The sequence below is a fragment of the Alexandromys fortis genome, unplaced genomic scaffold, assembly GCF_014885135.2.
Source record: "Alexandromys fortis isolate MF-2015 unplaced genomic scaffold, M_Fortis_MF-2015_v1.1 scaffold_1, whole genome shotgun sequence".
In the NCBI taxonomy this organism is placed as follows: Eukaryota; Metazoa; Chordata; class Mammalia; order Rodentia; family Cricetidae; genus Alexandromys; species Alexandromys fortis.
This window is the reverse complement of record NW_026067927.1, coordinates 3,057,350-3,199,216: the sequence shown is the minus strand read 5'-3', so window position 1 is coordinate 3,199,216 and position 141,867 is coordinate 3,057,350. Positions and strand designations below refer to the sequence as shown.

The window sequence follows — 141,867 nt, the reverse complement described above, 5'->3', positions numbered from 1 at the left end:
GGTATCTTTGCCCACTTACCCATTTCACTGGCTCCGGGACATATCTAGGGGAGGGAATCTTCACTATTGTAATCCACACTGTGACATACAACCTGGCAGCATTTGTGATTATATTCTCCCAGTTTTTGTCCTTAGGATTTAACCTTCCTTAACAGAATTTTTGCCCTTCTATTCTTTCCAAATGTAATTACTTCCTCTAAAACATACTACTTAAGCAAATTTCCAAAAATGCAGTTCCGAAAAGTAGAAGAATGCATTTCTTTATCCGTGATCCAAATACAGACGCTGTTATGTTTTAGATATTTCACTTCTGTATTTCATATTCTGTGTGGCTTGTTCAGTGAACACTGCTGAGGACCAGTCTGGGGTTCTGGCAACTTGAAAGGCTGAGGCAGGAGTCTCACTGGAGTCCAGGAATTCAAGATCCTGGAAAACAAAGCAACCCCTATCGCCCAGACAAAAAGGCAGACTCGGTGGCATGAGTCTAGCACTCAAGAGGCCCAGACTGAAGCTGAGGGTCAGTGCTCAGGGTCTCTGCAAGTTCAAGGCCAGCTCAAGCTACTTAGCAAGCTCTACACCAGCTGTATAACGAGACCCTGCCTTTAAAAAAAGCAGGAAGAAATCTAATATATAATGTATAATCTCTACATAATGGATGTATAACCTGCCTGTTTATAGCATGAGCATAACTGTTCCCTGTGGTTTCTCACCAACAGCTGTATCACATTGTGTGTGTGCTAGCGCCCTAAGCCCTCCTGTGAACATCACTGCAGACTTAACAGCTGTATCACGTGTGTGTTACTATTGTCAAAATGAGAATCGGAGGGCTGATCATCCCCTTCAGAGGTGTGTTAAAAACAGAAGAGTGGATATGGCTACCCCGTTGGCCTGTGGACAAGGCGAGGAGACCGTGGCGGCAAAAGGAACAGGCAGCCTACTTGCCAGAGAAGCCTACGTTGCCCCCTGAAGGGTGTAACTACCAACACCCTGTCCTTGACAGGCACTGTGGAGTTTTCTCCTTGCAGAGTGACTAGTCAGGGGCTTTCTCAGAGATTAATAAACAGAAAGCAAAAGAAGTTGTGTCCACAGAGAAAACCCTGTTTACAGATAACCTACTACGTACATGGACATTCTCCAACAGTCTCTGTGTATCCCCGAGAGGGGACTTGCCAGGGGACAGAGGAGGAGATTGAGCCTGGAGAAGGTGAATGACTTGGTTAAGGCACTGCAGACAGAAACGGCTATCTGATGCCAAAGGCCATGCCTCTTCCATTGTTCTGAGATGCTGATTCGGCAGCGTGACTCCCTCTTGGGTGGAGCCTGAAAGCCTTCCCAGGAGACTCCCAATGATTTCTAAACAGCCAAGTTTGCAGGAGGATTAGGACAGTGTTCAGCTCCAGGGAATTTGAGGTTTATTCTGCCCCTCCTTGCTGGGACCCTTGGGCAAGGTTCCATTCTCACAGCCCTGTGCCCAGTGACTGTGGAGAAGAAGGCCTTAGCTTTGGCTCTAGGCGGCATAAATGCAAGGCCTCTTAGGGACTGGACTGCCTGGTGCTGTGCTGAGGGCTGCACTGTAAAGGATAGACAGTGGCATTCTGTCCCCAGTGACATCTGCAGGTAGTTCATCAGCCATCCATCTAAAAAGCTAAGTCTTAAGTCTTTGGAGGACATTGTTTTCCTCTGCACCAGTGTCTCCTTGCCAGTGTGTGTGCCTGTCACCCTAACCTGGTGTTGGCCCAAATAATTCTTGTTGTTGTTGTGTTGGTGCTGGGGCTGGCTTTTAGACACAGGTTCTGTTCCTGAGCTCAGGACCAGTAGCTTTTTGCTCAGTGAATAAGTTCACCTAATCATGGGTAGGTTGGGACAGTCAGGCTAAGACCAACTTGCACCAAGAAAGACCCTTCACTCAACGGGTTTTGTTGGGTGGGGATCCCAACAAGCACTGGCTGAGGGTGGGACGTGGGGCAAGGAGGAGAACCTACATAGTTTAGTGCGTGTGTAAGCTATGAGCTACCGAAGCTCAGCACCACAGCAGACTTCTGGAAGACAGCACAGAAAGGCTGGCTATTCATCTACCAGCTTTGGGTCCTGTTTGGCATCGGTTAGGCACTTTCCCCAGGGCCCTGAACTCTCCTGGGCTCATGGCTGCTGTGTGTTTGTAAAGGGGGAGGAAGCCTCAGGTTCTGGCAGCACCTTGAAGCAAGCAGCGTGAGCAGGCACCTGCGGATGGGGTTCCAATTGGTCGGCAGCTTGAGGGTTTGCAATAGAGCCAGCCCTTCTTGGTCCTGCTGGGCTAGGGTTAGGGTTAAACAACGCTCTGAGCCACTGGATAGCCATGAAAACTTTATTGCTTCAAGACCTTTACATGAACGTCACTGGCACCACATTTAGGCACATATATATAAAAGGCACAACTTATTATACAAATTCAATCCTTGACGCAGGCGCTGTACAGCCACTTCCCAGGATCTCTCTCCCAGCGCCGTGGGTGGATTTCAGGGGCAACAGCTGCACTTGTCTGAGCCCCCTTTGCAGATGCAGCCCCGGGCACACTTGGCACAGCCTGGAGGGCAGCAGGGACAGCAGCCTGGAAAGGTTAGGAGATGGACAAGTGAGCCATGGCTCTTCACTTCCCTGTCTCTCCTACCCCTTAGAGGACATAGGAAATGAGACACCTGTAGCGGGGAAACCCTGGGCCGGGAGATGGGAGACTGTGCGATTTGAGAGCAGAAGGAACCTCAGAGGTCCTCCCAGGCCATCAGAGCCCCAGACTAGGAGTGGGCGTTTCAAAGGTCATAGCCACAATAGAAATATGATTAGGAGTCAGGGCTCATGTCGCCAGCCCAAGGCTTTTCCTTCTTCCTCACTAGACTGGACAGAACCTATCCCCAATCCCCTTGCTGCTCCAAATACCATGGATATCCTTACTGCCTGGTGGGCTGCAGCCCAGGGTAGCTCTGTCCCAGGTGTCTCCTTGAGTGTCATCTCAGATTCCCTCCCAATGAGGAAAAGGTCCCCAGAATGCCTCCACTGCCCGCTTGGGGTGGATAGGGAGAGCGAAGGGCGGGGCTATTCCCACTCCCATCTGGCGGTGTCCTGGCGCCCATACTCACTTTTGCGGCAGGTTTTACACTTGCAGGTTGTGCATTTGCAATTGTCCCCGCAGATGCAGATCCCTCCTAGAAGAGAGGGCAGAGATGGGGTGAACACCAGGCTGTTGATCTCAGGGAGTGGTGGGACAAGAAGGGAACCCCAGTGCTGTGGATGGTTCTAGAGACAGGCCATGGATAGGGACCGGGGTGGCAGCATCAGCTCAACCCTGGGTTACTTGTGGAAATGCCCCTTCCTGACCACAACCCTTGCAACAGATCCCTTTGTAACTGTGTAGGGAAAGACTCAGTAGTTTAAAAACACAACACATCAGGTACTGATGTCTGATCAGGCTTGAGGACTAACAGACCAAGGACAACCCCAGCAAGGCCAAGGTGCCTGTGACAACCATCAAGGGCTTTCACAGCCTCGTTTTGACAAAGCCAGCCGGAAACCCTGGATGGGAAGCAGAAAGGAACACAGGGATGGGGTAGGGGGGGACAATACCTTGCCTTTATCTAAAAAAAAAATGGCTCGTACTTTTGTGTCTTTCTAAACTCATCCCATCCGTCACGTTCAGGTTCAGAACTAGAACTCTGCATCTGTTCCAGGTTTGGGAAAGACCTTTGCTGTTAAGAGTGAAGGATGCTTTCGAATATTTTACATGCCACTTTTCAAGGCTGAGAAAGCCCAGGATGGTTTTGAAGCCTGATCTTCTGGCCAACATAGTTCCTGGCACTAAGCAACCTAGATTGGCTTTGAATTCGGGATTCCCCCCCCCCATACACACACCTTAGCCTGCTGAGTTCTAGAATCACAGGTGAGTACCACAACTGGATTTTACTGCCTTGAGGTCCCAGCTAAGCCTTTAAGCCCTGGTGTATGCAAGTGCTTGGTAATTTTAGCCTTTCCATAGATTCCCTAGTAGGCATGCAACCCTGAATAAGTAACCTCAGTTTGCAAATGTGGAAACTGAGGCCCATAAATCAAATGTGTTAGTAAATGAATGGCGGCAGAGAACCAAAATCAAACGTCCAGGTTCTGGGCTATAGCTCCATTCCCTACTTTGGTGGTCGCCAACTAGGGATCTACAGCTAGAAAGACTGTTTACTAGTTCTTCCCTTGCTATTCCCCAGACCACTATATCAGTTTCAGCAAATCTGGCTGGAAGCCAACAGAGTGGGAGCTGCCTAAAGGTTGCAGATCCAGGACAAACCTCATCCAGGACGCCTAAGTGAAGAAGTTTCCAATAGTCCCACATCCTGCCTGCAGAACACAGGGGCAAAGTTGTAGGACCCCCAGTGGGCCTCCTTACTCACCAGACATGCATGTGCATTCCCCAGGGTCCATGGTCCAGGTGTGTGAGTGGCTGAGACAGAGAAGCTGAGGCAGCAGCAGCTGGAGGCTCCCTCTTTATAGTTGCGTAGGTGTGGACTGCAGCTCACCCCACCTCTCCCTGGGGCCAGACGCCCTGCACACGGCCCAGAAAGATGCTCGGGGCTAGGAGGTGGGGAAAGCAGGTGGCAGAGGGCACAGGGCAGGTCAAGCCCTTTGTGAAAGCCCTGCCTGCTTACCTGCTAGCATGTCGAGGAAGCAGTGTGAGGTTCCAGTGGCTCTCAGTGCTCAGGTTGTTAGCCACACACATCCCACTACACTGAGATACCTGCAGCTCCGTTCCCCCCTCCATGGGGACACTCCTGCTCAGGCTCAGATCTTCATTCTCTTGCATGGCTGCTCTTCAAAGCCTTGCCATGGATGAGAAGGTGGAAAATCAGGGGAATGTGCCCACCCAGACTTGGAACCTTTCCTTTTAGACCAACATGGAATGGAAGAAGCAAGAGAAGACCTGGGGGGGGGCACTTAACCAGCCCCAACTTTCATCCTAACACCTACCTTTCAGTGGGATGCAAAATTCCACATAGATGCCCCATAGCTGCAGTGAACACTCTCTCTCTCTCTCTCTCTCTCTCTCTCTCTCTCTCTCTCTCTCTCTCTGTGTGTGTGTATTGCTCATGTGTGTCCCTTGGTAAGATGTGTGCACACATCCCATGCGACTCTCTCTGCTATACGGTTATTCGTGTGCTAAAGCATCTCCATACCTGCTCAGTGTCTTGTACAAGGGTTTGTGGATGTTGAATGCATGAAGGAATGAATGGATGGATAAGTCCGAAGATATAACAAACAACTGCAGACATGAACTAGAAAGTGAACAAATGAATGCCGGGATAGTGTTCGAGTCCCCTTCATGTGGCTGTAGCATTCAGTAAAGAGACAGCAAGCATCCTGGCTCCAACTTCCTCCCGGGTCTCAGCTTGTCTCCATCAGTCGAGCCCCATCCTGACCCAGGATGCTTGAACTGAGAATATCTAGTGGGGAGAAGGAGATTTGACATCATGGGCATCAGAAGGGCTCCACGGCGGGTACCAAGGGAGAAGACGTAGTGATAATGATGTGGTGATGCAGAGGTGGTCCCTGAAGGCATCCGTAGCCCAGTAGTGGGCACGGCTTCACTCTCTGCTTTCCAAGAGCCTGCACTGTGCTGGGTGCTGGGGCTTCTGTGCTGATTAAAACTCTCACGGTCGAGAGTGTGGGGAGAGCAGCTCAGGAGCACGCCTGCTTGTGGCTGCTCACAGTCTTCCTGGGCCCGCACTGGGAGCTCATCCCAGTCCATGACACCCTGTTCCCCATCTCTAGCAGGTCAAGGCTGCCAAGGGCCTGGCCCATGGAACAAGCCCAGAGATGGGAAAGCATGCTCTTCCAAGCCATCTCTTTTAGCTCTCCACCACCAGTGCCAGCAACTGTTTCCTCTTCGGATGAATGACAGTGTGTTGTTGCTCAAGGCCAATTGAATGACAATGTTAAAACCTAATCCCTTCATATTTCAATATTTCCCAATTTCTGGGCTGTGCAGGTTGGAACAATATGTAACAACTGCTGGCCTAGCCCAGGCTAAACAGTGTCCAAACTGATCCAGGGCCCGAGAGAGATCATACCAGGCTTGTTCACTTCTCTGCCCTTTCTCTGGCCCTCAGCTCCTGGTGGAGGGTAGTGATAGGAAACAAATCCGCCCTGAGGTGATTTTATTAAATCATATTTAATGACTAGAAGCATAGCTTTAACCCCCGCACAGAATTACAGGTCAGGCTGGCAAGATGGCGCTTGCTGCCGAGCCTGAGGATCTGAGTTTGAGCCTTGGACCCCATGGAAATAGACACCTGACTCCTACGGACTTCTACATCTGGGCCATGGTACATATCTTCTGACACACACACAAAAAAAATGAATAAATGTAATTTTTAAAGAAATAAACATGTATTTGGAGAAGTGAAGCTTTAACCATATGGGATTCCTGGTGCTTCCGAAATCTGAAGATTAAGTTCTAAACTTTCTCATAGGGTGGGAAGTCCATATAACTGTACAATATTTCACTACAGTCTCTGCAATGGCCCTGGCTGTCCTCAAACCCTGTATTCACCTGCCCCAAAATGCTGGGGTTGCAGATGTGTGCAGCTATACACAGTAGCTCTTCTTTTACACAGTGGGTTGACTCCTTTGAGCCACCAAGTCCTAAATACCTCTGTCCCCAGAAGTGACTGCTGCTTCATGTGTAAGTACATCCACACAGTTCTCTGCCAACAATGAAAAGGAGTGTTTGGAAGGAGTGTCTGGTGCCACCTTTTACATACCACGAAGTGACTAGGTTCTCACTTCCTTTCCCATGCAGGTAAAAGTAAACCATATGCTGTCTGTAGCAAAAAAAAGGTACAGGAGTGTCTGGGACTCTGGCCTAGGCTGGGGGTTCCATCATGCCATTATAGCAGGGAAAGGTTTAGTATCCTGACATTAGTCCATCCCCGTGTTTGCCCTTCCTGGTTCTCTATGAAAGACCTGTTTATCTTTCCCTCCCTCCCCCTCCTCCCTTCCTTCTTTTTCTTCTGCTTTTGTTATTTATCTTGATTTTTAAATTTTTGAGATGATAATATAGTTACAGCATTTCTCCCTTCTGTTTCTTCCCTCCAAACCCTCACACACCCCCCCCCCCACTTGCCCTTAAATCCATGGCCTCTTTTTTCACTAGCTGTTATTGCATACATAGCTGTATATGTATATTCAGATATAGTCCTAAGTATAACCTGTTCAGTCTGTATAATGTTACAGAGCTGAGCATTTGGTGTGCTCTTCCCTGGGAAAGATCATCTCTTCTGCTCCCAGCTTTCCTCGGTCTCCTACAGTTCTCTGTGTAAACTGAAGCCTCACGGGTGTTCCCCATCTAGTTTGCTATATCTATTGTGGCCATCCTTGTTCAGCTCATGCTCATAAGGCTTAATGTGTATAGCTTCTGATGTTACTAGAAGATACAATCTCTCTCCAGATTCTCTGATCCCCTGGCTCTTCCAGCCTTTATGCCTCTTCTTCCACGATCCCCGAGCCTTAGGTTCTGGAGTGTTTTGTGGATGTATCCACTGGGACCGGGCTCCACAACTCTACCTTTTTATTAGTTTTAGTTTTCTGTAATGGTCTCTGTCTATTGCAAAGAGAAGTTTCCTTGAGGGGTGAAGACGACACTTATCTGTGAGTGTAAGGACACACATGTATAGGTTGTTGATAGGGACTGTGCTGACTTAGTAAGTTAGTGGATGTAGATTCTCCTCCAATAACCATGATTTCACTAGCATTGAGCAGCTAGCTAGGTTCCAGAACCAGGCATGGTTTCCCTTTCGTTGAGCAGTTCTTAAGTCCGATTAGAGAGCTGTTGGGTACCACTAAGGTACGCGTGTGGCTCCTGCACCAGTGATGGTATCGTTGGTGTGGCTCATAGGTACCATAGGGTAGGACTGCTGGGTGCCTCCTTCCTTTGGAAGCTTACATTGTGCCTTCTGCTAGTCTTCAGGGAGGGAGCATTCAGGTCGGTTTTAGTTCAGGGGTCTCTGGGTTCTCTTTCTGAAGTGCATGGTGTCTTCAGCAATAAGGATTTACCTTCCATGTCTTGGGGGTAGCCAAGGGCAACAGCAATCGGCTTTCATGGATAGCACTGGCCAACAACTCAAAAGAGGCCTTCTCATATCTTGTTAGGTGGTGTGTGGCTCTTAGATGGAGTGCTGTCAGCCCAGATGAGAAGAGTTCATTTGAATTATATACATATGTTCTATACACAGAATTGTGTGTATTATAGGGTTTTTAGGGTAAATAATAGTATGATTCCTTGTGGCTTTCAGACATCCCTATTGTTGTTTTACCTACTCCTTTCTTCTTCTACGTTTGTCTCCCTGCCCCTTGCCTAAAGAACCCCCTTTACCATTTCCCTATCAGATCATTTGTATTCTGTTATTCCCTTTTACCTCCTCCCACCTCCTGTACTTACCTCCCTCTGCCCCCCTAAAAAGTACCCCCCCCTTTGCCATTTCTTCTAACAGATCACTTGTATCCGACTATCCCTTTTTCTATTGCTCCCCAAGCCCCTATCCTGGCAATGGTCCCAGTGTGATTCCCTGGTTTCTGTAGTTCCTGCATTTAATTTTATGTGTGCATGCATGCATGCATATATGTGGAGGTCAGAGGACAACTTCCGGGAGTTGGTTCTCTCCTTCTATCCTGTGGGAAGTGGGTATTGAACTCAGATCACCAGGCTTGACTGCAAGTTTCTTTACCCACTGACCTCTCTTGCTGTCCCTCCCCCTTCCCCCACTCTCTCTCCTTACTTTCCTCTTTCTTTTTTCCTTCCTTCAGATAGGGTCTTGCTATGTAGCCTTATTGACCTGGTACTTGCTCTGTCTGCATTACAGCCTGGCCTCAGACTCACAGGAATCTTTCTGCTTCAAGCTTCCTGCGAGCTGGAGTTATAGACATGGGACAACATCTATGATTCTCTTTTATTGTTTGAACATTTGTGTTGTATATGTAATCTCCCAATGCTCACTAGGCTGACGTGGAACCTGCGATCTTCCAGAGTCCTGACATCACAGGCCTGAGCCACCCCACCTGGCTTGCTGGCCCCTCTTGATGTGCCTCTTCCCAGGAGCAGGCTGGAGCCAGCAGTTTTATTATGCTGCAGGTAAACTGGCTTCTCTAGACCACAAGCTAGCTTCTCAGGGCAGAGGCTGTGGTTTCTTAAACTTCCTGTTGTCTTGCCCAGGCACACTGAGTACTTCTGCACAGTAGCTACTTAATAAATATTCATGGGTCGATGATGACTAAATGGCCCAACAAATAGAACTGCCTCCAAGTGGTCTTCTCTTGCGTTTGTTCAGAGATTCATAGAGCAGCCCTGTTCACCAGGAAGAACTTGAGAGCAGAGTCCCACTGCAAGGGTTCAAATCCCAGCTTTGCTTCTTCTTTGCTACATGATTTAGGGCATGACATCTCTGAGCCTCGGGTTCCCAGTGGATGTCTGACTCATGCCAATGCTAACCCTATAACTTCTGTCATGAAGGTTAAATGAGAGAACAGGAAGTAGCCTACCAACCGCTCTGTTCAGAACCTGACACAAAACTACACATTAACATAATGACCATCAGTACTGTCATTACTGCCTGCTTATATGAGTTGGCAGTTGGTCCAGCCACCCGTGGAGAGAGAGAGAGAGAGAGAGAGAGAGAGAGAGAGAGAGAGAGAGAGAGAGAAAGAGAGAGAGAGAGATGCTAAGGATGGAACTCGAGGCCTTGGGCACGCTAGGTAAGTACTCAACCACTGAGCCACAGTCCCAGCCTTTCCCCACATGCTTGTATGTTTCAGGCTTACACCATAGGCCTTATGTTCTGGATACCATATCAGTTTATCTCATGGAGTTTGAGTCTCTTCGATGCCTGCTTTTAAGCTCGGCCTAGTCTGAGGACCCTAGTTTGGAGACCATGGAGTGCAGTTCTTTCTAACTCTCCTGACTACAATTCCTTTTATTTTCCTCCTTCCTTCCTTCCTTCCTTCCTTCCTTCCTTCCTTCCTTCCTTCCTTCCTTCCTTCCTTCCTCCCTCCCTCCCTCCCTCTTTCCTTCCTTCCTTCTTCCCTCCCTCCCTCCTCCTCCTTCTTTCTTCCCTTCCCTCCATTGTTTAGGGTGCTGTGTGCAGTACATGCATGTGAGTATGTGGAGCTGTATGCCTGTGAGCTTGCATGTGGAGCCACTGGGAAGCTTCCTCTATTGCTTCCCACTCTGTTGCTTCAGGACAGGGTCTCTGAATAGATAACTCACCCTTCTTGCTTGGCTGGTTCATCAGAGAGCTCTGGGATCTGCCTATCTCTGCCCAATAGTGTTGGGGTTCCAGGTATATATTGTCTAACTTCTTGTTCTTGTTTTGAGACAGGGGCTGTCCTGAGGCTTGCTATGTAGACCAGGCTGGCCTTAAACTCACAGAGATCCTCCTGTGTCTGCATCCCTAGTGCTGGGGTTAAGGTGTTCACCACTGTGCCCAGCCCTATAACCCAGCTTTTTCTGTGGGTGCTGAGGATTTGAACTTGTGTCCTCACACTTACGCAGCAAGCACTCTTGCCACCAGACCATCCCCTTAATCCTTGCCTCTTTTTCCTTTTTTATATACTCCAAGATGACCTCAACCTTGTCATCTCCTGCCTCAGCTTCCTGAATGCTGGGGTTACAGGTATATGCTACTATACCTGGCCCTCCTAACTGTAGTTTCTATCTTTCGGGAGGCTGAGTTTGCCTTCTGCAGAGAGCCCTGCTAGTGGATATGTCTGACCTTCTGTGTAGGACGAGGCATGGGCTGTAGGGGATACAATCAGAGCAAGCAGTGGCTGTGTGCCTACCATCTGATCTTACACATCCAGCTCTAGAGGAGCCCCTGGAAAGCAGGGGCCAGCTGCTGGTTGCCAAATGAGGACATGGAAACCCAAAGAGACCAGCTGACCCAGTCGCTGAGCCTGGGCTGGTAGGAGGAGGCATCTGCACGTGGCTCCCAGAACTCACTGCCAGCACTCACACTTTAGTACTTATGACAGGGTACTTTAGCAATCTGGAGCAGCATGACATTACAGAGCGTTTATTAATTCATTTTTATTAGAGAAAAGTTCACACACACTTAAAAAGCAAAAGGGACAGCATTTCCAGTGCCGTCACAGCTTCCTCCCAGAATGAGCAAGACGCCGACGCCGTCCTCTTGGCTTCAGATCCTTTCATTGGAAGGGACGAAGGGCCACAGTTCATGTCTGTAAACAGCAGGGATGTGCTGGTGACTCCCACGGTGTCCTCACAGCCAGGGCTGCTCACCTGGACTCCAGTGCCAAGTGTTTGGCGGCCACTCAGCAAGCTGGCCCGCGGAGCTCCTGCCTACCCATCCTCCCACAGGATTCGGTGGCACCTGGCTTGAGTCACTGCCATCTCCTGCCTAGATTCCGGGCTTGGTTCGCGTGCCTCTGTTTGCTGCTGTCCTCTTGGCCTGTGTCACCGGCTCTGAGTGCTGCGCAGCCCTTGAGTGACCTGCTGAGAGCACATCGTGCCATCGTCCTGCTCAAAGTCCTTTTGACGCAACACAGCTCTTGGTTCCCCATGCCAGCCTCTGCTGTCTCTCCTTTGTTTCCCATAGCTCTTCACAGTGCCCTCCACCCACCGTGTGTGTGTGTGTGTTTTATTTTTATTATTATTATTATTATTATTATTTGTTTTGTTTTGTTTTCAAGACAAGGTTTCTCTGTAGCTTTGGAGCCTATCCTTGGAGCTTGCTCTTGTAGACCAGGCTGGCCTCGAACTCACAGAGATCCACCTGTCTCTGCCTCCCGAGTGCTGGGATTAAAGAAGTGTGCCACCATGCCTGGCTATTATTTTTTTTAAAGATTTTTTTTGTTTAAAATGTACATTGGGTTTTGCCTATATGAGTGTCTGTCTGACGGTGCTAGATACCCTGAAACTGGAGCTACAGGCAATTGAGAACTGTCACGTGGGTGCTGGTAATTGAACCCAGGTCCTTTGGAAGGGTGACCAGAGCTCTTAACCACTGAGCCATCTCTCTAGCCCCGTGTGTGTGTTTTCTTGCAGTGCTAGGGATGGAAGCCAGGCTCAGTTAGGGAAGCATTCTACCAGTGAGCCCTCCCAGCAACCCTGCTTCCTGTTTCTTTCTTGGTATGTATTGCCATTAAATATTCTGTGCATTTCGCTTATTTGTCTAGTCTGCTGTCTCACTCCTGTCCAGAATGAAGCCAGGTTACAGGGATTTATTCCCTCCTGCATGTCTCGAAAAGTAGGGTGGAGTACAAAAAAGACGCTCAGCTCTTTCATCAACCTTTTACGAATACGTAGCAAGCATAAATAAGAATGAGTTTTGTTATGACATTTGCATACATGCATATAATGCATTTTGATCATATCCACCCCCATGACTCTCTCCTGTCCCTTCCTGTTGATCCCTTCTTCTTCAAAGCTAGTCATCCTTCTACTTCCACGTCTTTTTTTGTCAACCCAATGAGTTCAACTAGGGCTGCTAACAAGAGCTTGGGTGAAGAGTTATTGACAGGAGTATGGGCAGCTACTAGTGGTTATAACACTGAAGAAAAGTCTCTCTCTCTCTCTCTCTCTCTCTCTCTCTCTCTCTCTCTCACACACACACACACACACACACACAGTAACCATTAACCTGCCTAAGATTCTTAGGGAGGGGTGGAGTCTCATAAGCATCTCACTTCAGCGTCTTGAATAAGAGGTATATACCATCACACCTGGCTCCCATCTAGGTTTTATAATCTTAAAATTGATTTATTTAGTTTGTGTGTGTGTGTGCGCGCGCGCGCATGTGTGCGTGTGTGTGGTTATAAAGTTATGTAGTTACATGGTTATATTCACACATGCATATGTGCCATGGGACACGTGTAAAGGTCAGAGGACAACTTTACAGGAACTGGTTCACCCCTTCCACCATGTGAGTCCCAGCGACTGAGCTAAGGTGGCAGGCTAAGACTCGGTGGCAAGCACCTTTATCTGTTGCGCTTTCTCGTGGCCCCTATTTAGTTTTCATACTTTTTCCCTACATATGCGAGCATACATAATATGCACACATATTGTTTTATATGTTTTTTAAACTGCCTAAGTATAAACCAGGCGTGGTGATACAACCTGTAATCCCAGCACTCAAAGGCAGAAGCAGGGTGATTAAGAATTTGGGCCAGCCTGGCTCCCTAGAGACGCTATCTTAAAAGAGAAAAAAAGTGCATAGTGGTATTGCCAATGAGGATCTTGTCCTCCACTGTCTTCCTCTGCTGCCATGTGAGGCCCATCAGTGACCATGCATAGTATGTGTCTATAGCCGGATGTGACAGACAGAGATGGAGCCGGGGCTGGAGAAAACGGTGTCCCTTTGAGAGTGAAGCTGGTTTCTCCTCCCAAACTATGTGCATACTCAAATGTGCCCACAAATTCGGCTTCTCTGGTTCCAGGTTCTTTTCAATGATCCCTGGCAAGGAACCCCACAGCCAGCACACAGGCAGCCCCCAAGGAGGAAGACGGCCCAGTGCCGGGAATGGGGAAACCAGGCCAAGGGTAATTAGCAGGCACCCCGTTTCGTGCCCTGTGCACCTGTGCTCTCTGTGAGCTTCACAGGGTCCCCAGGGCGCCTTGCTCTGGTTAATTACACGGAGCCCAGCTCCAGAGCTATAATTCAGTACCCGCTGGGCAGGTGAAACCCTCCACTCTGCACACAGCCCTGAGAAAGGGTGAGTAAGTCTGAAGCCGACAATTACCCACACTCATTGCCCATAGCAGTAAAACGGCTGGTCCAGCTTGGCTATGAGCCCAGACCAGAGCTCATGAGTGGAAGGAGTCTCCTTCCCTCTTTCCCTCCTTCCTCCTCCCTCTCATTTCTTGTTCTTCTTTCCTTCCACCCTTTAGTTAATCATTACAAACACGTTTAGGGTGTAGTCTGTGCCGGGCTTTAGAGTAACCCTCTGGACTGGGCATGTGACCCAGGCATAGATCCGTGGTCTTATGTAGGGTCAGAATCATGTTTCCCAGCCATCAGAGAATGAGAAGGGCAGCCACGTACAGGGCACAGGAGGGCAGGGTGCCCTTGAACAACCAGAGGGCAAACGCCTTGTTCAATACTATGCTTCACCCTAGTGTTGCCCCTTCATTTGCCCATCCGAATAATTTCTGGCTTCCTTGTGGAATGTGGGAGATGGACCAGGGGGTTTTCAGATTGTAAATGCTCAGCGCTCTGGGGGTTTTGGGGGGGCACAGAACAGGAGCTACTGGAGTGGATGTTGCTCTTATCAGGCCCACACTTTCCCTCTAAAAACTCCATTTTATGGAAAAAAGAAAGTATATTTTATAAATGGTGCTGGCGTAACTGGATATCAACATGCAGGAAAATAAAAATAGATCCATATCTATTACCATGCACAAAACTCAAGTCCAAATGGATCAAAAACCTCAACATAAAGCCAGTCTCACTAAACCTCATAGAAGAGAAAGTGGGATGTACACTTGAACGCATTGGCACAGGAGACCACTTCCTAAATATAACCCCAGTAGCACAGACACTGAGAGAAACAATTAATAAATGGGACCTCCTGAAAATTAAAAGCTTCTGTAAAGCAAAGGACACAGTCAACAAGACAAAACGACAGCCTACAGAATGGGAAAAGATCTTCACCAACCCCACATCAGACAGAGGTCTGATCTCCAAAATATACAAAGAACTCAAGGAACTTGTCATCAAAAGAACAAATAATCCAATAAAAAATGGAGTACAGACCTAAACAGAGAACTCTCTCAACAGAGGAATCTAAAATGGCTGAAAGACACTTAAGAAAATGCTGAACATCCTTAGCCATCAGAGAAATGCAAATCCAAACAATTCTGAGATTCCATCTCACACCTGTAAGAATGGCCAAGATAAAAAACACTGATGACAACTTATGCTGGAGACATTGTAGAGTAAAGGTAACATTCCTGCATTGCTGGTGGAAGTGCAATCTGGTATTGCCTCTTTGGATATCAGTATGGCAATTTCTCAGAAAATTAGGAAACAATCTTTCTTAAGACCCAGCAATACCACTTTTAGGTATATATCCAAAGGTTGCTCAATCGTACCATATGTACATGTGCTCAACTATGTTCATAGCAGCATTGTTTGTCATAGCCAGAACCTGGAAGCAACCTAAATTCCTCTTGACTGAAGAATGGATAAGGAAAATGTAGTACATTTACATAATTGAGTACTACACAGCAGAAAAAAAATAATGACATCTTGAAATTTGCAGACAAATGGATGGAACTAGAAACATCATTTTGAGTGAGGTATCCCAGACCCAGAAAGACAAATATCATATGTACTCACTTATAAGAGGCTTTTAGACACAAAGTAGAGAAAGCCAGCCTACAAATCACAATCCCAGAGAACCTAGACAACAAGGAGGACCCTAAGAGAGACTTAGATGAATCTAATCTACATGGGAAATAGAAAAAGACAAGATCTTCTGAGTAAATTGGGAATATGGGGACCATGCAAGAAGGTAGAAGGGGAGGTGAGAGGAAATGAGGGGAGCAAAGAAAATGTAGAGTTCAATAAAATCAATTTAAAAAACCCTCCATTTTAAATGCTGTGTTTCATCATTGCCTTCTCACACATGGTGGGAGATTTTATTATTGTCTGATTTCTTTGAGGTAGTCTCTTTTTATGTAGCCAGGTTTGCCTCAAATTTATAAACTTTCTATGTTAGCCTCTAGAGTGCTGGGATTACAGGTGTGTACCATGTCTGGCTCATAACACTTATTTATGGATAGATGGATGGGTAGATAGGTAAACAGACAGACAGGCAGACAGATAGAATCTTGCTTCATAGCCTAGGCTGGCCTCAAATTTGTAATCCTCATGCCTCTGCCTTCTGAGATTACAAGGGTGCACTATTCCTGCAAGCTCACACTGTCGTTCTTGCTGTCTAGAAGAGAAGGAGTAGCTAGTGGGAAGCTGCCTAACAAGGCAACGGCCTTGTTCAACATCCCCTGGGGTATTTGTGGCTGATGTGCACCTGCTGTGCCAAGTGAATGGAACTTGTAGACATGTGCTGTTCTCGGTTCTCTTAGTTTTGAAAATTACTTTTAAAATGATGACATTTTTTAAACAGAAGAATAGAGAGTTAGACACAGATTCTTCCAATGCTACTGAGTGTTCGCACCTTGTTTCAGTCATTTCTGTGCTTCAGAGGAACAAAGAAGAGAATGGGAACCCTGTATGATCACCTCTGGTCTCGTTCCAAGCCAGGGGCCAATTGAACAAGTTAAATGGTGTCCTGGTTACCTACCTTTTCCTGCCGTTAGCACATACGTGCATACCTGTAAAAGTGACACACTTGGCAGGCTTACCCGGTCTCTTAAGTTTACATGAAACGACACCATTCTGTTTGGCTTTTTATTATTTTTGTTGCTTTTTATTTTTATTCTTTTGTTCTGCATTTTGAAGCTTCATGCTTTGAATTGCTTTCATGGTTTATCATTTGACTGTTTCCTGGTTTATCTTCACCCCATCGGGGAACATTTAGCTGTTTCCGCTGTTCACCTTGGTAACACCGCTGCAGTGAGCATCCAGGCAGGCATATTTCCATGTGTGAACTATGTTGGGGTCTCTCTGTGTCTACAAGTGGACTTACAGCTTTGAAGGGAACGTGGTGACTTGACTAGATGTCCAGGTTGTTTACTGGGTCCATGAGCAATGGATGCAAGAATCCATTTGCACTGGAATATCTGTTACATTGGAGTATGCATATGCCTGGGAGCACATGGGATTGTCAGACATATATGTGTGTGCGTGCGTGTGTGTGTGTATGTGTATATATATAGTGTGTGTGTGTAGATCAGAGGACAGCTTACAAGAGTCAGTTCTCTTCCACCCTGTGGGACCTGGGGATTCAACTCAGGTTGTCAGGCTTGATGGCAGGTGCCTTTGCCCCCTGAGCCATCTCGCTGGCCATGACTTTTACTCTGTTGTCAACTAAATTGCGTGTGAGGCTGTGGATGGAATATATATGACAGATGGTAAGTGTATCCCTTTGGTTGTTCATTTGCTGATGACTGCTAAACCTGCATCTACAAGACTGGAGCCCATTCAGACTCTACTCAGTGATCCTTCATTCTGTACTCTATTTTTGCTGTCTGGGACATAGCTCTAACCGGGAGCACTTTATGTCATTTCTCAGATACTATACATTTTTCAAATAATATTTTTAAATAAAAATAAATGTTTTTTTTTTAAAAATACGTGTTTCAAATATGTGAGTGTTTCAGCTATGTGTATGCACACACAGAATGTGTGTGCCTGATGTCTCTAGAGGTCAGAAGAGGGCACTGGATCCTTAGGAACTGGAGTTATGCATGGTCGTGAGCTACCATGTGGGTGCTGGGATCAGAATCTGGGTCCTCTGCAAGAGCAACAGGTGTTCTTAACTGAGCCATCTCTCTAGCCCTGACACATCCTGGTTTCTGGTATCTTACACATTTAGGAGACTCAGAACTGACCTTGAGAGATGAGGAAGATGGGCTTCTTGGTGCTCTCCTGGAGGTCAGTCGAGAAGGTCATGGAGAGATGGTCAGCATCCTCAGCCATCGAGTCTTGTGCAAGTAGCCACTGAGCCAAGGGGTCAGCAGGCAAAGTGCATCTTAGACCTCTGTACTTGGTCTCATTCACATAAGGTCATTAATTCATGACAGAAAGGGTTTTTTCTCAACAATATTTCTCTGTGTCACTCTATAGACCAGGCTGGCCTCAGACTCACAGAGATCCGCCTGCCTCTGCCTCCTGAGTGCTGGGATTAAAGGTGTACATCACTACTTCCTGGCACCTTTGTTCGTTTTTCAATACTGGAAATTGAACCTACAGCCTTGCACAAGCTGGGCAAGAGGCTTTATCACTGAGCTACATTTCCAGCTCTTTAATTTTTATTTTTTGACAATGCCTAACTAAGTTGCCCAGGCTGGCCTTGAACTTCTGTTTCTTCTCCTTCCTGAGTAGCTGGGACTACAGGTCTGTGTCATTAGGCTCAGCTCACTGTAGGAAGACCTTGCTTTCGTAACACCTCTCGCTTGAGGAGGACTGGCAGACACAGACTAGCTTTTCAAAGTAAGAGCGTTCTAGAACTCCCAAGTCCCAAGGGTGGTGATGTCCCCCAGACCTTCTCCTTCCAACTCTTGTATAGAGATGGGGTACCTGAGGCCTGGAGATGGGAAACACCTGCGCTCTCATCCACCTGTGGCCTTTGCCCAGTGGGGTGATGGTTTAGGGAGGAAAAGGGCCCAGAACCTTGAAACCTCTTGGGTATCTCTGTGTGTGGCCATTTAAGACTCATCTACTGAGATTTTGCAACTCTAGGGAGGGGGGACCCCACAGGGTACAAAGAAGAGAGTTTTATGGTGTAATTGGGGAACCAAGGTACCATTGGCCAGCATCACAGAACTAACTGTGAAATAAATCAGGATCCTACCACACAGTCGGTCTTCCTCCTCCTCCCTCTTCCCCTTCCCTCTCCCCTTCCCTCTCCCCTTCCCTCTTCCCCTCCTTCTCCCCTTCCCTCTTCCCCTCCTTCTCCCCTTCCCACTTCCTCTCCCTCTTTCCCTTCCCTCTTCTCCTCTGTCTCTCCATCCCTCTCCCCCTCTCCATCCCTCTCCCTCTCTCCTTTCTCCCCCTCTCTCTTCCCTCTCCCTCTCCTCTCCCCCACCCCTCTTCCCCTCTTCCCCTCTCTTCCTTCCTTTCTCCTTTCTCATGCCTCTCCCTGCCTCACTTGGAATTTTACATTCGTTTCTTTTTTTCTTTCCTAAACCAGAAAACTTCACCCCAGGACCCAGAGCATAGGAGCTCCCAATACGCCATCACTCACACCCAACTTCACTTCCCTGCCTCAGTTTCCCATCAACAACCGGAGACACAGATGTCTGGAGGATGTTCTTAAGAATCTTGCATTTGTCGGTAGCAAGGTAACCAAAGCCACTTTTGAAGAAATCCTCCGTTAATGGTATATAGGAGACACTTTTTGCCTGCTTTTTTTCTCTACCGGGGAAGTGGAGAGTGGGCCGGTCAGCTTAGGTCCAGCAGACCTGGCAGCATGCTGGCCAGATTGCCAGAGTACCAACCCTGTTTCTGAAACCAGGATCTGCAGATTTGAACTGGTCTGCAGAGGACAAGGCTCAAACCATGGGGCCCTTACCCACTGTTCGGGGCTGGCACTGGTGACTTGGACTTTTCTGTACTTGTTATTTGTTGATTTACCCCGTATAAATAGACAGCACTAGAAAATTATCAGATCCTCTTCAGCTATTGTTAGGAAGGGAAACAAAAATCCAGAAACAATGTGATGGTTACAAAAGAGGATGATATTAATTAACGTCTGCGTTCACTTCCTGTCATGGAAAGGGTTGACGACAGAGCTCGCTGCATCTCTCAACACCGAAAGGGTTAATGACCCTGGAAGCCCAGCCTGAGAACTGGGAAGGGTGGCCAGGACAGCGCAGTTGACCCCTATTCCACAGGCAAGCCACTTGACCTCAGTTTCCCTGCTAATAAACTCAGCTAATCACACAGCTGTCTACGGGCGTCTCTTAAGAATAATTAGCCAGTTTTGACAGTGCACTTTGAAGAAAATTGCTAAGATGGTGCCCTGCTGGCCTGGAATTTTCCTTGGTGCACATATCAAACAGAAGAGGATGGCAATGCTCCGGTGCTGGCCCCGGGTGTCCAGCCCTACCTGCTAGTTGAGTTGGAAGAGCCGAGGGGGAGGGGCTGCTAGCCCGGCCTGGGCCTGTCCCGGTAATGAAAGGCATGGCCCTGCCTTTGATGCCTGCCTGCAACGCTTGTTAATTTTAATGGAAGTGAGCAGAGGGCTCTGCTTGGCAGAAGAAGACAGGTGGAACCTGAAGAGAGTCCGTGCCAGTTCAGTTTGGGTCTCCTTTGACTTTGAAGTCCTTAGCCCGATGCTCGAGTTACAAGCTGACTCCTGGCTGGAGGCCGGGTCGGCTGGGGGCAGTTTAGGAACCTGAAGGACCCCCTTGCTTTGCAATTTAGCCAGAAACAGCCAACCCCGGTCCCACTTCAGAAGTCACCTTAGAACAGTCTCCTGAGCTGGGCAGTTTCTGGGAACACTCTCAATGGGACTGTGAAGCCAGAGTGTCCTCGGGGTAGGTAGTTAACATAGAGAAGGAGGCGGAGCAGAGACCCGAAGTGTTGCTCTGTAGAGCATGGGCAAGGGGGGGAGGGGGGAGTGCGGGAGGGTTGTCAATCTCCAGCTTGAAAAAAGGAAATGACTGTAAAGATAGAAGGCAGACTGATCCTGAATCTGGGGAGCATAACTAAGCCCCTACTGGGGATTGGGCTGTGAGGGTCCGTGCTGCCGGCTCTGCTAATTTTACAGAGCAATCAGTGGGGTCTTTGGACTTTGTATGGGATAAAGAAATTCCAATTTGAAACACTGATGGGGGGCTGGAGAGATTGCTCAGTGGTTGAGAGCACTGGCTGCTCTTCTGGAGGTCCTGAGTTCAATTCCCAGCAACCATATGGTGGCTCACAACCATCTGTAGTAAGATCTGGCGCCCTCTTCTGGCGTGCGGGCATACATGGAGGCAGAATGAAACACTGATGTAAGTTATTTATTTATACATTTATTCAAGAAAACAGGGTCTTGCGATGTAACTCAGGTTGATGCCAATCCTCTTGCCTCAGCCTCCTAAGTGCTAGAATAACAGATGCCCACCACCACACCCAGCTATTATTTATTATATTTTAATACTTGCCACACGAGCAAGCGCATGCTCAGGCCACCACTGCTCACAGTGTCCTATTTTATGAGTTCTGCCTGAGAAGTGTAGGTCTGAAATGTTTCATTTCAGTTTCTGCTCTCAGACTATGATAACACCACTAGGCTGAAAAACAGCACCGAGAGATCGGCTTTGTACTGCAAATTGCTCAGGACAATTTTGAGGTGGCTAGCTGAGATGATCCAGCCTTGCAGGCAACTCTAGCCAGGACTTGAGACAAGCCCTGCACTTTCCCATTACACAGAGACTGGACAACAAATGATACAGATACCTCTCCCAGGACTTGAAAATTAACCCAAATTTTTCCTTTCAGGGTAAGTTAGGATAGAAAGTGAATTAGGTACAAGACTTTGAACTCACCAAGGGTAGATAGTGGAGTATTTTCTCTGAATTTGTCAAACAAAAATAGACTAGACATTGTTGATGTATTTATTGCCTGTATATACCGTATATAGTTATAGTACTTATTGTATATAGTTTTTCTTATATTAGTTATAACCTTTCTTTATTTTAGACAAAAAAAGGGGAAATGCAGTGACATTTTATTTTTGCTGTAACAAATAAAGCTTGCCTGAAGATCAAAGTGTGGAGTTAGCCACACTAATTAGTCATACAGACCAGGCAGTGGTGGCACACACCTCTAATCCCAGGATTTAGGAGTCACATGCCTTTAATCCCAGCACCAGGGAGGTGGAGACAGGAGTGATATGACTGGGTGGAGAGAGAGATATAAGGTGAGAGGAGACGGGAGCTTATGGCATGCAGTCTGAGGATTCATAGAGACAGGATCTTGCCCCCTTCCGTCTGAGGATACGGTAGAGGTAAGAACTAGTGGCTGGTTGCTCTACTTCCCTGATCTTTCAGCATTAACCCCTATATCTGACTCTGGATTTTTATTATTAATATCAATTAGAAATTGTGCTGCAAGTACGTCAGAGGAACAGTGTATCTTTGCCTGGAACTCTTAGGAAGACCTCTCTTTTTGTTCATGTTAGGTGCCCCCCCCCCCCATTTGCTTTGGAATTTTATAGATTTTAGGCCAAGCCAGGCCTCCATTTATCCACGTAGAGAAGGCCTCAATTCGTGGTTCTGCCTCTCACCACCCTTTGGCCTCTGTGGCCATCTATGGTTGTCTGGTACGTGTTCCATGTGTGAATGCCAATGCAGTTACTCGCCATCTAGAGTCGTCTGGCCCGTGCTCCATGTATGAATGTGAATGTAGTCACTCTGCTCACCCTTCACCTCAGGATGTCTGACAGAAGGGTGTTGGCATTTGCTTTCCAAACTCATGAGGTGACTGGCACATCTCATGGGGTGGATACCCGTGCCTGTATTCCACAAACCTTTGCCAATGAGGTGCAGGCTCTGAGATGCATACTTTAGATACAGGTCAACAAGCACCGCTAATGCGTGCTCTACAGTGTCCCTAAGTGGGGAAACGGGGGAGAGAGATGATCATAGCCGTGAAGAGTTATGAATTGTGAACTGTGACATGGATGATAAATCTGGGTAAATGAAGGGGACCCCAACTCAGCCAATGAACACCATCTTTGAGCTGGGAGTTATGAAGGGGGGAATGGTCTAGGCAGAGGGAAAAGCACGTGCAAGGGCCCTGAGACTGGAAGAGAGTAGCCACTCCTGAAAACCCAAGAGGGCCTTGTAACTGGAGGTGGAAACTCAAGGGGAAGAGCTACATCCTGAGCCTCGAATACCTTGAGATGGCTAGACTTGAAGGCGCATCCAACCTTTTGATATCACGGGATACTGCCATGTACAAACTTCATGCTCGAGAACTTTGCTACTGAACTGGAAAAAAAAAAACCTCAATGTTTTAAGTAAGTTAATGGGATCATATTCATATGGCCTGTGGGCCCGAGTTTGGACACTCACAGGAGGGTTTATTAGGGTTCATAAGTTTGTGAAGGAAGCCAGGCCAGAGACAAAAGGGAGCAGTGGCAAACTGGATAAACATGCCCCGTGTGGGCTGGGGATGAAGCTTAATTGGTAGGGTGTTTGCCTAGCATGGGGTACAGGGTTAAATCCCAAGCCCTACATAAACCAGGCATGGTGTTGCATGTCTATAATGCTAGTGAGGAAGATCAGAAATTCAAGGTCATCCTCAGATGCCCAGCTGATCTGAGACCATGCTAGGATGTGTAAGGCCGTGTTTCAAAGCAAAACAATAGTGGGTGGAGGAGGCAGGTCCACTCCAGCTGGTACTGCGTGTGTGCAAGCAAACCTGTGTCCCCAACATGACAGAATGCCCTGACTTTGCAAGAGAATTCAAAAACCTATGTTTTACTCTATATTAAATTCAAATCTATAAAAGAAAGTAAAGGAAGGAAGAAGGAAGCCTGGCTTGTTCTTGAGACGTCTACACCGGTGTCTTGGGTGTGTACTGCCCCCATCCTACACATCTGCTTCTCCCTTAATGTGCACACTTCAGCCAATAGTAAGGCTTTTTCTGAATAGACTCCAACTTTGCTGGTATGGGTAGTAGCGGGGGAAGGAGACCAGGGAGATGACCCCAAGTAAAGAGTTTGCAGAATAAGCATGAGGACTTGAATTGGAATCCTCAGCACTCATGAAAAAAAAAAAAAATCAGCCATGGTGTGAGTTTGTAGTCCCAGCGCCCGGAGGCAAAGATGGGAGGATCCCCAGGACCTGCTAGCCATCCAGTCTAGTGACAGATTCTATCCCCAAAAATAAGGTAGAAAAGTGATTGAGGAAGACACTTCACATTAACATGTGACCTCTGATGGCACACACATAGGTATATACGTACACAGACATTCCACACCTCCACAAAACAACAAAACTAGGAACAACCTCCCCACTCCCATCTTCACAACACCTCTGTGGTGGCCTGGATACTGCCTCTTGTTGCCCAAGTTGGGCAACCCCACAGCAGATTGGGGGGGGCGCCTTTCCTCATGGGTAGATCAAAGCCCAAGGCATTCTCAGCTTAATGGCCTTTGCTCCTCCCACTGGGTTTCAGGCTGGTGTTCCTATAATACCCACTCAAACTTCAGCTGAGGGATGCTTCCTGTTCTACAACAGCAAGTTTCAGAACCAAATGTAGGAGCTGCTAGGTATACAGTGTGGGGAGTTGTTAGGACTGAAAATCACTGTGAAGCTCCCCACCCTAGAGCCCTGCAGGAGAGGGGGAGTCAGAGGGGTTGGAGGACCCCAGGGGGACAAGGACCACTGAATTAACTAAGTTCAGATAGGCTTGCAGAGACTGAAGCCACAAGCACTGGGCCTGCATGGGTCCTCTGCACATAAGTATATGGTATGTCTGTTAGCTCGGCATTTTCATGGGACTCCTTTTGTTGTTGCTGTTTGTTGTTTGGTTGGATGTTTTTCCTGAGACAGTAAGTATCTCTGTGTAGTCCTGGTCTTGGAACTCACTCTGAAGACACCTGGCTGCTCACACTCGGAGATTAGCCTGCTTCTGCTTCTTGATTGCTGATTTCAGCTGAAGGATCCCTCACCTGGAAGAGCAAAGGCCTCTTAAATCCACTCATAGAACCCTGGTAGTCTGAAACACTGTATGTATAGACTGGATGGATGGCTCAGTGGTTAAGAGCACTGGCTGTTCTTTCAGAGGAGCTGGGCTCAATTTTCATCAACCACATAGTATCTCTCAAGTACCCATAGCTCCAAATTAAAACAAAAAGCAGCTTTTTTTAAAAGTCATGCCCAATTATTTTCTTGGTGTTCTGCCCTTCGATGAAATGCCTGGCCAGTGACTTCCCTTCTCATTCTGGTCCCATCACCACACTTGCAAAGTGTTCAACAACACCAGCAAACGCAGGCGCTTTGCACGTCCATATTTGGGATGGGAATACGAGTGTAAAGAGATCATCCATCTGCAGAATTGGTGTTTAAACCCCCATTATCTGGGCCCAAAGCCTGGGCTTTGTGTATAATTTAAGATCAAGATAATGACTGACAGCTAAGAAGTAACCTGTCTCAGTCACATACGGGGTGGGCAGGGGTGGGGAGTCTATGGAGCTTTCCTCATGCGTACTAGAGGAGAAAAACAAAATCCCATCTCCGCAAGGCATGTAGGCATCACAGTCAACAGGGTAGGAGCTGCCGCAGTTGGCTCTGCACGTGGCTAGCCTACTAATGGGCCAAGGGAGCCTTCAGCTCATTAACCAGGGTTCTCAGGATGCCAGCATCCTGCAACTCTTTCTTTCAGAGAACATTGAACAGAATCCTGGGACGGATGGAGCACAAAAGGGCTTTTCAGGGCCTGCTGGTGAATGAACTGTTCTGTTCCCGACAAAAAAGAGCAATGCGGAACTACCAGGAAGTTCTGTTTCTCGGGAGTGGGCAGATAGGCATGCTGCAGAGTCTTAGGACAGGCATGGGATCAGACAGGCTGGCGGGAGGTACAGGGACTTTTAGATGCCACAACCGGGGTTAATGATCACCGTTGGCTGTATAGCTAGAGGAACAGGAAGAAGAGCTGAGCTGGGCTGAGGAGGTAGCTCAGTGGTAGAGCACTTCCTTAAAATGTGGGGGTCCAGGGTTCACAGCACTGCAAAATAAAACTGGAATTTAGGGAGCATGATAACGGCAGTCTAGATACAGCAGAGGTGCAGACCTAGAAAGGGCTCAGCTGGGGACAAGGGACAGAAGGTTTCCCCAGGGGAAGGGTGGGTTCTGTGCAAGAAAGTCATGGAGGAAAAATAATGCAAATGTCAGTTAGAATAAGGGAGATACTCATCTACATTCATGCTAATAAAAATGCAAATTAAAATGGCAGCCAGATACTAATTTGATAGCCTGTGTGATAAGCAGAGATCCAAAAATTCAAAGCACGCTCATGGAGAGACTTCAGGTAAGTGGATGTGTTTAGACACAGGTTCCCCCAAACATGAGCCACACCAGGTCATTCACAGAGCTACTACTATCTTTATTGACACATCTGTACAAGGAAGTGGGTGTCACTCAATGCCACCTTACTTTTAAGGGATTAGGAAAAGCTTAAATGTCCATGACAATGGGAATGGGGTTCAATGAGTTAAGTCAATGCAATGGAATTAGTTCTTAGATACACAAGGTTGCATTATAGCAGGCCCTGCGGACCTGCAGGGAGGAATATCAGCTGTGGAAAGCACACACTGGTGAGGTCTTCATGAGCAAAAGGAATGAGTATCTCTGCTCTTGTAGAATTTACATTCAGACGGAGGGCAAGGGGAAGCAATCAATCACCAAACTGACCATACAGTTTGTCAGGTGATACACACTATGGAGACAAGGACATAGAGAAAGAGGACTCGGAACTTGCTGGGGAGGCACAATATGGTGGTGAATGTCTGTAATCCCAGCAATCTGGAGACTGGGGCAGGAGGACTGTTCCAAATTCAAAGGCTAGTCTGGGATACACAGAGAATTCAAGGCAATCCTGAACCACACAGCAAGATCCTGTCCAAACAAACAAGCAAGAGTTCTGGGGGTGGGATCATGTGTTGTATACAATGCAGGGGGGTCAGAACAGGCGCCACAGAGAAGACTCAAAACCCTTTGTCAGCACTGTGAAGAAGACTCTATTCACAGGCAGTGTGAAGGAGGCAGAGGTGGGCTAAGGAACTTGCCTGAAGCCATGATGCAGGGGCGTGCAGGGGCAGCACCGTCATTCAGGCTTGGGCCAGCTTTTCTCTGGTGAGATGAATAAGAGCTGCAAGGAACACTGTGGTAGGGAAACCGAGGCCCAGAGAGTTGCCCAAGCACACAGAGCAAGAAGGGAAAGTGCATTCCAGCATCCTCCTCTCACCAAAGGAAGAGATTTTTAGATATCAGAAAACAAAGTCTTTCATGGTCTTAGTTTTTAAATTATTCTAAGTGCATTTGAGAAGGAAAAGCAAGAACATATCACATGCATGTCACAAAGGTTAGTGCTTAGGACGAATGGCTTTAGTGAATAGCAAGGATTTTGCTGCGTGAATGTGCACCGTGTGTTTGCAGTGCCTACGGAGGCCAGAAGAGGTTTCCGGGAATTGGTTTTTCAGATGGCTGTGAGCAGTCATGTGGGTGCTGGGAGCTAAACCCAGCTCCTTTTTTAAAGCAGCAAGTACTCTTAATGGCTGCCCTGCCTCTCCTACCCCAGTTTGTTACATTTGTGTGTGTGTGTGTGTGCCGTGGTGCACACATGGAGGTCAGAGGACAACTTTGGGAAGTCAGTTCTCTCCACCTCAGGGGCTGAACTCAGGTTGCCAGCCTTATCAGCAAGTGCTTTTGTCTGCTAAGGCATTTCCAGCAGCCCTGGGGGAATAATTATTTTTATCCACATTTAACTTTATTATGATTATTATTTATTTACATTGTTTCTTTTATTCAAAATGGATTCTAATGAGAGACAGAAAGGATCCTGAGGAGGAGGGACGGTGGGAAGGAACGGGGAGGAGGAGAGGGAGGGGAAACTATAATCAGGATAAACTGTATGAGAAAAGAATTGATTTTCTGCGAATGAATGCTTTGAAAGGTGAGTCAGCTTCATGGAGAAACTACATACGCGAGCCCACAACCGTGGGGTAGTTTCAGCATCGTTCAGGGGAGGGTGACTGATGGTGAACTTGTAAAGTTTTGCCTTGAAGTTGACTCTTCTGGGACCAGAGAAGGAGGCTTTTGGAGGGGCTGGGAGCCCAACCGCTGTCCTTAGGATTCTTGCCCAGGAATTCACCCACTTCTATGGTGTAGGATCTACGCCATCATCGGCACAGCCCTCTCCCCAGGCTGTCCCTGCCTCACTGCTGGCAACTGTGGGAACCAGACCTTTTTATGGACAATTTCATCTTCAAAGTGCTTTGGGCTTATTAATTGGCTTGGGCAGTCCTGCCAAGAACCGCGCTTCCCACCCAACCAACTAGAGTCCAAACATTCTTGATGGGGATGGCTGATGACAATGGTACTAGGAAGACCGTATGGGACCATCTGCTAGACTCCTGGCTGGACCTCACCTTAGTGAGGCCCAGCTCTGAGTTAGGGCAAGAGTCCCAGTCCCATTACTTAAATGCATCTTGGGAAGCCTCAGTTCATTTTGTCCATCTATGAGATGGGGTTGGGAGAAAACGGGGCCCTTGGAAGGTCTAAGCAAGTCAAGTAGCTGGTGATGGATGGATGGGTGTAATGGATGTATGTATGTAATGGTCTCCTACACACTTGAATACTTGAAACTGCCTCCCTGTGGCAGTTCAGCACATGGTACCTTAACACTGATAACTACTCTGAATTAAGGGAAGTCAGAATCCTATTATAGCTGCAGACTTCATGGGGCTCAGACTTATGTCTATGGCATCATTATATTCCTCTATGTAGGAAGCCAGTGCCTGGCATGAACTTCAGTAGACGTTTGTGTGCCCTGGAGGCAAATAAATAAGGAAGGCAGAGAGAACAGGAGCAAGGACTCTAGGGCCTCACTATGTTATGTGGGTTTAATCTCACTAGCTCTTAGGTAAGGCACACAGCCTCTTTGTGCCCAGGGGCTGTGGCCTGTAAAATGGGGGCAATTAATAACCGCACCTCCATCATCATGTGGTTGTGAAGATTAAATCAGTTAATATGCCAACATGCTAGGATACTAGCTGCCTGGGAAGAAGAGCTGTTGGCTGTTGTTTCACCAGTGTCTAGAAAAGGGCTCCCCCACTGCCTCTCTCTCTGACAGTATCTTGCTGGACGTCCCAGGATGGCCTCAAACTTAGACTCTTCCTGAGTCAGCTTCCTGAATGCTGAGGTGACAGTCAGGGGTCAGTCTGTGCAGTGCAAAAGGCCTTCCCCAGATACAGCCTCCACAGATGTTGGTACTCCCAATGGAGTACACTGTTTCCATACCGCATCCTCTTTTTGGGCGGATATACATTTGGAAGGCTTTATTCTTTGGAGTTAGGACCTTAGCATCCATTCAGATGCAAATGTTGTCATCTTCAAATGCTTACTTAACATTTTTTGGGTAGAAACCTCTGAACAAGAATCTCCCTTTGTAAGCATTGGGGATGCTGCCAGCCATGGGAGTTTACATCTATAATCATAGCTCTCTTGGGTAGCAGAGACAAGAGCAGTGCAAGGTCAAGGCCAGCTTGGAGCTACATAATGAGACCCTGTCCACCCCTTCAATAAACCAAGAGAGAGAGAGAGAGAGAGAGAGAGAGAGAGAGAGAGAGAGAGAGAGAGGAGAGGGGGAGGAAGAAAGAACAAGAAGACAAGAATGCTCTCCAAAGCCCTTCAAAGCACGTATTGAATGAAAAAGTCAAATCTAAAAGCCATGATTCTGTTTGCGAAGCACATGAAAGCTGAGGTGGATGTCCTGAAAGGGCACACTCGTGTAGTTACCAGCCATGTGTAGAAGGAGAGCTCTGAGATGGTGTCAGTGGCACCCTGGGGTGGGAGTGACAACCCCAGGGACAGGAAAAGGACTCCTTTCATTGTACGTGATTTTTCAGAAGATACACCTTTGTTTGTTTGTTTTTGTTTTCCAAGACAGGTCTCTGTAGCCTTGACTGTTCTAGAACTCACTCTATAGATCAGGCTGACCTCTGAACTCCCAGAGATCTGCCTGCCTCTGACTCCCAAGTACTGGGATTAAAGGCATTAAAGGCAGGCACCACCACTGCCTGGCTAAAAGATACGTTTTTTTTTTTTTTAAATTTAATTTAATTTTGGTAAGCTATGCATTGCACACATTTTCCCCTTTTAACTACTTTACTCAATTCAATGACACTAGGTCATAGTTTGGGTCACCATCCTTCACTGCTGTCCTCAGCACTTTTTCATTGTCCCAAACAGACACTTCATACTCATTGCGCATGAACTCCAAGCTCAGTAGTAGAGCACTTGCTTAGTATGCCAAGATCTTAGATTTGATCCCCAGCACCAGTAAGGAAAAGACAAACAAACCTAGCCAGGTATATGTATCAGAGGTCTGAGGCAGGAGGATTGCAATTTGAAGGCCAGCCTGGTCTATAAAATGCAATCCTATCTCCGAAAGCAAAGCAAGCAAACACTAACTCTCTAAGCCTTAATTCCCTAGGTATCATTAACCTCTATTCTAATTTCTGTCTCCATGAGTTTCATTATAACAGGTATCATAAGTAAGAGGAAGTGTACCATAATTATGCTTTTTGTTCCTGGCTTATTTCATTTAGCACAGTGCCCTCGAGATTCATATAGATTGTAGCATTCTTTTTTGTGGCCGAGAAATATTCCACCGTGTGCTTCCACCACCTCTTTCTCCATCTGCTGAAGGTCTTGGCTTGTCGCACTGTGTGGCCATTGTGACCAATGCTGTTCTGAACACTGCTGCGTGCATCTGTGCCTCTGAGTTTGAGTCTTTGGGGTATCTATTTATTCATCTAGCTATCTAGGAGTAGAGAACTGTTGGACGACGTGGAGTTGGAACAGGGTTCTACTGTTCTCTTCAACAGCTAGATAATTTTACAGTCCTCTAGGCCGCACAAGGGTTCCAGTCTCCCTGCACGTTCCTCTGTTCTGCCTTTGTACCTTTCCATTTAACATACCGAAGAATCAACCATTCAAAGAGTAAGCAGGATATTTTCAGGAGGTCCCATGTCAGAGGGGTGGGTGTGGATGAGTGACAGGAAAAAGATAATGCCCAACACAAAGCAGCCAGATACCCACAAGCACCCCGAGTCTTAGTCTCATTCTGTCACAGCATTCTCTGGGACTGGGTTTCCCCAGGTGTCCAAGGGATGGTTGGATCGGGCGTTCCTCAGCTCCCTCCTGTTTTATCCCTTAGGGAATACACCATCCAGCTGTGGAGAAGATCTATGAATACAGCTCCATCTGGGGTCCCCTCGTGAGGCCCCTGAGGTAGACTTCTTCCTTCTTTGCCTAGGCCTGGTCGGCCAGGACTACCCCTAACAAGACACCACTCATTGAGAACCTTCAACAACACAGACTTGTGAGATTCACAAGATCAAAATGAAGTGTGGGTGGGGTCGCTTCCACCCAAGGGCTTGGAGAAAGAACCTATGCCAAGTCCCCCAGTGGCTCATTGGTCGTCTTGAGTTTCCTGTGGTTTATATCTCCATCACTAGGATCTGCCTTCATTTCCACATGCCATTCTCCCCGTGTGTCTGTGCTTACACCCATGCTTCTCCCTCCTCTGAGGACACCAGTCATACCAGATTACGGATCTGTTCATGCCACCTTCTTTTCCACTGATCTCCGCAGAGGCTTTGTCTCCAAGCAAACCATGCTCTGAGGGAGGGGTTTGGGCTAAGGACCTGAGCACACATTTTTTTGCGATATAGAGGAGACCACTCAGTTCATAGTAAGGGGTCACAACTTCTACTGTGGCTTCCTTCACCCTTATTGATCTCCCAAGTCTCAATTTGGCTGCTCCACGATCCCAGGTGATTGTGCCCAGCAGGGACTCATCAATTTTCAGAAGCCCTGCCAGTTGGCTTTCATTTATCTTTCAAAAAAAGAGCACTGGGCTGGGGGTATAGCTCGGTAATGGAGTATATTATATACATAGTGTGCCTCAGGACTAGGCCAGCCTCAGTGCCAAAACACAGAAAAGCATCCAGCGTTGTTCCTTGGTGTTCTGCTGGAAGGTTCCACGATTCCTGCACACCCTTTTCACCTCATTGCACAGCTGCTCTCTCCTCTGGGTCACACCTGGAAAATTCAAGGCAGGAATAAGGACTTGGCATGGTGGAGAGAGAGTCACAATATGTCCAGTCTGCTTAGACCTCTGTTCCTGTCAGTACCAAGCCCTGAAGAAAGATGGGGCTGGACTGACCCAAGGCTCTCCCTGCAGCCCTAATGCATGGAGAAGGAACACAGTCTCTTCTCTAAATTAAGGAGCATGCTTGGCAGGGCCAGTGATGGACTGGATTCTTGGGGGAGCTGTGGCTTCAGATTCTGAGACCCCAACTATTCCTGCCCTAAGAAGCTGTGGCTATCAACTCCAAGGCTGCTGCATGGTTGCTCAGTCTGTGACACACTTGAGAAGCCACGTGTTCCCCTCGGGCAACGTTGCTTGGTTAGCCTCCTGCTAACTTCTTCTTCTTGTATGACAACTTTCCGATTACTCTGTCCCACACATCCCTAAGCAAAGCTGTACTTCTTAATAAACTTGATTCTGCCAGAATTCCTGAGCCCATCTTTTCTATCTTCTTTACCTCTGATACCCTGCATCTTCCTTTCTCTTCAGGACCCTGCCACTGAAGAACAACCCACTGATCCAGGTCAGTGGGGGGCTAAAGAGATAACTTAGTGGGAAAAAGCACTTGTTTTTGGAGGGGACCTAGGTGTCTGACAACTGTAACCCCAGTAGAGGACCTGACACCCTCTTCTGGCCTCTGCAGTCACCAGGCATCCATATTGTACACAGACACACATTCAGACAAAACGCCGACACATATAAAATGAAATTTTCAAATGAAGAGGGGGAAAGGGGAGGAGAAGAGAAGGAGAAGAAAGAATATTGTGTCATCAAGGTGGCTCAATAGGTCGAGGCATGAGTTGTCAGACAAGTCTGATAATTTAAGTTCAATCCCAGAGACTTGTATGGTAGCAGGAGAGAGTGGGCTCCTTCCTGCAAGCTGTGGTCCTCTAACAGCCACATGAGTGCCATGGCGCATGTACACACAGATGCACACACAAAATATATAAGAATGTAACTTTAAAGTTTTAAAATTGGAGTTATAGTAACATCGGCAAAGTTTTAAAATTGGAATTATGGTAACTGGCTTAATAAAGAAACGAGATGCAGCTCCCTGGAGCCCTTGAAGGGGCCACTTACTGGTGTTCGGGACGAGGGTACTCAAGGTGATGCATCTTCCAATACTGGAAGAGTTGACACGGAGCAGTGATGCAGCCAACCTGTCCATTTCTATGAAGAGATAGGTACGTGGTCATTGCAAGCAGGGGTTTTAAGAATAGGTTTGGTTCAAAGGGTTCCCACAGGGGCTGGGTTTCAGTTCGGTGCCCTGGGCAGGTGATCCTCTGGTCCCTTCTACTTGGTGACAGTGCGCGTTTAGAAACAGAACTTGGGATTTCTTTTATCCTTCTGTGTCCCTTGAAGATATGACATTCAGATCTACATGAACCCAGATCAACGCAAAAGAACTTGGGACTTCCTCAACAGGTGTCCACAGATTGGCTTCCCCCACCAAATGGGTAGTTACTAAAACTGAGTCAGCTCTTAGCGTCTGATGCTGGTCACACCCAGGGATGGCCCCAGGGGCTCCACAAGGAGCACACTCCTTGGAAAGTGGAGCAAATCTGAGCAGTTTACTTTGATCTGAACCTGCTGGGAGGGTGGGCCAGGAGCCGGTTCCTCTACCTCATGATGCTGGGCTCACAGTATCCCACCTTGCCCTTCTCCAACTTCAAAATCACTCGACGCCCTTTAGCTTCCGGCAAAGCAGATTCGCCACTGTCAGCGCGCATATAGCCGCGCCTTCTTGTCAGTACCGCTTACTACTGTGAGCCTGGCAGCTTTTCACTGACTAAACAAAAAGATTAAGGGGCCTAGGTCTACAGATCTTGAAAATAAGATCACCACTTATGTAAACTAAATGTGCATTCAAAATCGGAAATTTATGCCAAAGCCAGGGAAGCTCAGAAGGAATAAGAACAATGGCAACAAAAAATTGACTCGATGTGGAGCCAGTGACGGCTCAGCGATTAGAGCCCCGTTTGGCCAGCGTTCTGATCATGTCCTCAAAGTTCCTTCTGGCAGCGGGCTGTAGCTAAGGGGAGGATGCCTGCCCAGCCCGTTTACAGCCTTTTGACCTCCAGCACGACAAGAACAGCGAAGAAAAGCTCCGACGACTTCGTGCCCCTCTACACCTGCTCTCCCTTTCGTTACTACGCCCGCGCCTTCTAGCTGCAGCTTCCTGCGGACATCTTCCCCGCCTCCCTGGTGTTACCACGCTCCACACGGTCTCTTTGTTGGTCCTCGGAAAGTAGCTCTGGAATTGCTCAAACACTGAGCTCTACCAGATTTCCTAGTGAGAAACTGGCCTAATGCAGTCTTGTGCCCAGAACCACATCGGGTAATCAAGTTTCCTTGGTCTCCTTCCACCTGGGACAATTTCTCAGTCTTTCCTTTTTCTTTCTTTCTTTCTTTCTTTCTTTCTTTCTTTCTTTCTTTCTTTCTTTCTTTCTTTCTTCCTTCCTTCCTTCCTTCCTTCCTTTCTTTCTTTTTTTTTTTTTGTGACTTTGGAGGTTTTGATGAGTACAGGTCAGGCGTTTGAAGTGAAGTCTACTTGCTGGGTTTAAGTGAGAAGATATTTTGGGGGGAGGGGATCTGGTAAAACAACAACAGCAGCAGCAGCAGAAACGTGAAGTGCATTTCCCACCATGCGGCATCTGCTCTCCCATGGCCTCCCTTCACCGATAAGTCTCTCACTGACTCATCCTCCCTGTCCAGGCAGGTTCTGTGGGAGTTGTGCTAGCGATTATGCCATTGGGCACGACGTTGGCATGTCTTACCCCTGGGGATGTTAACCTTGATCACTTTGTTGAAATGGTGTCTGTCAGTTTTCTCCCTTCGAAAGTCTCTGTTATCCGTTGTGCTATCCCTTGGAATCAAGCCACGAAATGCAGCTGCGCAATAAAAAGTGGGAAAGTCAAGCTCTGCCTTCTAGGGCACAGAGGGACTTCATTTGGAATTATTTATACTATTTGTATATTTATTTGATATATTTGGGGGGGGTGGGGCCACTTGCTTCTGCCTCCTGAGTTCTGGGATTAAGGCAATTTAAAGATGATTAAAGTCAAGTCAGGAGGTTGATGCAGAAGCAGAAACCACATGGCAGTGGTGGCGCATGCCTTTAATCCCAGCACTCAGGAGGCAGAGGCAGGTGGATCTCTGTGAGTTTGAGACCAACCTGGTCTACAAGAGCTAGTTCCAGGACAGGCTCCAAAGCTACAGAGAAATCCTGTCTCGAAAAAAAACAAAAAAGAAGAAGCAGCAGAAGAAGAAGAGGAAGAGGAAGAGGAGAAGGAGAAGGAGAAGGAGAAGAGGAGGAGGAGGAGGAGGGGAAGCAGAAACCAAAGAGGGAGAAAGGCCAGCGCATAGGTTAACAATGTGTCTAGTTGATTATAAGAACTAGCCAGCATGTGGGTTAACATTCAGTTATAAATGATACCAAGAGAGACTACAGCCTTGCCCAGTTTAATCCCATGGTAATATCTGGAAAAAATAGTTGATTATTACTTTTCTTTTTTAAAAATTTAGATAGGATCTCACTAGTTGGTCTGTGATCAGATTGCCCTCCAACTTACAACAATTGGCTTTCTGCCCTGGGATCATGGGTGTGTCCTGCCACACTCTCCTAGAAAGCTTTTCTTATAGTTTTTTTTTTTTTCCTCAGTTGCATTCAGCTCAAAATGATCCTCATGCCGAAGTGGCATGTTTGGAATAAACTGCTGCTTGCCCACAGGAAGAGCATTCACAGCAGTATGGGCAGGCTAAGATGAACTCAGAATTGAAGAGGCATCTGGGAGTTGCACAGAGAGGAGCTGTCACACTGTCCCTGGACCCCCAAGGACTTAGAGAAGGAGGTGGTGTCATGGATCCCAGTGAATGCTACAGCTGGGACTGAGAGACGGCCTCCTGGGAGCTAAGGCTGGAGATGGAGGAGCACAGATAGGTCTGCCTAAGCAGCATTGACGCAGGGACCAAAGCTCTGACCTTTCTGCCCTCCCATGCTCTGATCTGGTAAGATCGGGGGACCTCAGGGACCACATCTGTCATGTTAGCTTCCCAGGGCACAGGCTGGGACAGAGGAAGGAGGGAATGGATCTGGAGAGGCAAATGGGGACGGTGCAACCAGAAACACAACTTCAAAAGTAGCGAAGGAAATTAAAAACAGTTCCTTCCCTGTGCTGCTGGGTGTGCTGGGGAAACAATTTCTTCCCTGTGCCGCTGGGTGTGCTGGAGAAATAGTTCCTTCCCTGTACTGCTGGGAAACAGTTCCTTCCCTGTGCTGCTGGCTGTTCTGGGGTTTGCAGCACCGGTTCCATTTTAATGTGTTTCTCACTTTGCCTAGCATCTGAAAATTATTTAGAGTTAAGCTATGAGTGCCTTAACATTGTGGACCCTAGCCTCACTAGATCAAGAGCCCTTGGAAGAGACTCACACTATACTTGAGAGAATGTGGCACTCTGGATATTGGGATGTGTTAACTTTCTAGGATATGTCCGAGACTCTCCTATGAGAAAAGACCACCAGGAGTGTGGACAAAGGCATTGACATTTACCACAAGGTCCCTACTTGTCTGGCCCTACTAGACCTTCCTGGTTCTGATGGGTTTCTGAGGGGGGGTGCACACCTAATGCCAGCATTGGTGGTATTTCCTTACCTGCTCTGTAGTGTGTCTGGGACCAGTGAACTAGGAAGGATCTGGAGTTGGCATTAGTTTCTTCATCTGGAAGATAGAGGTGATAAAGGTTTGGAGGTTAAGAGAGATAATGCAAGTAAGAACTTCAGCATTCAGGCACGTGGCTACTATTCTTATAGGCGCCCCCCATCCACTGGTCACAGGTGACTGTTTTTCCTATGTGACAAGCTGGTGATACTGAAACATACGCATTTCATGTCCTTTCTGACACCCATGTGTGAAATGAGCTGAGAGGAGAAGAGACTGACACCTTGTGGCTCACAGCAAACACATCATAGAGCTACCAAGACTTCTAGAAAGGGAGAGTGGGGGATGGGGAACCAGTGAGAGTTCCTCTGAAGGGGACGTGGGACAGCACAGAGACCTTGGCCCTGAAAACCTGCTCTGCTCCAGTGGTCTCCAGGCCTCTCTGCTTTCATGGATTGTGAACTGTCCACTCATCTTTTTTTTAATATTTATTTATTTATTATGTATACAATATTCTGTCTGTATGTCTGAAGGCCAGAAGAGGGCACCAGACCTCTTTACAGATGGTTGTGAGCCACCATGTGGTTGCTGGGAATTGAACTCCGGACCTTTGGAAGAGCAGGCAATGCTCTTAACCACTGAGCCAACTCTCCAGCCCCCTGTCCACTCATCTTAAAGAGTATGGGGATGCTCCTAAAGGTCTGCTCCTTTACAGACAGGCTATGTGGCGACGGGAATGGGAAGAGGACTGGACTATGCCCAGATAATAGCCTCTGTCTTCACAGTATGTTATTTTAAGGGGAGACCAAGGCAAGAAGATTGCCGAGAGTGCAAACTCAGCTGGGCTACATAGTCAGACCCTATCTCAAATACCAAAGCAAAACACAAATGCCTGTCCAGCTGGCCCTCCTTGGAATGCACTCCGTGAATTTCAGCATCTTTCTCCAGCCCCATCAGGCCTTGTGAAGCCAGCTTTGTTGCTGTTGGAAGCCTCCTGTCTTGTAGAACCTCTCTCACTCTGTCTCCTCTTAGCCTAAATCCCAAGTCCGTTTTTTACCCCTGCACACCGTCTAGGGTAGATGCTGTGCAAACGCAAGGTGAGGACCAGGAGGGGGAGCTGCCCGCACCCCTGTTCCCTTTCCCGTTAGTCAAGATCTTATACTCTGGTTCTGGTCTAGCCTAGTAGAACTGGACTACTTTTCAAACCCAGGGCTGAAAAGGAAGTGGTATAATCCCATCTGCAAAAAAGAAGAAAAGAAAAAAAAGATGTGGATTTATTACCATGGCGACAGATAGCCCAGTCTCCTAGCTGTAATATTAGTGACTATTTGTGGAGCCCCTTTAAGCACCACACATTAGCTTAAGCATCATTTTGGCTTGCTTTCTTTTGCTGTGATAAAGACCATGACCAAAAACAGCTCGGGGAAGAGGTTTATTTAGTTTTACATGTTCTGGGTCATAGTCATCGAGGGAAACCAGAACTCAAGGCAGTAACCTGGAGGCAGGCACCGAAGCAGAGGCCACGGAAGAAGGCTGTTTACTGGCCAGCCCCCATGGTTTGCTCAGCCTACTTTTATATACCATTCAGGACCACCCACCCACGTCCTGATTATAGGGCGTCATTGAGGGAAGTCAGGGCAGAAACTCAAGCAGGAGCAGCGACAGGAACCATAGAGGAGTGATGCCTACTGGCTTGCTCTCCATGGTTTGATCATCCTGTTTTTTTATACAACCCAGGACCACCTGCCCAGGGGTGGGCACCACCCACTGGGGGCTGGGCCCCCACATATTAATCGTTACCCTAATAGGCTTGCCTACAGGCCAATTTGATGGAGGTGATTAATTTCTCAATTGAGGTTCCTCTTCCCGGATGATTCTAGCTTGTTTCAAATGAACAAAAACAAACAAAAAGCTAAGCAGGACCAGATCTATTAGTTCATCTGAGTCTCATGACACTCCTTACACAGGCACTGTTACCTATCCTCTTTTCCAGATGAGGATACTGGCACTCAAAGAAGTTCACAGCTGCAGCCTGTATGTGCGGACCCCTTAGGAGCCCCCAGGCTCTGGAGCCTGCCTGCCTGGGTTTGCCATAATCGTTCTGCACTTTACCAGTCACATGACTTTGGGCTTAAGTTACGAACCCTCTAAGACTCAGTTTCCTCCCTTTAAAATGGGGATGATGAAGTCCTTCCTTTCAAGAGAGGCCATGAGAACCAGTGACTTAAATAGTGTGTGCCTGTATGTGACAAACAGAGAAGGGTTAGTAAGAATGATTACTGGAGTCAGCCTTCGTGGGCCAGGCCTTTAGTCCCAGCACTTGAGAGGCAGAGGTTGCAGTGAGTTCCTGGACAGCTAGACCTACACAGTGAGACCCTTTCTCAAAACAAACAAACAAACAAACAAACAAACAAACAAATGAGTCAATCAAACAAACAAAAAGCACATATATTGTTAGTCCATGTCTCCACTAGAGACTGAGGGGAGAGGACTGTGAGACGTGTCTGCAGCTGTTGAGGTCCACAGGCTGATCCCTATCTAGTGCTGCCCACCCCCAGCCCACTGTCACCCTGTTTCTTCTGAAAGTCCACAGGGCTCACTGACCTGAAAAGACAAGTGTCTCCTTGGAAGAGCCACTGCTTTTTTTTTTTTTATTTTATTTTTTGTTTTTTTTTTTTTTTTTCAAGACAGGGTTTTTCTCTGTAGTTTTGGAACCTGTCCTGGAACTAGCTCTTGTAGACCAGGCTGGCCTCGAACTCACAGAGATCCGCCTGCCTCTGCCTCCCAAGTGCTGGGATAAAGGTGTGAGCCAGCACCGCCTGGCTTGAGCCACTGATCTTGAAGGAGTCAGAAGAGGCAGCGAGGACTAAGGACTGTGGGCAGGAGAGGTTCAGCTTTCTCTTTGGAGGGAAGCTTCTACGCTTTCTACCTGGCTTGGTGCTTGGCAGGGAGAGTGGCATTCTGCCTGTCTTCCTGGCAGCATGGCTGATCCCGATGGAGACTGTTCCAGAAACTCATATACCCTCGGCATGGTAAAGGGCATGACTACTGGAGATCCAGTGTAGCCCCAAAGGAAGTGTGTGTGTGTGTGTGTGTGTGTGTGTGTGTGTGGTTGGCAGCAACTGAGGCTAATGGAACTTTCTGGTGATATTCTACTTGAGCCCCAGAGACTAATTCTGAATGAGAGGAAAGACATTCCAGGTAGAGGCGTGAAATGGGCAGAGAAGCCTGAAACAGCATCCGAGAAGGGATGGAGTCTGAGGCAAGAGACAGAAGTTGAGGCTATAGAGATTAGTGGTCCAGAGTTGAGGGTCTTCCTGTGATAGGTTAGAGAGCTCAGACTGTGGTTGGCAATTGGGAACCAATGAAGATGTATGGAGAGACAAGGTGACAATGGGAAGATGTTTGTCATCTGTGAGACAGTCTAACAGTACCTACTTCATAGGGTTACGGTGGGGTTAAACCAAGTGATTTGTGTAAAGTACTTAGGAGGGCTTTTAGATGATGTTCAATAAAGTGTTAGTGGTGCACTTGCTGAGGATTTTAATGTCCTGTTAGGAAGAACAATTGTAAAGTCACAGGAAATCTGACTTGGCCAAGTGGATGGAGTCCAGGTCCAGTCTTGCATGGAGACCTAGTAGGCATGGGCTTGTCTGACCAATAAAGAGGAAGTCTGAAGCTTGGTGTAGCTACAAGTACATCGTGGCCTAGCTTTTGCTGACATCTCTCAGTCTTACACAGTGGGATATGACTCCAGTCATATCCCTAATGTTGCCCAGCCTGGCCCTTAATCTTTGCTGTCCCCCCTATTTTTAACGCCCTTCTGTTCTTATAGCCGCCACTTTTCTTTTATAAGCTCTTAATCTTGATGCCATTTGTTTTGAGAGGCTTTCCCCAAGTCCCAGCCCATCAGCCTTATGGTCAGATAAAATGACCTTATTTGTTTTCATGTTTAGTGTCTGTCATTCCCTAAACCTTATCAGATCTACGGTCCTTACGGGGACAGATTATGCCCCTCCTTGCTTGCCATTCTATCCCTGCCTGGAACAAGCAGACCTTGAATAAATGTTTGCCAGAAAAATGAAGGGTCTCAAATGATACCTTCTAGAAACTCATTCTTTTCAAGTTGTCCCTGGCAGGGGTGAACTATCAACCTCAACCAGAAATTAACGTAGTTCAGTGAGTTCAATGAACTGAGGACTTCATGGAAGTTCAGCCCTTGAGCTAAAGGGAAAGGATTGCATACGATGAAGTAGGTTCTGATGCAGAGGAACAGATTCAGGGTAGTTTGCATCAGTGGGCTGGCCAGGAAGATGCTCCTGGTCTTCGGAAGTCTGCAGGAGATCCATAGGGAGTGGGGATGGGGTGGAAAGGAGCTGATGGAACTCAGAAGCATCGGCTACTAGAGAGTCCTGGAGGGCCAAGGCTTGGGCCTTGCATTCCATCAAGCCAATCAAAATTAATCTTTTGACATTATCCCCCAAAGGAGATTGCAACTAGCCCTAGTCACACCAATGGACTTGAAAAATGCTCACTTGTACAACTCTACAAAATGCAGACACCAGGGAGAGTTTGGGCTCACTTTTAACTCTCTCTGCAGCGCCTTCCAGTGGTTCAGTTGCTCCTAGCAGGCTCCAGGAACCTGTCTTCCAGGCCGACCCCCTCCTGACTCTGTCCCCTGCGCCCCAGGCTCCGATGGTGGTGGCTGCTCATCTTATTTTTCATCAGTAAATGCCTGTTTCAGAAGGCAGCTAGCTGAGCCCTCCAGGCTCTAGTACTTTTAGCACCATTTTTTTAAGCATGTTTTTTTCTACTGGAACCTTCTCCCTGGAAGTGGTTCCTCCACTGACTTTAAGTCTTTGCCTGAATGCCATTTTCTCATGGAGGTCTCTTCCCTGTAGCCTTACTAAGAATTGTGTTCCCTTCACATGCCCTTCTCCCAACCTTCCTGGGGTGCCTACCCTCACGACTGTGCCTTTCTTGTTTTCTCTGACTACTGCATTAGTCCCAGGAGCAGAGAGATTAGTCTTTTCTTGCTCTTTATTGTCTGGAAGAGTTGTCAGGCACCCGGCAGGCTCTCAAAAGTATGTGTGCAACAAACGGCTGCAACTCTTCAGTCATGCACATTTGTATTTAAAAAGTATACCAGTAGCTCACAAGCAATCTTCCACCCCCAACCATTTGTGCCTTAAAACAAGGTTGTTTCCTCTCACGTTTGCAGCCAGAAGTCTGAAGTCAAGATATTAAGAGAATTGTCTCCTAGCTGGGTGGTGGTGGCGCACGCCTTTAATCCCAGATTAAAGGGAGGCAGAGGCAGGCTAATCTCTGTGAGTTCGAGACCAGCCTGGTCTACAGAGCTAGTTCCAGGACAGAGCTAGTTCCAGGACAGGCTCCAAAGCCACAGAGAAACCCTGTTTCAGAAAAAAAAAAAAAAAAAAAAAAAAAAAAAAAAAAAAAAAAATGTCTCCTGCGAAATTCTAGGGAAGAATTCCAAGGGCTTGGAGCCTTTATGCAGCTTCAGTTTCGAGTAGCATCTTCAATTGCTGCCTATGGCTCTTTCCGTCTTCTCTCCCTCTTAAAAGGACACATGTCATTAGAAATTAGGGGCCACTCTAATCCGGGATGACCTCATTTCAAGCTCTTAAAGTTACGTGTGTAAAAAGACTGTTTTCCAAATAAAGTTACCTTTTGCCACTTAGCCGTGAGGCGTGGGCCAGAGAAACAGCTCCACTCTGCCACCTGCAGTAGCCTGAGAACTTTTTTCAAGCAAAAATGGGGTTATTGATTTCGTTGCAGACAAGAGTCCAGCGCCAGAGTCTGAAGCAGCGCCGAAGTTTATTCAGATTTTGCTCAGCAAGATGGCCATACTCGGTTAGGACTTAGCTGAAGTATCTTTCTATAAAGGGAGTGTTGCCTCTCCGTAGCAAATGCTAATTGTGCTGGAATTCTTAGCTCTCAGCTAATTCCTAACAGGATTTGGGGGCGAAGTGATTTTCTCTTCCCATGTCCCTGAACTTTGCATCTTTCTCTCCTGCCGTACATGCACCGCCTAAACCTAAACTATTTAAACATGAGTTGAAAACACTTTTATATTTTATTTCGGTGAGGATTGTTATTTTCAAGTTATATTGTCGCTTGTCTGAACATAACTAAAGCAGGGAACAGTTGGCACTTCATTGTTATTTTTTAAAATACTGCATTTACTTATGCGTGTACGCCCCGCGGCACGCACGTGGAGCTGGTTTTCTGTTTCGAACTCAGGTCACCGGGCTTGGCATCAAGCTTCACCCACGGAGCCACCCGCCGGCTGAGGCCATTAGTTCCTGAACGAATGACCCTCTGGAGTGGGTGGCATAATGTATGGGGTCTACAGGGTGCAGCTTGGCTGATGTGCTAAAGAGAATCCTGGGGAGGCACTGACTCAGGCACCGGCACCCAAACGCCAACGTGGAGTTGCATCTAAGACTAACTTACAGCATCGGCCCGAATCCACCCGACAAAAAGCGCGCGGGTCAAGCCGGCAGACGGCCACTGCGCAGTCGCAGCAGCTAGTTGAGGCCTGCGCAGCTCTGCAGTTGGGCGGGCTCGCGCAGGCGCAGAGGGAGAGGGTGACTCGGGTTGTGTGCATTTGCGCTCTCCGGGCGCGGGGGCCTGGGTCATTCAGGGGGTCCTGTGTGTCTGGTCATTGCACCCCCTCACCCGCTGCCTGGCGACCGGTTTGCACTGCGCCTGCATCGGGCGCCTGCCTTCAGCTCCCAGGCGCCGCCATCATGCTGCTGCCCGTGTTCACCCTGAAACTGCGCCACAAAATCAGCCCCCGCATGGTGGCCATAGGGCGATACGACGGGACTCACCCGTGCTTGGCGGCAGCCACCCAAGCGGGCAAGGTAACCGGTCCCACCCGAACACCGCCAGCATCCAGATCCCGCCCCTCACGCTGCCCCGCCCCCAGCACTCGTTGCCTAGCAACCGGTGGCCGCTGTCCTTGGCCTCAGGCCTACCACTCTGGGGTTTCAGAGGAACAGCTTCGAAGTAGTGACGTTTCTTATGGCCAGGTTCTTAGTGTTGGACAATATTGAGAACAGATCAGGAGCTTAGAGTAGAGAAGGTTCGAGGAGGAGGAGCTTGGTTAGTGATTGTTGACTCCGAATTCCTGCCCAGAGCGTCTGCTTGGTGCATGGAGACTTCCATATTTGCCTCTTTACAGGGAGGGAGAGAGAGAGAGGGAAAAAAGACTACACACATCCCAACGTTACATTCAGGTACTTTTAGTACTTTTAGTCCTTGATTACATACATTCAGATTTTCTTCCATAACTCAAGTATTCACTAAACAGTTACTATGAGCCACGTACTGGGATAGGTATCAGAGACACAGCGATAAAAGATCATTTAACGAACGTTCGGTACTTCTATCTGCTTCCTAAAAGTATTGCCCATCGCTGAATCCACAAAATCTAGCATGCAAGTTTGTTAAATGACAAGGCAGATCAAGGCCCTGTGTATTGATGGAGGTGTGTACAAAATACAAAGACTATAGAGACCTCCAAAAATGCGACTTCTAACAGATACAAAGCCTTATGCACTAATTCTCTCAGCATCATTGCTACACGGCCAAAAATACTAGTGTAGTACAGGCGTAGTGGATTCTTGCTTTATTGGCCTCTAATTTCATAACCTTCAGCGTTGTACAAATAACAGTAACAATACGATGTATGGGAAATAGTCACTAATTGCTGCTGTTATTATCTTTTTGTTATTCCAACTGTATGGATTAGAAATAGTTCAGAGACATTTAAGTTAGTGTCTGGGATTGCTCCAGCAGAAAGTCCTGGAAAGGAAGCTGTATGCGGTAGCTTACACCTATAATCCCAGTACGAGAGACTGAGGCAGGACGATTGCCACCAGTTTGAGATCAGCTTAGGCTACAGAGCAAGACCCAGTTTGAGAAAAGGAAAAAAGGTTGCGGAAGTGAGATTGAAAGTATTTTGTCGGACCTAGCGTGGAGTGAGCAACAGCTGGAGCCTGCTGGTGGAGAGCTCGTGTGCAGCCCTCCTGAGCAACAGCTGGAGCCTGCCCTTCACTCTCATGGCAGGGCTGAGAGCCCCTGGACTTCCATAATTCACAGACTGGAAGTTGGCTACCCACAGAGCTGTGTATAAGTACCTTTTCTTTGTTTCTGAGACAGGGTCTCTCTAGGAGCCCTTGCTGTCCTGAAACTCACTCTATAGACCAGGCTGGCCACAAACTCACAGAGATCCACCTGCCTCTGCCTCCTGAGTGCTGGGATTAAAGGTGTGCACCACCAAGCCTGGCCTTTCATGATTATCATAAGCTCTATAGATTAAGGTTACTTCTTGTTACTGTTGGACTCTACTAACCAATTTTTAAAAATGTGTGATGTGAATCTGGCATTTTTGGATGTCTTAAGGGAATGTGGCTTTTTTGTTTTTCAGGTTTTTATTCATAATCCTCACACACGGAGCCAGCATTTCAGTTCATCCAGAGTCTTCCAGAGCCCCCTGGAGTCTGATATTTCACTCCTCAACATTAACCAGACAGTCAGCTGCCTGACTGCAGGGGTCTTGAACCCTGAGCTTGGCTATGATACTCTTTTAGTGGGGACACAGACCAATCTTTTGGCTTATGATATCTACAATAATTCAGATTTGTTCTACAGAGAGGCAAGTATACCACCTTTAACCATCAAGTCCCCATTACCCGTTAATTCCCATAGGTTTGTGTGCTTGTTCTTTTTTTTTTTTTTTTAATTTTTGTCAGACAAGAAGCTTTTTGTTGATTGTGGTTTTGGGCGTTGAACTCAGAGCCTTGGATGTGCATATCAGCTAATTGTTCTGTTCTGCCCATATCACGGGACCCCCAAACAAGACCACTACAGAGCTGGTATCCAATGCAAACACACTGCGGTTTATTGATTACAAGTTAGCTAACTCAGACCATAATCCGACATTCTGACACAGTGGGGGAGAGCAGCCTGAGCCTTCAGGGTGAGCAGGGTGGCACAACTCTGGGCATTTTGGGATTGGGTAAAAGCATACAGCTTTTGAATTCGTTGGTTGGGGTAGAGGGGTATAGGGGAATTTCAAAACAGTGACTGTCAGCAAACAAGAATGTTAAAACATCCAGATTGTGTGTGTGTGTGTGTGTGTGTGTGTGTGTATGTGAGAGAGAGAGAGAGAGAGAGAGAGAGAGAGAGAGAGAGAGAAAGAGAGAGAGAGAGAGAGAGAGAGAGATGCTGAGATTAGGTCTCACTGTTGCCCAGGCTGCTCTTGAACCGCTTGTCTGTCTGCCGCTGAGTCCGGCTTTAGAATCAGGGTGCAGCTGCAGAAGTGAAGATCATGACCAGGGCTGGGCCTGTTTTTCACTTTTGTTCTCTCTTCTCTTGTTCTCCCACCTACTTATTCTCTGCCTGCCAGACCCACCTATCCCTTTACTGCCTAACTATTGGTCATTCCGCTTTTTATTAGATCGATCAGTCAGGTGCCTTGGGCAGGCAAAGTGAAGCAAATGCAACACATCTTTATATAGTTAAAATAATATTCCACACACATATATTTTTTTAAATCTTTTTAGGTTAGCATCCAGTGTATTGGGTTTCATCCTGTATGTTCTCAATTGTTCTCCTTCCTGCTCAGCTCCCCGTCTGCCCTCCCACTGCTCCCCTTTATTTCTCAGTCAGTAGCCCATTCAGTTTTCTTTTTATATTTAACATACTAACCTTTCTAGTTCCTGCCTATTTCCTTTTTTGATAACCAAATTTTTATGTTCATGTTATATATGTAATTTATGATATATTTACACACATGCTCACACATATTTAAATGTTTCATGCTTCACAATTATATAATGCTAGGTGTGATGGTTCAAAAGATTTCTATCTAAAGGGGGTAAATTTATTTCAGAACTTGGGCATTTAAAGGTGCATGCCTTGGTCATTGGGAGATGACCAGCCCCCTCAGAAGTCCTGGAGAGCCCTGGATTACTGGAACCATGTGTTATAGCCATTTAGTGTGGGAACTGGGCTCAGCATGTGCTGGGATCCCAGCTAGTTCTGCCCAGGTCACAGTGTGGGCCCAGGAGAAGCCTCGCTGCCGTCTGAGGAGACGAGGGCAGAGTCAGATGAGCATCTAGAGGAAACTGATAACCTCACCCTCAGTGTGCCTGCACGTCACTGTGTCCTGTCTTTCCTTTTTAGGTAGCAGACGGGGCCAATGCCATTGTGCTGGGGACGCTGGGAGACATTGCCCCCCCTCTTGCAATCATCGGTGGCAACTGTGCTCTTCAGGGCTTTGATCATGAAGGAAACGATCTCTTTTGGACGGTACGAAGAGCTAAACGTTTTGGTACTCCTAAGCATTTTCACTTTTAATTTTCTCTAGAATTTTTTTAAACTACTGATCACACTGAATAACAGTTTCAAAGAAACAAATGGATTAATAGGGCTGGGAAGATGGCTCCATTGTCAGAGCACCCCCCTCAAGCAAGGAGACCTGAGGTCAGTCTTCAGAACCCACACAGAAATGTCGAGCTGGCTGCCTGCACCTGTATCTCAGCACTGAGGAGGTAGAGACAGGGGGATTCCTGGGGTTCACTGGCCATCCAGTCTAATCCAGTTGGGAACTACAGGCCAGTGAGAGACCCTGTCTCTAAGGAAGTGGATAGAGTTCCTGAGGGAGACACCTGAGGTTGTTGTGACATCCCTAGGCATGCATGCACATTATATGTGTACCCATACCCACACAAGGACGTAGAATATGCACGCATGTATACATACACACAAAAGACAGTAATTTAAAAACAGGGTAATATGCATATCATTTGTATGGGTAACATTGAGAACTCACTGGTAGCTTATGTAAGCCTTCCCTTCATGAACTGGTATTTTGAATGAAATGAAAAGGATGATTTATTAATGACTACTTGTTTTATTTTCAGGTGACTGGAGACAATGTTCACTCCCTGGCTTTGTGTGACTTTGACGGTGATGGGAAGACAGAGGTGTGAGGCCAAGTGGCTGAATACGTTTTCTTATGACAGCGACATTAGCTTCTCATGGCTGTTTTTACATGAGCTAACTGGTCTCTCTCCCTGGCTTTTCTCCCTCCCCTTCCCCCTCTTTTCCCTCCTCATTCATCTCCGCCCTTCCTCCTCTTACTGTCTGTGTCTCTGAGACATTGGAGGAGGGAAGGCAAAAGTGTGTGAGACCTTCGTTATATTCGTAATCTTATAAACTGCTTCCGATGCTTTGGAACCTTAAGTCACTTTCAATTTTGGGTGACAAAATGATTTCTTTTGACATTCTGATAAATCTATATTATATAAGGAATACCCCTAGAGCTCAGATCCTTGAGGAGTTTTATGTGTGGTGTCTCCTGGGCCCTAACCAGCCCACTTTCTGTGGACTTGAGGCTCTGGTGTTTGAGACAGGGCCTTGCTGTGAGTGTACTACGTCCAAAATATAGACAAAAATAGGTTTGTGTCATTCCACAATACCCGGAATCATTAAGTAGCAGTAAATACACGGGATGCCAAGGGTTTTGTTGGCAGCTGTGTTCAGGTGGCCCTGCTTTCCTTGCCAACCCTGGCTGAGGCAAACAGACTTGTTTTACTCCAGTTGTAAGGGCTACTGTTGCTCTCAAGTCACACATCGGACAGCACAGCGAAGCTATAAATCTCTCTGTGTATGTGAATGTGTAGGTTACAGTGTGGCTACAGGGGCCTAACGGCCTGAGAGGCAGGGGCGCTAACAGATTTGAATAGTCGCCCTCACCTGGGGAACTGAGACCAATGCAGGAACTTCTGCAGCAGCTGCTACGGCTGTGCTGCCTGCTTGTCTGTCTGCCGCTGAGTCTGGCTTTAGAGTCAGGGTGCAGCTGCAGCGGAGGCTGCAGAAGTGAAGGTCATGACCAGGGCTGGGCCGTGAACAGGCAGATGGTAGACTGAGAAGACCGCATCCATATCAGGGGTTTAGCTAAGCTGAAGCCCCTCAGAGAGTCAGGATCATGACAGGTCACTGTGCACCATAGCACTGTTAAGTGCTCAACTCTTAGTGAGGTCCAGGTGAAGGAGCTGCACCCCTCCCTCAGTCTGATAGGTCCAATAAGCTCTCAGGCCTGGTTTTCCTGATGCTATTTTAATACAGCACGTGCTCCCACAGACGTCAGTAAAGTGGCAGCATTCTACTTCTAGAAATAAGGCCTCTATCACCTGTGTGGCATGGGTGGGTGCTCCTGGACAGGTGGGACAGTCATGCTTTTACCAAGGGGTACATCTTCGGAGGTCAAGGCAGTTCTGGAACAGTAGCAGGAGCACACGTGTTCTCGCAGGAACACAGCTGAGCATGGCTTTCCTCGGCAGCAGGGGGCGCTGCTGACTCAGGTAAGGAGCATGTCCTGGCAGGCTTGTCCTGCACTGTGGGATTAGCTGTGTGGAGCCGCCTTTCCTCTCCTGACCAATCAGTTACAGCCCCCTTGAGCACTGGGTTTCTAGAGGGCTGGAGCTGGAGGGCAGCAACAACTGCAAAGAAAGGGCTTTTTTGGGCTGGAGAGATGGCTCAGAGGTTAAGAGCACTGGCTGTTCTTCCAGAGGTCCTGAGTTCAATTCCCAGCAACCACATGGTGGCTCACAACCATCTGTACTGAGATCTGGCGCCCTCCTCTGGCGTGCGGGCATACATCAAGGCAGAATGTTGTATACATAATAAATAAATAAATAAATCTTAAAAAAAAGAAAAAAAAAAGAAAGGGCTTTTTTTCTATTTATGAAACACTACTGTGTTTCATAGACTTTGATCCTATGTCCCTCGCTTCCCTTTTTCAGCTCCTTGTTGGATCTGAAGATTTTGACATCCGAATTTTTAAAGAAGATGAGATTGTGGCAGAAATGACCGAAACAGAGGTAAGAACTGCTACCAGAGTGGTGACCTCAGGCTACTAGCGAGAGTGTTGAGCATCATCTCAGTCTGGGTGCAGAATGGTGACCTTGAACTAGGTGGGGCAGTCCAATAATTATTATTATTATTATTAATTTGAGACAAATTCTGACTATGTAGTTCTGGCTGTCCTGGAATTTATTTTTTTTTTATTTTTTTATTTTTTTTTGGTTTTTCGAGACAGGGTTTCTCTGTAGCTTTGGAGCCTGTCCTGGCACTAGCTCTTGTAGACCAGGCTGGTCTCGAACTCACAGAGATCAGCCTGCCTCTGCCTCCCGAGTGCTGGGATTAAAGGTGTGCGCCACCACCGCCCGGCTGTCCTGGAATTTATTATGTAGACTAGACGGGCCTCAGACTTACCCATGTGCGTGTGCTCCCATGCCCCACAGTTTTTGTTTGTCTCATGTAAGCCTGACTGTTTCCTCCTCTTGAATGTTGGGATTACAGGTATGCACCACCATGCCTGGCCCAGACTTATTATAATGTAAAATTACATTTGTGAACAGAGAAGCGGAGGTGAGAAGTAAGTGCAAAAAGCAATAGTGTAAAGACGTGTCTCTAGAGGGGCTGGGGTCTCGTGCTTACGTGAGTTCTCCCAATGGTGAATCCTTGCTGTCACTGGATTTTTGTTGTTTGCTTTGTCTTCTGAGACAGATCTCACTCCGTAATAACGAAGACTGGCCCAGAACTCACTGTGTAGCCCAGGTTGACTTTGAATTCATGACAATTCTCCTGACTCAGCCTTCCAAGTGTTGACATTACAGAGGTGAACCACCATGACTGACTTTTCTGAATATCTTAAAAAATTATTTTGTGAATGTGGACATTTTGCCTCTATGTAAGTCTGTGTACTATGTGTATGCCAGCAGGCCAGAAGAGGGTGTTGGATATCCTTGAACTGGAGTTACAGATGGTTGTGAGCCACCATATGGGTGCTGGGAATCGAACTTGGGTCCTCTGGAAGAGAGGCCAATGCCCTTAATCACTGGACCATCTCTCTAGCAGCTTATTAGATTCATTGAGGGATTTGTGGCCCTCCCCCCAAAAACCAGCTAGAGCATTGCTCACTGGCCTGCCAGGGCTGGGCTGTTAATGTCATGTCTCTCATTTGTCTCTAATTTGTGGTGAATCTTCCTGTTTGGTGGTCATCATCCGGGAGTGTTGGATTTCTGGGTTTGTCGTTAGGAGATGTGATGGCAGAGCTCTCTGAAGTCCTAGAAATGGAGAGTGGAACATGGGATAGAGCCAAGGATCAGAGGGGACTGGTGCCTCCTCTGGTCCACAAAGGAAGAAGGGACACCTTCACTAAGGACCTGCTGTCTTAGTTAGGGTCACTATTGCCGTGGTGAAGCACCATGATCAAAGCAGCCTGAGTCACAGTTCATGGAGAGAAGCCGTGACAAGAGCTCAAGCAGGGCAGGAACCTGGAGGCATCCTGGCCCGCTCCTCATGGCTTGCTCAGCCTGCTTTCTTATAGAACCCAGGACCACCAGCTCAGGGATGGACCACCCACAATGGGCTGGGCCCTCCCCTTTGATCAATAATCGAGAAAATGCTCTACAGCCTTGCCAACAGCCCCATCTTATCGAGGCATTTTCTCAACTGAGGCTCCTCCTATCAGATGACTCTAGCTGTGTCAAGTTGACATAAAGTAGCTGGCATTCGCAGGACGTCTGGAGCTAACTTTGTGAAAACATAGACTGTAGAATTGTTCGTTTGCAGCACCATTTTCCCATCCTTTGGTTTGCTGGTGGTGTCTACCCAGGTTTGACAGTACTAAGTACTGGAGGAGTGTGCTTTGAGCTAAGTAACCTGGATCCTACACAGTGCTTTGTATTTCGTTAAATGTGGAGAACAAGGTGTGAAGGAAATTACATAGCCAGTCCCTGCTTTGTACAACTTATCTCTTAATATCTTTTGTACTGGGGCCAGAATTATAAATCTATCTGTGTGGCCAGAAATCATTAACCCTGTTCAGCATCACATCCTATCCAGTAAAGTGTGCTCAGTCCTTAGGAAGCCCTGTCATATTTCTGTGTGATGGATGCACCATATAAGTTTGCATGTCTGAGCTTTTAGTTTGGAAAAGTTTGTATATTCTTTTACCTCAAGCATACAATAAATTATAGAAAAAAAGTATAAAGATAAACATTGGTTGTAGATTACAATTCTCTTTTTGTTTTTATTTTGTTTTCCCAAGACAGGGTTTCTTAACCCTGGCTTTCCTGGATCTTGCTGTGTAGGCCAGAGTGGCCTCAGACTCACAGAGATCCACCTCCCTGTGCCTTCCGAGTACTGGGATTAAATGTGTGTGCCACCACTGCCTGGCCAATTACAATTCTTGAAACAAACTATAGTAAAAGTTAAGCCAGTCAGTCAGCAAAACCTTTCATATAGATGTGTGTAATAGTATCTGTTGTGTGCTCAGCTCATTCCTCATTCTACATGTATATTATTTTTAAAAATACTGTTCTGAAAAGTCCCCCATTGTCACGACCACCCTCGACCGGCAAGGATGACGCGACCACCGGAGCTGTTCTCACTGCAGTTTATTCCAGGACTTCATTCACTTTCTCTCTCTCTCTTTCCCCTCTCTCTTCCCCTCTCTCCTTTCCCTCTCTCTCTCTCCGGGCAAACCTCTCCCAGCCCTTAAGTAGGCATGGGCTGCCAATCCCGGAATGCCAGGTGGGCATTGCCCATAGGCTCATGCATATGCAAGCAGCTGATAATCATTGTGTGATCATAGCATAGGTCAGGCCTTAGCCATTTCAGGAGTTGATTATACATCTCCATCAGGTGTGACACCACGCTGCTCGCTACACCCCATAGCTTGATCTACCTTTGTGAGTTTGTTTAAATTTGATTGTCCAACTGTGAAGTAGACAACACAGTGGTAGAGAAGAGGACTCCTTTCCCCTGTAATGGGTTCGAGTGCTGCTGGGCTGGGGTTTTCTTCAGTGCTTGTGTTCCTGAAGGATTCACTGTGAGGCACAGTTCAAGTGGTTCATTTAGGCACGTGAAACAGAGAGATCTCGGGCTTGCTGTTTTCTGTGGATCCCTATGGGGCAGATGCCGTGCTCCTGGAGGGCAGGTGATGCCTCTCCCTCTCACATCGTTTTGTCTCCCTCGTTAGAGTATTTCACCTTAGGACCCCGCCCCACTGCCTACAATGTAGAGCATTTCTCCTGCCTCAGCCTCCTTGTGATCATCTGGAAAAACCCACAAAGTGTTTGGGGAGTGGGACTCAAAGACGGGTCTGTTTTGGATACAGAGCCTTCCTAGTGCAGCCCTTGGGGAAGTGTCTTAGTTCCCGGCACAGGGGAAGAATGCTGCAGCTCCACGGATGTCTACCCTCTCATGGGTGTGAGCAGCCGTGGGCTCCCTGACCATCACTGCCTGCTGCTCACCTTCAGAAGCTTTCGTGTCTAAATACAGTTACGGCAAGGAGAGACTTTCCTGGGGAGTCTGTCTCTGTTCACCCAAGATGGAGGACTTTCCTGGGGAGTCTGTCTCTGTTCACCCAAGATGGAGGAGAGACTTTCCTGAGGAGTCTGTCTCTGTTCACCCAAGAGGGCAGCGGCAGAGCAAAGAAACCATTCCACTTAAATCCGGCTCGGTGAACCAATGAGTTTGACTGAGGCTGCAAACATCACTGAAGAAAAAAATCTCCCTTCCACCCCTCAATTGTTAGCTCCAGAAACTTGGAGAGGGGAGAGGAGAGGCCCTGTGCCCCTTGTGAGTCTTGTGAGCCATACCCCTGCTTCCATGAGTGAATATTGTTGACCCCGTGGTATGAGGGTCTTGTGGGAGTACTCAAGATGGCAGTGGCCATGTCCGGCCTGGAGAACCAAGTTCCTCCATACAGGCATGTGGTTTTATAAGGTTACATGTGAGGTTAAATTGAGCTTACTGAACAGCCGTCTCCTGTGTTCTTTTGCAGATCATCACCTCTCTGTGTCCCATGTATGGCAGTCGGTTTGGTTACGCCCTTTCCAATGGCACAGTTGGGGTTTACGACAAAACAGCCCGATACTGGAGAATTAAAGTTAGTACGGTCAGGCGCACCTGCTCAGGGATTGCAGATTTCCGGCACTGAGAGACTCCTTTACTAATTATGGGAATTCTCTTTCAGTCCAAAAACCACGCCATGAGCATTCGCGCTTTTGACATCAATTCTGATGGCGTGTGTGAGCTGATCACGGGGTGGTCTAATGGAAAGGTGAGTGTCTGTTAGGAAATGCACGTGTAACTCTAACATCTGCTTATGGATTGGCTGCACGGCGTGGATAGAGCCTGAGTAAAGCCCAGGCATGATGCTGTCATAGATAACACAGTGGAGTTAGTGAGTGGGGTGTACTCCAGAGAAGGGCTAGGAGAACCTTACATTTCGGTTGTAAAGCCTTGCCCAGAAGGGTAGTTCTGGAAAGACAAACAGTGACTAGCCTTGGCTGCCTGGCCTTCGGCCAACACCTGTGTCATTGCCTGGACCAGTCCTTTCAAGTGAGTGTCCTTCATGACTGTTCTTGAGATGTCTTTGCGGATCAGCTGTCTGTTTATAGGGGAGCCCTAAGAAGTCTGTGTAGTTTTTATGAGGAGAGGATAATGTTATTAGAAAGGATTGTACAGTTGTGCTGTGCCTGGTGGCACACACTTTGGATCCCAGCACTTGGAAGGCAGAGGCAGGAAGATCTCTGTGAGTTCAAGGCCAACCCCTGATCTAGATAGAGAGTTCCAGAACAGTCAGGGCCACAGTGAGACTGTCTCAAAGAGAAGGTTGCTATAAGGTAGAAAATTGGGATGCTTCAGTATTCTTTAACTGTTAGGGATAACTATATTTTATAAATGTACAAATCATAGTGGTACACTTAAAAGAAATTACGTATATTTATTTAAGGAGGGCAAGTGTGCCATGGTACATGTATGGAGATCAGAGGACAGCTTGAAGGAGTTAGTTCACTCCTACCACCATGTGATACGTGGGCTCAAACTCAGGTCTTAGTACCAGGTCATTGGTGCCTCTCACTGAGCCATTTTGCCATAAAGATGTGATTTATACGTAAACCTTTTGTTTTGAAATGGAGTCTTATTATATAGCCCAGCCTTGCCTTAAACTCTGTAGCCTTAGGTGGTCTTGAATGCAAGGCATGCTTCCTGCCTCAGCTTCTTGCTTGCTGGAGTTACACACACCCCAGCTTCCAGGGCTGATGTTAACACTCTGATGACTATGCTCTGAGGTGTGGGCCCTGTTTTCACTCTTGTCTGGCTATTGATCTCCATGTGGAACCATGAGCAGAAAGTTCAGAAGTTTTCCTAAGAGCTCATAAGTGGCAGGTGGCAGAGTGGAATCTGGGCCTAGGTAGATGGGCCTTGGACTGTGTCTTGTCCTGTGCTGTATGTGCTTTATGGAGCACCTCCCAGCAGACCCGGTTCTTCACAAGGGACGTGGTGGGAAGGGCAACTTCTGTTGAAAAACTCATCTATTTTGAGGACGCTTTGGTCCCTTTGGCCCCAGTAGCTGTAGCCACAGGTTTCATGGTATACTCTTGAAAACAAACTAAATGAGTGTGTGTGTGTGTGTGTGTGTGTGTGTGAGAGAGAGAGAGAGAGAGAGAGAGAAAAGAGAGAGAGAAAGAGAGAGAGAGAGAGAGAGAGAGAGAGAGAGAGAGAGAGAGAGAGAAGCTCTTACATAGTCCAGGCTGGGGTGTGTGTGTGTGTGTGTGTGTGTGTGTGTGTGTGTGTGTGTGTGAATGACAGGGCCTTACATAGTCCAGACTGGCCTCAGACATAATGTGTACCCGAGGATGACCCACCCCCTGCTCTCAAGTGACAGGATTGCGGATGTGTCACTGCACCTGGCTGGACTGAGTAACTTGTAAAGCTAGCCTTTTGTTGCTGTTGTTTTTAAACTGTAGCATAAATGATCTTTATGTTCTTATTTAACTTTCAGGTTGATGCTCGAAGTGACCGGACTGGAGAGGTCATATTTAAAGACAACTTTTCTTCCGCAATTGCTGGCGTGGTAGAGGGAGATTACCGGATGGATGGCCATGTACAACTAATCTGCTGCTCGGTGGATGGGGAAAGTAAATTGGGCTAGGAAAAATCCTCGAAAAGTCAAAATTTCAAAAGTGGAAGTGGCCATGCTTAGGGTCTTATCTTCTGTTAAGTCCGAGGCTACCTGCCAGGCACAGCTGAGATGAAGGGGAACCTCCTGGACACGAGCGTGGAGCAGGACCTGATCCGAGAGCTGAGTCAGAAGAAGCAGAACCTGTTGATGGAGCTCCGCAACTATGAGGAGAACGCGAAGGTGGGGCTCTGCCGAGGCGGGGTTCCGTGGTGGGGCTCCACTGAGGTGGGGCTCCGCTGAGGTGGGGCTCCGCTGAGGCGGGCAAGTGCAGAGTCTAAAGTGCTGGCACCGGCCAAGGTGGTTCGCACATGGAGGAGAGCGCCAGGGTCAGTGCTGGGTCCTCCTGCCCACCTGCGGCCGTGCAGATTGCCTCAGCCTTTTGGTTACTGCTAGAATGAAGAGTCCTGAAAGCTGGGCATGGTGGCACACAGTACTTCTCAGAGGCTAAGAAGAGGCTCCTGAATTCTAGCCCAGGTTATACTGCCAGATCTGCCTCAAAAGAAGGAGCGAGAAGGGCTGGAGGGATGGCTTAGCAGTTAATGTGTCTACTGCTCTTGCAGAGGGCAGAGGTTTGGCTCCCACCACCCACTGCAGGTGGCTCAGCTGCCTGCAGCCCCCGCTTTAGGAGATTCCGAACCTTCTCTGAAATCACCTAGCGTTTCACTCACACATGCACTCCCTGCCCCAGACATACTCACCTAGTTAAAATAAAACATAAATGGTTTTAAAAGGAGAACTAGAGATGAGAAGGAGAGACTTACAGATGCATTTGTAAAGGGCTTGACAGGTGCAGTGGACCACAGGTGGGGACAAGGAATGGGCATTTCCCACAGAGCCAGATAGAGCAAAGGCGCTACAGGGTGAGCAGGTTTCAGAGGAGTCACAAAGGTCAGGCTGACAGGGGAGGGGACATCCGCCCTGACACTGAATAGCTGTGGTAAACTTGCATTTTCCTCTCTGAGCGACTGGGCTGAAGTTAGGGGGCCGTGTTTTACAGGCAGAACTGAGCAGTCCCCTGAATGAGGCTGACGGGAAGAAAGGCATAATCCCAGCCAATACCAAGCTCCAGACTGGCCTCTCAGTCAGCCTGGGGAACGACGTACAAGATGCGCATGCAGAACTAAGCATTTCCACTTCCAATGGTGAGACACTACTACAGCCGTCCTGGGAGGTGTCTGTACTGCCTTGGAGTAGCTCCTAAAATGCCATTGCCTTCTCTTTGCAGATACCATCATCCGAGCTGTGTTAATTTTTGCAGAAGGGATCTTTGTGGGTGAAAGCCATGTGGTCCACCCCAGCATCCACAACCTTTCCAGCTCCATCTGCATCCCAATCACCCCTCCCAAAGATGTCCCTGTGGATCTGCACCTGAAAGTCTTCGTGGGTTACAGAAGCAGGTGACCCTTTTGTCACAGATCCTTTCCATAGAGACTGAGGAGGGCAAGACGGGTTGGTTTGCTGTTAGACTTACCCTCGGTCAGACCAGAGAAGCCATTGAAGGGTCTGCCACCAGTCAGGGTTTGCCCGTGACCTTTATATCCCTAATTCTTTCCAAAGAAAAAAGGTATGTAAGTTTCAGATGGTTATTTTCAAAGAAAAAAGGTATGTAAGTTTCAGATGGTTATTTTCAATTTTTAATCAGATGATCTCAGGGACATAAAAACTTTAACATGTTTGAGTTTTTGGTGAAACTCAGTAGTAGAATTTGTGCTTAGCATGTTCAGGGCCCTGGGTTTGAGGCTCAGCACCACATGGAAGAATAATTTGATAATTATTTAAATGCAGTTTGGCCACTAACACTCAGAGGGGTGGGAGATATCTATATGAGGTGCAGCGTTGAAGCTAATGGGGAGCCCTACTACACTTGTTGACGACAAAGGCCTTTTCATGTTGGGCATGGTGGTACAGGTCTGTGATAAGAAGCAGGAGGATCAGAAGTTCCAGGCCAGCCTGGACCACAAGAGAGTTCAAACCATACTGGGCAACTTAGTAAGACCCTGTTTCATAAAAACAACATCAACAAAATCTGTCAATCAATAAAAATCAAAGGCTTTTTGTATTCTTCCGGTGTGTTGTAAAGCCTGGTACATGAAAAGGGACATATATTATTTCTAAATCTCAACCCCACTCATCGGTACAGAATTTTAACTCTCAAGTTTCCCTCTCTTTCTTCAGATATCTTTCTTTAGATATCAATTGGTGGTGACCCAGTAGTGAGTTTATTTTTGGGCCTTCACTTTGAAATCGCATTGTACTGAGTCAGGGATGGAGGTGTATTGTAATCCTAGTACTCAGTAGGCAGAGGCAAGAGGACCAGGAGTTCAAGGCCAGCCTGGGCTACATAGACCCTGTCTTAAAAATGCAAGGGAGGGGAGCACAGATTAACACTACACTAAACACTTCTCTCGTACTCGTTGGTTGGCTGTAGCACCCAGTTCCATGTATTTGAATTGACAAGACAGCTCCCCCGATTCACCATGTATGCACTGACCAGCCCAGATACAGCCAGTGAGCCTGCCAGTTATGTGAGCTTCATCATTGCAGAGCGGGCACAGAGGGTGAGTAGTGTTCCATTTTTCAGTTCATGGTTTACACTTCAGGGTCCTTTCGCTGTTCCTTTGTAGACGAGGGATGTGAGTGCCAGGCTGCTGGTGTAAACATGAACGATGTAGCGTGGGGTTTGCTAAGCAACTTCTAGGTTCCACTTAATTTATTACTAACGTGTGTGTGTGTGTGTGTATCTATGACTGTGTGATGTATGTGTGCATGTCACAGTGTGAGTATGAGGTCAGAGGACATTTGCAGCTGGTTCTCTCCTTCCTCCATGGGTTCTAGGAATCACACTCATGCCATCAGGCTGACATGGTTTACTGACTGAGCCGCCTTGCCTGCCCTGGCTAATAACTTATAATTGTTGTAATTATAATATTGTAATAATTATTGTAATTGTAATAACTTATACATTAATGCTTTTAGATGTGCTGGCATAGGCCTGACTGCAATTCCAGAGCTTCAGAGGCAAGAGGGTTATGAGTTGAGAACAGCTGGGCTACATCATGAATCCCAGCCCAACCTGGGCTGTATGGTGAAACCCTGTCTCAAAAAAACAAAACAAAACTCAAAATTTGCTGAAATTTTTCTTCTCTGAACTTTGAAAGATGCACATGTGCACACACACACATATACACACACACACACACAAACACACACACTTCCCCTCATTAGTTACAACTGAACTCTTCCCAGTCGCCATTCCTCTTTTTCTTTTGTTCAGGTATTAGTTGGTTTCCAGAGAAGCCTAGGATGAAATGGAGAAAGGGTGTGTATGTATGTGTGTGTATATATATATATATATATATATATATATATATATATATATATATATACCAAGCAGTAAAACTAGAGAAAGAAATTCCTTCTATAATGACTGTACTTTAAAAACTGAAATGTGCTGTGTTCTGTTCATTTTTAAAGATGGTCACATGGCTCAACCAGAACTTTCTGTTACCAGAAGACAATAACATTCAGAGTGTCCCATTTCAAGCCTGTTTCACATCCTTACGCAATGGTGGCCAGCTCTACATAAAAATAAAGTCAAGTGGCGAGGTAAGGCCTTGTGCCGTGGCACTCTGCTGTGCTGTCTGATCATCCATGAACAGAACAAAGTGAAGCATACTGTCAAGGTCACAACAGCAGGTGCCCCACCCCCGCGTGTCAGTTCATCGTAGACACTGGGCTCACTCTAGAGCAGCAGGGTTCTGCCTCCTCCTTTGCTTTCGTTCCTTCCACTTTCAGTTTAGGAAGAGCTGGCATCTTAGTTCATTTTCTGTTACCATGACAGCATACCCTGGAAGAAACAACAGAGGAGAAAGGGTTTGTTTGAGTTCTAGTTCCAGGCCCACAGTCCATTGCTGTGGAGAACTTGCAGTGGCTGGAGCTTTACATCGATGACCATGTTTATGTCCCAGTCAAGACAGAGAGCAGGAACTAACGTGTGCTAGTGCTCTTTGCTCTTTTCCCTTCAGTCCTGCCCCGGTCAGTGAACTGGTGCTGTCCACATTTCAGGGTGTGCCTTCCTACCTCAGTTACCCCAACTAAGAAAACCCCATGTAGGCTGCCCACAGGCCCTCCAGTCCAGTTCAGTCCAGTCCAGTGCAGTCCATTAAAGCTCCTTTACAGTTGATTCTAAATTGTGTCAAGTTGGCAATTAAAAATAACTGTAAGAAGCAGGGTGTGGTGGTTCAGGAGGCAGAGGCAGGTGGATCTCTGAGTTCAAGGCTGGGCTGTCTCAAACAAAACAAAACAAAAAACCACCAAAAACCCAAAAATAAAAACATAATCATGATGAATGAGAATATAGAGGGGCACTATTCTGTAAGGTCTGGAGAATAATCTATCTAAGATAGTCGTTCTTTTTAGTTTTGTTTTGAATGAGTAAATTTATTATGTATATAGCAAGAAAAAGTGAGAGAATCAGTAGCAGGCAGCAGAGAGAGCAGTAGCCAACAGACAGCAAAACACCATCAGATCGCATCCAGCAGAGATGACTAGAGAGGCCAATTAAGAGAGCATTCCACGGTAGCACTGTCAGTTGGAGTCCACAACACCCAGCAGACGTGCAGTGGAGAAACTGAGGCAGTCAGTTGACGTTCCTGATTAAGCTTTCCCTCGATTGAGCTGCTCACTGTGGAACTTCTAGCTTCCATTCCCACTGCAGACATTTTTATATCATGAGTAGAACAATGTCAGAAGTCACTTACTGTCTAGCTGTTCTCAAGGACACCGTGTTTTTCTTGTTGGACTGTTTGCTGTGTTTCTTTCTCTTGGTCACAAAGCCAGGTGCAATGGTGCGACCTATAGTCCCAGATACTTGGGAGGTTATGTTTGAATGACACTTGGCACAAAATCAAATAATTGTTTGGCTAATGTTGCATTTAGTTTATAAGGATAGAGGTGTAACCTTTTAGCCAGCTGCAAGCAATAATGACTATGGTTTATAATTTCCTAAAAGCAGCTTAACTTCATCAATACACAAACACATATTTGTTGTAGAATAATCCTTTAGTGAAGATTTGTCACTATGATTGGTTTAATAAAGAATCTGGCTGGCCAATAACTGAACAGAAAAAAGTTAGGTATGAGAGTCAAGAGTAGGAGAATGCTGGGAAGAAAGGTGGAATCAGGGGAGTAGCCAGTCAGCTGTAGAGGGGAGCAGGAGACAAAAGTGCCATGCTATGGTACCACCATGTGGCAGAGCATAAATAAGGTACATGGGTTAACTTAAAATGTAAGAGCTAGTTAATAATAAGCCTGAGCTATTGGCCAAATTTGTAATTTATATTAAGCCTCTAAGTGATTATTTGAGAGTGGCTGTGAGACAGCCTTCCACCTACACACATTCTCAAGAATTGTGTGTGGGTGGTGGTGGCGCATGCCTTTAATCCCAGCACTTGGGAGGCAGAGGCAGGTGGTTCTCTGAGTTTGAGGCCAGCCTGGTCTACATAGTGAGTTCCAGAACAGCCAGGGCTACAGAGAGAGTTCCCATCTTTAAAAAAATCAAACCTAAATAAAACACGAACCAAAAATAAATAAATAAATAAAACAAAAACAACCGCAAAAGAATTGTGTGGACCATTGAGAAAGTCAGGTGCTATTTCTCATCCATCTGTGAGGATGCTAAACTTGCCCATTTTTCCCTGGGTAGATCACTGTCAATACTGATGATATCGATCTGGCTGGTGATATAATCCAGTCTATGGCATCTTTCTTTGCTATTGAAGACCTTCAGGTAGAAGCAGATTTCCCTGTCTACTTTGAGGAGTTACGAAAAGTGCTGGTGAAGGTGAGACCCTGGCAGCCTCCGGGCTGGAATATTTCTCCTAGAAAATGAGGAAAGATGTACATGTATAATGCGTGTATGTATGCATGTGTCCTTACATGTACATAGGCTATGTGATAATCCTGTTCTAAAAATTTTGTAAACCTTAAGTGATGGTTGGTTAGTTCCTTAAGGGACATGTGTGAAATGGTTACTCTTCATCCCACGCATAGCCTGGTTCCAGAGGATGCTCTTTCAAGCCCACACCACATCATTACTTCTGGCCATTTAATTTGCTCTTTCCACTTTGATCTTGAGATCATTGCTTTCCAAAAACCCAAATTCAAAATTAAAAAAGAAAAATAAGGATTATGATCTGCTACAGTATAAAACGATACTCTTGGGGCAGGGGCTGCAGCTTAGTGGTGGAGCACTTAATGCCCAGAGTTTTATACTTAGTATTGCACTGCCCCCTCCCAAGGAAAACACCCTTACAGAAACCAAAATCCCATCCGTTATCACCACAAATCACTAAAACCTTATGTATTTTGCTTGGACTCTTGATTTTGGCATAGGAAGGTGTAACCTGGGGTATCATTCACTGAAGGAGATGAATGGCTGGCAGTGGTGGTGCAGGCTTTTAATCCCAACACTTAGGAGGCAGAGGCAGGCAGATCTCTGTGAGTTCGAGGCCAGCCTGGTCTACATAGCAAGTTCCAGGACAGTAGGACTGTCTCACAGAGAAACCCTGTCTCGGGGGTGGGCAGGGATGGGGGGAAAAGGAGATGAATGTAGGGGTACTTAGGCTGGTATGACTGAATGGGAGGAGGAGGGGCTCTGTATATGGAAGACAGTGTCTTCTCAGTCTTCCAGAAGCTTCTGAACCTTATTAATTTCTGTGTTCTCGGTCTCTAGGTGGATGAGTATCATTCAGTGCATCAAAAGCTCAGTGCCGACATGGCTGATAACTCTAATATCATCCGAAGTTTGCTGGTCAGAGCTGAGGATGCGCGTCTGATGAGGGATATGTGAGTATTTGCCATAGCTGGGGTAAGCGCATAGTCAAACAAGTGAGCAGTACAGAGTAGGAACTCTCAGATGCTGCTCGGTGGAGTCTAAATTGATTCCATTAGCACTGATTGAATTGACAAGGCTAAAACTGTCTCTGTGACCCAGCAATCTTGCTTTTTTAGGGTAAGGCTTAGAGAAACTTGTGCTCATCTATAGCTAGCATATTTACACAATATTCATAAAGACAGTCTGCTTCCCATTGGTATAACAAAATGCCTAAGACTGAATAACATATAAGAAAAGCAGTTTATTTAGTTTTTGGAGGCTCGAGGTCCCAGTCATGCTGCCCTGGTTCTGGTGAGGGCTTTCCTGACTGTATTTGCCCAGTGGTGGACGGCATCATAGCAGGAGTGCATGCAAGAGCAGGAAGCTGTATGCAGCACTGGAAACCAGACAGACTCATCTTTGTCTTTTATAGCTGTTCTCTTGTGAAAACTAACCAGAACCCAGTGAGATCTTCTTAATCCTTTTCAAAGGCTAATGATCTCGTACATCTCGTCCTATACTGTTTAAAAGGTCCTACTACCTCTTATTATTAACACCTTTGAAGGGCACACTTAAACCATATCAAAATAGCAAATCCCCAGATCCAAAGTAACATCAACAGTATATGGGATGTTATGAGGTTCATAAGTAGAGCAACGAGTTGAACCGCACAAAGAGCTGAGAATGAAAGCCCAGTGCAGACTGGCTTAGTCAACCTGGGTCAGACTTCGGGTTTTGTTTTCTTTCCCAGATAGGGTTTCTTTGTAGTTTTGGAGCCTGTCCTGGGGACTAGCTCTTGACTTCAGGGAGTCTAATAACAGGCAATTCATCATCAGCATATTTAAAACACAGTACAGCCGAGCGATGGTGGCGCACGCCTTTAATCCCAGCACTCGGGAGGCAGAGGCAGGTGGATCTCTGTGAGTTCGAGACCAGCCTGGTCTACAGAGCTAGTGCTAGGACAGGCTCCAAAGCCACAGAGAAACCCTGTCTCGAAAAACAAAAAACAAAAAAATAAATAAATAAAAAAAAAAACACAGTACAATTTGGGAAAAAGGTTTCTGGGCAACAATCAGTCCAGTTCCAGGTGCACAATAAAGCTTACGGTGTGACATTAGAGACTCTTACACAGGGTGGGGGCTGTAGCTAAAAGGTCTAGAATCCAGTTTGCTCTCTGGATAGCGTAGCGGTCAGCAGGCTATATAAAGTACTTGCCCCTAAGGCAAGTCCAGGGAGGGAAGAGTCTGGGATGATCAGTCTGAGGAATTTGGGTAAGCTGTGTCTCTTCCGAGAGCAAAAGAGTCACCAGGTCACTAACAGACTCCACTGTCAGCTTTCTGGACGGAATGCTGGCATTTGGTTTCTGTCCCTGCATTGAGGAGACACTGCTTTGTGATTGACATTCCTGATTCTCTTAGTGCTTCCTGTGAGTACAAGGTCCTCTGTGGCCCCAGTGATGAGCAGCTCCCGATGATCCCCTCTCCCCAGCCCCTGGCAGACACCTGTCTACTTGATGCTATCATTTTTGGCAGTTTTATAGATTCCTCATAGAAGTGGCATTGTGTAGTATTTGTCGCTTTGGGACCGGCTTATTTCACTTAGCATAGACCCTCAAAGGTCAACCGCGTTGCATATTAGTTTCCTTCTTTCTGGAGGCCTCCTACGATGTTTCCCCATTTCCTGTGGGCTTTCTCACTCGTGTGTTCTGTGAGCAGCGCTGCAGTGCACATGGGGCGCTAGCCTTTTAAAGACCCCATCTCAGTTCTTCTGGACAGCACCCTGAAGCAGGCTGCTGGATCATAGTACTTCTGGTTTTAGTATGGTTTTGTGAAGCTAGCCTCATACCTAGTCATCCTGCCTTGGACTTCCTGTGCAGGGGTTGGGGGGGGCGGAGGCTGCAGGGCGGGGGGGGGGGGGGAGGCTACAGGCCTGCATGCTTAGTCCTCCCTCATCGCTTGTGCTTGTTTGCTCTTTGCAACTTCAGTGATTTATTAATTTTGGAAGTGACATTAAAATGGTGTTGTGTTAGCAGGAATACACGATAGGATGGCTTTTCATTTGTTCTAGTCCTGTTTGTTTCTCGGGAGCTGCTCTGAGGCTTCTTCCTTCATTTGGGTATCAACCACTTCAAGGGTTTTGTTTTTGTCTTGTCTCAAAAACTGTTCTAGTGCTGGGCAGTGTACCAGGCAGTGGTGGTGCACGCCTTTAATACCAGCACTTGAGAGGCAGAGGCAGGCAGATCTCTGAGTTCAAGGCTTGCCTGGTCTACAGAGTGAGTTTCAGCAGAGACAGGGCTGCTACAGAGAAACCCTGTCTCAAGAAGCCAAAAACCAAAACAACAACAACAACAACAAAACTGTCTTGCAATCATTTTTTTTCCATGTTAAGTTTGAGCCTATGTATTATCTATTCTTTGCATTATGAACAGTAGCTTTGTTTTATATTGCATTTTCTGCAATTATAGTTTTCTGTATTAATGAACACTTGATTTTGTAAAATGCTACTTAAGAATTTCCAGATGTGGCCAAGTGTGGTAGTGCACACCTTTAAGCCAGGAGGCAGAAACAGGTGGGCTGAGTTTGAAGCCAACTTGGTCTACAAAGTGAGTTCCAGGCCAGCCAGGAAACCCTGTCTTGGAAAACAAAATCAAACAAACAAAAGAATTTCCGGATGTGTCCTGTAAATTAGAGTTTTGCTTTCGATAGCCAAGTACTTCTGGGTCTCCAGCTTGTGCTGTTGTTTCTCTGATGTTGGTAACTTTAGCATTGGGTTTCATACAGGTGAGGCTCCTTCCTGGAGGACTGAACGCAAATTAACTAGGCTTGGTAGCAAGGACCCTTATCCACTGAGTCATCTCACCAGCTCATGGCTTTTTAAACTTTATAAAATATGAATCTGAGTCTGTTCTCTGGAAATATTTTAATAGGCCTCTTTATCTAATAAATTACTAATTTGAAACTTAAAGCCGGCTACTGCCTTGCTGACCCCAGGAAGGTAAGCTTCTAAATCTAAACAAACCATGGACCAATTGCTCAGAAACCTCACTTGTTTTCTATTTTTCTGCAAGAAAAAGGATATTTTGATGGAAACTTTTGAATGTTGTCAAAGCAAACCTCAGTAATTAGTCTATATCGATGAAAATACAACTAAAAACGTGTTTTCTCCTTTCTTCCTCTGTTCTTCTGAGACAGCATCTCACTAGTGGCCCAGGCTGGCTTTGGATTTATAATCCTCTTGCCTCAGCCTGCCAAGTGCTGGGATTAACAGATGTGTGTCATCGTACCTGGCTGTTTTCTTTCTTAATATGACTAAAAACTGTTAAATCATAATACTAGGCTTCTCCTGATTTCCACAGGAAGACAATGAAGAACCGTTATATGGAACTCTATGACCTTAATAAGGATCTGCTGAACGGATATAAGATTCGATGTAACAACCACACGGAGCTGCTAGGAAACCTGAAGGCCGTGAACCAAGCAATCCAGAGAGCAGGCCGTCTTCGTGGTGAGTCTTTCCTGGCACTGGGATTTGTCTGTGATGTTTTGAAAGATGACAATTATGGAAGATTGTGGCTCACAGTGGGTCCTAAAGCATCCTGCCTTCAGCACCCAGAGCTGGCTGCACCTGGGTTTCTCTCACTCAGACCAAAGGCTTTAGTTTCCTCCAGACAGATTAAAAAAAAAAAAAGTCTTATGAAGCACGGTGGTGCATGCCTTTAATCCCAATACTCGGAAGGTAGAAGCAGGCAGATTTCTTGTAAGTTTGAGGCCATCTGGTCTTAAAGTGAGTTCCAGGGCAGCCAGAGCTACTCTGTCTCAAAAAAGAAAACGAAACACAAAAGAAATAAAGCCCAGAGCTCCTTTTCTAGGATCTTGCGGTAGCTGCTAAAGTGGTGGCTCTCAACATGTGGGTGACGACCCACATGATCCTTCACAGGGGCTGCTTATAGATGTTTACATTACGATTCATAACTAGCAGAATTACAGTTATGAAATAGCAAGGAAATAATTTTATAGTTGAGGGTGACCACAACATGAGGACCTGTATTCAAGGGTCGCAGCATTAGGAAGGTTGAGAACCACTGTTCTCAAGGAAAACTTAATGTTTATTGACGGGAGCATGCAGCCTAGTCTTGGATCAGCATAAGACTACCTATCCAGTGGGTTTTTTGGGCAAGGCATTGTGGAAACGGACTCTCACCTGGCAAGGATCGTAGTTCACAGAACATGTAGGGATTGCAAAGTTCATGTAGCTTGCAGGTTCTTTTCTCTCTCATATTGGTGATTTTTGGGCGGTTTTTAGTTTTACTTGGAATAGCTGTAATTTTCCCTGGATATTCTGTGCTTTCTCGAATATTTTCTCCTAATATTCAACAGGGAGCTAGGGCTTCCCGAATCTCTTATCTGAAATTACGAACTACAACTCCTAACCCTGGGAGCTTTTCTGACTCAACAGAGACAGTTAGGTACATATGAGAAAACAGCACTTGGAACATTAGCCGTGCCTCACAGTTCTGGAAAAAAGAGGGCATGTACACACCGAATAGGGAAAAGGCCTCAGGAATACACATAGTATCAACTGTTGAGAGTAAGTTCCATGGACACCAAGCACATAGAATCAATGATGAACCTCGAATGATCCAATGGAGAAAATGCAATGTGAAATATGGGATGGAGAGACCCATCTTTACCATACACAGAAGCTTATATTAGTGGAAGAAGCAAGGTATAGTGAGATGGGAAAAGAGTGCCTTATCAAAGTCTGCCTTTTACAGAGAGGTTGAGACATGGGACCCTCTCGTGGAAAAGGGAACTGTATAAAAGCATTTCTTTAAGACACAAAAGAATTGTTTGGATTTAAATATTGTTCTTTAAACCATTGTACCCATGTCTGTTACTTTTTAACTTTGTAACCCCAAGTCGCCGCCAGCTGACATAAGAGCAGGACATGTCTGGATGGATATCTAATTAGACCTGCAAAACTGCTGAATTCTACGTCTAGAATAAGGTTATGTAGGGGGTGGGAAGGTGTGTTTGGGGAAGCATAAAGGAAATCAGTGGGGGCAATAATAATAATTATGGTCTATTTCTTAAAATATGATGTATTTCTTAAGCCAAAAAAGGAGCCAATAATAAAGCTGTTAATGTAACCTTGGTTAAAAAAAAGCAAAAAACTCTGTTTAAGTATAAATAAAGACAGCTTGATCTGATATTCAGGGCCACTTGAGTGCAATCCACTGGTGGTTAGAATTTTTCCTTGCACTGAAACCTCTTCCCTGCCTCAGGACTTGAACCCAAGCCAAGGCTGAATCCCAGCAGTTTATAATCCAAGGAAGTAAATAGTCTTCAATTAGAAAAGAAAAGAAAAAGACTGAACACTAACTAGGCAAGTGTCCATTTTGGAAGTATGGAGAACAGGAGCAGTAACCAGCCCGAGAGCTGCTGTTGTTCTGACAGCGCTCCGGCCTCTCGAGTGGTCTTCACTGGGAGTGTGAGCACTGATTCAGCTATACACACCTGCTTGGATTCTGGCTTGAGATGCTCTCCAAGTTTGTTTTGTAATAAACTCAGTCTTTTCTAGGTTAACACATTAGTAAAATTTATGTAACTCAAGCAACTCTTTTCTCCCCTGGTTTTATGCTGTCTTCAAACTGGCTTTTCATTTCATTTCTTTTCTTTTTTGTTTGGTTGATACAGGATCTCACTTTGTAGCTCAGGCTGTCCTGGAACTTGCTCTGTAGACCAGGCTGGCCTCAAACTCGGAGATCTGTCTGCCTCTGCCTCCCAAGTGCTGGGAGTAAAGGTGTGGGCCACTATGCCTGGCTTGGCTTTTAATTTCCCTTTTGATGTTTTTTCTTACACAGTTGGAAAGCCGAAGAACCAGGTGATCAGTGCTTGTAGGGATGCAATTCGAAGCAACAACATCAACACACTCTTCAGAATCATGCGGGTGGGGACTGCTCCTTCATAGGAGAGCAAGACCAAGGAAGGAAGCTCCTGAATACGGTTTATGTCTAGAAATCCAGGCTGATTTGCTCCCTGGTGAGTCCAGGTTGCTAAGAATGAAAGCCACTGTAACGTATATAACTAAACACAGGTGTTCATCTGAAAGTCAGTCTCCTTTCATTTGACATCTATAATGCTTTGCTGATTTGTATGAAATAGTGTGGCTACCTTAAAACATCAGGGTGTCAGAGTTTAGCTTGTTCTTTTATGTAAACTTTTATTTCCTTTCTCCTTGAAATTGTAATTGAATTTTAAAGTTTGAAATGGAGTATTTACTTTTTCATTAAAAATAAAAGATACTGGTCCTTGTTGATTATAAATTACCACCATTACAAAAATGCACAAAACATCTTTATTTTTTGGGGAAAACAAAAATACATTCAAAATTTTTAATCACTCAAAGATGTGTGTAAACAAATTTATATTAAGGAAAAACAAGTTTGAAGGCGGTCTGTCAGCAGATCTCCAAATGCATCCCTGGCTGCTGTGTTCATTCTAAGGACCTGAAAGAGACTTTCTTAAGGAGCACTCAGGTAACTGTTTCATTCTTGTATGCAGTGGTGGCCTTAGTCACTCCGTCAGAGCCCTGCCTGTAAGGCTGCCTAGAACCTTGTCTTTGTCTCTTCCCACTAGGAGAAGGGGCAGAGAGAGCAGAGAGGAACCATGCTTCCTAAAGCAGTGCAGGGCAGCCATGCTGGCACACTCAAAGCAACAAGGTGTTGTCGCAGGGTGAGATTTCAACTGGCCTTTGTATTTTTCTACAATTTTAATTTTGTTTTAATTTCTCAACAATGAACATGCATATTTATATAGTCTGAAAAGATAGGAAGCTGTCATCTTCGGGGGAGACCCACCTTGAGGAAAAGGAGCACAAGAACTGGAAGTTCAGAGCTGGACACGGTGCTATACTTCTGTAATCTGAGCAGATGGGGAGCTAGGGTGTGCACAGAGACCCTTCTCAAAACACCAATAAATAAGAAAACGAAGTAAAAAGGAGTTAGAGGCTCACTACTAAGGACAGAAAGAAACATGCCATTTATTCGTCACACAGAAAGTAGCATAGCTTTTACCAAGAAGAGGTATTAAGAATCCACATTGACTCTTGCCCCATGCCCAAAGCAGCAGTCAGTTAGGATCAGGAATGAAGCAGAGTCAGAACTGAGGCAGGTTCATTATGCAGACCCGACAGTGTACCTGGACAGACAAGCGGAAGCTTTCAAGCTCCCGACCTGTGCACCACGTTAAAAATACTCTATGTTCAGTAGCCTTAGCTTACGTAATAGAACTCCTTTATTTTAAACTGTAATTTTTATAACTGACTTATAACAACACTTTATACTGTATAACTGTACAAAAATATTTCCTCCAAGTTATTTTCAATTTTTTAAAAAACTTTCTGAAATTTTTATTAAAAACTAAGACACACACACTGGCTCAGGCTCACACACTTATGATTGCCATCTTCATCACTGCCTTCCCCTGTGTTCTGTTCTACGGTGATCTTGAGAGGGCAGTAACATGCACAGAAACGCCAGCCCCCATAGCCACCCTTCCTCTGAAGTACCTTGGGAAGGACTTCCCTGCAGCCACATGGGAGTTAACGCCTCAGCAGTGCACTCTGAGCAGGTAGTATGTAATGAACAGAAAACAGTGGCCTGCATCCGCCATTCTGTGCACAGCTGCATGCGTGTAGTCATGCAGCGGCAGCACAGGTGGTCTGTTGTCACCATGACCATGAGTGATCTGGCTATAGGAATCCTTCAGCTCCACTGTAGACTTATGGGCTTACTGTCATATGCCATTTATCTCAGTGAAACATCAATGATGTGGCACATGACGGATGACAAATAGCAACTGTCATCAGAACAGAAAGCAATCTGCAGGTTCTGTTGTTCTTGCAGGCCAGGAGGCTCAGCAAGAGAACCTCTGGGGTTCTTTCAGTCTGGGCATTTCAGCCCAGTCTTGTAAAGGTCCTGCTGTGGCAGACCATAGCAGATGGGGATAAAGGGGACACAGGTCTCCAGAACTGGAGAAGCTGGGTGGTGCTAAGAGGTATATGCTTTGGCTCATAGGATGCTTTCTTTAGCACTTTCCCTGGGTCTTCGTGGAGTTAATCCACAAACAAAATGTTAGCTAAGTTCAATCATGAGGACACAGCAGAAACCAAGGGAGCTGGATGCAGTAGCTTACTGCTGTAATCCTGCCACGGAGGAGCCTGAGGCAGGAGGGCCTTGAGTTAAAAGGTCAGCCTGGCCTGCAATGTGAGTACCTGTCTCAGAAAAATCAAACAAAACAAGGTAGAAGAAAGCAAGAATGACTGGAGGTATAGCAAGTCTGGATCGGAGTCCCAGTACTCCAAACAGGGAGGAGGGGGTGCCTTCCTTTAGTCTGCAGCGATTCAGAAAGCACAGGCTTCAAAATTAACCATTAGCAACAAAGTATGTGTAGTCCTATCTGAGCGGTACTCTGTGGTTGATGACGCTGGAGTCCAAAGCAGTGTACATGGAGAATGCCCATCACTGCCCGGCATGGGAAGACAGCCCTCAAACTCGCTCTGGATAGTCTTTCTTTCTTGTTGAAACAGGGCCTCAGGCTCACAGATCTGCCTGCCTCTGCCTCCCGAGTGCTGGGATCAAGATGTGTCGGCTCTCCCCGAACTTTCTTTGATTTTGAGACAAGGTCTACTATTGCTCAGGTTGGCCTTGAGCTCACTGTGTAGCTGAGGGAAGAACTCTTGATCTTGCCTCTACCTCCTAAGAGCTGGGATTAAAGTTTCATGCCTCCTCAAGTTAGGTCTGGATATTCTTATCATTATTTAACAGTTACTTTTTTATGCTTAATATCAGAACACTTAAGACTTATAAGTTATCCATTAGGCTATGATGTTAAATGTGTTTTACTTAATGGAACAAAGCAAACAAACTGAGTCCATCAATGTTAACAGACAGATGGTACTTGGGTGGAGTCTGAAGACACGAAAGAGAAGTGCGGATGAGAAATTTAAAGGCCCAGTGCTTTTCCTATTAGTAAACTCCACACTGAAACCTGCAAGGACAGACAGAAATCGAGACAGCAGCAAACGGACCCGGGGTGGGGTGGGGACATGTTCAGCCATTGTGTGTGTCCCGCAGTGGGAAGAGCTGTGTCACAGCCCCATGGAGCAGAGCAGGGAAAAGAATGGAGGCAGAGTGAGGCTTCCTGTGACTCTGACTTGGCTTTCTGACGCTAGTCTTTAAAAGAAGGAAAAGGCAACAAAATTTACACCCGGTCCGCCAGCATTAAGGAACCCAGTCACTGGGAGGCTAGAATCACAGAAGCCACAGCTCTAGGTTTGGAAGGCAGTGGATGAGCGGTTCTTAACTGTCCTAACGCTGCAAACCCTTAAAACAGTTCCTCTCATTGTGGTGACCCCCAGCCATAAAATTATTTCGTTGCTACTTCGTAACTGTAGTTTTGCTACTGGAATGAATCATATAAATATCTGATATGCACAGATCTGATATCTGACCTCTGTGAAAGAGCCAAGACCCCCAGGTTGAGAACCACTGTGGTAGACGCCTGCGAGTAAATACAGAGGGTAGTAAGCAGCCTGTCCTCGTTCTCAGCCACATAATTCCCAGGGCCAAGGAAGTTTTCAGCCAGACCTTTCCCAATGAAGCAACACTACCCACGTGAGTAAACAGTCCTGAGAGCCAGGGTGGAACTCGGGCCACAGTGGGGAGCAGTGCAATGACTCAAACCGTCACAGCTCTCAGACTCAGCATGAACCGGATTACACATGCTTCTACAACCACACAGAAGTGAAAAAGAAAAATCACTGGGAAGTCTGTTGAACCTTGAGGACTTCGTGCTAAGTGAAGCAAGGCAATTATGAAGGGATAAATACTTTATGATTCACTTAGGAGGCAAACAGTCAAGAGAGAAGAGGCAGTAGCGAGTGAGGCTGACTATTCACAAGGCACGGAATTTCACTTTGGATACGGATGGCAGTGATGGATGCTCTGGAGCACTGCCAGTGTGCTCAGTTCCACCGACCTGGACATGCAAGAACTGGTGCGAGTGGTGGCTCATGCCTATGATGCCAGAACTTGGAGGCTGAGGTGGAAGGGTCAGTAGTTCAGAGCTAGCCTGGGCTACATAGTAAAACCTTGTCAAAAACAAAACCCTCAAACCAAAAAATAAAAGTTATCCTGCTACATTTTATGTTACATATATTTTACCACAATAAATAAAAAGTCACCAAAATTAGAAGTTGCTGAGGCAGTCACTATAGAACCAAAAGAACTGAGTGTGTGCATGTGTGTGTGTGTGTGTGTGTGTGTGTGTGTGTGTGTGTGAGATGGGGGTTAAAAAAACCAAGAGATAAGTACATAGCTGGAGGCTGATGTCTAGGTTGAGTTCCATAAAAGGATGACCAAGATTTGTTTTGTTTTGGGACAGGGTCTCACAGTATAGACCACACTGACCTTGGAACTGGAGGCCCCTCCTTCCTCTGCCTCCTAAGGTTGGTGTTACAGGTCTGCATGCACAGCACAGCCAGTAAGGAGAGCCCCTTTGAAGGACGCCCTCAGCCTCCACGAGGACTCCAGGTTTCCCAGCACGATGAAGTGATGCTGGTTGGCTTTGCCCACCCGTTACTCATAATAGACAAAGGCGAAGTCCCAGAAACCACTTCTGTTTGGGAAGGTTTTCTTTTGCTCTAGGCTTCGGTGGTTAATGTGCTTCACAAATTTCAGAGTTTCTCTGTCTCTGTAGACCAATGCCAAAGAATTGTTTTCTGGATTTACTATGAGCAGCTGCAACGGGAAACACGAGATGTCAGAAAGCAGAGCTCATTCTCAGCCCTGCAGCCATTCACGCTCACTTTCCACGGCGAATATTTAAGCCGGGGGTGCGGAGTCTTTCAAAGATCCTTCGTTAGGAGATGAGCTTTTCTCCGTCAAGACATTTTCCAGCAGGCTCTGACTCACTAGCAACACTCAGAAAAGAGGAAAATTTGGCCTAATGCGTTTGTTCCCAACTGCCTAGAAAAATTAGTGGGCAGAAGCCTCTTAACCCACAGGTTCTCAGTAAGGTGGAACAATGCTTGGTGATTTTTCTTCCAAAGCCGAGTATGTCCTTGTAAAATTAGAGCCACTGCAAGGCAGGCCAGCGTGAATTTATCAGCTAAGAGCACTCACTGAGGTTTCTTGCCAGGCATGGTGGCTCACACCTGCAATCTCAGCACTTGCTAGGTGGAGGCAGGTGTGGAAGTATGAGGCCAGCCTGGGTGAGATAGTGAGTTCTAGGCTGGCCTGGGCCATATAGTGAGACCTTGTGTCAAAAAAGCCAAAATCAAACCATTAGGTAAATAAATTACCAGGTGTTTTAAGAAAAGAACTTTTTCAAGCTAGGAAAGGGAACTAGTTATGAGAAGGGAGACTCTTACCTCTTCATCTTCACCCTTGGCAATGTAGGAAGTAAAGCCGCCATATTCTGGCTCCCAGCCTGACAAGGGAAAGACAAACAGCACTGAGCTCACCCTGGACAGCAAGGGCTCTGGGACGTCTGTACTGGCATTTAGCATCTGCTGCTGTGGATTCCCTTTCCTTTAAACGCCTCATTCCCCAGACAGCTGAACTTGGAACACAGGCTTACTTACTAACATTGAATGAGAAAATTAAAGGAATTAAATGTTAGATACACTGATAAGGGCAATTATAATGAAAAAAATATAGACCCCGCTGTTGTGGTGGAGAGCTAGGGAAATAATCAGGTATGGTCTACCTTTCCATCCCCAGACAAGAGTCTGATTTGGAGACACAAACTCATGATCCCCGGCATCCTCTAGAACTGTGCGAGCGTGCCCACAGGAAAGTGCTTATGGTTGGGTCAGCTGGAGGGAGGCCCCCTGGAAGCCTGCCTGGACTAGGAGACAATTGATTGCCTTGCCCCTTCCTACCTTCACAGCCACAGTAGAGAAACAGGTCCAGGGCAAATTCAGTCTTGCTGTTGTCGTGGACTAACGTGTAGTGACCAGGCTTCCAATGCCTCAGCTCCCCCTGGCACATGGGAACACCCGACTCTAAGAAAACACAAGACAACACCCAGCACATTATTTACAACTTTAACACGCATGCTTGACTGCAGGGAATACTGATTAGGGATGACAGAACAGCATGTGGGAAGCATCCCACAGCCCCTCAGCTGCAGGCCGCCGTAAAGTCTCGTCAGCAATCAGCTCTCACTCTCTCTCCTCTCTGGTCTCTAGTGTGGTCTCTCCACTCTCATCTGAAGCCTCCAGTGGCAGCTTGCAGGGGCTCCCCCTCTCCCCTACCTCCATTCCCTGAAGGCCTCACCTTTTAGGACCCAGTTTAGCTCTTTCCTGCCAATCCAGTCAGCTGTTGCTTTTAGCCTACCTCCATTCCTTCACCAGCTGCAGATACCTAGAAACCCTTCCCACCAGCCCCTGCCCGTGGCCACACCCTTGCCACTACACACCTTGTCTTTGTCACAGTCTCTTCTTTCTCCCCGGCAAGCCCTGCAGCAGCCTGCTTGCAGAGACCCTTCCTCTCACCCTGTCTCCATTCACTAAAGACTCCAACTCTTGGTACAGACCCAGGGTCCTTCTAGCCCTTTCATCCTGTCTCTCCAGACTTATTCTCTGTCCTACTGCATCCTACTTGAAAGATCCCTCATCCCACCACACCTCCAACTCTCTGGGGACCCTGACTCTTACTGCGGAGAGCACCCCTAGCTCTTTCCCACAGCTCCTCTCATCCTTTCATCCCAGCCCATCTCTAGTCCTCTCTGTGTGTTTATTTGGGACTGAATGGTTGTGGGACCAGGTGGGACAGAAACTTACATCTACAAACCATACTTTCCTAAGATCCAGAGAGGGCAACAGAAATCAAGAAATAGAATACCCATCCAACAAATACAAGACCAGATATCAACACCTAGAATCACCTCATTAACTACAGATGCCAAGACACCAGCACAAAACGTTAACATGGAGAGCCGAGACAAAGTGCCTGTACTGGAACCCCGGAACCCTGCTACAGTAGGCCCTGGGAGATACAGTGCAGCTGAAGTACAGGGCAAGGGCTTCAAGACAGCAGTTATAAATACGTCCAAAGACCTTAAAGAGGACTTAAATATTTTAATGAAGTCTGAGAAAACAAAATCAATGGAGTAAAATAATGAAAACTGTTCAAGACATGAAAGTTAAAATAGAATCACTACAGAAAACCTGATCTCGGGCTGGAGAAGTGACTCAGCCGTGAAAAACTAGGCTCCCAACCAAAATACAAGAAAATTCAATGTGACAAACTGGAAATGGAAAATTTAGAAACTCAAACAAAACCCTCAGAGATAAACCTCACCAATAGAGTACAAGAAATGGAAGACTCTCTCAGGCCCCCGAAACAAGGTAAAAGAAATGGATACCTCAGTCAAAGAAAATGTTAAATCTAAAAATAAAAACAAGCAAAAAAAAAAAAAATCCAAGTACAAAACAACCAAAAAATCTGGGATATTATGAAAAGATCTTATCTAAAAATCTAAAATAATAAGAACAGAGGAAGGAGAAGAAACCCATGACAAAGGTATAGAAAATGTTTGCAACAAAATAGAAAAAAATTCTTTAGAAGGAAATGCCTATAACGGTATAAGAAACATATAGAAAACCAAATAAACAGGACTGGAAAAATTTCACATCACACATAGTAATCAAAACACTAAATGTACAAAGAAAAACTATTAAGAACTTCAAGAGAAAAGACCAAGCAACACATAAGGGCAGCCCCATTAGAATAACACCTGACTTGTCAATGGAGACTAAAAGCTAGACGGGCCTGAATGGATGTTTTACAAACTCTTAGAGACCACAGATGCCAATCCAGATTACTTTACCCAGCAAAGCTATCAATCACCATAAATGGATAAAATAAAATATTCCACAATAAAACTAAATTTAAGCAGTACCTGGCTACCACAGAAGGTACCAGAAGGAAAACTTCAGTCTGAAGAGGTTAATCACATACAAGAAAACAAGGAATAAACAATCCCAGACCAGTCAATCAAAGGGAGGGGGGACCCAGACCATGACAAATCAGTAACAGGAATCAATAAACACTGCTTATGGGTAACTCTTAATATCAGTGGTCTCTATTACCCAATAAAAGACCCAGACTAACAAAATGGATGGGAAAACAGGATACACCCTTTTGCTGCAGTCAAGAAACACAACACACCACCAAGGACAGACGTTACCTTAGGGCAAAGGGGTGGAAAAAGGTATTTTAAGCAAATAGACTAAAGAAGAAAGCAGGTATAGCCATTTAACATCTAACAAAAGAGACTTCAAAACAAAATTGATCTGAAAAGAGCAGGAAGGACACCAGAAACTCAAAGGAAAAATCCAAAAAGAGGAAGTTTATTTATGCACCAAACACAAGGGCACCCAAGTTCATAAAAAAAATTATTACAGGTAAAATCATATATTGATCCTCACACAGTGATAGTGTGAGACTTCAATACCCCACCCATTATTACCAATAGACAGGTCATCCAGACAAAAATTAGATATAGAAATACTAGAGTTAAATAACATTATTAAATGGACCCAGCATATATATACAGAATATTTCACCTAAACACAAAAGAATACACCTTCTTAGCAGCTCATGGAACTTCCTCCAAAATAGGCCATATACATGGAAACAAAGTAAATCTCAAGAGATATAAGAAAATGAAAATGCCCCCCTGCATCCCATCTGACCACTGTGGATTAAAGCTGAATATCAACAATAGAAAGGGACTGGAAAGATGGCTTAGTGATTAAGAGCACTGACTGCTCTTCCAGAGCTCCTGAGTTCAGTTCCCAGCAACCACATGGTGGCTCACAACCATCTATAGTGGGATCCGATGCCCTCTTCTGGCATAAAGTTGTAATGCCAATAGAGCACTCATACATAAAATAAATAAATAATCTTTAAAAAACCCAAAAATCTACTTAGACCTTGCTTTGTAGACCAGGCTGGCCTCTCTCTGCCTTCTGAGTGCTCAGAAGAAAGGCATGTGACACCACACCTGGCTGCCTAATTCTTTTTATGAGGCCACAATTACCCTGACACCCAAGCCACACAAAGACCCAACAAAGAGAATCCCTTCTGAACAGAGATGAAAAATTACTAATAAAATACTTGTAAACTAGATCCAAAAATACATAAAAAAGATTCTCTATCATGATCAAGTAGGTTTCATCCCAGAGATGCAGGGATGGTTCAACATATGTAAATTGATAAATGTAATTTACCATATAGACAGACTGCAAGACAAAAACCACATGACCATCCCATCAGATGCAGAAAGTACCTTGGACAAACTCCCCTTTATGACAGCAGTTAGACAGAGACATTAGGGATTCAAGGGACATACATCAACACAATAAAGGCAATTTACAGCAGACCCAGTCAACATCAACCTAGAGAGAAACTCAAAGCATTTTCACTAAAATCAGGAACTAGACAAGGATGTCCACTCTCTCCACATCTATTCAATACAGTACTTGGAGTCTTAGCTAGAGCAGTAAGACAACTAAATGAGAGACCAAGGGCATACAAATAGGAAAAGAAGCCAAAGTATCTTTATTTGCAGATGATATGACTGTATACATAAGTGAGCCTAAAAACTGCAACAGGAAACTACTACAGGTGATAAACACCTTCAGCAAAGTAGCAGGACACAAAATTAACACACAAAAATCAGCAGTCCCTACATACAAATGACATCAGGGAAACTACCTTTCACAATAGCCTTAAAATATCCTGGGAAAACTCTAACCAAGGAAGTGAAGGACTTTTAAAATAAAAACTTTAAGACATTGAAGAAGATATCAGAAGATGAAAAGATCTCCCAGCCTCCTGGACCAGTAGGATTAATAGAGTAAAAACGGGCCATCCTACCAAAAGCAATCTACAGATTCAATGCAATACCACTATAATTCCAACACAATTCTCCACAGAATGGAAAGGGCAATTTTCAGCTTCATACAGAGACACAAAAAACTCAGGATAGCTATTATAATCCTAAATGATAAGAGACCTACCGGAAATGTCACTATCCCCAATCTCAAATTGTACTACAGAGCTATAGTTATTAAAAAAACAAAACCAACCAACCAAACAAACAAACAAAACAAACAAACAAGAAAGGAGCCTGGTATTAGTATGAAAACAGACAAGTTTGATTATTATGTTAGGATGTATTAGGATAATGAGTCCTAATGATACTGCAGTCATTTTACTGTTGTGTTCCTTTAGCAGATACTGCTATTCCCATATATCAGTGCCTTGCTCAGTCATCGTCACAGAAGCTTCTTCTTAAAGTAGATGGGACTAAGAGACTAAGGTTTTGGAACGCTTAGTCCTAAGTGGGATGTTTTCATCACACCCTCCCTCAGGGCCCAGGGAGCTATGCAGAAGAGAAGCTGGGACTATTGCTAAGAGCCAACGGGGATGGATGCCACCACGCACACAAAAAACAATGGCCCTAAGTGACTCCTCCAGACACAACAGGACTGAAGCACAGATGAATTCAGAGACCGTGGCACTGCGTACACAGCACTGTAGTGAGGTTGTGACAAGGACTGACCATGACCGAGCAGCCTTGGGTGAGAGTGGGACACGGAAAAGGTTCTCTGAGGAAGTGCCCCTCACTGTTCAGATCTGAATGAGAAAAGAAATGTAGAAAGAACATTTCCAGGAGAACAGCTAGTACACTTCCTTGGAGTCAGAATGGAGAATGGTAGCAGTGGGGGAGAGGAGGACCACTGATGGCAGTAAACACAGGATGCTGTGTAAGCCTTTAGCATTGTTTGATGGTTGTTTTCTGTGTATAGATTTGACCTCTGCCATCTCCTTAGAAGAACTCAGGATCCAGAGTGACAGTGATGTTCAGGAAGCGTCTGTTACACAGCTAGGAATAAATCACTTGACTGAGGAACGGTAAACAAAGGCGAGTCCTAACGCCAGCTTACCTTTCTTTGCTTCGTCTTCCTGTGGTTCCAGGTCTGCCTGTTCACCACTCTCTGGACTGTGGCTGCCAACAGCTGCCTGATTATTCTCAGGCGCTGAGGGGCTTTGGCTAGTCCCTTCTTCGGTGCCATCAGCAGCACAGCCTGCTTCCCCCTCTCCTTTGTCCTCAACCTCATCATCCTCTGATGGAGCCAAGAAGTGGAGCTTCAGGCCGGTGAAGTTGGAGAGCAGCAAGAACAGGGCCTCGGAGCGAAACAATCCCATGCACTCCTTCAGTATGTCAGGGAGATTACTTTCTTCCGCTTTCTCATAAAACCTGAAAAGCAGCAATGGCAAGCTCCTCAGCCCCACACGTGAGATCGCTCATGCAATCAAAGCTGGTCATTAGCTTTGAGCTTCTCCCTAAATGATGGCACAACTTCTGAGCATGGTGAGACTCTGCTAGGGCCTGCTGCAGCATGTCCTGGGGAACTCAATGCTAAGGCAAGTGTCCTATTGGAGATGAGCTATGCAGACGGAAGAGGGGGCACTGAATACAGATCTGTGACGGTGACCTCTACCTTTTGTTTGGGGGACCACGGCTACTCCATTCCACATCTCCTTTCTCCAAGGCTTCACAGACCTTGGCAAATTTCTCAGGCTGGAAAATAAGCAAACAAAGAAGTTAGCAGCTCTTCCTGTAATCCTCATTTCTCTAGCTCTGCACAGTATCAGCTGGCTGATTCCTAAGAGGTCCATTTGAATATTTCCTCTTATATACAAGATCTTTGGGGTAGCTTGAGTTAAGAGAGCTAAGTGTCATCAGGCTATTCCATTAAGTGTTTGTAAATTTATTATTAAAGATTTTGAGCGAGGTGGTGGTGGCACACACCTTTAATCCCAGCACTCAGGAAACAGAGGCAGACAGATCTCTGTGAGTTCAAAGCCACCCTGGGCTACATGAAATTGATTCAGTCTAAAAGAGAACCAGAGCCAGGCGGTGGTGGCTCACATCTTTAATCCCAGCACTAGGGAGGTGGAGACAGCATATGGCTGGGCAGAGAGAGGAATGCAAGGTGGGAGAAGACAGGAGCTCATGGCATTCTGAGGATTCCTGGGCACAGGATTGTTCATTTGCTCTGAGGATTCGGTAGAGGTAAGAACTAGTGGCTGGCTGCTCTGCTTCTCTGATCTTTTAGTATTTACCCCTATATCTGACTCAGGGCTTTTATTATTAAGACCAATTAGAATTCACACTACAGTGTATGTGTGTGCATGTGCATGCATGCACATGAACCAATATAGTCCTGGCTGGGCAGGAGAGATGGTTCAATGATTAAAAGTGCTTATTACGAAGGACCCCCCCCACCTTCAGTTCCAGGGGATCTGATGCCCTCTTCTGGCCTCCTTGAGCACCAACATGCATGTGTGCATACATACATGGCAATAAAACAAAATAATAAACAAACAAACAAAACTTAAAAATGTATGTTGTGTCCTGGGGATGTCACATACCCATACCTGACAGCAAGACTTATTACTGTAATTTGTACATTTGATTTGAAGAGAATTACATAAACATTTGAACAAGAAGGAAAACAACTCTCGGTTGGTTTTAGCAGGATGACACCTCAACAACACACACAGAACAGGCTATGGCGGCATACCTTAAGAAACTCCTTCAGGAGGATTTCAGACCTTTCCTCAAATTCTTCTTGGATTTGCATTTGATAATCCGTTTCCAGATAAGCAGGGTTGATCCACTCATACAAAATTTCATGCTTATAAAAAAGCAGCAGACACACGAGATCCATTAATATCTATAGCTTCTGTGCTTACATCATTCCATAGTCCCCACTCTTTACGTTTCTCCTAGCAAGCCCAAAGTACTAGCAAACTTGGAAAAATCGACCTAAGAAAAGTGAAAGTTCAAAGTGCAGTTTCAGCACTGAAAAGATCTAACTTTAGATCAAAAAACAGGTTTGCTACCATATACAAGGCCCTTGGCTTAATTTCTAGTACTGCAAAAATACATCAGCTCACATGGTCCCCATAATAGTGAAATCAGAAAAACAACTAAGGTGCTGTAGTGCATAAAAGAAGAATCCCAATCACTTATGCTTACATCTTGTGGGATATGAGGGTTTCGAGGGATCAGGGGCTCAAAGTAGGTGGGAGGCCTGGTTAACGGAGGACCATGAAACCAGCCACTTATGGATAAACGTGATGCTTCTTCAGACAGGACTTCAGACACCTGCAAGAGCAAGACCAGCAGCAAGCACATCAACACCAAGGATGGAGAGTGAAGACAATCTAAGGACATGAGCTAGGTATGCAAACAACCCAGTGAGATAGGAAGTCCAGCAGGAAGTGGACCGACAAGCCTAGAGGGTGGGTAAAAATCCTTGACCCTTAGTGCACTACTGAATCGTCTTACAATATTTACCTGGTGAAAGGATACTGGAGATACTTCAAAGAAAACCAGTTTGTTCCACGAAGGGATAAGAGACTTGACAATCTGCTTTGGCTGCAAGTGTTCTGCATCAGAAGAGAAGACATCCGTAAATGGGTTCATCATCATTACTACTGTCAGGCTGCCTCATCCTGCTCTTGACATTCTCAGATACTCCTGTTACCTGTTTTAAACTTGCTAGTCTGCTAAGTGACATGAGCTTCTATTATTGCTGAAAGCTGGATTAGCGTCTCCTTTTCCTAGAGCCAAGCTATGGTGAGACACTCTAAAACCTAAGCTCTTGTCAGACAGGCTGCTGTTCACAGGCACACCAGGACACAGAACAAGATCTACTTCTCATCTTAATCAGCTTTGTCTCTGGAACAGGTATTTGAAATATAATTTCAAGAGGTCATTGTTAGGGCCAGCATTAGTTCCACCTGTGCCAGTCACTGTGACAAATACGTGGTTTCTTTTTTCTTTTTGGTTTTGTTTGCTTGTTTGTTTTTCAGACAGGTTTCTCTGTGTAACTTGCTTTGTAGACCAGGGTAGCCTCAAACTCACAGGGATCTGTCTGCTTCTCCCTCCCCGAGTGTTGGGTGGATTAAAGGCGTGCGCCACTACTGCCCAGCTAAATACATGGTTTCTACTCCTTTAACACACTATATATCAGAATGGTGATCCGAGGCAACGGTTGGAATTCAGGAGTGGCTACTGAAGGCGGTAAATGTGCATTTTACCATCAGTGTCGTAAAGGTCCAGGGTGCCCCCCAAGTTCCTGTCCCAGGAAGGAACCAGGTACAGAATGAAGGCAATCCGGCGCCCCTCCAGCTCATCGTCATGGCATAGTAGAGCATCTGCAATCATTTAAAGCATAATTTAGATCACTGCACAGAGTAGCTGTTGTCTGTTTCTGTATCCAATCAGTTCCTCTGACTGTATTAACTCCAGCTTTAACTGTCTTGCAGTTTCTTTTTTTTTTTTTTGTTTTTTTTTTGTTTTGGTTTTTCGAGACAAGGTTTCTCTGTGACTTTGGAGACTGTCCTGGCACTAGCTCTGTAGACCAGGCTGGTCTCGAACTCACAGAGATCCACCTGCCTCTGCCTCCCGAGTGCTGGGATTAAAGGCGTGCGCCACCATCGCCGGCTTGTCTTGCAGTTTTAAAATGAAACTTCTTCTCTTTTGTAAATGCAGCAATAAAACCCATCCAATATAGAAAGCTTTAAACACAACGACTACAGACAGATCTACAATATAGTTACTAACACCTTTTCCACACATTTTTGTTATTTTTTTCTCATGTGTATTCACGTAAAGACTTCCTTAAAATTACAAAGCGAGTATTTTTCCATATCAATTTACACCCTAGGCATCACTTTTAATGGCTGCACAGTCACTGTACTATATAGACTGTAAATTTACATTTTCCCTAATTGCATTTCTTAGTTCTTAAATTGTTTGTATTTCTTGGCTATTCCAAAGAATGTCTTAAGAAATCTTACTGTTCATGGGTACATAGATCCCTTTTTCCTTTAAAAGGCCTTTTCTTATCATTTATTTACTGTGTGTGTTGGGGGCGGGAGAGGGACATGTGGACCAGAGGACAACTGTAAAGTTGGTCCTCTTCTTCCACCACGTGGGTCCCAGAAATCAAACTCACATTGTCAGGTTTGGTGGCAAGTGCCTTTAACCCACTGAACCAAGCCACCTCTCTGGGCCTGTTCCTGTTCTTATTAACTGCCTAACCGAATTTTCTAAAGCCATTTGGTGGGGCTGAGCAAGGTAAGCATCTATGCAGGATGGGACAGAGTAAAGGTTACACTGAACTGGGACCATTTATACATGAAGGGATTGGAGTAAATAAGTTGAAGATAATGGGAGCTAGGTGTTACAGTTAAAGAAAAGAAATCTAGAATAAACCTTGTAGTATTCAACTAGCACTGGAGAAAGCAATATGGATCCAGTTTCCTGAATCTACAGCTATGTAGGTATAGAAATACATAAGCGTTACGTGTATACATTTGTGTGTATACGTAGAGGGTCATATTCTGGCATTTTCACTGAAAGGGTGTAGGTGACACCCCAGTGACACAGACCGAGTCCTGGCCTTGACTTTCAAGTATCATTCTTCATTAAACCGGGGTGCATCCTAGGTCATTCTAGACCTGGCATAGGAAAGAGAAGACAAGCCTTGAAAATTCTGCTTTGCAGAAATTAGGAAATCAAGAATGATAAGAACGTAGTAAGAGGCCCCAGATCAGCTCTAGAGGGTTCTCCTTGACCAAATCAAAGACAACATAAGCCTCACTTTAACAACAGCAACCGCAATAGCTCACTATATGAATAGTAATCCACAAATTCATACTGACATAAGCAAATTGATGAATAAACAGTGGGAAAACTTTTCATTACAGTGGAATGACAACTAAGGAAAGTAGAAGCAATGACGACTAGAAAAATATCACTTGCAGTAGTTTAACAATATGAAAATTACCTGTGAAAATAACTGAACTAAAGTTTGGTGTGAAACATGTTAATAACATAATCTAAAAGCAGCGTGTGCAAATTCTTGGTTTGACTCCTGCAAATTCTTACAGTCAGGTCTGGTAGCAAAGTCTTACAATCCTAGGTATTGCAGAAACATGGCGATATAAGCCCAGACTGAAGGAGCTGTTAAAAATACCTGCCTCTAAGTCTTCCGAAGCATCCAGGTCCCGGAAGTTCAGGAGAGACCAAGAGGCTGTTTTAGACTAATGAGGGCTCAATGGACAGGACAAGTGAATGCAGTGTGCCATTCCCAACAAGATCTTTTTGCATCAAGAAGAAACAGTGACAGATGAGCGAGGCCTATGAATTAGGTGGGAACATAGGCCTGTCAACTTTCTCACTCTGAAAGTTCACCATTGCATGGAGAAAGAATGACTGAAATGTTCAGGCCTATGGAATCCCAGGACTGCAACTGTCCTTCAAATAAAACAGGAAAACAAATTATTCGTGCTATGCCTGCCACTTCTATTTGAGTTTGAAATTACTTCAAACTAAAAAAACAAAATAAAAAAATCAAAAAACAAAACTGGATGTGGTAGCTCACACCTGTAATACCAGCACTCAAGAAAATGGGCAGGTGATTTCTGTGAGGCTGGGACCAGCCTGAATTATAGGGTCAGACCTTGTCTCAAAAAAAAAAAATAAAAAATAAAAATAAAAAAAGAAAAAGCAATAAAGATACATAACAGGTTTTCTTATGTAGGATTAAGTTTATCTCCAAAACATTTTACCAGTTTAGACTTCTCCAAGACTATATACAATAGGAAACCTGAATCAAAATTTAGTAAAACAAAACCAAGCAATTTTTTATTCTATATAAAAAGGTAAACATATTCCTCCACAAATTTATGAGCTCTTCTGAAGAGGGAAGGCAGGCGACAGGGACTATAACTATTTACACAGTCCACTTCCTGTATTCACTCACTAAATTCAAAATAAAGAAAGGAAAAACAGCATAGAGGAAACTTTTAGAAATATAAGGACAGAATTTCCAGCATCACCTTTAGAGTTTTGCAATACGATATGCAGTTGGTATGAGAATTTTTCTGAAAATATGATCAATAACTCTTATACACCTAAAGAGAAGCACTACTTTATTCTTTGTGTTGGCTATTTTCACATAAGAGTTAAATCCTTACTAGGATGCTACCTGGTGCCCTGACGCTATCTTTCCATCATTGTGGAGTTAAAGCCTTGAAATCTTTAGACAGCAGGGCTTTATCCTCCTTACCAGTGAACTCGTATTTGGCACAGGACATGTCAATGGTTGGTTCTAGGTCAATGCTGGAAACCTTAGAAAGCCAGTCCCGAAAATCTTCAAACATAAGTTTCCTAGAAGTGTGAACAAAAGACAACTTGTTATGCTATAGCACGGGCTCGAGCTGGAGCCGTGCCATCCTCAGGCTCTCTTAAGGTCACCTCCATTCCTATTCCCACTTGCATGCACGGTGTCAAGTTCCCAGAGAAATAACGAAACCCCCCAGCTACCGTAGTGTGCAGGCCCTGAGTCTCCTGCACTTCTTTCTCTGGCCGTTTGCCCTGCTAAGTCCTCCCACACCAGCGCCTTGATCTTTGTGGTCAGGCACCACACCACTGTTACACTACCAACCGCCCTGGGAAAACTCAATTGCTTTTTCTTACACATTTTGCTTCTGACACCAAATAGGTGGAGTTTTCCCTGTTAACTATTTTTGGAAACAATAAGGACACCTTAAAACTCAGCTCCATTCTTACACAATCTACAGGGCTCAGTCTCATAGGATTGACCCCACCTATAGACCAATAGAGGACCAACTCATGAGTTGTGCTCATGGGGTATAAATAGGAGGTCCCTACAGTACCCTCCTCAAGTTGGATCATTTGTTAGGTAATTTTTAACTTATTGTCTCATCAGTTTAATATAAAATGACACAACTCGGGGGTTGGAGAGACGGCTCAGTGATTAATAGCACTTCCTATTCTTGCATAGAACCTGGGTCTAGTTCCCAGCACCCACATCAGGAAGCTCACAACTTCCTGATTACTCCAGTTCCAGAGGATCTAATGTTCTCTGGCCTCCAGGGGCATCTACACACATAAGAACTCATCTAAAAACAACAACAATAATTTTCTTTAAAAAAAGTGATTCAACTCAGGAAGAGTCAAATATAAAAGATTCACAGCACAGAGTCCTGGATAGAGAAAATAGAACCTCTCTCCCACCTCCCTGGCACCTCAGGAACTTATGGACGCTTTCCTACATAGGCATGGTTGACTAAAGAAACCACAGTGGGGATGCATTCAGCCAACTGTCAGCCCTTCTCTGTGAAACAAGGTCCTGCTTTGTAGGCTTGGCTTACAACATACTACGTAGCCCAGGCTAGACTCTAAAACTTGTAGCAATCCTACCTCACCTAACTACCCTCTGTGCTTTTCCTGGAGGCTGGAATGGTTAGAGCTGAGAGCTACATTCTTAGTTATCTTCTTGGCAACTGTCCCTTCTTCTCCAACCTTTGGGGTTGCCCATTATAAGCTCAAATGTGGTAGAAAGTTTTTTTCCCTAACAAAAGAGTCTCCATTTACCTTCACTAATCTCAACACTTGAATTCTAAATTTTAGGAGCTTGTTGCCAAAAATGGGGACGACGATCAAATATGCATTTCCTGTTATAAATCTCAGTATCATAAGCACTAATACTAATGCAATGATGTGCCCTTGATCTTAGGAGAAATATAATACACACACACACACACACACACACACACACACACACATATATGTATACATGCATTTTTCGAGACAGGGTTTCACTGTGTAGCTCTGGCTGTCCTGGAACTCACTCTATAGATCAGGCTGGCCTGGAACTCATAGAGATCCATCTGTCTCTGCCTCCAAAGTGCTGGGGTTAAAGGCGTGCACCACCACTGCCAGGCTGAAATTAAGACTTTTGAACTGTCTTTTTTCTAAATCCAGCTTCGGTTAAATCTACATGTGTATCTTTCCTGGCTTTTTATTGTGTCCTTTCTAAAAATGTAACGGTGCCATGGGGAGGGTAGAATCCAACTGAGAACAGCTCTCTCCACTTCTGGGACATAACTGTACACAAACTCATTTTCCCATCTGATGTACTTTATGCCACTTTTTTCTTCACAGACAAGAAGTTGGGTCAAGAGTAAGATGTGAGTGCTAGGGGCTCCAGTAACACTAGCACTGTTATTTAATAAACACTAGGGCGAGCAGCTGCAGAAGATCACAAAATAACCTTTCCAAAACTCTTATTTGTGTGTGCGTGTGCACACACAACACACGTGTTAAGGTAAGAGGACAATATGTGGAAGTCATCTTTCTTCTTCTACCACGTGTGTACTGGGAATTGAAATCAGGTCATTAGTCTTGGTGGAAAGCACCTTTACCAGCTGAGCCAACTCACCGGCCCAAATGACTTTAAATTATAATAAAGACGAATACTAAATTAATCATTACACAATCAACCAAACATCTGTAGATGTTCTGACGCTAGCAAGGTGTAAATAAAAAAAGCTAATGAACATTTCCATTATAAGCTAAGCTGGTCCTTTGTGCAGAAGTCTCTTTAATACAAGTTATAACTAGTTCAGCCAGTCAACTCTGAAATGAAGTTAACTCTGATAATTAAAAACTTTTAGCTGGACATGTGGTACATAACTATAACCCCAGGCCTCTTCTGGCCTGCCGGCACACATGCAGACAAAACACTTTATATATAATAAATATAATTTTTTTAGAAAAATAAAGCACGTGCTCATTATAGAAAAAAGGTTCTAAATAAGTAAAAAGAAAATATTTTTTAAAGTTCTGTAATCCTATTAGTCTATTTCCAAGTCTCTCAGTTTGTACACAGATAAACAGTTTATGTCTATAGCACACTCTTCCTTTTGAAAACAGTATATTCCAAAGACCTAAGATGTCTTTGGTTATAATAACTATCCTCTTAGACATCCCTAAGGGGAGAAAATATTGCTAATTCATCTAGAAAAATACAGCAACTATAGAGAACACTAGGTTTCAGATATTTTTTAAAAAGTATCGTTGACTTTATTGACAAAGTGTGACTCTTGTTTATTCCACACACGTACTCATGGCTGCGGAGTAGGTGTATGGAATCTTTGTGTATGTCTTTGCTTTGTCACGGTCAGTTCTTAGAATTACTTTTACAAAATGTGCATACTTTCGGGTCTAGAGAAATGGCTCTGGTTTAGAGCACCAGCTGCTTTTGCAGAGAACCTAGGTTCAGTTCCCAGAACCTACTTGGCAGCTCACAACCACCTGCAACTCCAGTTTCAGGGGCTCCAACATCTTCTGATGTCCATAGGTGGTACTGCCTACATATGGGGCAAATGCATACATGCAGGCAAAACACCCATAAATACAATAATCTTTTTTGTTTTTGTTTTTTTCTAGACAGGGTTTCCCTGTGTAACTTTGGAGCCTGTCCTGGAACTCACTCTGTAGACAAGGCTGGCCTTGAACTCACAGAGATCCACCCGCCTCTGCCTCCCAAGAGCTAGGATTAAAGGTGTGCACCACCAATGCCCCGCTAATAATTATTTAAATGCATACTTTTAAGTGTTTTGATACATCATCTTTTAAAGGACTGAAGTGGTATGAAAATGTATCTATCTGGTCAAGGGAGTTTTAATTTTCATTACTTCCTAGCTTCATGAGCAGACAATGCTATCTCCATTGTTACTTTGTTTCCCTCACAACAACAAAGCGAAACATTTTATTATTAAGAATTTGAAGCCAGGAATGATGACTCATGTTTGTAATCCCAGCACTTGGTAATCTGAGGCAGGAGGACTTCTGTGACTTTCATACATAGTACATCCTGAGCAACATACATAGTATATCCTAGGCCTGCCTAAGATCCTATCCACAAGGAAGGGAAAAAAAGAAGGAAGGGATGGAAGGAGAAAGGAGGAAGGAAGGAAGGAAGGAAGGAAGGAAGGAAGGGAGGGAGGGAGGGAGGGAGGGAGGGAGGGAGGAAGGAAGGAAGGAAGGAAGGAAGGAAGGAAGGAAGGAAGGAAGGAAGATGAAGCGATCAAGCAAGGCTTGGATTTGTATCTTTGCTGGGTTGTCTTGAAGAAGTTACTTAGGTTTCTTAGGGTTTATTTCTTCCTTTATCAAATGCAATCATGTCAACAAAGACTGGATGAATTAACACTTAAAGCACTCAGTGCTCTCCCTAACATACATCTGGCACCCAACAAATATGACTTGCTTACCTTAAAGCTGAGATATGAGGCTCTTTGCTTTTCTTCAAATCATCAGACTTCGTCATAAAAAAAAAAAGGATTTCCTTGTTAGACCTTGTTACAGTATATGGATGCAAAGAACAACAGTGAGGACTCTTGATAGAAGCGCCTAGACTGAAGAGAACTACCAGGTCTGACACATGACCCCTTCATCTTGCAGCTATGATGTGGGTAGGTGACTTAGTATCTTTGCACCTTATTCATTCAGCAAATACTGAAGTGTTTGCTACAGAGAAGCTTACATTTGTTGAAGGAGACATATAGTAAACATAAAATGTAATTTATTAGCATAAAGGTGACAAGTGCATAAGAAAAGACAACAGAGAGAGGAGTGGGCAGTGCTGAGAATAGGAAAGGGTCTGCAATTATGAGTAGGTGAGCCATGGTAGACTTCAGTGAGGAAAAGCGAAATTTATCCAAAATACTGAGGTGAGACTAAGCGGCTAGGGAAAATGCAAATGGGAGAGCAACAGATGGCGACCAAGGGTCTAATGGGGGGCACTGTTGGCCCAGAGCCAATTATGTACATTGGCTTTTACCCAAGGAAAAGAAGAGTCATTAGTTTTCAAGCAAAGGAGGAACATGAAATAATATTTTAAGAGAAAAAGCCCTGTAGTAAAGAATATAGCATTTTAATCACTTAAAAGTATATAATTCCATGGGTTTCACACATTCATGATGCAGTCAAACATGCTACATTAGTCCAGAATTTAACAGTACAAAATAAAATCTAGTATCTACTAGGCAGTTGGATTCCATCTTTTCTACTACCAGCTCTTAACAAACATCACCCTGCTTCTTGTTTCTATGGGCCTATCTGCCTTTTCTGGACATTTAAAAGAAATCATATCATACATAACACTTTGAGTTTGGCTTATTTTATACATTTATTTATATTTATTATAAGTTATATGTATTACTGTATGTGAAAATGTAGGTATGGCTGTGCCATGCGCACATGTGAAGGTCCCAAGTCAACATCAGGGATCAGTTCTCTCTTTCCACCTTGTGGAGGAAAGGTCTCTCTCGTTCCTACTGCACTGCATACTTCTAACTGGCCCACAAGCTTCTTGTCTGTACTTCCCATCTCATTAGAGAAGGCTGAAATTACTTGCTACCATAGCTCATTTTTTTATGTGGGTTCTGAACTCGGTGGTAACCATCTCAGCGGTCCCAGAGCCACACTGGCTTCCATACTTAGCAAAATGTTTCTAAGGTTCGTCCATGTTGCAGCTCTGACTTACTTTTTTTTTTTAATATTTATTTATTATGTATACAATATTCTGTGTGTATGTCTGCAGGCCAGAAGAGGGCGCCAGACCTCTTTACAGATGGTTGTGAGCCACCATGTGGTTGCCGGAAATTGAACTCAGGACCTCTGGAAGAGCAGGCAATGCTCTTAACCACTGAGCCATCTCTCCAGCCCCCTCTGACTTACTTTTTATGATCAAATAATATCCACTAGATGGGCAAACCACATTTTGTTTACTCATTCATCAGTGGGTAATGTCTGGTTGCTTCTATGAACATCTGTGAGCAAGTTTTTATGTGGGCATATATTTTCCAATTCTCTCGAATCCACTTACATGAAAAGAACAAAATGGTGACAGTTCTAGAAGCAGGTGGAGGTAGGAGACTGGCTAACACACTGAAACATCACAGTAAGAGAGACAGCTTGGGAGGAGACTGCTGCTGACGCTGGAAGTGTATCAAGTGTTCTGAGAGGCAGTGAAGAAAGTGTTCTCAGTGGATGGGACATGAGGGGTGAACAAGGAGTTAAGAATGACTCATTTTGGGCTGGAGAGGTGGCTCAGAGGTAAGAGTACGGGCTGCTCTTCCAGAGGTCCTAGTTCAATTCCTAGCAACCACCAGGTGGCTCACAACCATATATAATGAGATCTGGTGCCCTCTTCTGGCATGTAGGCACACATGCTAGCAGAACACTGTAAGCATAAGTAAAGACCAGCAGAGGGTGTTGAATTTCTTGGGAGTGGAGTTATAGATGGGTGTGGGCAGCCATGTGGGGGCTGTGACTGGACCGCAGGCCCACTGGAAAGGGAGTCAGTGCTCTCAAGTGCTAAGCTATCTTTCCAGCCCTTTGTTGAATTTTTAAACTCTTGACAGCCTATGAGAGTGCGTGGTCCCTGTATTGAAGACGACTCCACATTGATGATACCACTGGCTTGTATTTCTGTGCTAGACAGGGCTCTCTCTCCCTACCTCCCTACAAGATTTCTCTGTGTGTAGCCCTGGCTGTCCTGAAACTTGCTCTGTAGACCAGGCTGGTCTTGAATTCACCTGCCTCTGCCTCTTGAGTGCTGGGATTAAAGGTGTGCGCTGTCACCACCTAGTAATGGCTGTCTTCTAAGAGTAGAAAAAAATTTTCTGATTTCAAGATAGCCTTTTAAAAACTAAATTATACTGTCTACCAAAAAGAATGGGGAGTTGGGGTACAAGTCAGTGACAGAGTGTGTGCTTAGTGTACTCAAGGTTTTGGGATCAAAACAGCACACCTACTCCCCAGAGGAAAAAAATCATTTTCCCTTTCTGCTAGATACATTGTAATGCAGAATACTTGAACTGCAGCACATCGAACCACAAAGACATGAACTCAAAAGTTTGAATGGTTATTATCTTCAAATAAAGACTTATGCCACATCACCCCAAATATACTTCATCCCCCTTGTTTATTATATACTCACTCACTAGCTTAAAGCATTGACTATCCCGTCATCATCATCTCTATTACCTTAGATGTTGGAGAGCAGAAGTTGCCAAAAAACCTCCCTTAAAACTATTGTAATAACTCCCTCATAATCCTAACAGCCAACACCCAGTAAGCTGCTTATGTTAAAGGAATGAAAATCAATGTCAAGGTGAAGGCTCTTGAAAACAAACCTAATCTAGAACCTTGAGTCTTAAAAAATGAGATTATAGGTATGTATTTGTATCTGTCTGTGAGCATGTGCAGACAGGTGCTCTTAGAGTTTGGTGAACCACGTGATGGGTCCTGGGACCTAAACCTGGGTCCTCTGGAAGAGCAGCAGTCATGAATGATTTTCGAGCCTGGGACTATCCGAGGAGAAAGAGCTCAAGTAATAGGGATAAATACCTGTTGGAATTTATACAAATCATTGTACTTTTCATGGAAGTCCAGGCTCAAAAGCTCCTTCTGAAGTCCTTCCAGGAAGTCTTGGCTTTGGATGAAGTTTGGGATTATGCAGTGAAGAAAAGGATCCACATCCAAGACAATAGCTTCTGTTGGAAGAAAAATATTTCCCTTGTCTTTCTTCTCCTCATTATACCAGGTGGCATGACCGAATACAAAGGGAGACAATCAGGAGTTTGGGGAACTTAATATTTTGGGGAACCTAAGATTCAGAGAAAAATCGTAAGTTATGTCATTCCTCACGCATTCAAGACTGTCTTTCTCAGACACTGGGCTTAAATGCCAGTTTTTAATGTGCAGAGTGGATAACACTAATGGAAGTTCTCGTTTTTGTCTTTGTTTTTTGTTTGTTTGTTTTTAGTTTTTCGAGGTAAGGTTTCTCTGTGTAACAGTCCTGTCCTGGAATTTGCTTTGTAGCCCAGGTAGGCCTCAAACTCAGAGATCTGTCCGCCTCTGCCTTCTGAGTGCTGGGATTACAGGCGTGCACCACCACCACTTGGCAGCTCTTATTCTGTTGTTGTTTTAAGATTTTTAGTTTGCATCAGTGCATTTTTGATTCTTTTTTTTTTAAAGATTTATTTATTATGCATACAATGTTCTGTCTGCATGAATCCCTGCCAGCCAGAAGAGGGCACCAGATCTCATTATAGATGGTCATGAGTCACCATGTGGTTGTGGGAATTGAACTCTGGTCTCTGGAAGAGCAACCAGTGCTCTTAACCTCTGAGGCCTCTCTCCACCCCTCTACCCCAACCCCAACCCATCGCACTTTAGATTCTTAGCTCATTTTCTCCAGAGAAAAGTGGCTGGCCATTTTCTCTTCAATCCTGCCCCTGCCCTTGCTTTCCCAAACTTTTCTGTGGGAGGAAGTGACTGCGTTTTAAAAAAGAAATAGGTCGGGCGGTGGTGGCGCACATCTTGAAACCCAGCACTCGGGAGGCAGAGGCAGGTGGATCTCTGTGACTTCGAGGCCAGTCTGGTCTACAAAGCGAGTTCCAGGACAGGCTCCAAAGCTACAGAGAAACCCTGTCTCAAATCCAACTCTCCCCCCCCCCCAAAAAAAAAGAAAAAGAAAGAAATATCAGTTTGATTTCTAACCTTCTAATTGACTTCACTTCCACTAGATTATCAATTTATGACTAACAACCAAGCCTGACCCAGTGGTGCTTTACAGGAATTGTCTCATTTACCTTCTCAACAACTGAGGAATAGATATTTGTCGCCAATGCAACAGACGAGGAAACTGAGAAGTCTCTAATGAGCACCCAGAGCTTGCATTTTATTTTTTTAAATTCTATTTATTTATTTATTTATTTTGGTTTTTTGAGACAGGATTTCTCTGTGGTTTTGGGGCCTGTCCTGGAACTAGCTCTTGTAGACCAGGCTGGTCTGGAACTCACAGAGATCCTCCTGCCTCTGCCTCCCAAGAGCTGGGATTAAAGGCGTGCGCCACCACCGCCCGGCCCAGAGCTTGCATTTTAAACGCTAAACTCACACGTTCTCTCTGCGTCCAGAGCGCGCCCAGGATTCGACTCTTTAAAACGAAACAAACAAACAAGAAAACAAAACAAAACAAAACAAAAATGGCAAACTTGGGGAGAAAATTCAAGACGCACTCAGCAGATTCGCACTGTATTTATAAGTTGTATAAATAAGTTGTAGCTAAGTCTGGAACGATGGTTCCTTTCAAGATCCTTTCGTTTCATGCGTCATTGGCCAATGACGATGCATGTGAAAACTGGTACCTGGAGGTACTAGCTATCCCGCAGCTCTCAACGTCTGTGCTGGTAGACCGTCCGGCGACACTTGCTAGATGTTTACTGGTTCTCAGGGAAACTCTTATGAATGTCTACAAGCATTAGTCTGTCAGTCCTACCTTTCCGAGGGGAATTCTATTAACGATGCCGTTGTATAAAAGAAACTGACGCTTAAGCAAAGTTAAACGCACTGCCCGATGACGACGTACAACCAACCAGCAGAGGGATTCTATAAGCGACCCCTGATTCTAGAACTCAACCCTGAGTTTACTTCCCCACACTCCCAGGTCTATATTTATTTTCCTCCCGAGGCTGGTCAAATCAATCGAATTTGGAAAGAACCGAGCAGCAGTCGGGGCCGGAGTCGGAGGTGGCTTATGGTCCTTCCCTCGCCTCTCCTCCCTCACAGCACCCCATTACCATGGCTGAAGGGCGACCGGTGGCTCCAGGCTTCAGCCACCTGCTTCTTCACTGTTTCTTCCGTGACAGCGTCCGAAAACTCCGCCGCCACCTGCTTCTTTCCCTTCTTCATTGGCCGCGCTGGGCCAGGATCCGCGGGCCGCTTCCCGTTCATCGCCTCACGTTGCACAAACCCACGGTCAGGGAAGTCAGGAAGCTATTTCCCTCCAGAAACTACCGTTCCCGAAATGCCTCACTCCTTAGTCCCAGTATCACCCAATGGGAAGGCACCAAAAAATAAGAAGGCCTGATCTATACATAATTAACCAATGGAAGATCAACATACTGCACCATCCTGCCAGCGATTGGCCAAATCGTGGCTGTGGCCTGCCCCCTCCCGCACACACTTCCTGCCGCCAGAGCCCATTCACTTCCGGTGGGCATTCGGCTCCTCTTGCTCTCGACTGTTAATGGCGGGCGGCGGCTTTTGAGCGGGACGCAGATAACCGCTGCCCGCCCTGCGGACGTCTCCCCTGGCCCCCGCTTTCTGCACGTCGCCAGTGTCGGAGCTGTTCAGCATGTCTGTGGTGCCGCCGAATCGCTCGCAGACGGGCTGGCCCCGGGGGGTCAACCAGTTTGGCAACAAGTACATCCAGCAGACCAAGCCCCTCACCCTGGAGCGCACCATTAACCTGTAAGTGCGGCGAGGCCTCGGCGGGCAAACCGCTCCCCGAGCGCCCTCGCTCACCCGGTTTGCGGGATGTCCTCCGGGATGCGCGCTTCCCTCTCTCCCCGACCTCTTTCTCGCCCCCGATTTGGCAGTTTGCCTTTGCCTTTATTCAGTCATGGTTAAAACCTACGTTTGCTTTGAATTCATCACAATGTGTTTGTTCTTTGAATCCTTTGTTGTTTTCATTGCACATGTATTTGTTTTTATTTGAAATGGGTAACTATAATTTTGTAGGGTGTCCTTTTTTTTTTTTTTACAGTAAGTTTTCCAGATTTACCTCTAAAGGCATAGGGTTTTCTTTAAGTGTTGCGTAGTATTCCATCAAGTGACCACATTTTCATTTCCGTGCTGTCTAGTCTACCTCTCGCGTTCGTACGTCTTGTCTACTGAAGTAACATTAGCATCGCAGGCACCCAGTAGTCCTAGATTGAGAGTACACGCTTTGTTGTGTGGTGTTCTTTTAGGCTGTTGGAGGTATCTTACTTAATTGCCTAGAGAGCCTATTTGCAGGCAGGCTTCCCCCGCCCCCCAACACATCTTCCTCTTAAGCAAATCATTGCTTTTCGAGATCTCTCTTAAAAAAATGTGGCTGTAGCAAGAAGTCAGGATTGGGATAAAGTTCACTCAGTATTTGGTATCGCCCTGGCCAGTTTAGGCTGGTTATGTGTTTAAAAAGTGCAAGGCTTTGCTGATTGTGGTGTTTTGGGTAAGTCGTAGTGTTTCTCACTTTCGTATTCAATAAATGAACTTTTCCTTCCAAAACCAAGTGTGACATGAAATTGAAAAGATACTATTACTTTTTTTTTTTTTTTTTGGCAAAACAAGTGCTGGCTCGGAAACTTAGATAATAAAATATGAGGTTTATAAAACCTGGAAATAGCTGATAGTGGTGTCTATACAAATCAACTTTTGTACCAAAATATATAGTAGTACTATAATTTCCTGTCACATCTTTATAAGATTCCTGTGAAATGGAGAAGGCAAGTGCTGTTTAAAAGAATGAGCGAGCACGGGAGGGGCTTGCTAACTGGCAGAGAGTTTGCCTAGTGTGTGCAAGGCCCCAGATCCCGTCTCCAAGCACCTCAAAATGTGAAAACTGAAAGCACAAGTTGTGCATTCCTTTTGTGATAGGCCAGGATCGTGGGTTTTATATATCCTTCCCTTGGTTCCTGGATCAGCTTACATCAGGCCATTGTGCAGAGATGTTGAGTAGCTGCTTTCAGAGATGTTTTTCAGGTGAGCATGTTACTTTTCCTGTGTCAAGGCAGTGTTGAGAAATAAAGTGCTGTGAACGTGAATTTGCCTGGGTGAATTATCTATTAAATGAGAAGCAAATCTTTGTTTCTGCAGTGTATTTTCATTTAGGCAAAACCAGATGGGTGGCTTTTGTGACACATGTGTGCATGCACATGGCCAGGTGTCCAGATGAGCAAGTAAGATGGATGCACGCAGTGAAACGCTCACTGTGATGTGGAGAATGTGCTCTATGTGGGCTGCTACTCAGATTTCAGAGCCGGAAAGTCTAATGTTTCATTCTGCTGAGATCTTGTGATGTAGGAGATAGCCATTGCAACAGAAATAGTTTGTGTCTGGTCTTAATTCTTTCCAACGCAAGTTGGGAAAACCAAACGTCAGCACACATAAAGCAGTATATAAAGCTATATGTAGTAACTTCTTCCTAATAATGATGGTATTAGATTCATTATTGGATCTACTGCAGAGTTATCTGTAGTCTTTAAAGACGCCTGAAAATGGCATATTTTCATTATTTTAGAGCCACTTGATGCTTAGAATTTGACTTCTGGAATGTTTTTCTTTTGGTTACCTTGATTTCCCTTTTCAAGAACAACTGAGGAGAGTATGTTGTTGCCTATTAATATCAAGAGTTTTGTATGTGTTGCACACGGTTGCTATATGCATTCATGCAGATGTGTGCACTTGTAGATGTGTGTATGTTCCCAGCATTTGTGACTGTGTGTATGTATCTGCACACGTGTGGAGAAAGTCAGGACAGAGTGTCAGTTCTCATCTTCCACCTTGTTTGATAATACGGTCTCTCATGGGATCTACAATGGGAACCTGTTGGGCCACCATGTTCATATTTGGTCTGTTTGATGCTGGTTGAGTGTTTGTTTTTGCTGGGTGCTGGAGATTGAATTTAAGTTCTCATGCTTCCTTGATAAGCACTTTTTGGGGGGAGGGGATAAATGGGATTAGCCATGTTCAATTAAAACATTCTTTCTGAAAAAAAAAACCCTATAATCAAGGGCTGCAAGTTAGAATGTGTGATAAAATATAAATGTGGATTTTAAACCTTAAAGAAAGTTTGATCTTTACTAAGCAAGATGAACTTTTTAGCACTTTAAATCTTATTTTAGATTCTGGATCAGGAAAAGAGGCTATTCATCTTAGATATGGGTAGAAGAGTAAGTATACTGGATAGGGTAAATGCAGAAGTCTTAAGAAGTCTCAGAGGGAAAACGAAAACAGGTCTAAGCCACTGTAGTGATGTGTATCTTTAGTCCCAGCACTTAGGAGGGAAAGACAGACAGATCTGTGTTCAAGACCAGCCTGGTCTACAAAGTGAGTTCCAGGCCAACTCTGTTTCAAAAATCAAGCAAGCCAGAGGAAGAAAAAAGTTAATCTGAAAAGGAACTACAAAAATCTGAGTATTGCTAACTTGGGAGAAACAGAAAATTGCAGAGGGATCAGTGAGGTGGCTCTTCAGGTAGAAGTGCTTGCTGCCAAGATTGATGATGTGAGTTCAATCCCCAGAACCCACTTGGTAAAAGAAGGGCACAGATTCACACAGGTTATCCTCTGACCTCTGTACACATGTCATAGAACACCATATGTATGCGTGTACAAAAACACATTTTTTAAAAATTTAAAAGAAAACAAAGGAGATGTTAACAGACAGTGGTGGCTCAGCATATATGAGAAAAGAGATTGGCTATTAGTGTCATTTAGTTAATAGAATTTATAACTAGGTTAATCAGAAGAATCAGGTCGGTTATTTGGTATTAGTGTCATGAAATGATCTAAAACCAGTATGGATATCCACTTTGATAAGCATTTCAGGGACTTTAGTAGGACAGTGCTGTCTGTGATTGACACATGGAAGTTCTGGCTTCAAGAGTCCAGACAGCAACAGCATTCTGATCTTTGCTATCCCCTAGCTGGTTATGAAGCTTTGGGCTAGTTGTCTTTGAGCACAATGTAGCTTTGACCACCTGTTTTGTTTAGTTTTGTTTTAGACAGGGTTTCTCTGTGAAATAGCCTTGGTGGTCCTGGAACTTGCTTTGTAGACCAGGCTGGCCTCAAACTCAAAGATCCGCCTGACTCTGCCTGAGTGCTGGGATTAAAGGTGTGCGCCACCACTACCCTGAGACCATGTTTTGTTTTTTTAAAATGTTATTTTGAACTGTTCTGGTAAGTAAGACCATCTGTTCTCATGCTAAACACTTGTTTTTGCTTCACAGGTACCCGCTTACCAATTATACCTTTGGTACAAAAGAGCCCCTCTATGAGAAGGACAGCTCTGTTGCAGCCAGATTTCAGCGTATGCGGGAGGAATTTGATAAAATTGGGATGAGAAGGACTGTAGAAGGGGTTCTGATTGTACATGAGCACCGGCTACCCCATGTGTTACTGTTACAGCTGGGAACAACTTTCTTCAAATTGTAAGTGGTGTATTTTAGCCCTTTCCATTTAAACAAATACTATGAAAGAGTCTTGAAAGAAAACAGTCATGGTTCTTTTCCAGTGTAGTGCTTATTTCTTTTCCAAAGAAGATATCTGCATTTTTGTTGTACCCTAGACTCCAATCACTGAGGAGGAGTCGCCTCAAGAAACTATCTCTCACACCACAGCTGATATAAAAGCATGAAGATTTTATTAATTCTGTCATGACAGGGTCGTTTGGCATTTGAAAAGGCAAAAAGACCCCAGATGGCTGGTACAGGATATTTTTAAAGGGAAAAAAAACACAGAAGGAAGGGGGTGTCTGGGGGTTGTTCTTTAACTATTATGATTGGCTTATTCAAAAGGGATATTATCAATAATTGGCTGGAGAGTGGTTGCCAGATCAGATGAGGTTAGGGGGAAACATCTGAGGGTCACTTTGCCCCTTTCCCAGGGCCTGAGTCAAAACACCAGGAACTGAGTCAACACCTAAGGGTTATCTTGCCCCTATTCAATAACTGAGTTCTATTTGGAGAACATTCACAAAGGCTCAGGGAGATGATCAAAAGTTTTCAAGATTTCAGTACATATATGGACAATTGTTAGGTCCTTGTTTCTCAGGGGAGATGGAGAGCATTACTGCCAAGAGGCCTCAAAGTTGTCAGAAATGGCTTCAGAGTTCTACATCTTCATGTTTGTTTAGTTTATTTGTTTCTTGAGACAGGATTTCTTTTTGTAACAGCCCTGGCTGTCTTGGAACTCATTCGTAGACCAGGCTGTCCTTGAACTCACAAAGATCTGCCTGCCTCTGCCTCCCAAGCGCTGGGATTAAAGGCGTGCACTGCTATCGCCGACTGAAATCTGCATTTTTTTCCATGTTTTTATATATTGTTAATATCCTTGAACTAGAACAGTCCAATCTCAGTTTCTAGAAGCAGTTGTTTTCATATAGCTTAATCACTCGAGTCCATAACTCTTTAAATATTTACTTGCCCACCAATAATATTGTGCCAAAAAAGGGCCTCAAATCTAAATTGGTATTTTTGAGAAATGCACCATAAAGAATATGGTCTGTCTGTTCTCTGGGAATTGGCTGTACTCCATTATAGATAACTTTCCTGTGAGGAGGCTCTGGTGGATTGCTGGCCAGTGATTATGTTCATTTTATATATATATTTTTCTGTTAAAAACTAGGATTGTATATGATGGTTTGGTACTTAACATTGTGGGTTCAACTTTACAGCACATCTGCCACCTTTGGTCCTTGTTTGATTGTTTATCAGATGGTACTGAAATAGTGAAATAGGTCTTGTTCACTTACTTGATGGAAACTATAATTATTGTGTTCTTGCTATTATCCCCAAATTGTATTAAATTGAAAGCTGAAATTCTTAATATTTTTATAGACCTGGTGGTGAACTTAACCCAGGAGAAGATGAAGTTGAAGGACTAAAACGCTTAATGACAGAGGTATTTTTCAACAATTTTATTGCCCATTTGACTATTTAGTAGTCAGTAAATACAACTTAAACCTGAATTAGTATAATACTTATTTTCTGTAAAATAAGCATGTCTAATTTTTGTTCTTGGGAAGCTGAGGTAGAAGGATTGCCTTGAGTTCAAGACCACTTGGGCTACATAGTGAGTTTTATGCCAGCTGGGCCACAGAGTGAGACCATGTTGCTAAATAAAATAAAATAGAACAAAAGATTGATGAAGTAATAATGGTAAATTGCCTTTTTGGTAGAGTTTTCAGAAGAACCACAAGAAACCTACTCATTTTTTACTCTGGTTCCTTTGAAAACTACCAAAAAGTCAAGAAAAGGGTAACCTTTAAGAAGTATAAATTCAGTAGTATTTAAGGAAGGCAAAATGAGACATTAGCAAAATAGTAACAGTAAGTTAGAAAGAGATGGAAAGTAGTTGGGCTCCCCATGCCAGACTTAGCAGAAACTGTGGCCTACTCAGCAGGAGAGCAGCCAGAATCAATACTGAAGAACAGGAAGGCTGAGGACTTGCAAGGTCCCAGAGCCAGTGAGCCCATCCATGAGCTGGATTGGTTGGCTCTATACAGCTTATATTTATCTATGTTGTTTTTCCCATTCGGTCCAGTTGAGCAGCGACCGACTGGTGACTGGGTTTGTAGGAACTGAACAAGCCAACACTTAGCTGTAAAAGTTTAGGAGATGGGGAGAATATTTAAAAGCTTTCATCCTAAATGAGTGGTCTTTGAGTCCAGTTGTGAAGGGATTGAGAGCATCTCTGCAGAGCGCAGCAGAGCAGTAGGGAAGAGGATGGTACTCTGTTGGAGGAGGGGCCGCTTGGTCATTCCCGACTGCCTAGCCCCAAAATAGTCACACAGAAAACTGTATTAATTAAATCACTGCTTGGCCCATTAGCCTAGGTTTTTATTGGCTAACTCTTACATATTAATTTAACCCATTTTTATTAATCTGTTATCGCCACGTGGCTGTGGCTTACCGACTAAAGTTTTAGCATGTCTATTTCTGGCGGCAGCTTCGTGGCGTCTCTCTAATTCCATCCTTTTTTCTCCCAGCATACAGCCTAGCTTTTCTCCACCTAGTTCTGTTCTTCCCTGCCATAGGCTCAAAGCAGTTGTTTATTCATTAACCAATAAAAGCAACATGTAAACAGAAGGACCTCTCATACCATATCCCATTTTCTGTTCAAACAAAAAGGAAGGCTTTAACATAGTAAAATTACATATAACAAAACAAGAATTAGTTACAATATTTATATCGACTTTATCTTTTATTATAACTAAGGAAAACTATAACTATATTTTTTTTAACTCTATTAAAGACTCTAGAAGAATATGCTATTACCTAAGTAAATAGGAAATGTCTTGTAAGCAACTTTGAAAACTTGAATTGACAGAGACATCTCACTGCTTGGACAGTCAGCCAGAGTTTTTTTGTACTGTTGGGGCATCCAATTTTTAGCCCGCAGGCCCATAGTATCCAGCAGACTTTTTTATGAAGTGGAAATTTTAAAGACAGTTTTGCCTATATTGGCAGTTTGTCAGTACATTTTTTGTGTGTGTGTGTCCTGCAGAATGTCTGGCAGACTCTTTTATGCTATATAGTTTTTCTTTGTTCCCTTCTTTTCCTCCCCCGTCCCTTTCTACCCTCCGCCATGGTCCCCGTGCTCCCAGTTTACTTCCCATGTGTACTAGATCCATGTATGTCTCTCTTAGAGTCCTATTTGTTATCTAGGTTCTCTAGGATTGTGAATTGTAGACTGTTTTTTCTTTGCTTTATGTCTAAAAGCCACTTATGAGTGAGTACACATTATATTTATCTTTCTGGGTCTGGATTACCTCACTCAATATGTTGTTTTCTAGATCTGTCCATTTGCCTGCAAATTTCAAGATGTCATTTTTTCCACTGTGTAGTACTCCATTGTGTAAATGTACCACATTTTTCTTATCCATTCTTCAGTCGAGGGGCATTTAGGTTGTTTCCAGGTTCTGACTATGATAAATAATGCTGCTATGAACATAGTTGAACACATGTCCTTGTTGTATAATTGAGCATCCTTTGGGTATATACCCAAAAGTAGTATTGCTGGGTCTTGAGGAAGGTCGTTTCCTAATTTTCTGAGAAATCGTCATACTGATTTCCAAAGCGGCTGTACCAGCAATGTTCCCTTTACCCCACATCCTCCCCCGCATAAGTTGTTGTAGTGGTGAGGCGAGCAGGCCTGCTTTTAGAAGGAACAGCGGGCTATGTTCCTGCCACCTGGCTCCCGGCCACCTCCTAGCTTATGCCCAGAAATAACAACACACAAGTTATATTCATTTAAACACTGCTTGGCCCATTAGTTCTAGCCTCTTACTGGCTAACTCACATCTTGATTAACCCATTTCTATTGATGTGTGTAGCACCACAAGGTGGTGGCTTACTGGGAAGATTCTAACCTGCGTCCATCTTGGAGAGGAGAGCTATGGCGTCTTCCTTACTGCCTTCTACCCAGCATCCTGTTCTGTTTACTCCTCCTACCTAATTTTCTGTCCTATTAAAAGGCCAAGGCAGTCTCTTTAACCAATGAAAGTAACACATGGACAGATGACCCTCCTCCATCAAGTTGTCATCAGTGTTTTTGATCTTGGCCATTCTTACAGGTGTAAGATGGACTCTCAGAGTTTTGATTTGCATTTCTCTGATGGCTAAGGATTTTGAGCATTTTCTTAAGTGACTTTCAGCCATTTTAGATTCTTCTGTTGAGAGTCTGTACTCCATTTTTTTTAAATTGGAATATTTGTTCTTTTGATGACCATTTTCTTGAGATCTTTGTATATTTTGGAGATCAGACCTTTCTCTGATGTGGGGTTGGTGAAGATGTTTTCCCATTCTGTAGGCAGCTGTTTTGTCTTGTTGACTGTGTCCTTTGCTTTATAGAAGCTTCTCAGTTTCAGGAGGTCTCATTTGTTGTTTCTCTCAGTTTCTGTACTACTGGGATTATATTTAAGAAGTGGTCTCCTATGCCAATGTGTTCAAGTATACTTCCCACTTTCTTTTCTGTGAGGTTCAGTATGGTTTGGCTTTATGTTGAGATCTTTGATCCATTTGGACTTGAGTTTTATGCATGGCAATAGATAATGGATCTATTTTCATTCTTCTGCACGTTAATATTCAGTTTGCCAGCACCATTTGTTGAATATGTTTGTTTCCATTTGATATTTTTTGCTTTTTTGTCAAAAAATCAGGTGTTCATAGTTATGTGGATTGATATTTGAATCTTTGATACGGTTCCATTGGTCCTCCTGTAGTAGAGTTTGAAGTCAGGGATTGTGATGCCTTCAGAAGTTCTTTTATTGCACAGGATTGTTTTGGCTACCCTGGGTTTTTTGCCTCTCCATATGAAGTTGAGTATTGTTTTTTCAAGGTCTGTGAAGAATTTGAGCACTATAGTTTTAATATCTAAATTCTAATGTACAGTTGAGGGAGGTGAATCTGAGTAACATTACCTTGGCCAAGTAATCATGGTTCATATTAATGGATTCATAGTGATGGCATGAGCCTTTATATGAGTTGATGTAAGAATGGCATTTTGCCTCTATTGTTTTCCTTGCCAGAATCTGTAACCTCAGTCTTACGGAGAACAAAATCCTGATCAGTATTCCTCAAGACTGTCAAGATCATCAAGCTATAGAGTTCTATACTACACAGTCTAGAACAGCTCAGGGAAAGTGATGACCTGGGATCCTGGGCCTGAAATGGGACATAGGGTACAGAATTAAAGAGACCTGAAAACTGTATAGGTTTTTTGGTATAGTGTTGATTCATTAGTTTAACAAATTTGCTATACTGATATAAGATGGTAAAGGTAGAGGAAAGGTGTAGGCATTATGGGGAGTTCCTGGTACATCTTTGGAAGGTTTCTTAATACGTAAAACTATTCTAAGACAATTGAAAAATAAAAAGATACTTTAAAACATAGAGACAGATATTGGGGGAAACAACTAGGAGCTGAGTGTTGTAGCCAGTTGGGAATGGGTGAAATAGGATAGGAGATTGCTTTCTTACTCTGAACTCTGCAGAACCACTGTTGACCAGTGAAATGGGTAGAGAATAACTTTAAGTCTACTTCTATTATGTGTATGATTGTTTGCCTGCATGTATGTATGTGCACCATGTGTTCTTATGTGTGTTTATTTAGTTTGTTCATTGTACTACTACTTTTCACAGATACTGGGTCGTCAAGATGGAGTCCTACAAGACTGGGTCATTGATGACTGCATTGGTAACTGGTGGAGACCAAATTTTGAACCTCCTCAGGTCAGTGTTCAGTTGTTTACTAGGCATTTGGTTAAGCAGAAAGGTCACTTAACTCCAGACATTAAAATAGATCAGGGTCAACAAGATGGCTTAGCAGGTAAAGGTGCTTGCTGCCAAGCCTTATGACTTTAGTTTGATCTCTGTAATTCCCGTGATAGAAGCAGAGGATAAATTCCCATAAATTGTTTTCTGACTTCCTCATGCATGTTGTGGCATATATATACACACACACACACACACACACACACACACACACACACACACACACACAGATGTGGAAATTTTTAGAAATGAAAAATGACCAAAGTAGACCATGGCTTCCCATTTCTTATTCTCATTTCCTTAATTTTGATTAAAAAACATTTTTAAAACCAAACAGCTTGTTGAGCAGTGGTGGTGCACACTTTTAATCCCAGCACTGAGGAAACAGAGGCAGGCAAATTTCTGTTGAGTTTGAGGCCAGCCTGGTCTACAGTTCCAGAACAGTCAGAGTTGTTATACCAAGAAACCCTGTTTCAAAAAACAAAACAAAAATCCAAACAGTTTTTCCCTTTCACGTGTATGAGTGTTTGCCCATATGTAGTCTGTGCTTGGTGCCCAAGAACGTAAGAGAGAGGGAATTGGATCCCCTAGAAGAGGAGTTGGGATACTCGTTAGTCACCATATAGGTGCTAGGAACTAAACCCTCCCCCCTCAAACAAATGAAATTTTTTTTACTAATAAAAGATCAAAATAGACTTTGACTTTCAATTTCTTTTTTTAAACTCCTTAATTTAGGTTTAGGAAACTAACAAACCAAGCAGAATTTCCTTCTTCTATTTTTATTTTTATTATGTGTGTGTGTGTGTGTGCGCGAGCGTGCATGCGTATATTGAAAGTGCTATGTAGCCAAGTCTGACCTTGCACTGTTCGCCTACCTCTTATCTCCAAACTGTTGGGATTACAGGTGTTCACAGATGATAAACTACATTTTTAGGATGATACTGTTTTGTTTTCTTCGTTTTTTTTGAGGTGTTGGAGATTGAACCAGGTCTTAATGCATACTTGGCCTATCCTTTTTTAAATATGTAAAAGTAGATTTTCAGTAAGGAAAATTCATCTTTAACAGCAATTCATGATGGGATATTTTCATACTGCTCTCCTGCTGCTACTGCACATTCCTGTCCTCACTATGGACTTCTTTTGTTTTGGACGTCCTGGAACTTGCTTTGTAGACTGGGCTTGTCTCGAACTCAGAGATCTGCCTGTTGCCTTCAGAGTGCTGGAATTAATGTGTGCACTACTACCACCTGGCCACCATGGACTATTCTGAAGTAAATCCTAGGTATAATTTCAATTGTTAGTATTTTGGTGTGATTGTAAAAGATAAGGATTTTATTTTATAAAAAGATGACAGTGGATACTGAAGGATGATGGTTCATGGGATAGGAGCCCGTACTGTTCTGGTAGTCGTTCCCAGAATATACATTAGGTGATTCACAGACTCACAACTACCTGTAACTCTAATCTCAGGGGCTCTGACACCTCTCACCTCTGGGCACCTGCATCCATGTGTACAGACACACATGCGTACACGTAATTAAAAGTAATGAAAATAAAGGCTGGAGAGATGGCTCAGCAGACCAGAATCAGTTCCCAGTACCCACAAGATAGTTCATAAGTATCTGTAACTTCACTTCCAGTGGATCTAAGACCTTCTGGCCTCTGAAGGCATTAGCCACATAGTTAATTTCTTGAAGGAAGGGAGTCTTTAGTAAGTGGTCTGTATTTGGAACAGTATGAACACATTCACCTTCCCAGTGTTCGTTGCCAAAGACCTTGGTGTGTGGGATTCCCAGTAGGGCAGGAGCCCAGTAAAGTGTCTAGACTCCTAGGGAATCACCCACAGCAAGAGACTGAACTAGAGTAAGGTGGATAGAAAGCCAGCATGTAAATTTGAAGAGAGTCTGGCTGTCATAATCAAATAAATGACTTGTTTTATCTTAAAACTATCAGATAAACACTGAAGCAGAGCTGCTTTCTTGTGCTTGCAGACAATTCTAAGTCCTGGATCTCCTGGAGGACATTCAAACACATGGAGTGTTATATAGCTATTACAAGTCTACTTTTGAAAATTGGCTGTGTGGAAAAAAAAACTGGGACTGGGATGTAGGACCTTATGCCAGGTCAGATAGTGCTTACACTAGTGAGACTTTGTCTCAAAGGAGATAGAGAATTTTTTTATGTTACTTGCTTTTTTATTTATTTATTTATTTATTAATCATGCAGTGTTCTGCCTGCATGTATGCCTGAAGGCCAGAAGAGGACACCAGATCTCATTACAGAAGGTTGTGAGCCTACATGTGGTTGCTGGGAATTGAACTAAGGACCTCTGGAAGAACAGTCTTAACCTCTGAGCCATCTCTCCAGCCCTTGTTTGTTTTTTTGTAATGATAACAGCTCGCTGATGATGATTTCTTACAGTCATAAAGTCACAGGAGATGTGTTTCTTTTCTTTTTTCTTTTAGTTTTTCGAGACAGGGTTTCTCTGTAGCTTTGGAGCCTGTCCTGGCACTAGCTCTTGTAGACCAGGCTGGTCTCGAACTCACAGAGATCCGCCTGCCTCTGCCTCCCGAGTGCTGGGATTAAAGGCGTGCGCCACCACCGCCCAGCTGGAGATGTGTTTCTTATACAGAGAAAAACAACCTCACAACTATTTGGTTACTCTGGGGTATGTGGAAGTAGTAGTAGCTGCTTTTCTTTCCTAAGTTTTCAAAATAATTCATTCATCCTTCAAAGATATGGGGTGAAGATGTGGACACAGATTGCTTAAGAGGTGAGACAGGAAGTAGCAAAGAATAGGGAGAGACTAGAAGTCAGTGTTAAAAAGTGAATAAAAATCTGGGCATGGTGGTACATACCTATAACCTGAGTATTCTGATCATAGGGGCAGAAAGCTAAGGCGTTCATGGCCAGTCTTAGCTACATGGTGAGTCCAAGGCCAGCTCCAGCGAGATGAGCCCATCTTAATAAAACAAAAAAGAAACAGCAATGAAAAACACCAGAGAAGAGCCAAACAAGATGTCGCATACTTGTACTGCTCTTATTGTATAGCCATGAGCAGCTAGATTAATACTGCTAAGGGCTGTCAAGGAACCAGTGTCGAACATCCCTTTAGATTGTCAGAAAGACAGAAATCTAGAGATTCTTCCCCCTTCAGGTTAGATGGAATTTCCCTACAGTTTCATGATTGAAACACTTTACAAACTCCAGAAAAGCTTGGAGGTTTTTGGAAGGCAGAGTGAAACTATTAAGAGCAAGGAGGGCATTTTCTGATACTTCCAAATATGCCTGCCCTAACATCTGAGGGAGAGGGAGATCTCTGTTATAGGCATGAACACCTCATTCCAGTGGTAGATGACCACATGAATTAAGTCTATTTGCTGTATAGTCATGATTGATGTTATTGATGCTCAGATTGTCGTACTTGGCTAGTAAGGCGGTATCTTAAAGTTGGACCTTAATTCTTTGGACAGATCAAAAGTACTATTGCTGGAGAGCTTCTTTTCATAAGTGTGTTCCAGGTCAAGTGTTACACAGTATTGGTCAGTAAAAGATGTTTTGTCCTCTCCTGGCTGCTGCATGTAGCTGAGGATGAGCACACAGGGCTCTGTGGACACTGGTGCTCCTGAGAATTGTCACAACACATTTGTGTCCTGGCTTTAGAAAGCAAAATTTCATACACATATGGTGAAGTTGTCAAAGATATATACAACAGTTATTCTTTTTTTTTTTTTTTTTTTTTTTTGGTTTTTCGAGACAGGGTTTCTCTGTGGTTTTGGAGCCTGTCCTGGAACTAGCTCTGTAAACCAGGCTGGTCTCGAACTCACAGAGATCCGCCTGCCTCTGCCTCCCTAGTGCTGGGATTAAAGGCGTGTGCCACCATCACCCGGCCACAACAGTTATTCTTAACAGGCTTTGGTTTATTGGACTTCCTTGATCTAATTGGAAGGAAAGTGCTCACTGACAACTGGGAAGCCTTCCAGGTTGTTTTCTGAATACTCTCCTTTATCTACTATGGCTCTGGCTATTCCTTTGCTTTGACTTCCAGAAGCCTAAGGTTGGCCCTGGAGGTAAGGATATAAATAAAGTGCCCTGTGTTTATTTAGCTTTAGCTAACTTGCTTGTATTCATTGGTGTCATTGGAAAGGTTGACCGTTTCCTTGTTTCAGTCTTTTCATACAAACTGAGCCGGCTTAGCCATTAAGACCAGGACTAGAGAAAAGCCTTTAGAAAGGGGGAAGCTGCATTTGCCCCTTTTTTGTTATTTGGCCATGGTTTGTTGAGTGTGAAGTAGAGGTGTTTTCAAGTGTGCTGCCCGAACTCCTCCTCACCTCGTTATCCCTCACTGTTAATATTCTGGTTTTCATAGATCCCCAAAACCTGGGAGAGTTGCTTCATTTCATTTGTACTTTAAGGTAGTTCTGGTGTATAATTATCCTCCTGGTTGGGTGCCAGTGAGGAACAGAATATGGAGTAAGCAGTCAGCTTTTGTAAAGGACTGAATGGATGGATGCAGTGTCCATGTGTCTTCACTAAGCTGGGTAATCTTGGGGAAGTGCCCGTGTAAAGTGAGTGTGGTTATACCTCTTTTGGCAACCATGGCCTTTAGCCACTCTCCTTCTATGTCTCTTTTTAGCTCTTTCTAAATCCTCTGTCTTCAAATACAACCCCAAAAGGAAACAGATTTCTGAGTATACTCTTGGAGAAGGTAGGAGAGATTTGTATAATACAGACATGGTAAAGGAAGAAAAAAATCCCTTTCCTCCCTCTATGTCAAATTGTTCTCAAGCAGTTGCTTCTCTAGTTCTTCTTGTTCCTTTAGTTTTTCTAAATATTTTCTCCATTTTACCCAGCAGTTAGGCTCCGCCCAGCTGGCAGAAATCCACTTAGCTCATCCTGTGTTCTTAAGCATGTGCCAGGTGTATGGGGGCCGGGGGTAGGAGGAAGAGGCAAAGAGCATCTTGTCAAATACCTCAAAGGCTTTAAGGTTTTCAATTGAGTAAACATGATCACATCAGGATTCTAGAACTTACAAATGGCGGAAGCAACTTTTGTTAAAACCGAAATTTGATTGTGTTGTAACTTTCTCCCCTCATATATTCTGTGACTGTTTGAATAGCTGATGGATTTACTGCTTGTTACTGCATGTGTGCGAAGGCACGTGATGTGTCTGTTATATAGGGACCTGTTCAGCCCAGTGAAGGGAAGCAGGACAGTAGTGTACTACCAACAGTAAGTATACTGGGAAGTGTACATTCAAAGAACTAAATGCAGCCATGGTGTATGTGTTACAGTAAGACTGAGTTAAGGTAGGAGTGTAGTTGAGCTTCATATCTGAAATTGGAAAACTTGATAATTAAGACATGAGGTGTAAAAGAATAGTGATGCTTGAAACCTATAAGTTCTTCTCATTTTCTGTTTTAGTATCCATATATTCCTGCACATATTACAAAGCCCAAGGAACATAAGAAGTTGTTCCTGGTTCAGCTTCAAGAGAAAGGTAAGGCATGTGTCTGGAAGACAGCTCTCTAACAGCTCTTATAGAGCACCCTCAGGTTCTCTCCTTGTCTCCTCCAGTTTCTTTGAATAGCTTTAGGTTCACTCTAAGGCTGAAAACACCTATCACACTTGAGTAACTCACCTAGTTTCTCTTTGTGCCAGTTGTGGGTGCAGGGGGGGGGGCATGAAATCTAACTAGAGCTTAAAGTCTTCTCCCCAACATTACACTCCAACCCCACTCCCCCAAAACAAACAAACCTCAAGATCTCCTGATTCTAACTCCTTCCCTGGCAAGTATTGAGATCACAGACTTTCACTACCACCTGTGGCTTTTTTTGTTGTTGTTCTTTTATATTGAGACAGGTTCTTGCTGTGTAGCTCAGGCTTGCCTCCAAATTAGATCAATCTCTTTGTTTTAATTCTGTGTAATGCATGCACTGATGAGTGCTGGTGGTGGGGACTAAACTCCAGTCCTCTGGAAGAACAGTAATTGATTTATCCAACTGCTGAGTCATTTTTCAGCCAGCCTGCTTGCCTGCCCCTCCTTCCCTCCCTCCCTCCCTCTCTGACTGTAAGTATCCTTAGGAATGCTGTCCTTTGTTGACCTGGAGCTCACCAATTAGGCTAAACTGACTGGCCTTCTGTCTCCACTTTACTGGCACCAGGATTACAAGCACACACATAATACGTGTTTTGAGGATTAAATTCTTTTCCTCATGTTTGGAAGACAAGCCTCCAAATCTCGATCTTCCTGCTTTAGCCTCTGGAATGCAGGAATTATCACAATGTCTGGCTCCATTTCTTGCAATAGTTTTATACAAGGATTAAAAATTAATTTACAGTACCAGGCCCATTCTCATTTTTGCTTTTTAAGGTGTTTATGGCATTTCTCTCTTGAGAGAATGAGTTTCAAATATGTGTCTATAATCTTTAGAAGACACAGGTAACCCAAAATGATGAATGAGAATTACCTTTTTCCTTAAAAGTTTTTCTCAGGACTGGGGAGATGGCCCAGGTAAAGTGCTCACTATGGTAAGATTCAGAACCTGAGTTTGGTTGTTCAGCACCCATGTAAAAAGACAAGCGTGGTGGTATCCCTCTGTAACCCCAGAAAGGTAGAATCTGGGAGTTCTTTGGTCAGCCAGTCTAGCCAACACAGTGAGCTTCAGGTCCACTGAGAAACTAAAAATATGAGGTAGGAAGGGATTGAGAAAACACCCTGATGCCAGCCTCTGGCCTTCACATATGCTTGCATGGCCATTTGAACACACATCAAAGCTTTTCTGAAATGTAAAATTGATTAGTTACAAAGTGGGAGTAAACATATGAAAGAGTTAAGAAATTAAATACTTGTTTTTCTTTCTTTTAAGCCTTGTTTGCAGTCCCAAAAAATTATAAGCTGGTAGCTGCACCATTGTTTGAATTGTATGACAATGCCCCGGGATACGGACCCATCATTTCTAGTCTTCCTCAGCTGTTGAGCAGGTATGGAAAGTTGAACATTTCTCATGGAACTATGTAAAATATCTAATTAACAATATTTAGAGCCACTTGAGAAGTGATAGTTCATAAATTTTAGGGTTTAAGGAAAATAAAGACAGCCAATGTTTTGTTTTGTTAAGCCTCTCTCCCCCTTTCTGAGACACGGTTTCTCCATGTAGCCTTGGCTCTTTCGGGAATTCACTCTGTAGACCAGTCTGGCCTCGAACTCATGAGAGATCTGCATGCTTCTACCGTCTGAGTGCTGGAATTAAAGGGGTATGCCACCACTGCCCAGTCAATGTATTCTTATTGTATGTTATTGGTATATTAAAATATGACTGAACGTACCCCAAGACTGAAATTATGGCATGATGTTCTGATCCTCAATTGCAAATTAAGTTTGCAATCTATTCAAAGAAGAGATGGTAAAACAGTCAATATTTTAAATATGTAGTAGTTGTCTATATAAAAATGGGGATAACCAAATCTTTTAGTATAGTTTAATTTCTGTTTTTGGAACTTACTGTACTTAGGCCTGAATTGGCAAATAGGATACAGTCCTATAGTTTTATCTGGAATCTGAATTTTGAAGCAGATAGGTCGTGTGTGTGTGTGTGTGTGTGTGTGTGTGTGTGTGTGTGTGTTGGGGTGTGGTTTGTGGGTTTTGGTTTGGTTTTGTTTTTGCAACAGGATTTTTCTATACAGCCCTGACTGTCCTGGAACTCATTATGTAGACCATGCTGGTCGAGAACTCAGATCCGCCAGCCTCTGCCTTGGAGTGTTGGGATCAAAGGTGTGCTCCACTATGCTTCACTTGAGTGTGCATCTTTAAAATTGATTTGTATTATGAGTTTCTTAAAGCCGACCATGGATAACAACTACAGATAAAACAGTTAAGGTCGGGCATGGTAGTGTACTATGAGTTCAAAACCAGTGTGCTCTACATAATAAGTTCTAGGCCAGCCAGGGTTACGTTGTCAAACAAAAGAAGAAAAGAATATGGAGAAAAATATGGAAAAAGAACTGGAGAGATGGCTTAGTGGTTAAGAATGTATACTGCTCTTGCACTGGATCTGAGTTGAGTTCCCAATACTCTTACTGGGTAGCTCATAACTGCCTCTGGCACTTGTGCTCACATGTGTGTGCACACACACTTTTCATTCTCTAACTTGCACTTGCTTTTAATAAATTTTTTTAAATTTATTTATTAATTAATGATTTCTGTCTCTTCCCCACCGCCGCCTCCCCTTTCCCTCCCCCTAATAAATAAAATTTTGATTGTGCAATTAGTGTTCGGATTTGGATCCCACTTTTTATTTTGTGTATTGGTGTTTTGACTGCATATAGATCTGTGTGAAGGTGTTGAATCCTCTGGAGCTGGAGTTATAGAGAGTTGTGAGCTGCCAGGTGGGGGCTGGGACTTTAACCCGGGTCCTCTGGAAGAGCAGCCAGTGCCCTTAACCACTGAGCCATCTCTTCAGCCCTTTTAATACTTGCTGGTAGTAAAAGTTTAGACAAACTCTTACATTTGTTTGCCATATATCATAGGCAGATGAAGATGGTAGTTTCTTCATATGATTGTGGGGACCAAGTCAGATAACACCTAAAAGTGCTTAGAGCATAGTACCTAGGACTACTTAATACCTGTTCACCATACTCTAGTGATGGTGTTAGCTTTTGTGGAAGCTTGGTGAGTGCAGAATTGGCCTTTTACTTTGTCACTAATCATCCTTCAGCTTCTGCCCCTCTACTTTGGCCTCTTTCTATGTCAGGTAATGTCATGAGCATGTGTGTGCACATAGCAAAGGACTTATAACAACTTTTTATGCCTTTAAGAAACTTTTGTTGTTCATAATTAACCAAATTCACACTCTTAATGTTTCTCATGGTAAGTATTCAGCTGCACTTGTGTAAGCACGACCAGTGAGGGCAAACTGTCTTAATAGAAATGCTAAATACGTCCAAGGAGGGAAGTGCTTTCCTTGTTGGAAGTGGAAACTGTATAACTAATAGTGTTTTTAATTATTCTGTCTGTTTTTTTTTTTTTTAAACTCAGGTTCAATTTTATATACAACTGAATTCCTACACAGAAGTAACGAAGCCGTCTCTGTGAGCACAGCTTACACACATATAAGAAGAATTGTAGAGAACTTTTGGTTTTCCCTAAATGGCCACCTCCTTCCTGTTTGAAGAGTAAAATTAATATGAACTAGGTAGTGGTGTAAACATGTGACAGTGTTCATTAATTGTTTGTTCTACTCATATGTTTTTTGTACAACATTAAAAAAGGTGAACTTCCTATTTGTATTATTATTTTTTTAAGTTTCTCATTAAACTCTGAAAAATCTTATAGTTGAGGATCCTTTTTTCCCTGCTTTAGACTGGGGAATGTTGAAACTTGATTGTGGTTTAGATAAGTTGAGCTTAATGGGCCTTTTGCTCCAATAGGATAGAGTCTGAGACAGTTACAGGTGTTTGTAATGAGGGCTTTCCAATTCTCTGGGGAACTAAATTTATCTGATTAATTCCAAGGCTTAGTGTGTACCAAACTAAACTCCAGTGCATTCTGTTATAAAGAATTCCCAGAGCCGGGCAGTGGTGGCGCATGCCTTTAATCCCAGCACTCGGGAGGCAGAGGCAGGCGGATCTCTGTGAGTTCGAGACCAGCCTGGTCTACAAGAGCGAGTTCCAGGACAGGCTCCAAAACCACAGAGAAACCCTGTCTCGAAAAACCAAATAAAAAAAAAAAAAAAAGAATTCCCAGTATATTATCTGATGAGTATATTTTATAACTGTCTAGGCCTTACTTCACAAGTCAAAAGATGTTACACATTGGGAAACCATTAAGATTAGGTAAAGCTGAAAACCACAGGAATTGATATAAAAAGGTCCATTTAGAACTCAGTGCAGTACTTTGCTCTGTATAAGGGATAGTGACTATTTGCACTGCTGTGATTGCTTACTAAGCCATGACAAAAATAACATCAGGTTACAGTGATGTGTTGTATACGTACTGATAAAAACCTTGATTTTATCAATCAGTAAAGCTTTTTAAAAATATTTAGAATAGGGGGCTGGAGAGATGGCTCAGTGGTTAAGAGCATTGCCTGCTCTTCCAAAGGTCCTGAGTTCAATTCCCGGCAACCACATGGTGGCTCACAACCATCTGGAATGAGGTCTGGTGCCCTCTTCTGGCCTGCAGACATACACACAGACAGAATATTGTATACATAATAAATAAATAAATATTTAAAAAAAAAGAAGTTGCTTTAAAAAAAAATATTTAGAATAGGCTGGGTATGGTGGTACACTTGGGAATCTAATGTTGGAGGACCAAGAATTCCAGGATAGCCAAGCTACCTAGCACGTCCCTACCTCAAAACACAATACAGAGGAATAGTCTGAATCATCTAGATTCTAGAGGTCAGGACAGGTGTTGTCAGCCTAAGAGAAAATAGCAAATTTAAACTTCTAGAACAATGCCTAGTTAGGGGAATAAAGTTTTAGGACAAAGATGGTTGGGTATGGAAGCACACACCTTTAATTTCAGCACTCTAGAGGCAAAGGCATGCAGATCACTGCGTTCCAGGCCAGCCATCACATAGTGAGATCCTGACTCAAAAGGAAGTTTTAAGGGCTGGGGAGTTGGCTTATTAGTTGAGACCACCTCTGCTTTTATGCATGACTTGGATTTGGTTCTCAGCGCTCACATGGTAGCTCACAGCCATCTGTAACTCCAATTCCAGGGGATCTGACATGGCTGACCTTGGGCACCAAGCATGCATGTGGTCCATATTTATATACATGTAGGCAAAACACTTATAAAAATTTAAAAAAAGGACAAAAGACTTGGCTGGCTGTGTCATTAATTATGGTCAGTGTAGTTGCTTATTGCAGACTTGTCGCCTATAGGCTTAATATAATGAAAGTCTTACAAAGTGTATCAAGTTAATAGGAGAAGTAAGCTTGATTGGTTCTCATGTTTTATGGTGTCCACTACAAGGCCTGTCTCCTGAATATTGGGCAATAGTATAGCACATGTATGTCAGTAGTTTTCTGTTTAGTTTTGACAGGTCAAGAGTGAACAAGGAATTAAGTTTAGAGTCATGTCACCCTTTCATGTAGTTGTGGCACTGACTAACTGCCCATGCTTCATTGTGGGTAAGCAGTATTCTACAAGACCAAGAGTAACAGACTTTCTCTGAAAAGCCACTAGCTCCTTGAATACTCCTTTTCCCTCAGGATCCAAAAGTCTTGCCCCCATGGTTTATGTTAGCATCTTCCTAGTTTAGTGTGGTTTTATTGATTAGTCCAGCTAATCCTTCAGATTGGGAAAGGTAGACAAGGACAGGTTGACAAGGCTCATCTTCCATTATTGGGCACTCAAGATGCTACTGCACCTCAGGTGTCATTGCTGCAGTTCTGGGAAGGTGGAGGGAGGAACTTTCTCCTGCCTGTGATGTAGGGTGCTGGCAGAAAGCAGTTCTTGAGTTGGAAGAGTCATCTGATTCAAATCCACTCTTGTCCCTTGTAACTTAAACTTTGACCCAGAAATACCTGGTCACTTCTTCCAACTCTAAGTGCTTGAGCCAGCCATTCATATTCTGAGAGCTTTAAGTTACCTGGTGTTCTAACCTTGGTATGCAAGGGAGCTGGTTTTAAACAGAATTCCCATCACAAGTTTTAAAGCCTTTGGTCAATTACAGTTGAATCCCAATACTTTTGTTTCCCAAAGAGTCAAGAGGAATTAGAGGGGTTCAGATTTCATGTGTTCTTTAAAGTACTCAAAAAGAGCACATGTGTTACAATTTTTTTGATATGTAATATCACTTAGGACATAAGTCTTAGAAGTTCATTCCAATGACATACATACTAAATGGTGGAGAGTTAAAATAAGCCTTTGAACAACTGACATTTTTAACCTAATTTCTTACAAATGAAAGCACTCTTGTTATTTCCTCACTAATGCTAGTAGTACATGCTCTATACAAAACCAAGTGACCCTAGGAAATGTTTAAATGAGTAAAGGGAGAAAATGAAGAACTCAATTGCTTAAAGTCATGTTTAGGATTGATCTACCCTGTTGGAGAACAGATGGAAGACTACTGTGAAATCTTTTTTTTCTTTAGAAATAGCACTACTAACTAGCTGGTTCACTAGGCAGAGTCAGGTGGGTCTCTTGAGTTCAAGGTCAGCCAGGGCCACACAGAAACACAAACAATAAAAAGCAGGCAACACTTAAATGGCACAGACTCTGCACATTAGTTTGTATTCTTTTTAAAGAAAGTATGTATGGATGTGATGCCTGCATGTACATCCTTGCACCATAGGTGTACAGTGTCCATAGACGGCAGAAGAGGGCATCAGCTCTCCTGGGACTGTAGTTAAACACAGCTGTGAGCTGCTAGGTGAATGCTGGGAATATTCTGCTTTTAACCACTGAGCTGTCTCCAGCCCTCCTGGCTCTTCTAAAGGCCTGCTAGAATTCCCATGTTCCCTTGTGTTTGAGCACCCCTCAGTGTACAAGGGAGTAATGGCATTTAGGATTTCATTTTTTATTTTGGAATTTAGGTTTTTTTTTTTTTTTAACTTTATGTGCTTTAGTTTGAAGGTATCAAATCTCCTGGAAGTAGAGTTCCAGTTGTGAGTTGCCACATGGGTACTGAGAATTGAACCTGTGGAAGGGCAGCCAGAGTGCTCTTAATCGCTGAGCCATCTCTCCAGCCCCAGAACTTCATTTTTAAAGCACCTGCTTTGTCAGTTGAGATGAAATGCTTGAGTAGCCTCTCCATATCTGAGCTCCTCAAACTTAGAAGCTTTTACTAATTCTTAGTGTTTGGAACAGCATGTGGAGTGCTGACTGATGCAGAGAATTGTCAGTTTTCTGTGCTACACTGTTAAAGCTTATTCAGCTTCTGTAGCTTAAGATTTGATTTTCTAGGGCTGGAGAGATGGCTCAGTGGTTAAGAGCACTGCCTGCTCTTCCAAAGGTCCTGAGTTCAATTCCCGGCAACCACATGGTGGCTCACAACCATCAATAATAAGGTCTGGTGCCCTCTTCTGGCCTGCAGGCATACATGTAGACAGAATATTGTATACATAATAAGTAAATAAATAAATATTTAAAAAAAAAAGATTTGATTTTCTAAAACATTCCACTTGTTAGCTATCACTTGGGTTAAACTGGACTCAAGTTTGCCTCCGTTTAAATATAAGCTCTGATTCAGTTTGAGCCATTAAATTCAACTTAATATTAACACACACATATATGCCTATTTTGAGAAAAAACATCAACAAAAACCCCCAGATGTATGAAGATTAAGCCAGCTAAATGTATTTAGTGGATTAAGGGATAAAGGCTAGAGCTAAATTGGAGAAATACATAAATTATACTGTTCTGTTAAAAGAGTAACGTGTTCAAAACTTCTTTGCTAGCAATGTTGTTCAGTGAGAGTGCTTGCCTAGAAAGCTCTGGGTTCCATCCATGTTCTTCCCAAACAGAAAAGCTGGTTTTATATATATGTATACACACACAAGTACCATTTACATTTGTTACTTTGAGCAGTTTCCTGGTTTGTTTATAGGAATGTATAAAGAAACTGGAGTTTTGGTTATATTTTTATATTTGTAAAGCCAAAGTTTGACTAAAATGGTCAATGTTTTTTTTTTAAGTTCTTATTTCAATAAAAGCATTTAACACTGAACACCTAATTGTTTGGGATAGTCCTGTGTGGTGGGGTGCTAAACTTGATGTTTCCTTGTCTGTGGTCAGGTCCACTGGGTAAGGGACCAGCTTGGCATAGTGGCAACGACCAGATGATCCGGGCTGTGGATGCTGTCCTCCCCTTCCCCTTCTTTTCTTGTCCCTTAGCATGTCCTTAGTAGATTCAGTTACCTGCAGTTGATAGAGTCACTGGATTCAGAGCCCAAAGCCTGGGATACTGAAAGTCACAACACAGTTAGTGCGTTGACTACATACTGTCATATCATTAGCAACTGTTTCTTCATTATAGGATTATAAGTGTGAACTACTGTAATCTGGCTTTTGGTTAAGACTTTGGAGAGATGGCTCAGCAGTTTAAGAACACTGGCTACTCTTCCAGAAGACCCAGGTTTGAATCTCAGCACCCACGTGGCAGCTCACAACTGCCTGTGATTGCAGTTCCAGAGGATCTGAAACCTGGTGGGCACCTGCATACACGTTAAACATAAATTCATGCAGTCACAGACACATAAATATGCATAATAAATAAGTCTTTAAAAAGACTTTATAGGGTTTGTTCTTGAAAAACACAAAACCAATCATAAGACTGGTAATTACTCTGTGGCATACTCCACAAGTTGAGGCAGGCTTGTCACTTCAGGAGTTCAAAACTATCCAGACCCTATTAAAAATAAACCTTCCAGTAATGCAGAGACAGGAGAGGGAGGAGGAGAAGGGGAGGCAGAGACAGAGATAGATGGGAGCTCATTGGATGTAGTGGTTCATGCCTGTCATCCTCCAACATTTAGGAGGTTCAGGTAGAACTGCCTCAAGCTGGAGGCCAGACTGGGCTAGAGTAAGAACAAGTGTCTCAAACAGCTTGAGAGAAGGATGAGGGGCAAAGTACTTTTTTTTTTTTTTTTTTTTTTAGGAAGGCCACTGACTTTATTAGTCTAGAAATGTTTATAAGGAGAGTGACTATTTTTGCCAAAAAAAAAAAGGGGGGGGGGAGCCAAAGGGCATCCAACAGATGGTGAAGGGAGGGAGAAAGGGGCCAGAAATCCATTCAGGAAAGCTGGTAGCTGTTGCCATCGACCTGCAGGGGGAGGAGGGGCAAGGCATGCAAGGGCAAGAATTCCAAAATGGATGAAAGGCTGTGGGGAAGAGAACTCCCAAAAGACCCCGGAGTACAAAGGAGGTGACTGTGACAACAGCAATCTTTTCCTTCATGGGGACAGGGAGGAGCCCCACCCAGCTGCCGACTCTGCAGACTAGATTCTGTGGCTGGGGGAACTGAGGAGTCCCCAGAGTGCACTACAAGAAGGCATCGCACCATTCTCGAAGGCACCCAAAGCAGTCCCGGGACTGCTTGGCATTGGCACCACACGTGTCTTTCAGCCATTCTCGGAAGAGGTCTTCGTCTTTCTTTAGCACCAGAAACTGGCCAAGAACAACATAAGCCTTATCAAAGCCCCTTTCCTCCAGCTTCTTGCCCAGGACTTCACCAATCCCGGCCAGACTCCCCACTGGCTTTTCCCCCATGGGCTCTGCCACGAAGTCTCGGTGCTTTTGGGAAGTTGTCATCTTGATCAGGTTTAACCGGCAGCTCCGGCTCTGGTAACGGCTGCTCGCGCTCAGTACTTTTTTTTTTTTTGAGGGGAAAAGAAATAGAACAAAAACAAAGCCACACACACACACAACCCAAAAAAACATTTAAAGTCTTTTGCAATCTTGTAAAATGCAGCTGGGTTGGATTAACTTCACCTGTTACACATATTGGACTTTCAGAAAGCCTAAGCTTCTGAGATTAAAAAGGCAGCTCTGTTATTGGCAATATGAGAGGACAAGTTTGGGATCTAATATTACTCTTTTGTGGCTTGGATCGGATGTGAATCACAAATGTGTATAGTTTAAAAATCACGATCTGACCTTGTGAAGTAGAACACTTCCCTGGGAAATTACCATCCTCATTTCTTAAGAATAAAGCTTTCCATTATTTGGACAATAGTGTTAAGGCTTTGTTGTAGTTATTTTTTGTTTTGTTTTCTCTTTGGGGGTCTGCCACCCAGCTCCCAAATAAACACATGGAGACTTATTCTTGTTATGATTGCCCAGTCTTAGCTTGGCTTGTTTCTAGTCAGCTTTTCTAACTTAAATTATCCTGTTTCTCTTTAACTACATTTTGCCTCTGAGCTTTTTACCTTTCTTTATTCTATATATCTTTCTTTCCTTCTTACTTCGTGGATAGCTGTGTGGCTGGCTCCTGGCATCCTCTCCTCCCTCTCTTCCCTAGAGTTCTCCTCCTATTTACTTTGACTGCCTGCCAGTCTTGCATGTTTCTCTCTCCTGCCTTGCTTGGCCGTTCAGCTCTTTATTAGACCAATCCGGTATTTTAGGCAGGCAAAGTAACACAGCTTTACAGAGTTAAACAAATGCAACATAAAAGAATGCAATGCATCTTTGCATCAATAAACAAATATTCGACAGCATAAACTGAATGTAACACATTTTCAACGAATATTCCACAACACTCAGTGTTTTATTTTTACATGAGTGTGCGTGTGTGCACACAATAGGGAAGTCAGAGGATAACTTCTGGGAGTTATGGGAATCAAACCCAGGTCACTAGGATTTGTAGCAAATGCTTTATCTGCTGCTGAGCTATCTTGCAAATGACTGGCGAGACAACCAAAGAGAACTTAGGCATATGAAGACTTTTAACAAGGTGTTTTTAAGAATTATTACAAAGTGGTGGCTAATTTTCAGATTAAAAAATTTTATGGACTACTACGTCTATGAGTAGAAATAGAGCCGGGCAATGGTGGCGCACACCTTTAAACCCAGTACTTGGGAGACAAAGGCAGGTGGATCTCTGAGTTCGTAGGCCAGCCTGGTCTACAAGAGTGAGTTTCAGGACAGTCAAGGCTACAAAGAAAAACCTTGTCTCAAAAAACAAGACAAAATCTGTGGACCTAGGATATTTGGCATGAAAAATACTTTAAAGGCAAGTTAGCCCCTTTAGAAACTTTGGGAAAGCCCACAAGCTGTTTACAGAGCAAAACATTCTGGGATAGGCACCCAGGTTATTTTATGTACTTCACATACAGAGACCTAACTTGCTGTTTCTAGTGAATAATTCAGTGTCTTTTAGTGTAATAGGTGTATGACAACAATTTTAGAACATCATCGCTTCAGGAAACTAGTACCCCAACCTTTCACCTCCAGTTCGCTCATGCTCCCCTTTGCTCTCCATGTAGCTGCCATAACGGTCGGATTGCATACTGCTTAGATACTGTGTGTGGCTTGACTCGGCCATATCTCCACGCTCTCCACGCTCTCTTATATTGTAGCATGTATACATACTTCATTTTCAAACACTATATTCCATTGGAGTTCCCCCCTCTGACTTATTAGGAATAATGCTACTGTCAACCGCTGTGTGGTAGTTTTGTGTAGTTGTACGTTTTCATTTCGCTTAGATTTTTTATTTTATTTTATTTTTTTCCGAGACAGGGTTTCTCTATGGCTTTGGAGCCTGTCCTGGAACTAGCTCTGTAGACCAGGCTGGTCTCGAACCCCCAGAGATCCGCCTGCCTCTGCCTCCCGAGTGCTGGGATTAAAGGCGTGCGCCACCATCGCGCCCGGCTCGCTTAGATGTTTTAAGCCAGGTAACTGCCAAGTCAAATGATCACTCTTTGGTTAACTTCGAGGAACAGTCATTTCCCAAGAAGCCCAGTACCATTTTACATTCTACTTGTAGCATAAGAGGGAGCATATTTTTATTTCCTGTTAAACTATCTCCGTTTTAAAAATAGTCTACTCGCGGCTATTTGTAAACAGAGACTTAGGATCTGATTAAAGAGGTGGCCAAGGCTCCTATTATTTCCTAAGCATCATGTTCCCTTGAGGACACCAGGGAAGCCCACAGGATGGTGGGACGCGTTTACCTGCTTTGCCTGGGAGGAACAAGGGACAAGGGGCCAGGGGCCTGGGTACCGCACCCTGCCGCCCGGCCACGCACACAGGCCTGCCGTCATTGTCCACGGGACGGGATCACTCCAGAGTCCGACTGGGGCGCGTCCGCGGCGTCAGTGGGCCCGGGGTCGCCAAGGATGCTGCAGGGCGCCGGGACGCGGGGCCCTAGGCCCGGTTCGGGGCCCGTGGGGCTGTGGCGCGCCCGCTGGGGGCGGGGGACGAAGGCCGCGCCCCCGCGCCCGTCCCGCCCGCGTCCCGCTAGAGGCGGCGGCCCGCCCCGAGTCCGCCAAGGCTCTTCCGCGCCGGCAGGGGCAGCAGCGGGAGCGGCGCGGGGCGGAGCGGCGCGAGCAGCCAGGAGCGACCCGGCCCGGTCCGGCGCGGCGGCGGCGGCGGCAGCGACGCCAGAGCCCGTGGGCGCCGCCGTTCGCGAGGCCGCCGCAGGCGCCTGGCCGCAGCGCGGGGAGCCCCGGGCGCCGGAGCCTGCTGCCGCCGCCATGCCGCTGCTCTTCCTCGAGCGCTTCCCGTGGCCCAGCCTCCGCACCTACACGGGCCTCAGCGGCCTGGCCTTGCTCGGCACCATCGTCAGCGCCTACCGCGCCCTCAGCCAGCCGGAGGCCGGGTCCGGCGAGCCGGAGCCGCTAACGGCCCCGCTGCAGCCCGAGGCGCTCGTGCCGTCGCGTCTGGCCGCCGGCGGCCCCCGGGCCCGCGACGTGGCCCAGTACCTGCTGTCGGACAGCCTGTTCGTGTGGGTGAGCGAGGCTGCGGGCCGGGTGCGGGCGGGCGGGCGGACGAGCGAGCGGGGGCCGCCATGTCACCCTTTATCCGCGGGGGGCGTGGCCGGGAGCTGACCCGGGCTGAGGAGGCCGAGGGCGGGAGGGGGGCACGAGCTGACCCCTCTCGCGTGGGGCTGGAGGCCGAGCGGTGCTCCGAGCACGGCGAGCCGCGGAGGGAAGGGGCCGGGTCGCCCGGCTGAACGGCCTGCCCACGGAAGGGCGGTCGGGCCCGGCCCGCGGACTCCAGGGCAGCGGGGCAAGAGCCGGGGCCAGTGGCGTCCAGCTCGGCGGTGTTATGGGCGGGTTCTCGAGGAAGCGAGGGCCGAGAGTTAGGGGGACATTTTTAACCGTCTGGACAGGTTGGGACAGACGTTTAACTCTAAAGAAGACAACTTTGAAAGGTTGCTATTTGGTAATGGATTACCCTCCGGCGGGCGCTGTGGAACGAAGCACACAAACAAGCTGCGTCCTTTTTCTTTTACCTGGTGGTTGGTGACTGTTCCCTCTGGTGACTGAAGGTAGCAAAACCTTCTGATCGGTGCGGCAGCGTCTGCTTTGAACTCGATTTCTCCCTTAGCGGTCCATTTTCAAACAAGGTTTCTAGTTTGTTCTGTCCGGGCGAGATAAGCAACGTTCACACGGCACAAGTGCTGTCTTCGTTTATTACATCATTTCAGGCTGGGCAGATGTGCGGAAATTTTGCTCTCACCTTGCACTTGAATGGCTCGTCTGTAAACCCCCGGAAATATGAAAAGTTGCTCTAGGATTTAAAATTTGTCACTTGGATTTACTATGGCTTGTGGGATATTCTCGGAGTTCTCGCTTGGCGCCTAGAGCAAGCTGCGAACGACTGAGGGGTTAATATTCTAAGTTGGTGGAATTATCAGCAACTCATTTGTTATAATTACTCCCACTGTGCTTCATCAGGAGGCAGAGGGATTTGTGAACTCCGGGGGCTGTAGATTAAGCCGCCCGGTCCTTTGATAAATAGTTTAACAGGAGGCAGTGAAGGGTGAAGTTCCCATTTCTCTACCCCTGTGCAGAGATGAGCCGTTCTTTACCAAATGGAGGAGAGAAAGAATTCAGTTCACATCACATCTTGTTTAATTTCAGATCGCTGTGCATTTGTGTGACAGGGTAAACAACTTAGAATTCCGTGGCGAGAGCTCTGGACCTACGCGAAGACTGTAGGGCAGTCCTTGATGCGCTCTCTTCAGCCTGAGATAGCAGGACGCTCAACAGGAACCACTCACTATTGTAGCCATAGAACAGACAGTAGTATTGTTCAATGATTTTTTTCTTAATCATAAATTTCTTCTTGCAGAACCCATGTTCAAATTCCAAGGTTAATACCGCTTCATAAAACATTACCCAAGGCCTTTTGATTTTTCTGAGAATCCTTTTTAAGAAATTTTTTTTTCTTCCTACAGTCTTGCCGCATGCAAATTGGTCATCCGCTCCCCCCTCCCCCGGCCATTATTTTTTCTCAGTTGAACTTGGTGCAGTTTTTCTTCCACCTCTTATGGAGTTTTAACGAGCTCGTTTTTGGCATCCCGCGGCTGCCCCGACTTCTCTTATGTGCCCAGAACTTTCTGTATCATCTTGCACCCACTCTGTGCTGGAGCCGCTTTGTTCCTGCACCCCCAGCACGCTTCCCCTGTGGCCTGACAGCTAGCGTTTCTGAGTGACTGTGGGGTGGGCCTTTGTGGATGCTTCTTGAGCCCCACTCATGGGCATTTATATAGTACTCCCCAATAAAAACAAAAATGCAAACCTGCCAAGGTCAAGCCAGATGGGCAAGAACCGGGCTTTTGTCAGCTGCAAATCTTATTACTGTGTTGTGCGTTAGGCTCCCCAGAACTCGTCTTTGTAGAACACAGTTCAGCCTTGCAGGAGGTTTTGCATTAGCACACTCAGTTCAGAACCTTTCAGAGATGCTATTTTCAGCCCTCTGGAAGACACAGCTGTGAAGAGCACGTTCCCCTACCCTCACATGACTCATATGTAAATAAGGCGAAACATGCGAGGTGATGGTCGATGCACACACAGCACCCGGTGGGGTTTGGAGCCCACCTCCAAAGGCCCGAAGGACCGGAGCGGGCGCCGTGGACACTGAGCCGCGAGGTGGCAAGGGGCCTAAACTGTGAACTGGGGCGAACAGTATTGGGGAGGAGTTCTGCAGAGCGCCCCCTGACCTCGGCAGCTCTGCCGACTTGAAAGGGAGATTGAGAGGGTGAAAGGTAGTGCCTGGGGTACCAGGAGGTAGCCCTGCCGTGAGAAAGGAGGTGAGAAACCTCTGAAGCTCTTCCTTCGCTCCCCGTGTGGGGCGCAGGCTGACTTGTAGCTTTTGACAGCCGTCTTTGGGCTTCTCGCTCTTCCGCCACACGCAGTGAGAAAAGCAGGTGGGATTTCAGAACTGGCCAGGTCAGTTCTAAACTTAAGAATTTAAAGGACAGATTCTACCAGTTCATACTTCTTTTATTCTTCTTGTGGAGACAGGATTTCTGGGTATAACAGCCCTGGCTGTCCTGGAACTCACTCTGTAGACCAGGCTAGCCCCCAGCTCATAGTGCTCCCTCCGCCTGCCTCTGCCTCCTGAGTGCTACCACCGCTTGGCTACAAATTTCGTAATTCAAAGGTCAGAGGAAACCAACGTGATAGACAGTGAAAGTAGGTCTCCTGCTACCTGTTTCCCATTGCCAGGTTTTTGTAATCGGTGCTGGCCTGAAGTGGGAACCTACGAAACATGCAGGTTGTCTCAAGTAGTTTACACAGTTCATTTCTATGGATTACACATGTGTACATGTGAAAACTCTTCTGTTTCTCACCTGTACCTGCCTTATCCCCACCCCCTTGTGACCTGGATGCGCCTTTGAATTTTTATCTAAAGTTATCTTGACACACCAAGTACGTATCCCTTCCTGGGCTGATGTTAGTGCCTCACGTAGATCTCCTGGATGAGTGTTTATTCAGTGAAGCCTTCAGTGATGGACTGGTGCTCCATTTTTCTGCTATGATACAGGCGAAGCCTTTTAGCGTGTTTGGATTCTGCCTGTGAGAAAAAATTAGTAAGCTGTACAGAGCAGATAAAATATTAAAATAGCTCCTCACTGTTGTTTGAGCGAAGGAAGCGGCTGCTCAGATCAGGCTTGCTGCAATTTGAGCTTCGTGCGGGGTTTGTTTTATTTGGGGGGGGGGGAAGGTGTTTTTTATTTTATTATTTTTTTGGAGACATGGTTTCTCTGTGTAACGAACCCTTTCTGTTCCGGAACTCACTCTGTACCAGGCTGGCCTCTAACTCAGAGATCTGCCTGCCTCTGCCTCCCGAGTGCTAAGCTTTGATTTTTAGGGTTCTTGGAGACTTAGTTTGTTCCATAGTTCTGGGGCTGGAAATCTGGGCGGGTGTCAATTCTGCAAGAGTGTCAAAGGTATCTGATTTGGCATATACTAGAAAGGAAGAATGCTCCAGTTAGGACTCTTTGAGTTCTTCAGGTGTGTTTGGTTTCTTTTTGTTTTCTAATTTTGGAGACCAAGTCTGGCTGCTCAGGACAGACTGTGCTGCCTACTCTCAATGCCAGTGTTTGTGCCTCAGCCTCCAGTGACAGGACTGTAGGCCTGGGCCACCATGCTTGGTGCCACAGTTATATTTGCAGCTGAGTTGGAGAAGTCACTGCGTTTATTGGAAAGACACAATACTTGTGAAGTTAAGACTTTTTTCTTTAAAAATTGTAAGGCTTATTTTATGGGTATGAATGTTTAGCAGGCATGTATAAGTGTGCACCACATGCATGCCTAGTGCGTTTGGAGGGCAGGAGGTGGCATTAGAGTCTCTGGAACAGGCGTTTCGGATGACTGTGAACCATTATATGGGTGTAGGGAGCTAAGTGGGTCCTCTGCAAGAGCAACAAATGCTTTTAACCTTCAGCTACAAGACTTTTCCCTGTAACTAGATATAGAATCATCCATAGTCGTTGCAGTATTATAGGAAAGCACTATTCAGAACCTTCAAACAGCGTTAATTCTTCCAAGCCTTTGTTGGTTTCATTTTCTTATGGATGTTATTTTTTTTTAATACATTTCCTTCCCAGTGGCTATATACTTTTTCCTGCCCCTCCTTTTCTTCCCTCCCTTTCCTCTGTTCTTTGAGGCCCTGAATTTGCAGCCCTCCTGTTTCAGCCTCTCATGTAGTTCGTACTCTAGGTCTGTCACCAGGAGTGACTCCATATGCTTTTTCAAGCCCTGTTTTACTTAGACATGCTAATTTTCAAATCTCCCATTTAGATTAAAATAGAAATGTTTATCTATGAGAGACTTGCTGTTGGAGGTGGGAGACAGTATAAATTGGAACTTTTCAAAAAAAAAAAACTGAAGAAAAATCGTGTGTGTGTGTGTGTGTGTGTGTGTGTGTGTATGTGTGTGAGTGCAGGTCCAGTGGAGGCCAGAAGAAGGTGTTGGATGCCCTGAAGCTGAAGTCCCAGTGCCTGTGAACCACCACGCGGTTGCTGGGACTTGAAGAAGGGCTTATGATAGAGCAGGAAGTGCTCTTAACTGCTGAGCCATCTTTCCACCCTCCAAAGAAACTTTTTATACATATTTTTTTAAGTCAAAAACTTTAAAAAGCTTAACTGAAAGTGATAAAATTAAGTTTTGTTTTATGGCTGAGGTACAGTGGTGCTGTTTGGGATAGAGAAGTAATGATAGACTCTAAGTCTGATTTTTGAGTTCAGGTTCAAAGTCTTCGTTTTCTACATTTCTCCTGTCCTTGAGCGCTTACTGAACGTGTTGCGTTTGTGTGTTTGAACTCATGTGATGCCGAGTAAACCAGGAAGAGCCCATTTTAAAAACAGCTCGCAGTTAAGCTGGGGGGTTTAGCTGATTTTTAAAAATACCCCATTTGCCTGCTGAAGACAGATTCGGTATGAGGGTTGTGGTTGTGGGTGACATTTCCTCTGCTTTATATGACTGAAATTCTCACTGACTGGCAAATCCAAGGGAAGTGCTCCTCTTACAAGTCTACATCAGTGCCTTACAAATGAGCATTGTCAGGTTTAAGTTTATTTATTATTTAAATAAATAAAAATTATTTAAAATTTTATTTGAGATTTTATGTATTATGTGTATGGGTGTTTTACCTGTGTGCATGGTATGTTTGTATACCACTTGTGTGTGTGCAATTAAAGGTGTTGGTTATGAGACTGGCAGTTGTGGGACACCACATGGATGCTGGCAATCAAACCCATGTCCTCTAGGAGAATAGCCAGTGCTCTTAACTGCTGAGCCATCTCTAGCCCACTCCATTTTATAAAGATTTTATTTCATATTAAGTATGTATGTGTGTCTGTGCACCTACGCTGTGCCCATGGAGGCCAACTTTAGACCTAAAGTTACAGGCAGTTGTGAGCTGCTCAACATGTGTGCTGGGACCAAACTGAAAGTTCCTTATAATTCTGGGGTTTGTTTTGTTTGTGGCTGGCCTGGAACTCTGAACTCACAGAGCTCCGCCTGCCCTGCCTCCCGAGTGCTGGGACTGAAGGTGCGCACTGGGTTGTTCTGAGCTGGGTTCCCCACCTGATTAGTCAAAGGATTTAAATACCAAATAGTTCTTTCCCCAAGGTGGAACTATTTTTGTTTTATTCCTTTAAAAATATCTTCTTGGCCCCATTGGCAACAGAATAGAACTAAACATGATTGAATCTTTTTGTACTGAGTTAGATCTCCAGTGTGTGTTCTGCCACACGAGTGTGTGCTGGGAGATACAGAGGCAGCCTGCTGGGATGTGAGGGGCTTGCTGTTTTACAGGGCCTTTTCATCATATTCCCTCTGCTCCCTCCCTCTCTCCCTCCCTCGCCCATTATAGTTTGCTTTTAAAAGTAGAGGGACAACCAGATGGACGTGGTGGCACAAGCCTATCATCCTAGGGCTTAGAACTGGAGCTAGCAGAATAGGAAGTTAGTTCAAGGGCAACCTGGGGGGCATGAGAATCTATCTCCAAACAATGGCAGGAGCCAAAGTAAGAGAAAGATGATTTGCCCTTTTGCTGTTTAGGTCTGAAAATACCATTTTAAAATTATTTTCAAGAAGGAAGTTTTCTCAGCAAGTGGAAGAATGCCTTGGTTTTGACACTGGTGTCACAGAGTATTCTTCCATTCTGTAGTCCTGACTTTTTTCCAGATCGTGTGTCTTCCTACCCTTCCCCGTTTGTCAAGGCAGCATTTTTGAGTTCTGGATTTTACTGATCATGATGACTTTTAGACCAGTTAGCCAACAGCTACCTTAGTGTTCCTGTAGGAACGAAGGCACATACTTCTGCATGGTTATTTATTGGTCTATTTATTGAGCCGGTGTCTGGATTGGGCTTCCAGTCCTCCTGCCTCAGCTCTCCTAGTGTGTGGCCATCATGCCAAGCTTGGTACATACAGCTTTACAGAAACAGCGCAGAGTTTCTGTTGTGTCCTGTCAAGTTGGAAGGGAAGGGTGGTCTGCTGGAGGGTACCCACTGGGACAGGGGTCTGACTCAGTGAGCTGTGAAGCTGGTGCTCCTTTCCCCACGCCCCATCCTTGTTTAGCTTTGATAGCACTTAGTTTGTACTGGTAGAAAACCAGGAAGACTCTGTTCTGGGAATGGCCGTCTAATTCCTCGTAGGGAACATTACACTGTGTTTGTATTTCACCAGAACTAAACTTCCTTTCTTTCTTTGATATGTGTACAGGTTTTGGTGAATACTGCTTGCTGTGTTTTGATGTTGGTGGCTAAGCTTATCCAGTGTATTGTGTTTGGTCCTCTTCGAGTGAGTGAGAGACAGGTAAGCGATCAGATTCTTTTTTTTTTTTTTTTTTTTTTTTTTTTGGTTTTTCGAGACAGGGTTTCTCTGTAGCTTTGGTGCCCGTCCCGGAACTAGCTCTTGTAGACCAGGCTGGCCTCGAACTCCCAGAGATCCGCCAGTCTCTGCCTCCCAAGTGCTGGGATTAAAGGCGTGCGCCACCACTGCCCGGCAAGCGATCAGATTCTTGCAAAGAAAACTTAAAAGCACTATTAAATTTGGTGTAATTTCAAGTATATAGAAAAGTTCCATGAATACTACCAAGAACTCCCGGATGCGCTTTATCCAGAGTTACTTTTTAGTTTTATTCGTGTGTGTGTGTGTGTGTGTGTGTGTGTGTGTGTGTGTTGCGTATATAAATGTGCTCACCTATACTTGGCACATATGGAAGCTAGAGGAGAATTTTATGTGTCTGCCCCTATTTCTCTACTTGAATGTTTCAGCTGGGGGTTCTTTACTGAACTGGGGGCTCAGTCATCAGTGCTTGTAGTACTGAGCCATCTTTTAAACAGGACCTTGCTATGTAGTTCTGCAGGCCTGGAACTTGCTTTGTAGAGCAGGCTGCCCTTGAACTCGCAGTCCTCATGGCTCAGCCACCCTTGCTGGGATTATCCTTACTTCTGGCTCAGAAGCTCCATTTGATACTTGGTTCTTCATTCTTTCTGAGCTAGAAATGGACCAGGCCTGTGGCAGGCTGTCTGAGTGGCAGCAGTGGGCCTTCAGTGTTTTGTCTTCTCTAACGTGTGTGGTGTCAGGTCACAATTTACAGTAAACGTAAATACCTTCAGGTATTTGAAACTCTTGTTATTCCCCCAACTTAGCCCTTTCAGTATAGAACACATCTTTATGCTGTTTTTTGCTGGCTTATTTTATTATTAATGCCACCCAGTAGCATTTATTAAGAACTATTTTGAGAGCTAAGCAGGGATGACATATGCCTTTAAATCTAGCACTTGGAAGGCAGAGGCAAGTGGATCTCTGAGTTTGAGTCCAGCCTGGTCTACATTGTGAGTTCTAGGATAGCCAGGACTAGACAGAGAAACCCTTTCTCAAAAAACAAACTAACAACAACAAAAAAGAACTATTTTGATTTAAGACTCAAAGAATTGGCATATATTTGCTCTGTGGGTGCTTAAAGTTTAAAAAATAAGACTAACATTAGAGACAAAGACACTGACTACCTAAAATGGTATAAATACTAACAGTTAAGTAGAGCCTTAGAGTATGAGAGGGGTCTCTCTCTTTCTCTCTCTCTCTCATATTAAATTATTTTAGCCTACTTAAGAAATACTTACTTTATTTTGTGTGCACTGGTGTTTTGCCGTGGGTGTCAGATCTTCTGGAACTGAAATTACAGACAGTTGTAAGCTGTCATGTTGGTGCTAGGAATGGAACCGTCCTCTGGAAGAGCAATCAGTGCTCTTAACCACTGAGTCATCTCTCCAGCCCCTCTCTTTCTGCTTTTAAAATTTTATTTTTTTTTTATACCAGTGTTTTACCTACATGTATGTAAGTGTACCATTTGTGTGTCTGGTGCCCATGGAGGCTAGAAGAAGGAATTGGATCCCCTAGAACTGAAGTTAGAGATTACAGAGGGTTGTCAGCTACTGTGCAGGTACTGGGAAGTATAAAGTTGTGTTGTATTCTTTATAAGAGCAGCAAATGCTTATAAGTACTGAGCATCAACCCAGCCAGAGAGTTTTGATTTTAAATATATTTAAAGCATTTAATGCATTAAAAAAAAGCTCTTTACAGGCTGTGTGGTGGTGGTACATTCCTTTACTCCCAGTGCTCAGGAGGCAGAGGCAGGCAGATCTCCAAGTTCCAGGCCAGCCTGAGGTAGAGAACGAGTTCCAGAACAGTCAGGGCTACACAGAGAAGCCCTGGCTCAAAGAAAGAAAGAAAAGAAAGCACTTTACAGTTATTAAGCCACTTAGTTCACCACCTATTCTGTGAGACTAGGCTGTTATACTAAGACCTGTTTTATGCTTGGAAAACTACAGCATGACGTGTCAGCGACCCCACACTGTACAGTGGCACAGCCAGGAATCACAGCCAGGGATACTTCAGGTTCTCCTACTTTCCCTGCCTAGGAAACAGACATTCACCCCGGATTCCAGGCTTAATGTGTTGGGGCGTGGTGTTCAGAACCAGGGTCCACACTAGCCGTTTTCACTGTGTAAGGGCATTGCTGCTGGTGTGGCCTTTGCAATGGATAGAAATAGAGGATACTCTTTTTTTCCCCTAGTTAACTTTGTTCTCTGAACTCAAGGTATCTAATCAGAGTCACATTTAAACTCTCAGAGTAATTCTGTTCTTTGTGTTGGGTCCTGCTGACCTCAAACTCAAGACCTTCTTGCCTTTGCTTTCCAGTCCTGAGTGCTGGGATCACAGGTGCCACTAAACCGTATCCCAGCTTTAACTTCAACTTGTAAATGTTTGTACTCCTTAGAAATTGTGTATGGAAGTCTCATTAGAAGTCTCGTTTTCACTGAGCGGTGGCACATGACTTTAATCCCAGCACTCAGGAGGCAGAGACAGGTGGATCTCTGAGTTTGAGGGCAGCCTGGTCTACATAATAAGTTCCAGAACAGCCAGGGCTGCATGAAGAGAGCCTGTCTCAAAATAAAGGGGAAAAAAGTCATATTCGTTCATTCTTATCTTTACCCGGATTCTTACCCCTTCCATCAATAGCTGGGTAATCAGATATTTTAATAGTAGTAAGAGCTAGGACTCATTTGCTGTCCCCTTGTTTTTTCCCCTGCCCCAAGAAAGTGGCGATTTTTAAGACTGAAAGTTTCAATTTAAAAAAGATGATAAGGACTGGATGACTCAGCACCTTATTGCTGTTGCAGAGGACCAGAGCTTGATCCCCAGAACCCACATGGTGGCTCACCACCACCTGTAACTCCAGTGTTGGGTGCTCTAGCACTCTGACTTCTGGGTGTACCAGGCATTCACGTGGTGCAGATATAGCACTCAGACAAAACATTTGTACAGATAAAACAATTAAAAAATAATATAGCAAAGAAATAACATAATCTATTGCGTATGGCACACCTTAACAACTTGTTTAGAAAGCAGATGGCTGTTCTTAAAAATAATAATACCTTTGTAGTCTTCTTTTAAATAGTGTTGAATTAGGAACTCATTCAAATATATGTATTTTCATAAAATATTTTTTGAATAAGGGAGAATTAAAAACAATTTGAGTCTCTCAGTTACTGTTAAGTCAGTATGCTGATATATCTAGAGAACATTTACCTACAGTGATAAAGTTCTCACATTAATATGTGAGAAAAAACAGTGTCCAAAAATAAAATATTGCATATTGGATGAAGAAAAAAATAAATATTAAGGGCATTATTTTATTTTTAATCTGCTTTTGGTTTGGTTTTAGGTCTTTTTTTTTTTTTTTTTCTCTTAGCCCAGATTGGCTTCCCAAGTGCTGGGATTGCAGGCAGGGACAACTATACTTAGCTGTGTGGATAGACATAGTTTTAAATTTTTTATTGTTGTTTTTATATTTTTATATTTTATATACTAGCAAGTGACCTTTTAATTTTTATTATTTTCTTGTGTGTAGTGTGTGTATGTTGCCTACATTGTGGGTGTGTGCATGTATTTGCATGTGTCTGGAGGCCAGAGGTTGACTTTAAGGGACTTTCTCAATTGCTTTCCACCTTTTTTTCTCCTTAAGATTTAAAATATTGCGTTCTTTTTGTGTATATGCCTGCATCAGTTTACTGCACCATGTGCCATGTGAGCTGCCTGATGTGGGTGCTGGGAATGGAATCCAGTCAGATATTCTGCAAGAGCAGTAAGGGCTCTTAACCACAAACCTTCTCTCTTGCCCTTTCTATCTTATTTTTTGAGACAGGGTTTCCTGAACCTGGAGCTCATCAGTTTAGCTAGACTGGCCAATGAGCTGCAAGGATTGGCTGTCTCTGCCCCTCAGTACTGGGGTTACAGACAAGTGTGCTTCTCCACTGGCTTTTACTTGGGTGCGAGGGTTCCAAACTCAGGTCTTCATGCTGCGTGGCAAGTACTGCACCTACTGAGCCATCTCCCAAGCTCTGCTTAATATTTTATTTAGAAAATCTAAATTTTCTATTGTTGATTGTCAGAGTGCAGAAATAATATAAATTAAAAAAAATCAATAAAAAATTATTGAAGTAATACTGATAACCCTTGCTGATATTTTCTACTGTACATGTAAACCTAAAATATTTTGCGTAAGGACTAGACTAATATAACTGCTTTTTTATTGGCTGAAACTTCCTGGCTGTTCCAGATTACAAGTTTCAGTTCTGAGATGACTTTGTGGCTGTCCGGCTCTATTCTGTGAGGAATGTTCTTGCTTTTGTTACGTTAGCATCTCGTACACAGACTTGCTATGATGGCACTCACCTTTACCCACTTTTTTCTTTTTAGCATCTCAAAGACAAGTTTTGGAATTTTATTTTCTACAAGTTCATTTTCATTTTTGGTGTGCTGAATGTCCAGACTGTGGAGGAGGTGGTGATGTGGTGCCTCTGGTTTGCCGGACTTGTTTTTCTGCACTTGATGGTTCAGCTCTGCAAAGACCGATTTGAATATGTGAGTTTTTAGCCACCTCTTTGATTGCTCAGTCGCATGTGTGTGTGCCAGGTTTGATGTAAGAAGTAAAGTGAGAAAGGCACAGGCTACATGCTTGGGATAACTCAGAGGGGACTTCTAGGTCATCTACACAGCCTCTTTCTGCAGGAGCTTCTGCCACAGCTGTAGGCTACCCCGCCCTCACTGTCATCCCCCAAACCCTGTAGTCACCCCCACCACCCTTATCTTAGGTCAGAAACTGTGATTGTATACAGCTTGAACTTTTCTGGATGTTTCCTGTTTTTTTGTTTTGTTTCGTTTCCTTCTCCTTTTGCCCTGGTTGTGGCGCTTTTCTTTCTCACTGGTTTGTGCTGTTTCTACTTCCTGTTTGGGTATAAGATCAGCCTTTGACTTGAGGTCAGACCTGCACAGCAAGCACCTGATACAGGCTGAGGCAAACAGTTTGAAGTGCTGCCTCCCAGTTGAGCCCACTCTAGGACCTGTGTCCCTCTCTTTACTCAGTGTTCATGGAGATGGCATTGCACTTCTTCCAGAGTTAATCTCACTCTGGAAGGGTTTCATTCTTGTTACAAATAGGAGTTTCCAGCCTTCCTTTCCGGCTGGTTGTAGCCTACACTTAGTACAACAGGAATTTCAACACCAGGTCTCTTTTCCAGGCAGTCACTTGTCCTTGCCTAGTATTAACCTGTCATTATGAGTGGTAATCCTGTAATTCCTCTCCATTGTTCTTTCCCTGACAGGCTAATAGGCTGCAAGTGAATTCTCATCTTCCACGATTAGAGCAAGACAAACAGAAACAGCAGAACCAGGATACTGTTCTGAGTTCTATATGTTGTTAGAGGAGATAACTGAACATCCTTCTAGAGATTGTAATCTCATGTTAGAAGGATACTGGAGAATCAAAGTATAGAGTCTGTTGTATCTGATGAATTAAATGATAAAGTTTTAAAAATCTCAACTCATTGCATTTAGGTCATGGTCGAATTTGGGCTTCTTCTATGTTAGTGTAGTGCCCCAAGCAAACATAGCGAGCTTAATCTTGAATTCTGGCGGTTGCCGTGGTGGGGCAGTGAACTGTCTCTGTTTTGTTTTACAGCTTTCCTTCTCTCCCACCACACCAATGAGCAGCCACGGGAGAGTCCTGTCTTTGCTGATTGCTATGCTGCTCTCCTGCTGTGGACTGGCAGTTGTCTGCTGCGTCACAGGCTACACCCATGGCATGCACACCTTGGCTTTCATGGCTGCAGAGGTGAGGTGCTGGGCACAGATTCCTAAACATTTGCAAGGAGACCAGACTATCTGAAAAGCTATTTAGTCTTTGATTTTAACTGGCATTCCCTCCCCGCTTCCCACAAGACAGGGTTACTCTATGTAGCCCTGGCTATCCTGGAACTCGATCTGCCTGCCTGTACCTCCCTAGTGGTGGGATTAAAGGCATGCAGCACTACCACCTGGCAGAAAAAGAAATTAATGGCATTTATTTATTTATTTCATGTGTGTGTGCTACAGCATATGTCTAGAGGTGAGAGGGACCACCCGTAAGAATTAGTTCTCTCCTTCCAACCATGTGAGTCCCAGGTGTAATGACAAGTGCCTTTACTTACTGAGCCATTTTGTCAGCCTGATTTTTTTTTTATAGCGAGTATTTATTTGTTCTTTGACAGTTTTATTCATGCAAATAATTTGTCATGATGGTGTTCATCCCGGGTTTTCCCCTGGGTTCCCCCCGACCTCTGCAACATGCCACCTTTCCACCTTCATGGTCTCTTCCTTTTAATTTTACTGCCTGTGACTGAGCACAGTTAGCACTTCTTGCAGACTCATGGGTGCAGGCTATCCTCTCTGAATATTTAAAGATAAAAAATTACTTTTTAAAATTTGCAGGAGATACCATTTTTTTCTCTGTTCAGTAGAAACCCAATTAAAAAGTAAAGGTTTATTTATCATTATTTTATGTGTATGGGTGTTTTGCCTACATTTCCATCTGTTTACCATGTATATACAGTGCCTGTAGAGGCTAGAAGAGGTTGTTGGACCCTCTGGAATTGGAGTTACAGACAGTTGGGAGCCGCCATGTGTTTGTTCAGCTGGGAACTGAATGTTGGTTTTCTGGAAGAGCAGCCAGTGCTCTTAACCACCAAGTTATCTACAGCACCCAAAACCCAAAGTTTTTTAATGTCTTGATTTTTTTTAGTTTGATTGTATTTTATTTTAATGTGTCAAAGTGTTTTGCCTGCATGTATGTATATGCACTGTGTGTGTCCTTGGTGCCTTCAGAAGTCAGAGGAAGGCATTAGACCCCCTTGAACCAGAGTTACAGAGGGCTATGAACTACCACCATGTGTGTTCCTTTGCAAGAGAAACAAGTTCTGTAAACTACTGAGCCATCTCTTTAGCCTATTCATACTCTTTATAATCAATAACTAATATATTTGCCTTTTCCTCAGTCAAAGACAAACTTTATACTACTTTTACCTATAATGGCTAATTAGGAAAATGAAATATAGCAATTTCTTTCTTTTGTGATTTTAGTGTCCACAGTTTATCTTCAGTGAGCTTATATCTGAAATTATTAATGGAAAATTCTGTAAATAACAATTCATAAGGTTTATTTGGTTGTTGTTTGTTTGGTGCTGGCTGTAAACTCAGTACTGTGTGCTCTGCTACTCAGCTCACAAACTTTAGCCCCACAGCGTAGAAGCTGTAAATTCTGCACCGTTGTGAGGGCCACAGTGACGTGGGTGCTCTCCCGGCTGAAACATGTCATTTATTTGTTTAGGGCATCCACGGTGTATATCCTACTCACCCGTGAATCATTTACTGGCCAGTTCAGTCTCTGATCACCTATAGATGTTTCATGGTGCTTTGTCTGAGTGTCCTAGTTACTTCTCTGTTGCTATGGTTAAGTTCTCAACAAAGGGAGAAAGGCTGAGTTTTGGTTTATAGTTCCTGAGGGATACAGTTCATATTAGCAGAGAAGATATGGCAGCAGGTGAGATGCATGGTGACAGGAGCAGGAAGCTGATTATCACATTGCATCTGCATTGTATAAACAGAAAGCAGCAAATGCGTGCTTGCTGCTAAATTCTCCTTCTCTATCTGTAAATGAAGGGTGCTCTTTTGTTCCCCGCCATACAGACCCAAATAATCACACAGAAACTATATTAATTACAACACTGCTTAGCCTATTAGCTCAGGCTTCTTATTAACTAACTCTTACATCTTATATCTTAAATTAGCCCTTTTGTATTAATCTGCGTATCACCACGAGGCTCTGGCCTACCTGTAAGGTTCCGCGTGTCCTTCTCCTTTGGCAGCTACATTGCTTCTCACTGACTCCACTGACTCCGCTGACTCCGCCTACTCTCTCTATATCTCTTCCAGCCTGGCTATATTCTCTGCTGCCATAGGCCAAAGCAGCTTTATTCATTAACCAATAAAAGCAACACATATACTGAAGGACATCCGACATCATCTGGCTCTACAGTCCAGGGTGCCAGTCTGGGGGGTTTCAGAACGATCCCATAGGCGTGCTTAAAGGCCCATCTCCATCCAGGTGGTTCTACAGTCTGTCAAGCTGACAGTACTATCACATCAAATAACCTTTATCTGCTTAATAGTGACCACAGTATACAAGAATAACAAATCAGAGGAAGCACAGGTATAAACCAGAAGGGCAAGTTCCTTTAGTATTATATAGTAATGCATTAGTGCATATAGGACAAAGCCATATTAAAGGTGGGATTAAACACCTTTAATCCCAGTGCTCAGGAGGCAGAGGCAGGCTGATCTTTGAGTTCAAGGCCAGCCTGGTGTATATAGCAAGTTCCTGGACACCCAGTGTTATATAGTGAGACCCAGTCTCAGAAAAAAAAAAAAAAAGGAAGGAAACAACATACCTACTTTGGATAAGAGAGATCTTTGTAATAGCTATACTGAAGCTAGTTATTTATCTTTAGAATGGATTATGTGTAAATATTTAGGAATTTATTAGAAGCAAGGTTAAAGTTTATTTTTGCCCCGAAGTATTAATTTCAGAGTATAATGTAATGTCAATAAAATTAGAAAAGGGGACTGGAGAGACAACTCATCAGCTAAGAGAACTTACTGTTGTTGCAGTGAACTCGGGTTTCCTTCCCAGCAACCCATGTGGAAGCTCACAGCTGTCCTTAACTCCACTTTCAGGGGATCCCACACCCTCTTTTGATGTCAGAGGGCACTAGGTGTTTACATGGTGTGCATAATGCACATAGGATATAATTTTTTTTTAAAATTGAAAATCATTTAAGTATTTAGGGAAAATATTTGTAATCCAGTTGAATATGTATTTGTAAAAGTATGTAATAGTATTTCCTCTTAAAAAGACCTATTTAGACCATACAGATAGAATAATTAGTTTGCTTTAGATACATTTTATTGCTAAATATTGTTTGAATGATATGCTTATTTGTTTTGTTGTTTTTGCTGATATCTACCTCCAGTTTAATAATTTGCCAAACTAAGCAAAAAGTTATACTTAAAAGTAAACACATTTAAAGTAGCTGAGTGGCTGGGTGTGGTAGCACATACTTAATAGTCAAGAACCCAGGAGCATCTCTGTGCTTGAGGCCAGCTTGGTCTACAAACCTATCTTCAGGACAACTAACTTTCCTAAAACTTTAGTGAGACCTTGTGTAAAAAAAAAAAAAAAACAGCAAACAAACAGCTCCATCCCTTTTTGATTTTTCTAGACAGCGTTTCTCTGTAGCTTTGGAGCCTGTCCTGGAACTCGCTCTGTAGCCCAGGCTGATGTTGAGCTCACAGGGATTTGGAGTACTGGGATTAATGGTGTGTGCCTCCACCACCCAAACCCACCCTCCTTTTTTAGATGTGACTCAGTCAGTATACATGGACCTTGAACTCCTGATCTTCCTGTGCTGGGGTTATTGGTATATGTGATCATGTGTGGCTAGAGGAAAAAAAAAATAAGGTCAGTTTCTATTTTTAAAAAAATGTCATTAGAGTCTTTTTTTTTCTTGGTTTTTCAAGACAGGGTTTCTCTGTAGCTTTGGAGCCTGTCCTAGAACTAGCTCTTGTAGACCAGGCTTGCCTCCTTCAGCAAATCCTACTGGCCTGCTCCTGCTGGCAGAGGTTTCTGTCCCACCAGGTCCCGTAGCTATTTAGTCCCAAAGAAATACACAGAGGCTTATATTAATTATAAACTAGTTGGCCTAGTAGCTCAGGTTTTTCTTATTAACTAATTCTTACATCTTAAATTAGCCTATAATTCTTGTCTGTTAGCCACGTGACTTGGTACCTTTGTCAGTGAGGCGTTCTCATTTTGCTTCCTCTGTGTCTGGGTGACGACTGCAGACTGACCTTATTTCTTCCCAGAATTCTCCTGTTCTTGCCACCCTGCCTATACTTCCTGCCTGGCTACTAGCCAATCAGCATGGTATTAAAACAATACAGGACCATTTGTTCCACAGCATGCACCACCAGAACCAGCGCTTTAGAGTCTTATTTCTGGTTTGATTCCTTATTATCCTTTGTTCTGGTAAATGTAGGGTACAAAAGCCTCAGGATGGAGCTGCTACTCGTGTAGGGCAGTCATAGTTGGCATTACAGTGCTGCCCTAGTGGGATACCCTTTCAGTAACCAGTCATGGTGACTTGGTGTTGTGTCAATAGAAGATTGTTAGACAGTGAGGAGGACCTCTCGTCATTGCAGAAGGTATTCTTGGGAGATGGCGAGGGACAGCTGCTCATTATTCTCAACTGGAAAAGGTTTAACAAAAGTGAGGCTCCTGTGTTGTGAAAATAGTCCATGGCAATGGGGCAGAGGAAGGGAAAGGGTGATAAATTTGACCGATCTACTTTTCATCTTGTTTTAGTTTTGTTTTATAGAAATCTGCTTTTTAACTAAACTAAGAAGGATTTCTCTTTTGCAGTCTCTTCTTGTGACAGTGAGGACAGCTCATGTGATTTTAAGGTGAGCAGAAATTTTGGATGATTGGCATTTACTTGTTAGTTGATTTTGAGATTAACGGTTTAAAATAGATGAAAATGTGACTAAGCTATAACATGTTTAAAGTACATTTTCTTGTAACAGTAAGTCAACACATTTTTCTGTCTAAATTGTAGATATGTAATTCACCTCTGGGACCTCAATCATGAAGGGACTTGGGAAGGAAAGGGAACCTACGTGTATTACACCGATTTTGTCATGGAGCTCACTCTCTTGTCCTTGGACCTCATGCACCACATCCACATGCTGGTGAGTCCCCCAGGAAGAGGGCTGACAGAGAGAGGGTCGAGGGGTTCAAGACACGAACCCTGGTTTGTACATTAAAGAAACGAAATGTTCAGTAAAAATACTCAAGTAAAAGACTTGAGTATCATTGGGCAGCCTTCGTCTTTGGTGGCTGGGTGCAGAACACTGCTCTGCACTGCTTTGGTTGGTTTGGCTCAGGAGGTTTGCTGTGCCAGGGGACTTGGTTAACTCTGCTGACAGTCAGGTGAGCTTTCTTTGAGCACGATAAAAGGGGTTTTTCCTTTAGTGTCTGTGTTTTTTTCTACTGAACAGTTTCTCTCTAGTGGTACTGGCCTTTACCTCCTTATAGGTTTTTTTTTTTTTAACCTTTGTAATGAAAAACAAATGCTTGTACTTAATATCTACTGCTTTAAGTTGGTGTGTCAGAAATGTCAGTGTTGAAGCAGGGCCAGTCTTACCCATCTGTAATTCCAGCACTTGTGAGGCAGAGGCAGGAGAATCATCAGGTTGGGACAGCCCTTGGTACATACCGAGACCCTGTCTCAAACCCCAAGGACTCTGTGGATGTAGCTGAGGTGGAACACCCGCCTAGCATATTCAGTGCCCTGGGTTCGTGGTTCCCAGCACCACAGAAGGGAAATATAAGCCTTCTTGACAGGTGAACATTTTTTAAAAAAATCTACTAGTGTGCTGGAGAGATGGCTCAGTGGTTAAGAGCACTGACTGTTCTTCCAGAGGACCTGGGTTCAATACCCAGCACTCACAACTGTCTGTAACT

General features: G+C 44.6%; 6 protein-coding genes across 9 annotated transcripts in view; 3 read left to right on the top strand and 3 right to left on the bottom strand.

Moving 5' to 3' along the window:
- Positions 1-2,495: 2,495 nt before the first annotated feature.
- LOC126502987 (metallothionein-4) lies at positions 2,496-4,440 on the bottom strand. The gene is made up of 3 exons (XM_050144421.1): positions 4,410-4,440; positions 3,114-3,179; positions 2,496-2,587 (listed from the first exon to the last, which is right to left on the bottom strand). Exons 1-3 carry the CDS (start codon positions 4,438-4,440, stop codon positions 2,496-2,498), a joined length of 189 nt encoding a protein of 62 aa, XP_050000378.1.
- Positions 4,441-42,762: 38,322 nt separating this feature from the next.
- Positions 42,763-68,454, top strand: Bbs2 (Bardet-Biedl syndrome 2). Of its 2 annotated transcripts, none has more exons than XM_050143813.1 (17): positions 42,763-43,064; positions 44,633-44,860; positions 46,393-46,518; positions 47,133-47,195; positions 49,017-49,094; positions 53,069-53,173; positions 53,261-53,347; positions 55,076-55,211; positions 55,296-55,435; positions 56,253-56,397; positions 56,481-56,652; positions 57,684-57,813; positions 58,730-58,861; positions 60,960-61,097; positions 61,989-62,101; positions 65,485-65,633; positions 67,993-68,454. In XM_050143813.1, exons 1-17 carry the CDS (start codon positions 42,948-42,950, stop codon positions 68,097-68,099), a joined length of 2,166 nt encoding a protein of 721 aa, XP_049999770.1. In that variant the 5' UTR covers positions 42,763-42,947; the 3' UTR covers positions 68,100-68,454. The 2 variants fall into 2 exon arrangements, with proteins under 2 accessions (XP_049999770.1, XP_049999771.1); XM_050143814.1 differs by having other exon boundaries at positions 44,633-44,864; positions 46,397-46,518.
- Positions 58,868-94,936, bottom strand: Ogfod1 (2-oxoglutarate and iron dependent oxygenase domain containing 1). Of its 3 annotated transcripts, XR_007592000.1 has the most exons (14): positions 94,750-94,936; positions 92,516-92,661; positions 89,374-89,420; positions 85,362-85,462; positions 82,324-82,440; positions 81,578-81,669; positions 81,257-81,385; positions 80,799-80,912; positions 79,713-79,792; positions 79,155-79,468; positions 74,076-74,198; positions 73,563-73,621; positions 72,601-72,930; positions 58,868-59,102 (listed from the first exon to the last, which is right to left on the bottom strand). XR_007592000.1 is itself a non-coding variant. In XM_050143816.1 (13 exons), exons 1-13 carry the CDS (start codon positions 94,901-94,903, stop codon positions 59,085-59,087), a joined length of 1,494 nt encoding a protein of 497 aa, XP_049999773.1. In that variant the 5' UTR covers positions 94,904-94,936; the 3' UTR covers positions 58,868-59,084. The 3 variants fall into 3 exon arrangements, 2 of the variants coding, with proteins under 2 accessions (XP_049999773.1, XP_049999772.1); XM_050143816.1 differs by lacking the exon at positions 72,601-72,930; XM_050143815.1 differs by lacking the exon at positions 58,868-59,102 and having other exon boundaries at positions 68,468-72,930.
- A 220-nt stretch (positions 94,937-95,156) lies between these two features.
- On the top strand, positions 95,157-114,316 carry Nudt21 (nudix hydrolase 21). Its single transcript, XM_050144376.1, has 7 exons — positions 95,157-95,422; positions 98,941-99,141; positions 100,549-100,612; positions 104,854-104,943; positions 110,410-110,485; positions 111,855-111,969; positions 114,023-114,316. Exons 1-7 carry the CDS (start codon positions 95,307-95,309, stop codon positions 114,042-114,044), a joined length of 684 nt encoding a protein of 227 aa, XP_050000333.1. The 5' UTR covers positions 95,157-95,306; the 3' UTR covers positions 114,045-114,316.
- Positions 114,317-119,827: 5,511 nt separating this feature from the next.
- LOC126502960 (barrier-to-autointegration factor) lies at positions 119,828-120,326 on the bottom strand. Its single transcript, XM_050144377.1, has one exon. The coding sequence runs from the start codon at positions 120,251-120,253 to the stop codon at positions 119,984-119,986; it is 270 nt and encodes an 89-aa protein (XP_050000334.1). The 5' UTR covers positions 120,254-120,326; the 3' UTR covers positions 119,828-119,983.
- Positions 120,327-122,941: 2,615 nt separating this feature from the next.
- Amfr (autocrine motility factor receptor) overlaps positions 122,942-141,867 on the top strand; it is a 36,534-nt gene continuing 17,608 nt past the window's right edge. Inside the window, exons 1-6 of the mRNA XM_050144371.1 lie at positions 122,942-123,393; positions 130,128-130,220; positions 134,673-134,837; positions 135,934-136,086; positions 140,767-140,807; positions 140,960-141,092. Coding sequence (XP_050000328.1) covers positions 123,139-123,393; positions 130,128-130,220; positions 134,673-134,837; positions 135,934-136,086; positions 140,767-140,807; positions 140,960-141,092 — 840 coding nt within the window. The 5' untranslated portion in view covers positions 122,942-123,138. The remainder of the gene's footprint in view (positions 123,394-130,127; positions 130,221-134,672; positions 134,838-135,933; positions 136,087-140,766; positions 140,808-140,959; positions 141,093-141,867) is intronic.

Coding starts and splice junctions, on each gene's coding strand:
- LOC126502987 (XM_050144421.1), bottom strand. CDS start 4,440: ATGGACCCTGGGGAATGCACATGCATGTCTG. Junction 3,180..4,409: donor GGAATGCACATGCATGTCTG/GTGAGTAAGGAG, acceptor CCTCTCTTCTAG/GAGGGATCTGCATCTGCGGG. Junction 2,588..3,113: donor GTGTAAAACCTGCCGCAAAA/GTGAGTATGGGC, acceptor TAACCTTTCCAG/GCTGCTGTCCCTGCTGCCCT.
- Bbs2 (XM_050143813.1), top strand. CDS start 42,948: ATGCTGCTGCCCGTGTTCACCCTGAAACTGCGCCACAAAATCAGCCCC. Junction 47,196..49,016: donor ACGGTGATGGGAAGACAGAG/GTGTGAGGCCAA, acceptor TCCCTTTTTCAG/CTCCTTGTTGGATCTGAAGA. Junction 57,814..58,729: donor TTGCAGAGCGGGCACAGAGG/GTGAGTAGTGTT, acceptor TCATTTTTAAAG/ATGGTCACATGGCTCAACCA.
- Ogfod1 (XM_050143815.1), bottom strand. CDS start 94,903: ATGAACGGGAAGCGGCCCGCGGATCCTGGCCCAGCGCGGCCAATGAAG. Junction 81,670..82,323: donor GGACCTTTACGACACTGATG/GTAAAATGCACA, acceptor CTTCTGATGCAG/AACACTTGCAGCCAAAGCAG. Junction 79,469..79,712: donor CGTGGTCCCCCAAACAAAAG/GTAGAGGTCACC, acceptor GCTGCTTTTCAG/GTTTTATGAGAAAGCGGAAG.
- Nudt21 (XM_050144376.1), top strand. CDS start 95,307: ATGTCTGTGGTGCCGCCGAATCGCTCGCAGACGGGCTGGCCCCGGGGG. Junction 99,142..100,548: donor GGAACAACTTTCTTCAAATT/GTAAGTGGTGTA, acceptor ATATTTTTATAG/ACCTGGTGGTGAACTTAACC. Junction 111,970..114,022: donor CTTCCTCAGCTGTTGAGCAG/GTATGGAAAGTT, acceptor TTTTAAACTCAG/GTTCAATTTTATATACAACT.
- LOC126502960 (XM_050144377.1), bottom strand. CDS start 120,253: ATGACAACTTCCCAAAAGCACCGAGACTTCGTGGCAGAGCCCATGGGG.